General features: G+C 37.2%; 4 protein-coding genes across 7 annotated transcripts; 3 read left to right on the forward strand and 1 right to left on the reverse strand.

Moving 5' to 3' along the window:
• The first annotated feature begins 29,300 nt into the window (after nucleotides 1-29,300).
• Nucleotides 29,301-41,194, forward strand: ppp2r2aa (protein phosphatase 2, regulatory subunit B, alpha a). The gene is made up of 10 exons (XM_039674960.2): nucleotides 29,301-29,584; nucleotides 30,057-30,128; nucleotides 31,562-31,659; nucleotides 34,107-34,272; nucleotides 35,514-35,626; nucleotides 35,708-35,885; nucleotides 37,065-37,229; nucleotides 37,303-37,472; nucleotides 39,171-39,262; nucleotides 40,766-41,194. Exons 1-10 carry the CDS (start codon nucleotides 29,578-29,580, stop codon nucleotides 41,043-41,045), a joined length of 1,341 nt encoding a protein of 446 aa, XP_039530894.1. The 5' UTR covers nucleotides 29,301-29,577; the 3' UTR covers nucleotides 41,046-41,194.
• Nucleotides 41,195-42,734: 1,540 nt separating this feature from the next.
• bnip3la (BCL2 interacting protein 3 like a) lies at nucleotides 42,735-53,751 on the forward strand. 3 transcript variants are annotated; one of them, XM_039674929.2, is made up of 6 exons: nucleotides 42,735-42,866; nucleotides 46,794-47,052; nucleotides 48,496-48,577; nucleotides 48,666-48,772; nucleotides 49,033-49,188; nucleotides 50,661-53,751. In XM_039674929.2, exons 1-6 carry the CDS (start codon nucleotides 42,812-42,814, stop codon nucleotides 50,707-50,709), a joined length of 708 nt encoding a protein of 235 aa, XP_039530863.1. In that variant the 5' UTR covers nucleotides 42,735-42,811; the 3' UTR covers nucleotides 50,710-53,751. The 3 variants fall into 3 exon arrangements, with proteins under 3 accessions (XP_039530863.1, XP_039530872.1, XP_039530881.2); XM_039674938.2 differs by having other exon boundaries at nucleotides 42,801-42,933; XM_039674947.2 differs by lacking the exon at nucleotides 42,735-42,866 and adding an exon at nucleotides 46,560-46,690.
• A 4,246-nt stretch (nucleotides 53,752-57,997) lies between these two features.
• On the forward strand, nucleotides 57,998-84,902 carry dpysl2a (dihydropyrimidinase like 2a). Of its 2 annotated transcripts, none has more exons than XM_089119869.1 (14): nucleotides 57,998-58,676; nucleotides 67,578-67,666; nucleotides 67,776-67,960; nucleotides 71,376-71,540; nucleotides 72,423-72,484; nucleotides 72,744-72,824; nucleotides 74,878-74,946; nucleotides 75,380-75,500; nucleotides 77,263-77,419; nucleotides 78,364-78,505; nucleotides 79,631-79,801; nucleotides 81,063-81,242; nucleotides 81,536-81,701; nucleotides 82,808-84,902. In XM_089119869.1, exons 1-14 carry the CDS (start codon nucleotides 58,380-58,382, stop codon nucleotides 82,897-82,899), a joined length of 1,977 nt encoding a protein of 658 aa, XP_088975995.1. In that variant the 5' UTR covers nucleotides 57,998-58,379; the 3' UTR covers nucleotides 82,900-84,902. The 2 variants fall into 2 exon arrangements, with proteins under 2 accessions (XP_088975995.1, XP_088975996.1); XM_089119870.1 differs by lacking the exon at nucleotides 57,998-58,676 and adding an exon at nucleotides 64,366-64,384.
• A 7,575-nt stretch (nucleotides 84,903-92,477) lies between these two features.
• Nucleotides 92,478-116,701, reverse strand: adra1aa (adrenoceptor alpha 1Aa). Its single transcript, XM_039674916.2, has 3 exons — nucleotides 116,385-116,701; nucleotides 104,872-106,544; nucleotides 92,478-95,208 (listed from the first exon to the last, which is right to left on the reverse strand). Exons 2-3 carry the CDS (start codon nucleotides 105,794-105,796, stop codon nucleotides 94,700-94,702), a joined length of 1,434 nt encoding a protein of 477 aa, XP_039530850.2. The 5' UTR covers nucleotides 105,797-106,544; nucleotides 116,385-116,701; the 3' UTR covers nucleotides 92,478-94,699.
• Between the last annotated feature and the right edge of the window lie 13,147 nt (nucleotides 116,702-129,848).

Genomic DNA, 129,848 nt, shown 5'->3' on the forward strand with positions numbered 1-129,848 from the left:
TCGGTATGTGGTTGTTTTTAACTGCTAGATGGAAAAATGTGTTTAAAATGAGGCTGATGGCAGCAAAACAAAAATACTGCTAAAAAAAAGCCACAACTCGTGTCACATATCGCAAATCCAATGACACTAGTAGTGATGCTGGTAGTGACGATTCTGTCTGACCAATCAGTGATCTGCAGTGTTTCACGTCACATTTTAGTACCGGTACGGTACGCTTGGAACCTCAACAGACCAGGTACCATTTAAAGCGACCTGAAGCGAGCCGTACAGTACCGTACCATGCAGTGGAAAAGCACCACAAGTGAGCCGTACCGAACCGAACCGTACTATGCAGTGGAAAAGCGCCATATGGGGCCTAAAGTGTGCCAAGAAAACATCCCCCACACCATTACACCACCACCACCAGTCTGCACAGTGGGAACAAGGCATGATGGATCCATGTTCTCATTCTGTTTACACCAAATTCTGACTCTACCATCTGAATGTCTCAACAGAAGTAAGAGACTGATCAGACAAGGCAACATTTTTCCAGTTGTGACGATGTTGTCTTAAAATAAGCAATTAAATGTTTATTTATCCTAGATTTATCAGTCATTTTTCATCAGTAATATAATCCGAGTTCATTATCCACAAAATCAAAACAATGTATATAGTAGGCTATGTGAATCTGCGGTCGTCGTACGATAGCGACGAAAATGATGACGAGGCGGAAGCCCAGCCAGCTTTATCTGGATGACGTGCGTCGTTCAAACTTCAAGGAAAGGAAGTTGAGGTCGGCGATTGGAAGTCAGTCAGTGAGTACCTCGCGGAGCTCCGCTTGAAGACTCCCGTGATTTATTGTTTTATCCGGGCAAAAAGAGTGTTAAGGCTGCGATGTAATCAATCGCGCTCTGGATCATTAAAAGTGAAGCATTGTATCCTCGTCATGGTGGATTAGCGGATGGTCGTTGAGACGCTGCGAGGCTAACAGAACGAGTGAGCAGTTCTAAAATCTGGGCGGAATTGATGGATCGGGAGCCTCCAGCCTGCATACTCACGTCTGGGTAATTCCAGTAAAACGTGGACCGGACTCCTCAAGGAAGAAGGATTCGTGAGTACACTAGGCCAGTTCTGGATGACTGTTTTGACTTAACTTTTTTGACCGTTTTTGATTGGGGAAATGTATTTATATACTCGTTCCCTTGCTGACTATGTGGATTATTGAACGATATGAACTGAACTGTTGGAGGAATTACTGCTGATATTGGTCATTTTGTTTCTTTTTGTAACCTTTGTGGTGGAAGAAACTTGTGAGGTAGGTTTTGTTTTGTTTTTTCTTCTTTCTACTCAAACTAAAAAGTTATTTGAGACACTTGGAACTGTGGTGTTATTTGCTAATATACATATTTGAATGAATTCTAGTTGTCTGTCATATTGAATGTAGAAGGGGTCTAATTAAGAGTTTTTATTGTGAGTATTATTGTTGGCAGTTATTTTCTCAAATAAGTGAGGGGTTTTGTGAAAGACAAACCAGACTGTGCAAGACCTTTGAACGTTTTTGTAAACTGAACTAAATTATTTGTCTGGCACCCCAGCATTAAAGAACCAACAAACTAAAAAACAAAGAGTGTATGAAAACGTCACACAGTCTTCAACTGACCAATTTTGGTGAGCTCTTGCAAATTGTAGCCTCTTTTTCCTATTTGTAGTGGAGATGAGTGGTACCCGGTGGGGTCTTCTGCTGTTGTAGCCCATCCGCCTCAAGGTTGTGTGTGTTGTCTTCTTCACAAATGCTTTGCTGCATACCTCGGTTGTAACGAGTGGTTATTTCAGTCAAAGTTGCTCTTCTATCAGCTTGAATCAGTCGGCCCATTCTCCTCTGACCTCTAGCATCAACAAGGCATTTTCGCCCACAGGACTGCCGCATACTGGATGTTTTTCCCTTTTCACACCATTCTTTGTAAACCCTAGAAATGGTTGTGCGTGAAAATCCCAGTAACTGAGCAGATTGTGAAATACTCAGACCGGCCCGTCTGGCACCAGCAACCATGCCACGCTCAAAATTGCTTAAATCACCTTTTTTTGACATTCGGTTTGGAGTTCAGAAGATTGTCTTGACCAGGACCACACCCCTAAATTTTGAAGGAACTGCCATGTGATTGGTTGATTAGATTGCATTAATGAGAAATTGAACAGGTATTTAAACAAAGCAAACTGTGTTGTTATATACATATTTATTACTCAGTCAGCGGTTTTGTCTTGTTCTTCAGAATAAATATCTAAAAATGAAATGTCAAGATAAATTTATTTAAAAGAACGCAAAATTACTTGCATTATGAAAAAAAAGAAGCTAAAAACAGAAACAGAAAATTAGTCTTATCTTTCATAGCAAAGAGTTTGGTTAGTTTATCTTTTCGTCTATTATTCACAGCCGTGTGCGTTAAAGCCCTCTCCATCCACATCAACACGCAGCATTTTGCACTGGCCTCAAATAAAAGTGCAGCCAGCCTCAAGTGCTCCAGCGACTCCATCAATCTGCTCATGCCATGTTGATTTACATTTCTCTGACAGAAAGCAATTTATGGCATGCAGAAATCCAGAATATTTAACCCCCCTTCTTCTCTATCCTTCTCGATTCTGAACACATCACAGGTGATTGGATCAAAATAAAGACACGGGAAAACCATACCTGAAAGAGAACCATTGAACACGGCACATCTTGTCTTTTAATCTTAAACAGAACGATAATTTGCACTCGCTCGGAAATCTTTGACTTTTGTTTCATGGCAAATCTGCCATGAGTTGATTTTGACACATGAGATTACCGGAGCCTTTTTCAGAAGAAACATCTGAGAAATAGGAGACACACATAGGCCTAACACTCCATTTAATATAATTTCATCACATGTATTCATTGATGCATACAATGCTTTTCTTTTTCTTCAAAATATATATATATTACAAGTCATTTTGGACTCTAAATTACTAGAAAATCAAAGTCAAATGTCTAATCAAAGGTTCCCATGAAATTAAAATAGATTTTTTTGTTTGGCTTTTAGTACCAATATGTTAGTCTTTAGGTAGTTATAAGCTACCTAAAACAATGACAAAATTCACGTCTAGAAGATATAATGATTCAAAACTTACAGTCTCCCCTTTCAATAATATGGATTACTGATTTTGATGACATCACTCTGCACTTCAGCTTCTCATTAGATTTTCTGTCCAATCATATGCGCTCTAGAATCTGAAGCCCCGCCCTCCTACATTATAAATAGACACTGAAGCTACGGCAGAAATTACTCGCTTGTTCACACACTATTTTCTACATGTTGAATGGCACATAGTACACTATATAGGGGATAGGGAACGATTCAGACAGACAGTGTTAAATATGCTTTCCATTGAGGCGATTGTGTCACGCGAACCGTCGCAGCTCCGGTTCAGGGACACGATACACATCGATACCATAGACTGTAAAAAAAGATGGACGACGCCCCTCCGCTCTTTTCCATCGGAGAGAACTGTAGCCGCCAGTGTCTCGATATGACGCTGACATCTTGGGACCTGAGTCTGCGCACTTGCGTGTTTCGGGACCAGTCATGCGCGGTCGTGAGCAGGAAGTAAAGCCGCGAAATCAAGGCCGCGCCCTCCTTCGCGCTGAATCAAACGCAAGCACACGCCCCGCACTTTCATTAAGTGTCTTCCGTCTGCTTCGTTCTTCTCCAATGTTGTCTGCTGATTGCAGAACCTCGTTAAAATAAGGTAAATACAACTACTGACCACATAATCAACATTATGAAAAAAGTCCGCTGGTGCTTCAGTGACTACCTCGCACAGAGAACCTGTCAATCACAGCTGTAGATCATGATGTCAGAGCACCGTTTTTATCATCACATAACTAACTAAAAACAAACTTATTTTAAAAACGAACACTTGAAATTACATCAACGTGATAGAAACTACAGTAAATGACAGAAACTATCTTTGTAAAAAGGATATGTGAAGTGTAATTTAATTGTTTAGTTGGTCTCGCGTCCCATTGAATAACATGGGGAGGCGGGATTTATGAGCTATACTAGGACCGGTCACAGGGGGGCGATCGAGACGTTTTGGCTTCACTTTTGAGGGCTTGTGCGGCATGCTTGATCGATACACATGAGTCCCGCAGACCAGAAAACATATTAGACCCTTTGAGTGCTGTAATTTAAAGCAATATGGAGGAGATTGGGAGGAGAAAGGGTTAGAGATTCAATGGCTCTGGCTGAGCTGTGATATATAAACAAAATGCTATTGGCTGTTTTTAAAAAGGGGAGGAGCTGTTCGATATGCCCCGCCCTGTATTTCTGTTTCAGTGGAAATAACGTCAACACATTGAATAAAGCTGTGCATTTCAAGGCACTTCAGTGGACCTTAAAGCTACACTGTGTAACTCTTTTAGTTTATTCTTAGCTAAAAACATTTAGTTCTTTCAAAAATATGTATGTGCTCATTAATGTATATTTACTTCGTTCAAGTAATAAAGTATTCTTGTGAGTGTATAATATGCCATTGAAAACACATACGGGTAAGGGGTTCTAATGTCGCTCGCCATGTTGCCCCTCCATCTTGAAAGTACATTAGCCAAAGAGGGACATACCCGTTAATTCAAGCTCCGCCTTTCGCGTTTACGTTTGAGTTAACACTCATGGACGAGGTCGAACTGGAAGCCATGTTAATCTTGGACTACATTGGCCACCGAAATCGGAATTGAGAGGAACAGAAACTAATATTCACTAGATTGTCATATACCTTTTCACCTCTAGATGGGGGTAAAAATCACACAGTGTAGCTTTAAAATGTTTTTTTTATTTTTTTATTTTTGCAGAATGTGCATAAGACAGTGGACCTTTTAAAGTAAAAATTGAGCCTGCTAAAAGGTTTTAAAGTAGCATTTCCATGGTAAGGCAATGTCCAACTTTAAGTGTTTAAGCTTTCAAATGACCTAATTTATGATGATTACTAAAATATGGGCTGCTGGAAGTTAACAGGCTTTACTTGTATGGATGTAGTCCATGGAATTAAACCACCAATATTTTGCTCATATCTCACAAGAAAGTTAAAGGACAGCCTTCAGATGTCTCTAAGACCTATTGAAAGTATACTGTTTAACTGCAAACTGACTTCCAGGCAATGATCCAACAACCAGCACACAGAAATGAGAATCGAGAAATGACAGATGCACTCTCCAAATGCGTTTAGGCTTTTTATCCTACTGGGCATTTAGTCTCACTTTTTTTGCAAGTTTCAAAAGATCTACGAACCAATCATCTAGGAGAAATTGCCTCGCGCAGCCGGGTTTCCTATAATTGAACACTAGCCTTGATTGAACTGTCTGAGATTTGCGTGCGGCACATTTCACAGGGAAGATCTCGGGAGCGATCTTTGAATTATTTAGGCGATGCTTCACGGAGCCTGTTGATTTTAAGACGTCGTGTATTTGGCAAACAGAAAACTGTTACCATATTTTGCAGCCGTTCTCCGGAGAACAAACAGTGTATGCCAAGATATGAAGGCATTAATATTGATATCAAAATCAGGAGTCATATGCGATTCTCTCTGATTCACTCTTGCTGCGGTTCTGCTATCCGTCAAGTGTAATCCCACCATCTGTGCTAATTGAGACTCAAGGCAGACATTAATCGCATATTCACATAATTAACACATTACAATGAATTTGCTCCTACCTGGGTTATTTTAGTACGTGAAATCAGAATTCAGCTCTACTCTACAGTAATTGATTAAAGAGTGTGTTTGGAGAAGGAAACTGGCTTGTAGTTGCACCACAGAATGAAACACTAGAAGTTTACAGCTGAAGTCAAGGCTGGAGCAGAGCTTGAGTCCTATTTTAATGGCTTTCCTTATACTGAAAAGTTGTTTGGAGACAGCAGTGAATTGCCATCTCCACACAGCTCGCTATTCAAAGTCTCACAGAATGAAACGGACGACTTTTAAAGCTGCTGTGATTACGGGTTGGCTTGAGGGGGAAATCATAAACGCTGTGTTCAAGGTTACCAGGGTCTGCGCTTACAGTCTTTGATGGATATATTTGACATCACATTCTCTTCAAATCTCTTATAGCCTGAAGAGCGTACAGTTGTGTTCAGTGTGAAAGGAATGATCCGGGTTCTTTCAGAGGCTATGATTATTTCCACAGAAAAGAAATCTGTCTTTTAACTTGTAACTATATAACCCAAGTATATATATATTTGTAAAGTGTATATATATATATATATATATATAAAATATATAGGCCATAATCAGCGCTGGAACAACGCCTTGGGTTATATAGTTACAAGTTAAAAGACAGATTTTTTTTGTCTGTGCAAATAATCATAGCCTATATATATACAGTATATACACTCACCGGCCACTTTATTAGGTACCCCATGCTAGTAACGGGTTGGACCCCCTTTTGCCTTCAGAACTGCCTCAATTCTTTGTGGCATAGATTCAACAAGGTGCTGGAAGCATTCCTCAGGGAGTTTGGTCCATATTGACATGATGGCATCACACAGTTGCCGCAGATTTGTCGGCTGCACATCCATGATGCGAATCTCCCGTTCCACCACATCCCAAAGATGCTCTATTGGATTGAGATCTGGTGACTGTGGAGGCCATTTGAGTACAGCGAACTCATTGTCATGTTCAAGAAACCAGTCTGAGATGATTCCAGCTTTATGACATGGCGCATTATCCTGCTGAAAGTAGCCATCAGAAGTTGGGTACATTGTGGTCATAAAGGGATGGACATGGTCAGCAACAATACTCAGGTAGGCTGTGGCGTTGCAATGATGCTCAATTGGTACCAAGGGGCCCAAAGAGTGCCAAGAAAATATTCCCCACACCATTACACCACCACCACCAGCCTGAACCGTTGATACAAGGCAGGATGGATCCATGCTTTCATGTTGTAGACGCCAAATTCTGACCCTACCATCCGAATGTCGCAGCAGAAATCGAGACTCATCAGACCAGGCAACGTTTTTCCAATCTTCTATTGTCCAATTTCGATGAGCTTGTGCAAATTGTAGCCTCAGTTTCCTGTTCTTAGCTGAAAGGAGTGGCACCCGGTGTGGTCTTCTGCTGCTGTAGCCCATCTGCCTCAAAGTTCGACGTACTGTGCGTTCAGAGATGCTCTTCTGCCCACCTTGGTTGTAACGGGTGGTTATTTGAGTCACTGTTGCCCTTCTATCAGCTCGAACCAGTCTGGCCATTCTCCTCTGACCTCTGGCATCAACAAGGCATTTCCGCCCACAGAACTGCCGCTCACTGGATGTTTTTTCTTTTTCGGACCATTCTCTGTAAACCCTAGAGATGGTTGTGCGTGAAAATCCCAGTAGATTAGCAGTTTCTGAAATACTCAGACCAGCCCTTCTGGCACCAACAATCATGCCACGTTCAAAGTCACTCAAATCACCTTTCTTCCCCATACTGATGCTCGGTTTGTACTGCAGGAGATTGTCTTGACCATGTCTACAAGCCTAAATGCACTGAGTTGCCGCCATGTGATTGGCTGCTTAGAAATTAAGTGTTAACGAGCAGTTGGACAGGTGTACCTAATAAAGTGGCCGGTGAGTGTATATATATATATATATATATATATATATATTAGAGCCAGACCGATATTATCGGCCGATATTAGGCATTTTCCAAACTATCGGTATCGGCAGTTATAATAGCCGATAAATGAATATTTCAAAAATAAAATTAAAACGGACAAAACACGCTTGAACCATGTCATGAGTGTTGGAGTTGTATAGTTTGTCCACCAGAGGGCACTCTACACCGTTCCTGTTGGCAACACTCGTTGAGTTGGTCACGATACATACATTGCTTGAATAACAATTATCAGTTCTCTTAACTCAAATAAGCATGATGACAAAATTTGTGACTATCATGTCCAGTTAAAAAAAAAAAAAAGTAAATAAATAAAATATATCGGCCGATATATCGGAATATCGGATTTTAAAACCCCCAAAATATTTGTATCGGTATCGGCCTTCAAAATCCTTTTTCGGTCGGGCTCTAAAGGATTTTATATATATATTAGAGCCCGACCGATAAAGGATTTTGAAGACCGATACAAACATTTTTGGGTTTTAAAATCCGATATTTCCCGATATATTGGCCGATATTTATTTATTTGAAACTGGACATGATAGTCACAAATTTTGTCATGCTTATTTGAGTTAAGAGAACTGATGGGGATGTTCTTTTAATTGTTATTCAAGCAATGTATGTCTCGTGACCAACTCAACGAGTGTTGCCAACAGGAACGGTGTAGAGTGCCCTCTGGTGGACAAACTATACAACTCCAACACTCATGACATGGTTGAAGCGTGTTTCCGTCCGTTTTTATTTTATTTTTGAAATATTCATTTATCGGCCATTATAACTGCCGATACCGATAGTTTGGAAAATGCCTAATTTCGGCCGATAATATCGGTCTGCCGATATATCGGTCTTGCTCTAATATATATATATATATATATATAATTTTTTAAAGTATATTTGTCAGTTAATAAATGAATTGTTTGAAAGGGTACAGTACCATTTAACGGTTTGAGGTCAGAAATATTTTTTGTTGTTTGAAAGGAATTAAAACTTTTATTCACCATAATTTTGACCTATAGTGTGGCAGTAAAGACTTTCACATAAGATTTAAATTTTACATAAATGGTGTTTTTTTTTTCTTAACTTTCTATTCATCCACTTCTCAGCTAGTCAGCACAACTGATTTCAACATTATTGCTAATTATAATAAATGTTTCTCGAGCAGCAAATCATCATATTAGAATGATTTCTGAAGGTGGATCATGTGACACTGAAGACTGGAGTAATGATGCGGTAAATTCAGCTTTTGATCACAAGAATAAATTACATTTTAAAATATATTCAAATAGAAAGCAATTATTTTAAATTGGAATAATATTTCACAATATTTCTAATTTTACTGTATTTTTGATAACAAAGGCAGCCTTGTCCAAAGCAACTTACCATAGATTGCATCTCAGATCAATTTGATCATTTCATGTTCAGTATTTCCTAGTAATCAAACCAATGACCGTGATGTTGCTGGCGCCACAAACTACTGTTTGAGTCCAATATGATTGTGTAGTTATTTCCAAACATAATGCACGTAACTTGCAATGCAATACCTCTGGTCTCAGTCATCTCTAGTCCTGCTGAAACATCACATCACATGACATGACTCTGAAATTACAAAAGGTGCATGTGTGAGGATCAATGAGATCCCGTCCCAGTGAGTGAAACAGCACAAATTCACATGATTCTCATTTATTCCAAAGAGGAAGCATCAAGGAGAAAATGTGATTTATCACAAATCCACAAGTGTGCCAAGCACAGCTGGTTACTCGCGGTGGTTGCGGTCACGACAGCTGTTGACACACACGCTCCATCCTTTAATCTGGAACTTCACTCTGTGTTTATGCCATTAGATCAGATTTACACAGCTCTCCCTGCATCGCCTGCTGGGAAAAATATATATTTTTATCAAGCATACTGTAGATAAGAGACCATCAACACTGGAATATTTGTGTTAAATGATGTGATGGCATAAAAGTGACTGATCCAGTGGTGATATCCCATACAAATACCATAAGTGCTTTCAAATATAAACCGTTCAAAAGTTTGGGGTCGGTTAAGATTTTTTTTTATGTTTTATTTTATTTTTATGGAATCTTTTGCTCTTCAAGGCTGCATTTATTCATACAGTAAAAACAAACTTTGAAATATTCCAATTTAAAATAACTGTTTTCTATTTGAATTTATTATAAAATGTAATGTATTCCTGTGATCAAAGCTGAATTAATTAATTTTATTTTATTTTTTTTATTTATTTTTTTTTGGGGGGGGGTATTACTACTACAGTACAGTACGTATTATACACCAAAAAGTGCGTATCATATGCACATGAAAAACAGGTACCATATACATGCAAAAACTATTTTTGGTGTATAAATGCCTCGAGAAATGACATTTGTGCTTAAGATTGAGTTTCCAGCATGTTGTGTGATGCTTTCTCGCGTACCATGAGTGATTGAGCTAGGGATGGGCAACGATTGATCGCAATTAATCGCATCCAAAATAAAAGTTTGTGTTTACATAATATATGTGTGTGTAGTGTGTATAATTAATTTGTATATATAAATACACACACTTGAATGTATATATTTAAGAAATATTTGCAAGTATATACTTTATATATTTATACATAATATTATATATAAATATTTGATATATTAATTACATATTTTTCTTAAATATATACATGCATGTGTGGGTATTTATATATACAAATTAATTATGCACACCACACACACGTATATTATATAAACACAAACTTTTATTTTGGATGTGATTAATCGTTGCCCATCCCTAGTTTGCGCATGCGCAAGACCACGAGCGCTCTTGTAAAAATTGCTCGCAATCTGAAACATCACAGATAGAGGCCGCTAAAAAATACATATAGCCCCTTTAACTGTCACTTTTGGTCAATACATCTATGCTGAATAAAATAATAATAATAATCCCACCCCAAACTTTTAAATGGTAGTGTATTATTTTCACAGTCAAATACTTCAATATTTACATGGTACCAATGTCCAAAATAAAGAGTTTTGGTCACAATTTGAGATCTGTTGTGATACCCTCAGGAAAAAAAAATAACACTCAGTTTAATCTCTTTTCTATTCAATTAAGATTTTTTTTTTTTATGGGTGGTGGTCAGTAAAAATAAATGATCTTTGTACGACTGTTAGACAGAAATGCCTAAATTTAACATGCATGTCAATACTAATTTCCCAGTTTTAATTCTGTCACGAATGCACGTCTGACTGTTTTGTTTTTTGCTTGTGTTGGAATGACCTTGGAAAATCCAGCAATTGTTTGGTCACACTTTGATTCACACCGCTGTGTTCTTTGCTGTGTGTGTTGTGCTGCGTTTGCCCTCCGGAGGCCCCAAAATGATGAGAGTCGAAGCTGTGCTTTCTCCTCATCAGAATAACAATGTCGCCTTGGTCTCGACGCCTTACCTGCAGTTTGTCAGAGTCTGCGTCTGAAAAGTTGGCAAGGCGGCGGTACACAGAACCGGTTTAAGTGATTTAAAATGGCCTTCCTTGGGGATCCAAAGAACGCTTGGCATCAATAATGCAACAAACTCTGGAATGTGATAAAAGAGAGTTATGATACTGTCACATTGGCATAGAGCTAAAAAGCAAGATGAAATGGCCAGTTATTCCGCCTTGATTTGCAACTGGAAAAATATGATGACTCGTGACAAATCTGAACTTATTTTGTAGAGTTCTGCACTTCTAGTGGCACAAAAAGAGACTCTCCACACTTTATTTGCAGTTCCTCGTCATATTCTCTTTGTGTGCTTAAAATAGACCAGAGTAAAACTCTCTATGCAATGGGAATTTAGTGCTTACCTTGGCACAAATCTGTGTGAGTCCCTCCTGATTTTTGTCTTTCTGAAAAGGATGCTAATACTCTGAAGTATGTTTGATTTCATAATTCATCTAAGCTAGATGTATTTGTTCGCCTCCCACTGGCACACTAAGCAATTGTTCATGCCTATATTTAAAGTCTTATAAAATTGGGTTTGGCAGTGGTAGAAACACAAGATCTCCAAGTCTTCCCGCCTGTCGGCGATCAAATGGCAAGCTGTTAGTGCGATCAATCGAGCTCTTTGTTCTGGCCCTCTTCATTCGGGGCTGCGTCTATTCGTTTTTATGTAAATGCCCTCAGCATCAGGGTCGTGTCAGAAGTCAATGCCGTTTCAGTTCCTGAATTTGAATCGAACTGTGTTGATGTGGGAAACAACATGCAGAATCGACTGTAAAAATGAATACGGTTTATCTAATCAATAAAATTGTGGCAACAGATTACAAGCAATATTATTAATTCAATTGAACAAATTAGAATTGAGTAATAATGAGTCAAATTATTCCTTAAAAGTTATCAATTTAAAATGAGTAAAGTTTACACCAAAAAATTGAACAAAAATATCTGAATAACAGACAGACGTCAAAGATTAATTAAGAACTCGTTATTTTATATTGGAAACATTGAAGACACCTGATGTTAACAAGTCACTTAAGGAGTCACTAAACGCACTAGCACTTTGTCTGATTAGTTTTATTCTATTTATTCTATTTATTAGCAGCAATCTAAGTAGTTGCTCTCTGTTTAGATTTTATGCTTTTATTGTATGTTATGTTATGTTGTATTGTCTTGTGTGAGCAATTTCACCAAAATGAATTCCAGGTGATGTGGGTCATTCTGGCAAAAATAAAGACTTGAACTTGAACTTGAACTAAGGAGAAACCTAAATCAAACACCGATCAGCATAATGGCGACTTAAATTTACTAAACAAAAAAAATTACTCATTTTAAATGGTTAACTTTTAATGAATTAAGTTGATTAAATATAACTCAATTCTAATTTGTTCATTTGAATTAATAATATTGCTTGTAATCTCAAAAAAAAATTTTTATTATTATTAAATAAAGCACATTCATTTTTACAGTGGTAATTCATCGTATTAATCTAAGAAAGGCTTTACATTGAAATATTTTTGTTAAACCACAAGTATACACATATTTCCAGAAAAAAACACATACTCATATCACCATTTAAAAGTTTGGGGTCTATGACATTTGTATGTCTCTTATGCTCAACATAGGTTGCATTTATTTGATAAAAAAAAATACATTTGAATCTTTTTTCTTCTTCTTCGAAAATCATAAAAAATGCTGATTTTGTGTCAAAGAAACACATTTTTTAGTATTATGTTGAAAATAGCTTAATATTTTTGATGGTATTCTCGATTATTAATAAATAAAAAGAATTTTATTTGAAGAGAAATCTTTTGTAACATTACTTTTGATAAATTTAATGCATTCTTACTGAATAAAAGTATTCATTTCTTTAAAAAAAAAAAAACATAATAGTAAACTTACTGATCTCAGGATTTTGACATCATTTTGTGTGTGTGTCCATTAAAAAAAATGCACAAGTAAAAGTGAAAGAGTTGTTCGAGCACTGTCTGAAACGCTCCTCTCTCTCTCTATTTTAGTCTCTTCTTCTGTGTTTAAATGCGTATGAATGTAAATTGGCAAGACAAAACATCCAAATGATAAACTTTCACTCTTGTCATACACTCTTAGAAGAAAAGGTTCTATATAGAACCTTAAAAGGTTCTATCAGCGCTAAATATTTGGAATTGGAACCCCTAAAAGGTTATATACCCTAAAAGGGTTCCTCTGGGTTCTATATAGAACCCTGGGGTTCCATACTTGGCCAATAGAACCTTTTACCAAAAAAATGGTTCTATATAGAACCATTTTGGAGTTCCATATATGAAGCGGGGGATGGAAACATCTCTGGTTCTAAATAGAACCATTTCTTCTAAGAGTGTATCATCATGATTGCTATCTTACCAGCAGAGATGGAGAAAAATCCTATCCAGTACCTATACCCTGTCCCTGGCATATAGGTATGCAGACTTCCTGCATTAAAAAAGAAATAAATTCTTCAATTCTTCAGGATTTGCCTGAGCCTGCTCGCTGTACTATTTTTTATTGATAACAGGTCAAGAGGTCTTTATGCTAATAAGTGTGCTGATAACAAGCTTTGATGTTGCAAATCAACTGTCAGATCAAAGCCTGGTCTCGCAGACCCGTGAGGGTTTGGCAGCCACAGTCTCCAACCTCCCTGTTTTCAGAGACCAATTAACACCTGCCTCCGTCTAATTGCCGAATGCCCTCCACACAGCAAAACTGCTTAGCAGGTGATTAGCGATGCAAAATAGGTGCTTGCGAGACCAGCCATCCAAAGCCTGCGTGTTTCAAAACTCCTGTAAAGTTGAGCCAATCATTTGGACGGCTGTTCCCCGGGCTGAGCTCTCGGCATGCTAAAAAGAGGTCAAGATGAAACCTGCTGAGCGGATCCTGAGGCTCCACAAGTGAGTGTGTGGAAAAGTGTGTATATTTACTTCAACCTCATTCAAAGCTCTGATTTTGGTTAAAGGAATTAACTCACCCCAGAATCATTTACTTACCTTTTTTACCTTTTAACATTTTGCAAGTGAATGCATAGTTTCTCAGGGTAACGCAAATGGTTTGCAGGTGAACACAACATTTTTTGGGGGAAACGCAAACATTTTGCAAGAAAATGCATATTTTCTCAGGGGAACGCAAACATTTTGGAAGTGAACTCAAAGTTTATCTGGGAACGCAAACATTTTACGAACGAAACGCAAAGTTTCCACAAACCTTTTATTAGCGAACGCAAAGTTTCCGCAAACATTTTAAGAGCGAACGCAAAGTTTCTGCAAAATATTTTATGAGGGAGCGCAATGTTTCCGCAAAACATTTTATGAGCGAACGCAAAGTTTATGCAAAACATTTTATGAGCGAACGCAAAGTTTCTGCAAAATATTTTATGAGGGAGCGCAATGTTTCCGCAAAACATTTTATGAGCGAACGCAAAGTTTATGCAAAACATTTTAAGAGCGAACGCAAAGTTTCTGCAAAATATTTTATGAGGGAGCGCAATGTTTCCGCAAAACATTTTATGAGCGAACGCAAAGTTTATGCAAAACATTTTAAGAGCGAACGCAAAGTTTCTGCAAAATATTTTATGAGGGAGCGCAATGTTTCCGCAAAACATTTTATGAGCGAACGCAAAGTTTATGCAAAACATTTTATGAGCGAACGCAAAGTTTATGCAAAACATTTTATGAGCGAACGCAAAGTTTATGCAAAACATTTTACAAGGGAACGTAAAGTTTCCGTAAACATTTTATGAGCGAACGCAAAGTTTATGCAAAACATTTTACGAGCGAACGCAAAGTTTCCGTAAACATTTTACGAGCAAACGCAAAGTTTACGCAAAACATTTTATGAGTGAACGTAAAGTTTCTGTAAAGATTTTACAAGGGAACGTAAAGTTTCCGTAAACATTTTATGAGCGAACGCAAAGTTTATGCAAAACATTTTATGAGCGAACGCAAAGTTTATGCAAAACATTTTACAAGGGAACGTGAAGTTTCCGTAAACATTTTATGAGCGAACGCAAAGTTTATGCAAAACATTTTACGAGCGAACGCAAAGTTTCTGTAAACATTTTACGAGCAAACGCAAAGTTTCCGCAAAACATTTTATGAGTGAACGTAAAGTTTCTGTAAAGATTTTACAAGGGAACGTAAAGTTTCCGTAAACATTTTATGAGCGAACGCAAAGTTTATGCAAAACATTTTACGAGCGAACGTAAAGTTTCTGTAAACATTTTACAAGGGAACGTAAAGTTTCCAAAAATATTTTATGAGCGAACGCAAAGTTTATGCAAAACATTTTACGAGCGAACGCAAAGTTTCCGTAAACATTTTATGAGTAAACTCAAAGTTTCCGCAAAACGTTTTAGGAGCGAACGCAAAGTTTCTGTAAACGTTTACGAGCGAACGCAAAGTTTCTGTAAACATTTTACGAGTGAACGCAAAGTTTCCGTAAATATTTTACGAGCGAACGAAAAAAGATTCCGCAAAATGTTTTACGAGCGAACGCAAAGTTTATGCAAAACATTTTACGAGCGAACGCAAAGTTTCCGTAAACATTTTATGAGCAAACTCAAAGTTTCCGCAAAACGTTTTAGGAGCGAACGCAAAGTTTCTGTAAACTTTTTACGAGCGAACGCAAAGTTTCCGTAAATATTTTACGAGCGAACGAAAAAAGATTCCGCAAAACGTTTTACGAGCGAACGCAAAGTTTCCGCAAAACATTTTCGAGCAAATAAACTGCACAATATTTCAAGTGTTTAATATTGGCAATGTTTTGGATAAACACCAGTCACAAATTTTTATGTCCGATTGAGCAGTATATTTCAAATGTGCTTTTATTTCATGGACGGATCAAAGACGAGGAAATTAAGATCACACTGGCAGGCAAGCAACCTCAGCCTGGGTCTCTGTTCTCTTCAATGATTCGAGCCGTTGTAAACACTTAAGTCCGCTCCTTGAAATCGTTTCAATGGCTGAGAGTAAGTGCATGTGCCACGGTGTAAAAATAGTGGCGGGCGGCTGCAGTTTCTTCACGATTTGATCATATTTCAAGTGGCCCAATCCAGTGGCTGAATGTGATTTCTTTTCACAACAAGCTCTATCTTTCAATCAGAAATCTCCAGCTCTGCCATTTGCACCATTTGCATATGAACGTGATTGTTTAGTGCATGAGAATGAGTTCTATTTATGATCCTCTTTTCGTAAAGCTCTTTTCCAACCATGCACAGAAAATACTGTATGTCAGTCCACAAAATGACAGCTCAAAAATTATGGCCTGTCTGAATTGGAGAATTTAATATCTAAAACGAGGATATGCCAGGCATTTGTTTACCGTCAAATGAAACGTGATGTCATGTTGGGCATTCACTCCTAAAAAACATAAATGTGAGATTAAGTTATTTCTAATTCTCTTGCAGTGAATGAATTCAAGAAAATGAATATGAGTCCATCTTTCCTGTCTGCACAATAAATGTGGCATTTACTTTACCAACAGACTCTCATGACAACATATGAGATACAATTGCATGATATGAAAAAAATGGAATTAAAGAGAAACAAACAAAATTAAAGTTGTTTGCTATTTAACATTTTTATTGTTTCCCATTCTAGGGGACAGAAAATGTCCTCTAATTGAAGAATTACCCGTCACATCTGTTTCTACTTCTCATATCACATTTATTCCTATCAAGGTTGTGTATGAAATGCCATAAAAGGAATGAACCCCCTAAACACAAATAAAACAATGAGTTCACATTAGACAGACCGATTGTTCTTTGTCTCCTTGCGGAAAAAAAAACACATTTCATGTAAAATACACTCTTAGAAGAAAAGGTTCTATCAGCGCTACGTATTTGGAACCCCTAAAAGGTTCTATAAACTTTAAAAAAAGGGTTCCTCTGGGTTCTATATAGAACCCTGGGGTTCCATACTTGGCCAATAGAACCTTTTACCAAAAAAAAAAAGGTTCTATTTTGGAGTCCCATATATGAAGCGGGGGATGGAACCATTTCTGGTTCTAAATAGAACCATTTCTTCTAAGAGTTTAGAGTATTGGCTCATTTTCCTTTACCGTCCCCAGAGATTGGATTGAGTTGGTTCAGTTTTCATTAGTTCTGTTCACACCACAAATGAATAGTCTAGATCAGATTTTTAATCTGTGAAAAGCAAAAATGGCTGATTAAATTGAGATTCACAACACAACATTTCATAATGGCAAAATTATAACCCAATATATAATTTCGATATGACATTAACATTCCCCTGTCCAAAGCGTCTGTGTATGAAGCCAAAGGTTTCTCATTGAAATCATTAATGGAGTTCCCTATTCGTAGATACCGTGACGGCTAGGATAATGAACGAATCTTTTTTGCGAGTCATTTGGTTCATTCAACGAAATGACTCGAAAAAAGATTTGTTCATTTTGGTGAACAGGAGAGTCACGAACACACATCACAGAACAGAGCATTTGTGCTTATAAAACTTTATTTATTTTTGAAATGACCAATCATTTCGCTAGATAAGACCCTTATTCATCGTCTGGTGTCGTTTAAAGCCCTTTGAAGCTGCACTGAAACTCTCATTTGGACCTTAAACCGTTTGGTTCCCATTGAAGTCCATTATATGGAGAAAAATCCTGGAATGTTTTCATCAAAAACCTTAATTTCTTTTCAACTGAAGAAAGAAAGACATGGACATCTTGGATGACATGCATGAAGTGTGGAAGGCATTGACCATGTGTCAGTTTTACTGAGAGGGAAACACACTTCAATATCCATGAAACCACTTTGTCTTGATCTAGTTTAAAACTTCCTGTTGTAAGAATAGACAGTGATGATGTCAAACACGCTCTTGGTTCTCTAATTGAAGTTGATTGAAGTCTTGTGTCATGGTATTCTAAATGAGCAATAATAACTTAAGCTTTAATTAAATCTCCTGCAGAGAGACTGAGAATGGAGAAGTTGTACTGTGTTTTCAGGTGGTGTGAGTGAGCAGTCATTTAACTGCAGGATTACAGTTCATAATTAGACACTGATATTACAATTATGGGAGGAGTGTAAATCTCACACATCATGGATTCACTTCTGGATTTACGGCCTTATTCCCTCCCAGAAATTTGCTTCGGGATTAGTATTGATCGGGAAGAAAGAGCCTTGTTATGAAAATGAGTCTATTTATTTGTTTTTGAGGATGTTGTAAATCCATTCGGGCAGTTGCTCACTGACACTGTGCGCAAGTAAGCCTTTTAGGTGCGATTATGTAAATTGCGTCTCCGATTGTAGATTACGCACTGATATGTTATTGCTCTCCCCGTGGGGACTAAAGCATCTAACGAGAAAGAAATCCTATCTGGAATTTCTCTGAATCTCATTATTGCTTAAGCAAACTTTTATCGGGTCCTTCATCAAGACTCAGATACTGGCTAATGCGTTACATTAATTAGAGATACATTTCATTAGTTTCTATGGATTGCTTGCAAAAAGCAGATAATGCAGAAGGACACGGGCTGCGTACTGGATCAACAAGGAAAGCTTGCTCAAACTAAGGAGGTCTGTAATACCTGGAGAAAGCAATCCGTTTGCATTTCCATCAATCCCGACTTCTGCATGCCTGCCTTCTTCAAGTCCATTTCACTATATGTCAAAAAAAAAAAAAATTGTTGTCGGATGGTCAAACATCTACAGTTACATTATAAGATATTTGTAATTTACACTTGCAATAATAATAAGTATTATATTTTTAGTGCTTTCAAATCGATTAATCGTGTCTAGCATATTTTGTAACATGCACACACACTTTTGTTAGATGTGACTAATCGCTATTAATTGATTTGACAGCACTAATTGTCACTTATTATTATTAACGCCATCATCATCATTAACAACAACAACATGTTTGTCTGTCTGTATGCATGTGTTATTGATTATTATAGATGCATATTAATAGTATTAATCTATTCAGGAAGTTAGCTTTGGGGTTATCTCTATAAAGTTTAGGTTTTAAGTAAATAAATAATTTACAAATAACATTTGTTTCTGTATGCTTTATACAATACAGATAGTTTCAAAGCAGCTTTCCAGACATAAACAGATAAACTGGTGATGCAAAATTAATAAATTATGAAATGAAAGTATAATCATGCTCTAAAAATGGGATGGTCCTCACTGCAGAACATGAAATCCACGGGGAGGAGTCAGATATCCAGATCCAACTCCTCCCAGCTTACATATACCTAAACTTACCAAGCTCCAGCCCCTGATCCCTAAACCTACTCAACTCCACCCCATGATCCCTAAACCTACCCACTCCACCCCCGGATCCCTAAGCCCACCCCTAAACTTACCCAACTCCACCCCATGATCCCTAAACCTACGCAACTCCACCCCCTGATCCCTAATCCCACCCCTAAACCTACCCAGCTCCACCCCCGGATCCCTAAGCCTACCCCTAAACCTACGCAACTCCACCCCCGCATCCCTAATCCCACCCCTAAACCTACCCAACTCCACCCCATGATCCCTAAGCCCACCCCTAAACTTACCCAACTCCACCCCATGATCCCTAAACCTACGCAACTCCACCCCCTGATCCCTAATCCCACCCCTAAACCTACCCAGCTCCACCCCCGGATCCCTAAGCCTACCCCTAAACCTACGCAACTCCACCCCCGGATCCCTAATCCCACCCCTAAACCTACCCAGCTCCACCCCCGGATCCCTAAGCCTACCCCTAAACTTACCCAGCTCCACCCCTGATCCCTAACCCCACCCCTAAACCTACCCAACTCCACCCCATGATCCCTAAACCTACCCAACTCCACCCCCGGATCCCTAATCCCACCCCTAAACCTACCCAGCTCCACCCCCGGATCCCTAAGCCTACCCCTAAACTTACCCAGCTCCACCCCTGATCCCTAACCCCACCCCTAAACCTACCCAACTCCACCCCATGATCCCTAAACCTACCCAACTCCACCCCCGGATCCCTAATCCCACCACTAAACCTACCCAGCTCCACCCCCTGATCCCTAAACCCGCCCCTAAACTTACCCAGCTCCACCCCCTGATCCCTAACCCCACCCCTAAACCTATCCAGCTCCACCCCCTAATCCCTAAACCCACCCCTAAACTTACCCAGCTCCACCCCCGGATCCCTAATCCCACCCCTAAACCTACCCAGCTCCATCCCCGGATCCCTAAGCCCACCCCTAAACTTACCCAGCTCCACCCCCTGATCCCTAACCCCACCCCTAAACCTATCCAGCTCCACCCCCTAATCCCTAAACCCACCCCTAAACTTACCCAGCTCCACCCCTGATCCCTAAACCCACCCCTAAACTTACCCAGCTCCACCCCTGATCCCTAACCCCACCCCTAAACCTACCCAACTCCACCCCATGATCCCTAAACCTACCCAACTCCACCCCCGGATCCCTAATCCCACCACTAAACCTACCCAGCTCCACCCCCTGATCCCTAAACCCGCCCCTAAACTTACCCAGCTCCACCCCCTGATCCCTAACCCCACCCCTAAACCTATCCAGCTCCACCCCCTAATCCCTAAACCCACCCCTAAACTTACCCAGCTCCACCCCCGGATCCCTAATCCCACCCCTAAACCTACCCAGCTCCATCCCCGGATCCCTAAGCCCACCCCTAAACTTACCCAGCTCCACCCCCTGATCCCTAACCCCACCCCTAAACCTATCCAGCTCCACCCCCTAATCCCTAAACCCACCCCTAAACTTACCCAGCTCCACCCCTGATCCCTAAACCCACCCCTAAACTTACCCAGCTCCACCCCTGATCCCTAAACCCACCCCTAAACCTATCCAGCTCCACCCCTGATCCCTAAGCCCACCCCTAAACTTACCCAGCTCCACCCCCTGATCCCTAACCCCACCCCTAAACCTATCCAGCTCCACCCCCTAATCCCTAAACCCACCCCTAAACTTACCCAGCTCCACCCCTAATCCCTAAACCCACCCCTAAACTTACCCAGCTCCACCCCTGATCCCTAAACCCACCCCTAAACTTACCCAGCTCCACCCCTGATCCCTAAACCCACCCCTAAACTTACCCAGCTCCACCCCTGATCCCTAAACCCACCCCTAAACCTACCCAACTCCACCCCCTGATCCCTAACCCCACCCCAAAATCTACCCAACTCCACCCCTCAGATCTGTATCCGACTCCGCCCCCTGGATCTTGTGTACTGCAATGAGGTGCTACTGCTAAAAAGGGGAAAAGTAACTGATTGAGTAACTTATCATATTTCATGACTGCAAGCCTTTTGATTTGATCAATAGCAAAATGCATCTGGAAATACACAAAACTCCACTATTCAATCCATTTCAAGGGGACCTATGGTCACCAGCAGACTTCATTTACTCAGCAACATTTCGGTAACACTTTACAATAAGGTTCGTTAGTTAACATTAGTTAACTACATTAGTTAATATGAACTAACAATGAATAGCACATATACAGCATTTGTTAATCTTTGTTAATGTTATTTTCAACATTTACTAATACTTGATTAAAATCTTGTTAACATTAGTTAATGCACCGTGAACTCACATGAACAAACGATGAACAGCTGTATTTTCATGAACTAACATTAACAAAGATGAACAAATGCAGTAACAAATGTATTGCTCATGGTTAGTGCATGTTAGTAAATACATTAACTAATGTTAACTAATGAACCTTATTGTAAAGTGTTACCAACATTTCTTTGGTCAACCATCTTCCCCCAAAACACTGTGCTGGTTTGTCAGCATTCATTTGTTTGAACCAGCCTGGATCAGTAGAAATTCAAGGTGCTCTTTCCATCAGAGTACCAGATTTATATAAAGAGTGACTAACCACACAGGAGCCTTATCCCACCCTTCTCAACATATGCTCCTCAGTTTTCAATGCAAACGCAATGATCTCTTTCACAATTGACTTGCATTTGACAACAGGTTTGTAGTGGCAAGGTTATTTCAAAGCAAATTTCAAAGCACTGACACACGGCTTCCAAAAGACAGATGGCCGTACGGTTGCCCGTGTGCTCACGTTAACAGGGGGAAAGGCTTTGGCTCTTCACAGTTCTTCAAAGAGTCCCATGTCACATTTTGTCCATCAGACATTAGTTGGGCTTTGTAAACAGAGAGCACAAGGGCGTCTCGCTCCCTCCTGGAATAGAATAGAGCGGGCAGAGCCGGAAACGGGGCATGTGATCTTGTGCTGCGCCGTCACAGATATAACAGTGCAAAAGCTGTACCCGTGTAGTATATCTGACTCAATGTCCTCTTCCTGCTCTCATTTATCTTTCCTCATGTCAAGCTTTCCTCTCAAGATCCTCAAGAGGAACACATATACCCCCTGAGACCCGCTATTGTTGTCCTCTGTAGAGAAACACCAAATGTTTATTAAAATATAAGTTTATAGAAAGACGAACAGTACTAGGCATTAGGGATGAAGTACAAATATATTTCATATTCTAAAGTATTCTAACACCTCAAATCAATATTTGTAGTTTGTCGGTACAATTGTTCACATTAATATTTGGGCAAGAAAATAAAAATAAAGCCAAACATCGCAATATAAATTGAAAAAATCATAAAGATTTAAAAGCTTAAAACCAAATGTCTTTGTGAGGACATTTGGGCTCCACAAAGTAGGGTTTACCAGGAACACACACATACACATACTTGTGGGGACTCTCCATAGATGGAGAGTACTGAACAAACTGTATATTCTCTCCCTTTACACTATCCCGACCCCTAAACCTGCCCAACACAGAAAACGTTCTGCATTTTTACATTTTCAAAAAAAACACCACTATTTATTATGTTTATTAATCAATTTCCCTTGTTCCAAATCCCACAATGTTGGTAATCTACAAAGGTTATCTGTTTTTAAAACCTATTAAAAACACCGAAATCATATGTACACTCTTAAACGTATTTACGTATTTTTTTGCCATTGATTGTTCCACGAAGAACCTTTAACATTCTCTGAACCTTGCCAAAAAGGTTCTTTAGAATTTTTTTAAATGTTTTTTACAATAATAAAAAAAATTCTTTTGAGAACTGTTCACTTACAGGTTATTTGAGGAACCAAAAATGGTTATTCTATTGCATCACAGTTTTTTTCTGAATTGCCAAAATACTAAATCCCGTTCTCAATAGCCAATGTGTTGAATAAATCACTCTTTCCTTAAAATGTTACACAAGTCTAGTTTGTTGCACTCTAAAAAAATGCTGGGTTGTTTTAACCCAATTTTGGGTAAAATAGGGACAAACCCAAACATTGGGTTAAAAATGTAATTAAAAAATGTATCCCAATGGCTGGGTTTGTCCATATTTGACCCACAATTGGGTTAAAACAACCTAGCATTTTTTAGAGTGTAAGACTACATTTGCAAATCTCACTCTAAACACATTTTGCAGTGTGATGCCACTTATGTTTCAAAACCGCTAAACACAGGCTGTACATTCACGAGTTCATTCGCCCATATAATCGTTAAGCTAATAAGATTAAGCGTCTTTGGCTTGGAGGAAGCTTCGAGACACCCCCTGGTGGGATTACTAATGCTTGGAAGATGAGTAAGGTGCCTAAATGATGTCGGTGGAGTTGGGGAGGTGGAGGGATGCCAAAACAGCAAGGTGAGCGGCTGCTTTTGCTCCGGTGGTTAATTGAAAGGTTAGATGGGTTCACTCCTCCCGAAATTACGTTGTGAACTTCACTAACACAAGTCAGTTCAGAGTGCCAACAATGACTCAAAATGTTGCACTGAATGTTGATACCAACAATGGATGGAAACAATATGGTAAGAGGGAGACTCTTAGAAGAAATGGTTCTATTTAGAACCAGAAATGGTTCCATCCCCCGCTTCATATATGGAACTCCAAAATGGTTCTATATAGAACCATTTTTTTTGGGTAAAAGGTTCTATTGGCCATGTATGGAACCCCAAGGTTCTATATAGAACCCAGAGGAACCCTTTTTTAAGAGTGTATAGAACCTTTTAGGGGTTCATAGCGCTGATAGAACCTTTTAAGGTTCTATATAGAACCTTTTCTTCTAAGAGTGTATGTGGTGAACAAGGAGGATGAGGACGAGAGTGGATCCGGCACACCAGATCCGGATTTTCCCTTTTCCTGGGAAGAAACAACATTGCCTGTGATGTGGGCAAACAAAGAAGACGTGACACTGAGGCAGAGTGAATCTTTTGTTGAGATTTTGCAGTTGCACAACTCTTTTGAGAGACCTTTTTGGCATTTTGTGGTTGGGTTACTGTGTTTTTTTCACAGTATGTAGGTGCTGAATAAACAGACATACCTATACAATTTACACTGTAAGTTGTGTTTATGTGTTTTTTTTATGTACAGTAATTGCAAAATTTGTTTACTTTGTTATAATATACTTTTGTTCTGTAACCAACCACATGTTTTGGATTCTGTGTGTTCTCCATTTTTTGATGTAGTAATGGATGATCTGTAGTGTTTATATTATTGACTCATGTGTGTATGATCTGTAAGCGTCGGTTGATTTTGAGCACAGATAATATGGTTTTGAGGCATCTGTTGGATTTTTCCAGAACTCTGAATGTAGTGTGTCGTTTGAAGATTTGTTTTTGCGTTTAAGGTTTCGAGACAGTGGGTGACACTTTCAAGAAATGTGTTTAAGCAATTCGGAAAAACTGTAAAACCTTCTTGGAACCTTTATTTTTTGTGTAAAGCGCAAGTACAAAAAACACAGAGCATCATTTTACTTATAGTATGAATATTACACACACTGTAAAAAAAAATATTTTCAAGATTTGTTATCACAACATATTTTCTTTTGTCAAATCAACTTTATAATAATTTATTTAGTTGAGATAACTTATTATTTTGAGTTTCTGATGATTCAATTAATCTCCTTCATTGTATTAACTCACTTTTTCCAGTTCAATCAACTTAAAAATTTAAGGCAACCAGGTTACTTACTTTTTTAAGTTAAACCAACAATATTTTTTTACAGTGCAGGACATGTTTAATAAAACCTGAAAGCAAAAATAGATTTTTGAATGGACAAATACATTTACCTGCCGTGTTCATTTCCTGAATAAATTAAATGTGCATCAGGGAGAGCTGTGGACACGATTCACTGTTGAAGTGAATGAGAGCGAATAAATTATGACAGATTTTTTAAATTTATTTTGGGGTGAAAAAAGTTTAAAACGGGTGAAATTGCTGATCCTCGATATGGAGGCTCTGATGGCCTCCTCATCCCTCTTTTAGCCGGGAAAACATAAAAATTTCACAGCTTTATTTCATTTTCGTGACTCTTGGCATGCTTTAACAGAAGAGCCATGACACCGCTCTCTGCAGTCGATGGGGTTAGTGAGTGTTTTTCCTTTTATGCTATACTCTGCAATCTGATTTAGGACTCAGGGAAGGTCATTGAGCATCAGTGGATATCTCCTGATAAGAGCCACAATGGAGGAAAGTTAGCATAATAAAGTGAGTGACTGCTGCCCGCACTGCCAAGGACACCCCGTATCTGTCCCCGCGCGCCACGTAGACCTTCATTAAGATTAATGCAATGCAAAGTTCTCAAATGAATGCGACAGACGAGAGATAAAGACGTCACGTATCCAGAATACACTTCTTTAAAATAGATTTGACCCCTTTCTCTGATGTAATAAGATATAATCCTCAATATTATGAAGGCACTCAGCTGTTAAACTGGAGCATTATTTCATTGTGCATGACAGATCCTTGACCTGAAGGGCTGCTTGTCTTTGTCGAGGAATAAGAATGAACAGTTTTTTATTTGTTAATCTCTCTTGAGCTTAAGTTTAACAGCGCGGCAGTAAAATCACATGATCTCCATAACAAAACTGATACACAGTACACAAGGTATTCCATAAAGAAGATCGTGAAGATATCTTATAACAATAATGGTAATATATGATGTAAAAAAAAAAAAAAAAAACTTTTCATGATTAGTAATCACAACATTTTTTCTTTTGTCAAATCAACTTTATAATAATTTATTTAGTTAAGATAACATTTAATTTTGAGTTTCTGATGATTTAAATCATTATCCTTCATTGTATTAACTCACATTTTCCATTTCAATTAACTTAAAATTTTAAGGCAACCAGGTTACTTACTCTTTTAAGTTAAACCAACAATATTTTTTTACAGTGTGGTCTTGATAAGTAGAAATAATAAGTAGGAACACACTGCCACCTGCCGGCAGGATCTATGATGACATGTACCTATAGATGCATGTCATCATAGATATTTTGTGATAACAAATATTTTCAAGATTTGTTATCACAACATATTTTCTTTTGTCAAATCAACTTTATAATAATTTATTTAGTTGAGATAACTTATTATTTTGAGTTTCTGATGATTAAATTAATCTCCTTCATTGTATTAACTCACTTTTTCCAGTTCAATCAACTTAAAATTTTAAGGCAACCAGGTTACTTACTTTTTTAAGTTAAACCAACAATATTTTTTTACAGTGTAACAGGTGATTAAATGTTGACAAATTTCAAAATAAGGTTCTTCGATTTGAACCAGGCATTTACTATCATTATGATAGAGGTATTTGGACAAAGTTATAAATCTCATGTTGTATTTTTAGCCCTAGAAGCGAAACTTTGCCAGGAATCTATTGTTTGGAATGAATTTCTTTTTTTAGAATAGTGGTTTTCCCACATTTTCTGCACGAAATACATAGATTACCCACTACATTTGCCAAAAGGTTCAGTATACAACCAAAACACACTATGACGGCATTCGCAACCTGATAAATGCTCCCTTCACAGGCTGAAAAAACTATTCAAATTCACTGAATTAAACAACATGTGAGATGATCATGTGACAACAATGTACACCACCATATGAAATGAAGGCTTAGATTTCAGACTTTTCAAAAAGTAGTCACAAATATGCAGTAGAAACTGTGCATTATGCAGTACGCTAAAGTTACACAGTAGCTACACAGTGAAAGTGGCCTTTGTTTGAAATCGTTTAACTTGCATAGTTGTGCTAATTAGGATCAAGGGAACTGCAGTGAAAATCAAAAGGCTTATAAAGCTTTTGTTTTGGTCTAAATCAATTCACTTGCTAAAAAGACCAGGGGATCCACATCCAAGATATGCCATGTGTTCTGTTTAATAGGAGAAATTAATCTTTATGGGCCATGTCATACAAATAATGCCTCTGGGCTGCACTACCCCACACATTAAATTCTATATTCTGCGTTTACAGCTTGATACCAATTTGTTTTAGAGATACAATTTCAGTTAATGCACTATTGCAAAAAAAATAATGCATTGTTGGTTAATCAATAGCCAGACTGTAATTTTTCATTTTTCAACCGTATCATCTAAGATGTGGACCGGATTTATGGAAAACCACAAAAATCTGACATAATGTGTATATATAAATACAGTATCTCACGAAAGTGAGTACACCCCTCACATTTCAGCAAACATTTTAGTATATCTTCTCAAGGGACAATACTATAGAAATGAAAGTTGGATATATTTTAGAGTAGTCAAAGTAAATGATATAAAGTAGCCTAATATACACAAGCAGCACATTGACTATTCTAAAATATATCCACGTTTCATTTCTATAGTATTGTCCCTTGAGCAGATAAAATAAGTCTCTTCTGTTCTTAAGGCTGCATTTATTTAATTAAAATTACTGTAAAAACGGTAATATTGTGAAATATTATTACAATTTAAAATACATGTTTTCCATCTTAATATACATTAATGTATACATCCGGTGTGAACCCAGGCGTACTGGCTTGGCGGCCATGTTGGCAGCTTCGCGCATGTAACAGTAAAGCAAGTCGAACGAGGAGAAGCAGCACAGTTGGGATAAAGAAAAGAAAAAAGATGTTAAAATCCCTAAAAGGTTGTGGAATGTACCGGGATATGTTAAATGGGGAAGCCAGTGGCACTTTTAACGGTTTGGGTCCATATGAAATCTCCAACAAAGAGTCGGCAAACTGTGGGAACACAGTAATCTGGACAGATAGTTAGTAACATTAGCTGTCAACCCTCACGTTTTTTTCCGGGTTTCTCACGTACTTGAGCTCTTTTCCCGCTGTCTTCCCGTTTTAGTATTTTCCTGTAAAATATCCCGTATTTTAATATTCTCATAACATTAACCCTTTAATTGGACCTGTTGCTACCCTCTTGGTTTAACCATCGTTTTGCTTACTAACTTAAGTTTTGCTTAAAACAGCTAACGTTAACTACACTTTTGAAACACATAGAAATGTACGTTACATGTGTGAATGGTTGTTAGCAGTAGAACTGTTACTAAACTAGCAGCTAGGTGGAGCGCAGTTTACCTTTGTCCTGATTAAGTTAGCATAACCAGAGCCCATCTAACGGAGAGCCTTGGCACTTCCCATTAGCCCCGTTGTGTATCACCTTGGTTGCAGTTCCATTAGAATTCCACTAGAGGTGATCGCGGGCGAGTTCAGAATGAATGGGAGTCTATGAGGCTAAACGGCTAAATGTGTCTCTTTCACCTGCTTGTCATTAAATCAAAATAGATTTTATTGTTGATTCCGCAAGTTCAATATAGATTATAGGCCAAAAGTTGAATGAACGAGTACTTATGTCCTTTTGATTTCATACAGATTAGGCCGTTGTTGGCCGGAACACGCTAGCATTCTGCTATTGTGTGATGTCATCACATTTTTGAACGGATTTTTAGAGCAGATAAGTGAACTTAAAAATGCAATTTTCAGCTGAGTGTATTATCTTAGCCCTCCCTTTTGAATGCAACTTTCAAATTACTTGACAAAAAATTACATCCTGAGAAACGTGGATTTTTGGGGGTGAAACCCCATTGACTCCCATTCATTCTGCACTCGACCGCGACCGCCCCCGCATGGACAGAGACGCGTTACTGCAGCCAGTCCAGAACCCGGAAGTAACCAGCCAGTGCCAATTCTCTTCAATTAGACATTCAAAACATCCAAACAGTTGTGGGATGATTTCAACATGTTGATTACCCGTATTCTTTTAAATATCTTCTTCTGTATTCAGCAGAAGAAATAAATAAAGTTTGGAACAACTCAATATGATCTATATCTATGATGACAGACTTTTCATTATTAGGGTGAACTATCCCTTTAAGTATTTATCTAAAAAAAAACAATGTGTTTCGGGATGGTGACCGCGCGTGGTCGCTGTCGGGCTTCGCCTTCTTGCGTGAGTCGTGACGTCACCGGATCACGCACAACCAGCGCGTGTATGCGGAATGATAGAAGAGCTAAACACGCTTCTGTACGGAGGGAATTATGAAATCAAACCGTATTCCAGCTCCTTGTTAAGAAAACAAACATTCTCTTGTTAAGATATCTTCATGAAGTAACCGAGTCAGAGGAAAAGACGCTTGAAATCAACATCGACAAATAAACAGGCCCAGGGACTGATTCAGATCCAGCCCAGCATGGACGGTATATATAAGCAACTTTAATTTCGCTATATTAAATATGATTCATGCAGTCACGAAATGCTACGCGATGTATTTGCGTCGCTTAGAAAGTAAAGCTGATATTCCGACACATTTTGTAGTCGGCAATGTTTGGAGATTGTTAAATGTGTGTGTGTTGATTGTGATTTAAATGTGCTCTGAATTGCGAGTCATGGTGAAGCAGAAATAAGGTCCACCTCTGTGTCTGATGCATGTGTAGATCGTCAGATGTTTGATGCTGCTGTGCTCAGATGTTTGGCACACACTGTGCTGGTGTGGACACAGTCCTGATCAACAGCTCGTCCTCAATCTCAAATCCATGTGAACTCACTGGATATGTCTGTGTTTCATGAAGATTTCTCGATCAGAACTGTTTGTTGAAGTGGACACAGATAGGGGGGTTTTAATGTGGTCCTCGTGTTGGACATACAGTGTGAATTTGTCTTCGGTTCCAGGAGATGGAGACGGCCAGAGCCGCTGGTGTCTGTCCCAGGTCAAAGGAGCCGTAGATGATGATGTAGCTGAAGGTAAGACACATCCCTGACTCCACAAGAAACCCACAACCCCAAAATAACACAGTTACTGCTGTAAAACAATATCAGTTAACAAAGGATCTTCAAAGCTTCTTCTCGGTATCATTTTTTGTGACCGTGCTGAATATTATCCCAGTTAACAAAAGTTATTATTTTCTTTATCTTTAATGTCATTCTTTCCTAAAGTTTATGATATGATTTATCATGATATGTAAAAATGTGTGTTTATATATATATATATACATACACATTTATAAACGAGTGTGTGTGTGTGTATTAGGGCTGGGCAACGAATTATAGCATCCAAAATAAAAGTTTTTGTTCACGTAATATATGTGTGTATAGTGTGTATACTTATTTTGTATATATAAATACACACATGCATGTATATATTTAAGAAATATTTGCATGTACTTTATATATATATATTTTTACATAATTAATATTATGTATAAATATTTGATATTTTAAGAACACATTTTTCTTAAATATATAAATACATGTGTGTGTATTTTATATATACAAAATAATTATACACACACTACACACATATATTATATAAACACAAACTTTTATTTTGGATGCGATTAATTGCGATTAATCATTGCCCAGCCCTAATATATATACACACACACACACACACACACACACATAAAATATACACAAACCCAATTATTATGTAAACAAAAACGTTTGTTAGATTCATCTCGATTAATCGATTTGATAGCACTAGAATTAATTTTTCAAGAGTTTGCATTATGCAAACATTTTTAAGCTCATGGAAACACGAGAGAATTGTCAAATTGTGATTTATATCCATGGAATATTTATGGAAATCTCTAAAAAACTTGACATTTCAAATTAAATGTAACATGACAAGTGGAAATAATATTATATAAATACTGAAAGAGAGATTTGTATATCATTTTTTCATTTACTATAACATATTCCATTAGCTACAAAGTGCCCTTTTGAGTGCTATAATTTAGAAAGTAATTCTGAATAAAACTTCTTTGATTGTTCTGGAAATTATTTAGTGGCGTTTCAGTGACCGGTCTCGGTATGTTTACATATATTTATATATGAGGTTAAATTGTTGTAAACATAAAGGATTTGTTCTCTGGGTTGAGTCAGAACATGGCACGGCCCAGCACCACACTGTTGCCCGTCACAATAATACGACAGAGAGAGAGAGAGAGAGAGAGAGAGAGATTGTTATTCTTAGGGAATGCTGGGATGGGGGGTTGCACGATGGCACTGCGTGTACAGATGCCTGAGATGCTTTTAATGCCAGGCTCCGCATGTGCCCGCCCACACACGCACAAATACAAGAGTCACTTATATTCTCAGAAACATTCAGTGAAACAATATGGTCTCATAGTTGATCTATTCAATTATTCATTATTGTGTGTGTGTGTGTGTTGCAGCTGACATCATTTCTGCGGTGGAGTTCAATCATTCCGGGGAGCTTTTGGCCACAGGAGACCGGGGCGGAAGAATAGTGATCTTCCAGCAAGAACAAGAGGTGAGATGGGTTACTGGTCATTACGTAGAGCAATTATAAAGGGTGGAGCATAAATGGGCTTGACATTGTTATTCCAAATGCAAAAGGAGGCCATATTCAAACCTGGGAACATACAGAATGTTATTGGTTCTCACGTGCCGACACGCCGGGTTTGAATATGCAATATTAAAAGCTTCATTTATGGATGGAGTATTCCTTTAACCTGTTAACTGTCACCCCCCTTTTTTGAATAGACATGAAAATGCACATTTCGAACTTAAATGGCTGTAATTCAAGAATGCTTTGGAATATAGACATATGATTGGTCTTGTTTTAAAGAAGACATTTGGCAGATTTTTGTAGAAGTGAAATAAATTAAGAAAGTGAAACAGAAAAAAAGTTATAGAAGTTTGAGTTTATGGAAATGTACAATGTAAAAATATTAATTATTCATATTTTACATAAAATATATATTTTCAAAACCTGGGCTACTCTAAAATGGCAGAAAGATCAAAGCCAAAAATCTGAACAAGTTGTGTTTCAAATTTTAGGTTGATATCTCAAAAAATGAGCTTTCAGTAAGATTTAGTTTGAGCGCAGTACCAAACTTTTTCACTAGGGCACAATCAGACTCCATTACTGCCCATATAAGGGCGCCTGCATTTCCATTCGTGTTTTGAGTGATATGAACCATTATTTTCACAATTTTCATACAATTTCTGAAGTAGAGATCCTATTCAGAAGTAGCATGGGAAGTTTGGCAGATTTTGATATGAATTGAACCTCTAAGAAACACATACAACGAACACGCATGTAAGTCATAGCTAGCTGCCACGTCACAAATGGTGAATTTATTATTTTTTTCTTGATATTTCAAACTTTTCAGACCTTTTTTTTTTCCAAAATAATTGAATGGATTCTATCTTTTGAACTTTTGGCATGAAAACAAACTGAGGTATCTACCATTTTTTCACGATTTTCCATGTTTACTGCTATTTTAAAATAAAGGTCTGAACATGCCTTATGAGTATGAAAATATTCTTGTTTTATATTGATAAATTATGGCTCCTCTGTAATATATTTTGAAAATCAGTCACCAAATATGGAAACTAGAGATTGTAAGCTTTCAAATGATATATAGGTTGTCAATATTATTTAAGGTATTTACTAAGATATTATTGTTTTAAAAATATAGTGGCAAACGTCCCACCTGTGGGACGGTGACAGTAGTAATATGCAACTCAGTGGTATTTCAGCATTACTTGTGCACCATTATTACACGGCTCTGTGGAATACTTGATTCTGATTGGTTAATCGCACAATTCAGCAATATTTTATCCCCCTCTAATAACCCATATCACTAATAACACAGGCTCAACTTGGTAACTGAAGTTGGCGCTTTACGCTTGCCATTTTGTGACTGTAATGGATTTTACGATTTTAAAACAGTTTCATCACAAATCAATATCTCTTACCCTCATAATTATTTTTGTGGTGAAGTACCGTGTATTAAGTTGTATAAATGTACCATATATCCGTCTAGTTTGATCTTGCCGCTTGCTAGCAACTGCTTTCTACATGGAAGCTGTGTTTAAAGAGCTAATAATATATTTCAACTCAGATCAATATTTCTAATTTGTAGCCAACGGTTTTATTTAGAGGCTGTTTAACTCATTCATTTTAAAAAGTATCACCTGAATTACTGTCTAGTATTAACCCTAAAGGCATAGTTCATCCAAAAATTAAATTTCTGTCATTAATTACTCACCCTCATGTTGTTCCAAACCCATACATTTTTCGTTCATCTTCGAAACACAAATGAAGTTTTTTTTTTAAACGTAACATGAGAACAAACCTCATTGGTTCTTGCTGAAGTTCAAACGTGCTGCGTAACACGAGAGTGAACCTCATTGGTTCTTGCAGAAGCTCAATCGTGTTTGTGTTGCAGAAAAAGAAATGGATCCGGCCCTTAAAGCAACACTAAGTACGATTTATTTATTTTTTTTACCTTAAAATAATGTTTCCAAAATGGTTTCAGTGGTTCATTAAGTCGTAACAGGGTGAAAGGCACTTCTGGATTCGCTTTGAGGTCCTGTATCTGCTATAATGTAAGGGTCGCGTTTCTGTAGTTCTAATGAGACATAAGAAAACTACAAATTTGTCTTGCTTTACGTCAAGCGGTTCAATGGTCATTATTTAGTTTTTTCTTCGTTTCTGATGTCGCAATACTTCATACTTTCATGAAACCTTGTCTATGGATATTGTTCACCTCGTCTATGTTTATTGTTCGAGTGTGCGTGCGACAGTCGGCTAAATTATTTACGACAGCGGTGATGGACAATTCCGCTTCCGACCTGTAGGGCGACCTTGGTATAAGCAGGAAAATCCACGGCTGTGCATTAAAACCATGTAACGCACACCTAGCTGTGTTTTATCCCCTTACATGTGGTATTTGTGTGTCCTGTCAGAGTAAGAACCTGCCACAGTGCCACGCGGAGTATAACGTCTACAGCACGTTCCAGAGTCACGAGCCAGAGTTCGACTATCTGAAGAGTCTGGAAATCGAGGAAAAGATCAACAAGATCCGCTGGCTTCCTCAGAAAAATGCTGCACACTTCCTGTTGTCGACAAACGGTGAGCGAACCGATGAATGAAGTGTTATTTTAGTATTACTTGGATACTATTATTTAGTAATATCTTTTATTTATAAATATTATTTATTAATATTTTATTACTTAGATGCTATTATTTATTAATATTTTTAGTATTTATTTATTTTAATTTCTAAAGTTTTAATAATTTTGTTTTAATAAATTTGTCATTTTTATTCAATTTTTATAATTCTATTTAGTTTTAAATAATTTAAGTTTTAGTCATTTTAGTACCTCATCTTGAACTTAAAGGGTTAGTTCACCCAAAAATGAAAATTCTGTCAGTATTTACTCACCCTCATGTTGTTCCAACCCCGTAAGACCTTCGTTCATCTTCGGAACACAAATTAAGATATTTAAGATATTAAGATCGCTCCTGCATACTAGTCCATAGGCTTCTTGAGGGACTGGCTCTTGCTGTCCTCGAAATGTCATTAAAGACATCGTTAAAATAGTCCAAGTGACTACAGTGGCTCAATCTTAAGTTTATCAAACGACGAGAACACTTTTGTGCGCAAAAAAACAACAAAAATAACGACTTTATTTCACTATTAGTTTATTTCTCCCTCTGCGCGAGTCAGGTTACTAGTTTAATAGCGTAAGCTTCTGTTATTGTACGTCACACGCATCACACACACATGACCAGCGTCGGCCAATAGTGAGCCTACGTGTGACGTAGCTCTACGCAATCACACTACGTTAACTGACTTACAGGCTCATGGAGAAGGAAGTGATAGTTGAAATAAAGTCGTTATTTTTGTTGTTTTTTTGCGCACAAAACGTGTTCTCGTCGTTTGATAAACTTAAGATTGAGCCCCTGTAGTCACTCGGACTATTTTAACGATGTCTTTAATGACTTTTCGGGGACAGCAAGAGCCAGTCCCTCAAGAAGCCTATGGACTGTATGCAGGAGCGATCTTAATATCTTAAATATCTTAATTTGTGTTCCGAAGATGAACGAAGGTCTTACGGGGTTGGAACAACATGAGGGTGAGTAAATACTGACAGAATTTTCATTTTTGGGTGAACTAACCCGAACTAACTAACTAAGTTCGTTTTCCAAGATAACATTACATTTCTCATTGTCTTTTAGGTTTTTCATTTAATATTTATATTTGATTTGAGCTTTAGTTCAATTACTGAAAATTGTTTTAGTTTAACACTGGCGCAAATACAGACTCATTTATACATGTGGCCAATGCTTTATTATTTTGTTGCATGCAGATAAAACCATCAAGCTCTGGAAAATCAGTGAACGAGACAAGAGACCAGAGGGGTATAACCTCAAAGAAGAGGACGGCCGCTACAGGCATCCGTCATCGCTCACAACACTACGGGTGTGTTCAGACTCACACACTCTCAGGATTGTGCTAATGCGTTAACAAACCCATCCGAGTAACACGCTTTGCTCCGCACAGGTTCCCGTGTTCCAGCCGATGGATCTGATGGTGGAGGCGAGTCCACGGCGGGTGTACGCCAACGCTCACACCTACCACATCAACTCCATCTCGGTCAACAGCGACAACGAGACGTATCTGTCCGCCGATGACCTCAGGGTCAACCTGTGGCACCTGGACTTCACCGACCGAAGCTTCAGTATCCAGTTTATACATTTTTTTTGTTTATTCATACAATACTGTCTTGAAACATGAACAAATGTCATTGAGTTTCCCTTTGAATTAAATTAATTTTTCGGCAGATATTTGTTCTCGTTTTAAGCAAAACTCACAGAAAACGAGACGTCATTTTGCATCTCCAGTAAATGTATCTTGATGAATGTTTCATAGTAGTTATCAAAGCAGCTGATTGGGTGATTTATAGGGCTGGGAAATAAATATCGATTTCTCGATATTAATCGATTCTCATTTTTACAAACCGATATCGATTCTTAAATCTCAAGAATCGATTAGTCATCCTGTTTCATTTGAATGAATGGGACATTGTATCGCGGCTGCGCGCATCCTAAAAATCGCAATAATCTTTGTCCTTTGTTACTATTGATATGAAACAAAGTCTCAATTTTCAAATTACGTCCATTTTCTTTAGAAATTCACTCTTTCGCTCTGGAGAAGCAGCAGCGCTGATCTCTCTTCCGGCTTAATAATATCAGTCACAGCGCCAAATAAACATGAATGAGCATCTGAAAGTGTGTTAAAAGATCGAGTACAACTTATCGAAATCCGGATCATGTCACATTGATTCGGTCAATCAGCGTTTCAACCGTGGAAAGACGTCAGTTAGACAGCTTGTAATCAATGTCATGTATCGTCATATTTACCTCAGAAAACGCACATAAACTCGTTAGTCCACACTCGTTAGTGTTCTTCAATATTTAATGCATATTTGAATAAATCTGGCAAGTTTTTATGACTACCACCATTTAAATGTTTATATTTCATATAATCTTCTTATTATAAAAATAAATAAAAGTGTAATTTAAGTGTTTGTATAGCTACAAAACAGTTAATTATTACCTTCATATTAGGCTAATGAAGCCTATAGGCTACAACTAGACTATATATATAGACCATAGTTTACAGCATTTAAGAGATTTGATTCCCTTGAGAAAAATTGCCATTTATTGTAACTGATCTCCAAAATAATCGAATCGAATCGTAATCGAATCAAATTGCAAGCTTGTGAATCGAAATCGAATCGAATTGTGAAATTTGTCTCAATACCCAGCCCTAGTGATTTACCTCTTCCTTTCAATTGTTTTTCATGTTTTTTCCTCATATTGTCTTACTGAAGTTCAGCCCTTAACCACCGACTCAGACATTGTTGATATCAAGCCGGCCAACATGGAGGAGCTGACGGAGGTGATCACGGCTTCAGAGTTTCACCCGCTCCAGTGCAACACGTTTGTGTACGGCAGCAGCAAGGGCTCAGTGCGCCTGTGTGACATGCGGGCGTCCGCTCTGTGTGACCAACACTCAAAACGTTAGTTTCTGAAGTTTCACTTGCCTTTCACTGATGGAGCAGAACTCATTCATCGCCGTGTGTTTCTGTGTAGTGTTTGAGGAGCCCGAGGACCCCAGCACACGGTCCTTCTTCTCTGAAATCATCTCATCCATCTCAGACGTCAAGTTCAGTCACAGCGGCCGATACATGATGACCAGAGATTATCTGACCCTCAAGATCTGGGACCTTCACATGGAGAGTCGGCCGGTGGAAATATACCAGGTAGGCCGGTAGAGATCATGGATTTTGTGCTGGCGATTCATCGTCATACAAAAAAATCTGTTTTGTTCACGTCACAGTTTAGGCCTAATACATTAAATTACTTTTTCACTTGGAAATAATGAAAATAATGTGATTTATTTTAATGCTCTGAAAATTAATATTATATAAGGCAGTCTGATTAAACCAACAAAGCCCGATTTTGTATGAATATATATATTTATTTTTTTTGGCTAAATGTGATTTTGAAATTTAAACTGCACAATTATCTCAAATAATTGGGATTAGATCGTATAACCATGATCAGATGATTAATCATTAATTGTGACTGGCATATTACCAGGTGATGTTTCTGTCAATGTGGGACATTTTGTGCTGCAAAACAAAAATATAATCCAAATATCCAATAATCCAAATCGCTTTGGTGTACCAAGGCAGTCAAACACTTGGAAAAAATTATAGGAATAATTCATCTAAAAATGATCATGTTCCAAATATTCTGGGCAACACTAAATGAGAAATTAATGTCCTGCTTTTATTCATGCAATTAATTTGGACTGGGGATTTTATATTTAGAAAAGCATCATAAAAGTTGCTTATGGTAAAAATGATCTGTTGTTTGAGTAGCGTGAACCAATTGTTCTGTTAAATTGGATCATTGTAAAAGAGGAAATGGGTTGATCCAGTTCACTAGACTTTAGTCGACATTGATTCGTTCTCGTATCTCGACTCCATGATCCACTTGCAGCTGTTAAAGACTCCCTGGATTATTAACGAGAATTTAAATTAAAGATATTTTATGAATTCAGAAGAACCGCTTTTCTAATATGTTTTTTTTTTTTTTAACCTTGACTCTACATTAATTGTAATTACATGGGAAATAACAACTAATACATTCATTAAAGTTTCATCTTTTCCATGAAAGAGGCTTGAAACTAGTAAATGGTTTTCTTTTTGTGTTAATTTCCCCTCTAAAAAAAATACTGATTTAACAACATTGACCACTAGGTGGCATCAGGGATGCCACCTAGTGGTCAATGTTTTCTTTTATTTCTTGTTTGTTGTTATTTCTTTTTTCTTTTATTTCTTATTTATTCTATTTCTTGTTTAAATTTAATGTGGTGATTTTTGCATTCCTTGGAAATACAATTTTTCCATAATGCAAGTCTTTTGGCTCAGAATATCCAGCAGGTAATAAAAGAGAAGCCATCAGGATGTAATTAGATTTTGAAAAGTTAGCTTATGATGCACTACATTAATGATACATTTAAATGACTGTTAATATAAATTCCGAGCTTTATTAGTAATCACTAATAATTAGTCTGCATGTCAGTAGTCATGATTCCAAAATTAATGCATTACCGACTTTGCTGTTGATATGTCACTTTTAGTCGTTGGTAGATGTTTAATTGAATTCAATTGAATTTGAAACATCCTGTATTAAGACATTTATCAAACACGCATACCGTAAAACTTCAAATAGTAGTCCGGGCTTTTATTTTCCCAAATCGTCGAACTGCACCGGCTTGTATTTGAGACAGGCGTCTATATGTGACCGGCCTTTATAATTTAGTGTTGAGATGTTGTTCATTGAGTCTCTAATCTCTAAAAATATCCAAATGCTCCACATGAAACTGCGGCCTTCCGACCTTTTACTATTGTGTAAATTGATTTTGACCTCTTGATTTCCACCCCTCTCAGGTTCATGGTTATCTCAGGAGTAAGCTGTGCTCTCTGTACGAGAACGACTGCATCTTTGATAAGTTCGAGTGCTGCTGGGGGGGCGACGACAGGTGAGGAGACGTGACTCGTGTACAGCATCATGACGCACGTTCTTTTAATGACTAAAGCATCTTCAGTTTATGATTAAAGCAAATGCAAAACAAACCTTGAATAGGCATGAGCTGTGTTCTCACTGTGGGGTCCGTATCACTGAACACAGGGAATATCAGACTCGAGCTTTTATCTTTGACTAACAGAGCGCTCAAAAATACACACACAATGCTGTTTCAGAAACTTCCTGATTTGGAGCTTAGGTACATGAAACTACATTATATAGAATATTTATGATCATTTTGGGGAATTTTTTTGCAGATATTAAAGATTACAATTTTATATTTTTAAACTACTATTATTACTACCATTCAAACGTTTGGGGTCCGTAAGGTGTTGTTGGTTGGAAAAAAAAATATTACTTTTATTCAGTAATGAATGCTTTAAATTGAGCTTTATAATGTTACAAAAGATTAAGAAATGTTTCTTGAGCAGCAAATCATCATATTAGAGTGATTTCTGAAGGATCATGTGACACTGAAGACTGGAGTAATGATGCTGAAAATTCAGCTTTGATCACAGGACTAAGTTATTTTAAATTGAAATATTTCACAATTTAACTTTTTTTTCTCTCTATTTTTGATCAAATAAATGCAGCTTTGAAGAGATTTTTTTCAAAAACATTGAAAGATTTGATTGACCCAATCTTTTGAACAGTAGTGTAATAATAACACTCAATGGCAGTAATAACTGTTGAAAAGGAGTGAATGAAATTAAACTCTTTATTTTCAACATATATTCCATTCACATTTGAAAACAAAAATGTTTTTACCGTAGCTTATTTATTGAAAAAATGGCTACTTTTTTTTTAAAAACAAATTTTACTTTGCAGCAATGGCTTTTGGGCTGAGATATATTATATCTCTGTCAGCCCTACATTTTATAGTTACATTTTGCTTGTAACAGTTGTTTTATTTTTCATTGCCATAAAGACATTAGGGCTGTCAAACGATTAATCGTGATTAATCCAAAATAAAAGTTTGTTTTTACATAATATATGTGGGTGCTCTGTATAATTATTTTTATATATATATATAAATACAAACACACAAATGCATGTATATTTAAGAAAAAAATATTATTTATATATAAAATATTTATTTATAATTTAAATTATACTGTGTGTATGTATATATATATATATATATATATATATATATATTTGAAAATATAGAAAATAAATTATTTTGTATATATATAAATACAAACATACACATGCATGTATATTTAAGAAAAAAATATTATTTATATAAAAAAAATATATAATTATACTGATTTATAGATATATATATATATATATATATATATATATATATATACACACACAAACACACACATATATTATGTAAACACAAACTTTTATTTTGGTTGTTAATCGTGATTAATCGTTTGGCAGGCTTGTTTTTTTTTTTTCTTATTAATCTGCCTAATTTTCTCCTTATTTTTCATCCCTCCATTTTCAGCGAGGTCATGACGGGGTCCTACAACAACTTCTTCCGGATGTTCGACCGGGACGCCCAGCGCGACGCGACCCTCGAGGCCTCGTGGGAGAGCGGCTCGCCCGGCCTCCCGCTCAAGACCTGGCGCGTGTGCGCGGGGAGCAGACGCAAGAGGAACGAGATCGGCGTGGACTGCCTGGACTTCAGCAGAAAGATCCTCTACACCTCCTGGCATCCTCAGGATAACATTGTCGCGTTGGCGACAGTCAATAACCTTTACATATTCCAGGAGAAACTGAATTAGGAATTTCCAACTGCTTCGTCCCCATTCCTAGCTCCAGGAGTAAGGCGGGATACATGCTAATCGGGTATCCATGCACAACCTCTCTCCTGAAACTCATAGTCTTAATATTAACAACTGTAGTACATGAAAAACCTTTGGATTATTCTATTACGTTAATTGATACACTGTAGGCCGGAGAAGGGATTTTTAGTTGTATTACTGTACTTTGGTTTTGTTTTTATTTTGCACATTTTGATCTGTCCGTCTTAGCTTTAATCTGAAACCCCATGCACTGCTGGGTCTCGAAACACCCAACCAAAATGACCCAGAAAATCCTGTTTAATAAGTTTGCATAATGATGATTAACACTGAATCGGTTGTACGAAACCTCATGCTCTGATCGCTCCCTTCTGGCCTGGCGCAACAGGACGTTTCCTTCACCTAACGCTCAGTCTAATGCCTGACATTTATCCACAAGTGCAATTGACTTGAAGTTGCAGGGTTCCTGAATAGCTACATTATTCCCTACATTAAGTACAACTAATTGTGGCATTAATTTTATGCAATATATTAGTCTTTGTGGGAAGGGAGACTTTTTATCTCTTTTAATAGGGACACACAAATATTTGAAGTCTTAAGTAATTGTTTGTGCAGATGTGCATGTTTTATAATCTCTTCTGATTTTCGCCATCTTATGGTGTGTGTCGTTTTATTTGCGGCTTTTTAATACAGAATGGTTCCTATGAGGTAAAGAATGCTCTAGATATTTTTATATAAATTTTGGAAAATCGAAATCATGTCGTTGACAGTATTCAGTGTATTAATGCAGTCGCGTGACTGTCTTGAGCTGTTGATTGATTGGTGCAGAATGATTCTGTATAATGGAGTGCGTTTACATGGAAATCAGGCCTGCTGTATATGAACAAACCCAGAATTATGTTCCCTTTATCTTAATAGTTGTAAAATCCCAAATGTAAAAATAAAACTTAATTTTAAGACTGAAAAACTAAACTTCTTGGGGTCATTTTTCCAGGAAAGGAGCATTCATTAAAAGGGTGATTTTATTATAAAAGCAGGTAAGAGAACATTACACAGAGTAGAATCACTTCTCTTTAAACATCTGCCCCATATTTAGGTTAGCAGGAACAAATGGGACATCCAGAAATGAATCTGTGCCAGAGCTATTTTAGGTTTTGGTGATCTGTGAACCGTACTAGCGGGTTTTTAGGTTGTCATTATTGCAGACGCTCTATGTTGTCTTTCAATTTCGGGGCGACATCCGTAATATGCAAATACAAGTATAGACTGTCATTGAAGGCAAATAACGTTATTTTCAGGATTTCAGCATGTTTATATCAGACAGCATTGTGCATCTATCTCTATCTGTCTGTCTATGTGTCTTTCTATCTTTGTCAGTCTGTCTGTCTGTGTGTGTGTATAATCTGTCATGTCTGTTTCTATCTATATCTAACTATATATGTATCCATCAATCTATTTGTATCTATGTCTATTTAACTGTATTAATATGTGTGTATCTTTTATTTTTTATCGTTCTGTATGTCTACATCTACTAAATAAATTAAAAATGCACAAAACATAAGTTAAATTTTAAAGTGTTGGCTACTTTAAAATTTGACTTATGTTTTGTGCATTTTTAATTTATTTGAAATTAATATTCCGAATGTGATGACGTCGCACCTGCGTTCACGTGGAGCCATTCAGGGGCCGCAGATGAATGAGCACGCGCGCGTTCACGAGCAGGGGACGTGAGTGACTGGAGAGGCAACATGTCCACCACAGCCGCCGCGCAGCTCAACAACAATGAAGAACAGGGACTCAACGGTAAAACCCCGTCCATGTTTCTGCAGGGAAACGTCGGGAGGGATCCCAAGGTCGCTTTAAATCTGTTGTATGTGCACGTTTTATTTTTCTATGGAGCTTTAAAACGCTGTTATGCAACATCTATTGTCTCACTTCGCTCAATGGCTGGAATTTCCTCCTTTCTCTTAGGGGAGGGGTTAAAGGGCGGGAGATTGAACGGCGTCAACGCGAATGAGAGCGAATGACGTGGCGTTGCCTGGCAACTATTAATGATTGACGGAATGTTAGCCAACCGTTAGTTTGATTTTAAGTTCGAGCGGCGTGGAGGCGGGGCTACGTTGGTATCAAAACAATGCGAAGAGGGGTTCTGACAAAAATGGAGGCGGGGGCGTGTAAATAACTAATGAAACTAGGAGAGCTTAACAATATTTCGGCTTAATTTAACTGGTTATGGCCTTAATATTTTACTGTTCATTGTCTGCTCCATTCTGTTTTAGTTTTAGTAGAAACTGGCTGGGTTATTTCAGTTAAGCATACCCCATAATATGGGTTTTATTACATTTTTAATAAATTATATTCAGTAGTTGGTCAGAATTTTATCAGAATTGCACAATTAAGTGAACACAAAGGTTAATTTAAAATAATTTAGTTAATGTTGTCTATGCCCGCCCTGTCCTGAAATGGCAGTCTATATTGAGACATTTCCCTGTGTTATTCCCCCCCCCCCCCCCCCCCCCTCTTTTTTCATCTTGGTGTATTCAAAGTGGTCTGTGACCTCAGCACATTTTCTTCATTTTTCACATTCATTCTGTACCTCTGAACAATTCCTTTGGTTGCACTTGCACATACGAAGTGAAGTGCAAGCCATATTTCCTTATTTTGTTTATTTTGTTTATTTGTGCATAACAATACATGGTTTGGAGTGCATATAGTTACTCTTAATTCTTGCAAAAGCGTTGTAGATTTGAATATAACGCAGATGCTTTTTTTTTCTTAATACACCTTCATTCTCTTGTCGTGCAAAATTCACTAATGCACGTTATTCTAAAGACGAAACAAATCTGTTATCTTTTCAGATTTTCCTTTTTAGCTGATCTCATCAAGCCCTCTTATTTTCAGCCCCTCATATCAAATCTCACTTTTCATCATCCAATCAATTCCTGGTGGATAAAATCAAGTCCCATCTTACAATCATTCTTCTTGAATATTCTGTTGCACTCGGGTAAAATTATTCTGTCTTTTGCCTACCTACCTAGACAGCATGTATGATGCCTAAAAATGCTGTCTAGATGGGAAACTCAATAGCTTTTGAGATGCATAGCTTCTTAGAGAGCTTTCAGATGGTGCAAACTCATTAAAATGAGTCATTCTGTTTACAAGTTATCATTTAGTGGTGGTGAATAGTAGGTTTCTCGGCGTCTGTGGCACACAGACAGATCTGGGTTACAGACACAGCGGGGGGATGGGAGAGGAAAAGCAGCGAGTGGTTTGATGTGCCAGAGATTACATAATCCCTCCCGCTCCTGTCCTGCAGTGAATTCCATCAGAGCTGCTCCAGGATCAGTGCAACTTGAGCTGGTGTGTTATAATATTTGTGCATTCATTTGAATATTTTACCACATCGATAGTCAGTCATTCATCACTTTTTGGCCTAGGATGTGGGGTTTTGATGTTTTCTTAGAATGTGAGTGGAGCTCGCCCATGCAGAACTCGTCAGCATGTTGTCAAGGTGTTGCTATGCAGTTGTTCTGGTGGTTACTAAGATGTGCTTTGGGTCCCTTGTTCAATGCAAGAGGTTTGTTGTGATGCAGTGTGACAACAAGAGCTGGTGGAAAATAGTCTGCCATGGCAACGTGCCCATAACTGTGGCAAATAGGAGAGTTCATTGTTGTGGGCTGGCCTCTAGTGAAGGATTTTGCCATATTAAGATGATGCTCATTTAAACAGGATGCTGGCTTATTAGTGCTGCAATGTTGTTTATTATTTCCCTTGGTGTTTTAAAAGGTTAGTTGTGATCATGATTAAATTAAAGGGTTGGTTCACCTAAAATGAACATTCTGTCATTAATTACCAGTACTCACCTAGGGTTGGGTATCGTTTGAATTTGAACGATTCTGATTCCGATTCCGATTCCTTGTTTCAATTCCGGTTCCTAACGATTCTCGATTCCGATTCTTTTAAGAGGCAGGGTCAAAAATTTTTAGCTAACCTTGCTAACCAACGGCCTTTATGAAGGAAATACTCCTTCTGTAAAAATACTCCTTTTGTCACAAATTTTGCATTTTGCCGAGATTTCGTTATTTTTAGAAAAGTGAAGCCACACTTTGGATCGCCGACGTAAGGTACTCATGTTCGACTCGCGCGGTTATGCCAACACTTCCGGTAGATGCTTCTTCGTTGGTGTTGTTCAGCGGTTTCTTCTTCCACTCGGTGGACTGTGAATATCGAAACTAGGAATCGAAATTTTAACTTTTGAACGATTCCGGGAAAAACTAAAAGTTAGTCTCGGTTCCAATCGATACTCGATTCTCGATACCCAACCCTATACTCACCCTCATGTTGTTTCAAACCCGTAAAACTTTTTCGATCAATTTAAAAACACAAATTAAGACCTTTTTAAAGGTAGGGGTAGGCATCAGGCAATTTTCAGAGAGTCTGGCAGCAGCTTTGAAAGCATAAGCCACGCCTCCTTCAAAAACATGAACGCGCACAGCAGAGTTTGCAAAGCGTCACCGTGTCTCAAAGCACATAACATTACAATAATAATAAACAAACAACTTAAAGAGCACTGACCTGTACCACCTGACTACTGCAGATTTATTTCGACGTTGATATTGATCAGTGCGTGTAAACAATCGCTCTGGAGCGCGAGACACTTTGATAGCACTTAGCCTAGCCCAATTCTTTAAATAGGATCCAAGCAGAGAAGCGACCAAACACCGAGTTACACTACTCGTGTAACTGTATTTAAATAGGGATAACGTGGAGGCGTTTGGTCCCTTCTTTGGATCCTAATGAATGAATTGGGTTAAGCTAAGTGCTATCAAAGTGTCCCACGCGCCAGAGCGATTGAGACGAGAGAGGTTTGTATCAACAGAATAACATAGTTTAATATGAAAAAACGGTGGAGTATCCCTTTAACTTAGTGATTGCTATCAGTATGTAAAGAGACTTTCAACTAGCATTATAAAAAATGGAGTCCCTCCATTGACAGTCTACGCAGCTACCCGTTTCAAGGCCCAGAAACATAGTAAAAACATCATAATGTAAATACATTTTGTAATTAAAGTGGTAAATTATGTTTTTTACGCAAACAAAGCACTCGCGTCCTTTCAAAATCTCTCAGATTTCATTAAAAAGATCTTAATTTGTGTTCCGTAGATGAACGAAAGTTTGGAGCAACATGAGGCCGAGTAATTAATGACAGAATTTTTATTTGATTTTTTTTGGGCGAACTATCCCTTTAATCGAATTTACTTAAACACCTATTTTGTTTGGAGCAACAGCAGAAACTTGAAAACAATAGCAGCCACAAAACAATGCCTAGCAACATTATCATGTTATTAAAGCATCATGGGACCCGTCTGTGGATCTTTGTGTTGCCTAGCAACAGTGAGGTTAGCATACGTGTCTCATGTTTGCACCAGGTCAACAGAGAAGGCAGTCTCGTGTTCACTTTTGAGCAAAATGTCTGTGTTTTTGGCTCCCATTTGCTTAAAATGCAGGCATTCTCTCATAGCGTACTCTGTCCTGATGTCAATCCCACAATCCCCTGAATGAGTCTGCCTAGAGAATGAATTGAAAACGCCCGCTCAGCTCTACACCAGCGGACATGTACACTAAGGGTTAGAAACTCTCATGAAAGACTAAATTATTTCACTGGATTTAATAAAAAGAAATCCCATTTAAATGCAGGAGCTGATGCTAATGACTGTTTTGTCTTTTTAGGGTCCTGGGTGGAGCTGGAGATGAACGGAAACACTCAGCAGCAGAACGCCAGCTTGCCCTCGTTGCTTCTGCTGGGGAATGGCAACCAAGGCGAGTCCCAGGCTTCACAGGCCCTGGAGGCCGTGCAGGAGGAAGAGGAGGTCCTAACAGGAGGACTGGAGCATGTGCCTTCCTCCTCCTCCATCCACAACGGAGACATGGAGAAAATCCTGCTGGATGCCCAACACGAGTCCAGCCCCAGCAGTTCATCCTGCAATAGGTATGACCGGTTTGCTCTACTCAAGCACTCAAAATGATTGACAGGAAGAGAATGTTTCTGATTGGCCAAAAATGAGTGGTCTACACCCAAACCAGGGTTATTATAGAGAGCCTAAAGCCCCGTTCACACCGCCAGCGATTTTGTCGCTGTGTGTCGCTAGGCTCTGTACTGTGATGTCGCTTGTGGGCGTTCGTAGTGCTGTCGCTCTTGTGTTATTGGTAGACTGCACGTCTGGCCATATCTATACAAAAGACCATCACAAGTGATATATAATTTTAATTTGACTGGGAATAAATGACTTTTAAGGCTAAAAAGAAACCATATGCTGTTGGGAGAGTGTTTTTATATCTCCACAGCTGTGTTCAGTGGATTAAATCATTTAGATCAACGATCGATCAATGAACAAATTAAACTTAAATTATAAAAATTAAACACAAATTATAAAAACGTCGTTCAAATTTGACAAATAATCAATTTTCTTGTCCCTAATAGTCAATGTAATGCAGGGAAATTTGTAAAATGAACTGCAGAAGTGCTAACGTGCATCATATAATTACAACACTCGAACTATAACGTTAAATGTATGAATCAAACTCACTGTCGACAGTTTCTTTTCCATGCATCATTTTATTATCCATGTATGTGGTTACAGTCAAATCATATAAAACAGTGAAATCGTCCTCAAACTCTTTCTTTCTGTCTTGCCTGCACTGCACTCGAGACGGTGACGTGAGCTGCAGCTCCACTGAAAGTCTTCTTTCCTATTGGTTGTCGCTCGCGGAAATCGCTTCTCATTTGCATAAAGTTGAAAATTCTCAACTTTTGTCGCTTGTCTCTTGTCGCTTGACACGCCCACATTCTGTCGCCAACGGTCACTGTCGCCGGATGTCGCCAGCGCTCCATTGAAATGAATGGGATCTTGTCGCTTTGTCGCTGCGTGTCGCTGGCGGTGTGAACGGGGCTTAAGTCCCTCCCTTTCCGGTCGACCGCCATTGGACCTTATTTTGGAAAAATATTGTATGGTAGTCAATGGCGAGAGACAACAAATATTTTGATCTCGTTTGAATTGTGCCCTGAATTGCACATATAATGTTTGTCAATTTAAAAGATACATTTTAAAGTAAAGAAAGTCGCAGTTTGATTGTGAAAATACGTAATTACAAAGACTACAAACCCCAAAGGCGCACATTTTCTCTCAATGAATGAAGCTAGCTTTATTGAGGCTAATGTCTGTCATTGTTTCTATAGTCTTGCGTTATAATCGTAATGTTACGTGTTTTGTACCAGACTGCACACACACGAGCAGCGGATCTTGCTCGTTGTTTCGCTTCACTTTTTTTTTTTCTTAGATCTGCAGCTTTCAAATACAGTGTAATTCACCCCACACATGATTCAGGCGTCTGATTTGGTTTTTCTCTGATCTGTATTTATCTGTGTTTACAGCCCACCTCGACCACACAGTCCTGACCAGGATGAGGGGCAGATCATGTTTGATGTGGAGATGCCCAGCGAAAGAGACTGTCAGGTACTCTGTAATGTACAGTGATCTAGCGTGATAGTACTGTTATTTAATGAGCACACCTTAATGAGTGCTGTTTTCTCATCTCTTTTAGTCAGATGATGATAGTCTGGAGAGGGATAAAGAGGATGATATCCTCATGGATAAAGGGGAGAGTTGGGTGGCAGACTGGTCCAGCCGACCAGAGAACATTCCCCCGAAGTATGAACCCATATTAAACCATTATGTGTGTATGGTCACATGTGACAAACTGGCACATGGAAAATGTATTAATTTCTAAACAAACCCAATATACTTAGAATATTTTATGAATATGTTTGTTTTTTGTTTTTTTATTTTTAAAAAATATATATTTTATTTTTTATTTTTTTTATTTCATTAGCCCTCAGTAAGGTACCAACAAAAGTGTTCTGCAGTTTAAGTGAGATATTAGTATAATGGTTCTCTCTGACCGCTCACAGGGAATTTCACTTCCGCCACCCGAAGCGCTCTGGTTCGGTGTCTCTGAGCATGAGAAAGACGGGTGCTATGAAGAAAGGAGGCGTGTTCTCCGCTGAGTTCCTCAAAATGTTCATGCCCTCGCTGCTGCTCACCCACATCCTGGCTCTGGGACTGGGGTGAGTGCCAACACACACACCATATACTGTACCAGCTCGACCTGTGTGGATCACAGTCGCTTCAAAGCAACATATAAATATTGTCAGCAGATTGTCAGAGAAAATGGTTTTGTGCAAATAATGCACAACAAGGTCTATCTGCTTGCATTTAAAAATATAAATCAATTAAAATACTATTTGGCCAGTGGAAAAGATCGAGAAAAACGGTCCCACTTTATATTAAGTGGCTTTAAGTACCATGTACTTACATTGAAATTAATAATTTGATACAATGGACTTATTGTGTACATAGATGTTTTTACATTGTACTTATATTTAAAAAAATACCAGCATGTAGTTACAGCCGTAATTAATTTATGTAATTACATCTGTAATTACACAGCTGACCCATCCCTTACAATTAAACCTACCCTTAAAAACCTACCCATACCAGCACACCTGTCCCTAACCTTACCCGTATCCCACCTCAATAGCACCAAAAGTGATTTACAATACAACATGAGCACAATAAGTACATTGTACTTATTTTGAAATGTAAGTACATAGTACTTAAAGCCACTTAATATAAAGTGGGACCAGAAAAACTTTCCCTAAAATGTATTTTACACTATAGAGTGCCAAAGTGATGACGTCACTTTGTAGGACAACTCGGAAGCAAGCAGCGCATGGGTTCCCTCGGTCGAAAAGCAATGCATTTTCCCCATAGGCTTTTGCTAAATCGCAAAAAATAAGATCTGTGTTTAACATAGAGTTGTGACCCTTACACGTTTTGTCTATCAAGATAATATTTACAAGTTAATCCAAAATGTATACATTTTGAAGCCTATATAGAGTTTTTAAAAAACACAAAAAGACACAATAAAGTTTTAAAAAAAACACTGTTCTATGTCATAGATCAAAATGTGAAAATATTTAGAGGCTTTGTTCACCACAGACCTTATTTCAGGCGATTTAGTAAAAACCCATTCAAAAATTGTGCTAAAATGCTAACTCACTTCCGCGTTTTGGCCTACAGAGTGACGTCGTAACTTCGGCACTCTATTTGGTTTATTCGTTCAAAAACAAGGCAAGGATAGGCTACTAAATTATTTTTATTCATGAAATGAATAAATCATATTCCTAATGTCTGGTACAGTGAATGGATAATCATATGCAAAGGATGCATATGCATATTTAAACTAGGCGCTGTAAGCTCCATATATGGTTATTTCGGGGAGGAGACGCATGTGCGCACAATCTTACACTGACTGGGATTTATAAAGTGAATTCTGCGCAGGTTCTTGCGTATGAGTCTAAATATTTTTTTTAACGTACGACATTTTTGGTTTTTGGGCGCACGTACACTTTTAGTAACGCACAGTTTTATAAATGAGACCCCTGTTGAGCAGGAATCTCACCGAACATTAGTTTGTGCGTGTTAAATATTTACTTTATTAATATTATATTATACAAATATTATGTCCTTTTTTTAGGGTCTACATTGGGAAGAGGTTAACAACCCCCTCCACCAGCTCATTTTAAACCGAATCAGACCCCAGTGCCTGGACGGCCCATCATGAGCAGACGTGGCACAGCGGTGGCCAATCGTGTGATGATTCCTCTCTCTCTCTCTCTCTCTCATTATCTCCCCCGTCTGTCTTTCTCTTTATCGTTTCTTTATCGTTTCTAATCCACGGTCCTGGTTTCCCATCACCCTCTCTGCTGGGAGACGTTTCGCTTGTTAAACTTTATCTGTGTCGCCGTTCCTCGCTCTCTAACGCCGTGGCTTACTGACGTGTTTTATATGCTTTTATTTGGACATATTCTGAAATGAATTACTCACTGACACAAGCTAGAGCCCCAGTTGCCACTCCATCACTACAACCACGGCATATTATCTTTTATTGCTGCATGACGCGTTTCACATGCAACTAATATGGAGTCTGTGTGCTCCTAGATGTGGCCAGGGATCTTGGGAAATTGTGGACTGACGCACAGTTTGAGTGCCATCTCTATATCAAGTTTATTGACTCCTAATTGGAAATTTAGTGAGGTTTCACACTAGAGAAATCATTCTAGAGAGGTAATGTTGTGCATTTGAATTACTTCCCTTCATGCGACGGAATCATGCGACTTTTACAGAGACTGTTTGAAGTTATTCTTAACATAATGTGCGCTTGCTGCATTATCTTGGACTGTTACAGTTATTTTCAAGACTTATTTTATGTAGAATGTAGTCTCTCGGTTCTGTTTTGGGATGGAGTTTTTCTGAATAGTCACTTCCAGAAAGATCCAGTGTGACGGATACGAAACTCAAGCTTTGCTTTTAGCAGCTGAGGGTAACACTTGATGTCATTGTTACTCGTTACTGTTGTAATAACTATAAATTATGCACAATTACATGCAACCAAGCCCTATTCCTAATCCTAACCCTATAGTAAGTACATGTGGTTAATTATTAATACTCAGTACTTCACGGACACAAAGTGTAACCCAGCAGTAGTTACTAGGAAAGCTACATGCAAACTTATACTCTCTTCTTTGCCTTGATGCATATCCTGCTCGCTGCAGTTTCTGACTGTGTATCTCAGTGCCAAAGGGTTTCCACCGCCAAACCCAACACGAGTCCCTCGCACTTCTCGTAGACTCTGCCTGGTTTGAGTGGATTATTTGTCCTGTCGGTCACTTCATCTTAACAACACCTTACAAGGCCTTTGATTTTACTGTGAACACCCTGTTGATATTAGTCATAGTGTTTCTGGGATTGTGTATAATACGCTGTTAATACTCATAACACTTACCGATATACAGATTAAATCTGTTGTGAACACGTCTGGGTCATATTTCATCCCATGATTATATTCTAATTTATAAAGACCTAAGATATCGAGGTATTATTTGCATGACAATTAAGCAAATGTTCTCATTACCATATTGTGAAAAAATATTTAAATTGTAAAATATTTATAGTATACATTATGTTTATGTTCGTTTCACTCCCCTTAAAGGGATAGTTCACTTTGAAATTAATTTTTGATATGTTTTAGCTTATGTAGGTGTTAAGTCAAACTGTTCTTGTCTGTCAGTCATATAATGCAGGTCTATGGTCACCACCTCAAAGAGCATGCATAGAGAAGTCCAAATTAAACATGATTTAATGACTCGTAAATATAAGTACACACTGATGGCCTAAGACACGAAACGAGCGGTTTGTATGTGAAAACAAACAGTATAACGTTTTATCTCTTGTAATCACAGTCACGTCCAAGTACTCTGTCTGTGCTCGTTGCATTGATACACATTAATAACCGCTCGTTTCGTGTCTTAGCCCATCAATGTGCACTTACATTTACGAGTCATTAAATCATGTTTAATTTGGACTTCTCTGTGCACGCTCTTTGAGGTGGTGACCATAGACCTCCATTATATGACTGACCGACAAGAACGGTTTGACCTAAAAATATCAAAATTGAAAATACTGTGGAAACAAAGACGCCTACATCTTGTATGCCCTTGAGGAAAGCTAAAACATACCAAAAATTAATTTCAAAGTGAACTTTTTTACTAAAAAAATACTATGTATTACACAAATTTTTATTGTAATACAGTAAAAATGCCATCGTTTAAAAACTAAAAATCACACACGTCTACTCCAAAAAAAGATAAACTGGACGTTTTCTAGAACGGTGTCTCACCCTCACATGATCTAGTAGCACTTCTACTAAGCAAAGTGTGTTTAAAAGACCTTGAAACCTCATAGTTGAATAGTCCAGTGAGAGTTTTTAACTGTGTTGTTGTGCCACACTTCTTTACTTTGTTTTCATGCTTTCTCGGAGGGGGAGGGGAAATTCAAGAGGCCAATTTAGTGTCACTTCAGCCGTGCCTCGAGTTTTGTTGTTTGCACCTTTTCTGAGCCCCATTGCATGCGTGTGTTCAGAGAATCCACATCAGGACCAGCGACGGCGGTGAAGTTAGTTTTCCCCTGCGTGGGGCGGAAATGACAACTGTGAATGGAATATCTGTAGCTTAAACTATAGCCCTGCCTGGTCTACGTTGGGTGGGATCACCATACGAGATGTTTTACGCACATTATTATGTTTTCTTCTTCGGTTATATCTCTTGTTTTGAATTTTTGAGTGTGATACTGGAGGGCGGGGCCCTCGTGATTGACAGCTCTACAAAGTGTTTCGTTTGAATTCAAATCGTGACTGGAGTGATGAAGCTAAGAACATGTAGTTTCTTGTATTTCGCTGGTGTTTGGAGGAAAACTTAACTTGATATTAAAATATAACCCTGATTTTCATCTTTTCTTTTGTTGTCTTTCCATTGTTGGTTTTTGTCCATGTTGAACATTTCTCATTTGTTTTGTTTTTGCCATGTGACAAGTTAGGAAGTGATATGAAACCCATTAACTTCAATAAGTCATTCAATAAATATTCTTGCACTAATCTACATGTAGAACTAAAACTTTTTTTTTTTTTTGGTTAATATAATTTCACTAATGTAACAACACATTTGCATGACCGCAATTCTCTGACATCAGTAAATGTTCATGTAAAATGCAAATAAACTAAATATTTATTATTTTTTTAGTAATTGTTTCTTTTTATTTCTACATTTTTAATGTATTTAAATGGATTTATTTCATTTTTAGCTTTATATCAATTCACAAAGCCTCTTAGTTTCTTCACAAACCCCATTTTGGGTGGCATAAAATTACTATAAGAGTGCTTTAATAAACCAGGAATTATTGACTGTCTCAAAAGCTTCATATACTGTAGTCCACATTTTAACCAAATACCATTAAAATTAAAAGGGGATGGTTGCCCCCTAACTGAAATGCACTCTTTTTTTCTTAAATTGTGACTGGTTTATTAGAATGCCATTTCTACAGTTCAAAGAGTAGACCATGGCACTAATGCCAAGATCATGGGTTTGATTCCTGGGAACTTAAGGTATAAAATATACCTTTAATGCAATGTAAAGCATCTGCCAAATGGATAAATGTGAAAGACCAACATCATTCATCATTTAATCTGAATGGCCTTGAAACTAAATTTTATGAACTTATCCAAGTGGTTTAATTTCCGCCAAACTAGATTTTCCATCTCGACAACATTGCGTGTTGGTCAAAACATGTAACGGATCAATAAATTAACTAACCAGGAAAGACTGGCTGTATTAGCATGAACACCAAATAGCATTAAACTTATTTATGATTGCCAGAATGACTTGATACATCAAGTCATCTTTGATATGGTGAACAATTTCTCAGGTTTCACCTAAATATAGGCTATTTAATGGATTTTTAGCTCCCCTTTGTTCACAACCCTTCTAAATCTGTCCAGTCTATGTCAAAATTGGCTCAAATCCTATTTAGATCGATCAAGCCTCACAAAAGACCAAATGAATGTTAGTTGGGTACGATTCTCCAAAAACACCTTAATGAATTTGTCGGTGAAGGCACAAAACGGCAAATGAGGAAGTATCAGAAATGTTCTCCTAGTAATTAATTTGATTAAGTTCTTATTAGAAATTGAAAATCTTGACCAATCCACTCAACATGTGGCATTGATGCGTTTGTTTCTGCATATAATTCTTAAGAAATCGATGGCAAACACATTCAAGCATTTCCCATTCATCTGACGTTTTTTATTGATCCATATTTCTTCCCATTTGTGAAGGTAAGATAGCACCACCATCAGGAAAGTTCTCGATGGACTGAAAGCTAATTTAAAAGTGCACGAGTGTGTGTTTGATGGAATGACTCGCGCGTGAACTGTGAATGCATGTGATTGTTGACTTGAGCACTATGAATGTGGGGTTTTGTGTTTGTTTTATTTGGTGAATAGTCTCCACAGACAGGCAAGCATGCGACCTGCGCTCTGAATGATGGTCTCTCCTGTCCTGATGCATGTTTTAGGTACAGAAAACCGCATGGTACAGGATACATTTTTATGTGCGAACTTTAAAAAGCTAACAAATGCTTCAGTGACAGAGATAAGAGCAAAATGGCGTTCTTTTTAAAGAGATAGTGCACCCAAAGATGTGAAATCTGTTTGCGCTCATGACCTTCAGATTTGTATGACTTTATTTCTTCTGTGAAACATTAAAGTCTTCACAAAGCTCTTTTCTATTAGACAGCTCAGTAACCACATGCAAAAAAGATGGCTTAAATTTAGGTCTGTTCCTCGCAAAAAGTACGACTTCAGAAAACATCTGCGCATTTGTCTTATTTTTATGGTTCTCTTTTATGCCACTGCCAAAAGAAAAACCTCTCCCCCATGTTTCCTTCACTTGTCTTAGGGTTAGTTCACCCAAAAATTAAAATTATGTCATTAATGACTCACCCTCATGTCGTTCCAAGCCCGTAAGAGTAAGACCTCCGTTCATCTTCAGAACACGTAAGACAGCCGCGTCTTACGTCAGCAGCGTCACTGAACGAGGATCCATAACAGATCCGGAAAACAATACAATGCTGAATAAATAGTCCATATGCTGAATAAATAGTATCATAGTTTTTGTTATTTTGGACCAAAATGTATTTTCGATGCTTCAAAACATTGTAACTAACCCACTGATGTCACATGGACAACTTTGAGGATGTCTTTATTCCCTTTCTGGACAAGGACAGTATACCGTACACACATTTTCAATGGAGGGACAGAAAGCTCTCGGACTAAATCTAAAATAACTTAAACTGTGTTCTGAAGATGAACGGAGGTCTTACTGGCTTGGGATGACATTAGGGCGAGTCATTAATGACATAATTTTCATTTTTGGGTGAACTAACCCTTTAATTATTCCATGCTGAACTTTTATTTTGTTTATTTGGATGGTTGGTCGAAACACAACCAGCGTAGTTCTCATAAGTCACCCACTGTGAATAATTATTTTCATATCAGATTGAATAAAATGTAGATCTGTATTTGTTGATTAGCTTTACTTAAGTCTGTTTAGTGATTACTGTGATATTTCCATGTGTTTTTTTTTTCTCCTAAAATCTTGTTCATAGATGGACACGGAGCTGTAAGCTTTCTTTTGCCAAAGCATTTTTAGCCTTCCTTTGTAAGATATGATTTCACGACACTTGTGTGTATCATGTCTCGTGTTTTGTTTGCATTAAAAGTTGATAAAATTATAAACAGAGGTTTATGTGATTTCCCAGCATGTTTATATTTCTTAAAATGCAACTGAATCTGCTAAAAGAGCATTTCGAGTTAATTTATTCAAATGTATTTATTAGTAACTACGTCACCTTAAAATAAAGTAAAGCAAAAAAATATTTTCTTTTTTTGTAAAGGCCATTTCACACCAAAAGTGAAATGAATAATGAGTAACTTGCGTTACTTATCGAAAAAAAATTATCCGTAATGCGTTACTTTACTAGTTCAAAATGTAATCTGGTCATGTAACTCGTTACTAATACGTTACCCCAAAACTGGTCACATGACATGCATAGGCTATTTAATTAAATTAAATTTAATTGAATTTTTAATTTTTAATTTGAATTGAATTTTGAATTGAATTTAATTCTAATTAAATTTATTTAATTGAATTACGCCCATAAAATAAAAAAGTTATTTTGTATTTTTAATTTGAATTATCGCCTAATCATATAATAAATCAGTAAAGAAGAGTAAATATTGCACATTATTTAAACTGATTCTACGAATCAAATATTTAATTTGCATAAAAGATCCTATACCATAAAATGAAATGTATACTGTATTTATTTATTTATACTTCAGATAAATTGTGCCTAGTATACATATTGAATGAACAGTATGCTATTCTAAATATAGTCAGTGATAATTTGCACATTACTGCCTCCTAATGGCTGAAAAGCCAATTGATGGTAAAAATGAAACACTTGGCAGTAAACAAACATCCTTCCAGATCCACAGACACTACAAGATGCACACTGTGATTTTAGACACTCAGAAGAGCAAGTGGAGGTTGTAGTTTGCATGCTGGAGCTGGTTTCAGCTTGTAAAGCAGCTGACTGTTGTTCCTTATACACAATCACATTGTCTTATTCTATTCAACAATACGAGATGCTTCTAAATAGTGTGTACACTCATTTTGCTCATAATAAAGAATGATTAGCCATGCAGTGAGAACCAGGCCATGAAATACCAAATTATCTCACACAAGAGCAGGATCCATTGTGCTGCCTGTGGTCTTCATTTATGCGAGACAGGCATAGAGGACCAGCCTATGCCCAGTTACCCACGGCAACCATAGAAACTCAGTGGGAGGAGCCTGTGGGCTTCCATTCACGTGATTGGCTGCTGGCAGGTGTTCTGAGGTTGCATATGCTGAAGTGGAGGGGCTGAGTGTGTGTGTGTGAAGGAGAAATGCTTTATTCATTATTTGTCAAAATATTCCCTTGTTATCATTTTCCCCATTATAGGCTAAATATGAGATGCCTGAATATGTTTATTTTCATTGACATATAAAGTCACACGTATTGTTTAATACAAGGCACAAAGAATCAAATCTTTACAATAATATTATTAGTCTTAATCAAATATATTATATTGTTCATAAACATCAGACCCATAACTCACTATCCTTTATCCAGTGTTTCCCAACCCTGTTCCTGGAGGCACATCACCTCTTCCTAATCAATCACACCTGAATCAACTCATCAGTTCGTTAGTAGAGACTCCAAGACCAGAGAAATTGTTCAGAAAAGGGAGATATCCAAAATGTGCACTGTTGGTGTGTCAAGGAGCACGGTTGGGAAACCCACTATATTCATAAATTAATTGATAAATGAAGCTGCTAAACATAAAAAAACAGCTATTTTAAAACTTGTCGACACAATATAATATATACTTTTATTTGATTTTATTTCATAAATGTCATTAGGGATAGACCAGGAGACTGGTTTGTATTTTTATTTTACTTTTGAATTGGGTTGAATCTGAACCGCAAACAAAACTAAACAAAATCTGTATAGTTATACAAAGTGTATATTATCCCAACAAAACAGCCAGGGATATATTATACATTTTTATCAGTTCATTTTATACAGAAAATCTAACTCTTCTGAATGCTTTTATGTTTCAAGTTTATCATTAAATTACACATGTGATTGTATAGGTATACATAGAAAATCTATTGAAATAGAATATTCCTTACAGTGCGTGCGTGCGCGCGCGTGTGTGTGCGTGCGTGGATCAGGGTGGGGTGTTGCGCTGCGCATGCACGGTGGCTTTGGCCGCGTAAATCTCCATCAGTGTCTGTCTGGAACGTCCTGCCGCTGCGCCGGAACAAGAGAGAAGAGCCCGTCTCCTGAAACTTCATCATCCACTTTCAGAATCTCTGCAGGATTGTCTGGAAACATCCCACCATCGCATCCGGGTTGTTCAGTGCCGACAGCGGCGGGTGTCATTGAGCTTCTCCAAACGCGCATCGGGAACCATTACGCGTGCGGATCTCCAGCCATCAGCGCAGAGATGTCCGGATACCAGGGCAAAAAGAACATCCCTCGCATCACTGTGAGTACAGATCAATGAATGGTGCTCTGAAAACACTCATAGCGATTATGAACATGATGTGATGAAATGATTCCTGAATGGTTTTTCAGTGCTTAAGCCTATATGCAGTATGCGGTTTTGTGCTTTCACAGTGGTCCAGTAAGGCTATGCCAATACCTTTACATCAGATGTTGGATTACTGTCACCTCTCATTTCAGTGTCACACACACACGCACGGGTTTCTTTGTGGGTCAGATCCATTAAAGCTCCGCAATTGGTCCCACTGGATGAATACCTCCATATGCAAAAGCTGTCAGACTCGTTTAAATAGAATATAATGCATTATCCCTATCCATAAACATAACCTGTCCACATTTGATTGCAATAGGGTACTACAATTTATTACATTAAAATGTGTCCCATCATGTCACTCATTGGTGTCTGTATGCATTGACATTTTTTTCAACATGCATGCTACATGTATTATTTTAAGATCCTGGGAAAATGTCTCATCTACCTAGGAATGTCTTATCTTCCGTGAAGCATTGCATCGTTGCAGTTCTTTGGAAATCTGTGTGAATTATGGTTTTGCATGCACTGAAAACTTGAAAAACTGGCTTGTGAAAAGCATGCATCCTTCATAGCCTCAAATCAGAGAATCGAATCAAGCGTTATTCACCATGAGCCTTCAAATATCTATTGCATATCTTCAGTGAATGATGGCTTGGTCAAAAGTGCAATTCATTAGCCTAATGTAAAAAAGCGGCTTGGGTTTAAATGCCGGAGCAATGGCCTCCTCGTACACCCCCGCTGGTTTGATAGCCGTGGCAAATGCAGAAAACCGTCTCCAGAGGAAATGGATCTGAAAAGTAGGTCAGTGAATGTAAAGTGTATGTCATGGTATGTGGCCTGTAATACATGTTCCGTCCACCACTGGCCTGTAGTGCAAGGAGAGTGTGTGTGCACTGCATCGGTGTTCTCTGGGATTGTTTTAGAGGCGGTGATCTGGTTGCAGAAGGCATGCAGGAACGGACAGATCTGGGACAGGAGGGAGAAAGAGGAAAACTCGAAAGATCTCGCCTTTAGCTCTTAAACGTCAGCTAAGCCTCAGCCATCTTAAGGGATGGTGATAAGACTGCCGGTGGGGGGCAAACGCTGATACTATACACTATACACACACTCAAAGACTTAAAGGACTAGTTCACGTTATGGCATTGTTCCAAATCTGCGGTGTGTTTGAATATGAATACAGTTCTTTTGCGTACAAGTTTACAGTTTATACTGAGCTCTAAAAGTAACAAAAAAGCACAATAAAATGACCTGTAAAAAATATTTTAATGATTTGTAATCACATTTTTTCTTTTGTCAAATCAACTTACATAATTTATGTAGTTCAGATAACATAATATTTTGAGTTTCTGATGATTAAATAATTATCCTTCGTTGTATCAACTCACAACAGTTCAATGAACTTAAAATTTTAAGGCAACCAGGTTACTTCATTTAAGTTAAACCAATAATATTTTTTTTTACAGTGGTACAACTAGTCCATATGACTGATTGACTATATATTTGAAGTCTTATCATATTGTTTGTCAGCTTTGATGAGGTTTTAAATCTCATTTGCGTGTTTAGAATCAAAAGCTGCCATGTGTAATTGTAAATTTAAAGGCGAGTTTGGCTGGCACCCCACTGTAAAAAAAAAAAAATATATATATATATATATATATATATATTCATGATTTGTAATCATTACAACAATATTTCTTTTGTCAAATCAACCTAAATAATTTATGTAGTTCAGATAACATAATATTTTAAGTTTCCGGTGATTAAATCAATCACCTTCATTGTATTAACTCAATTTTTCAACTTAAATTTTTAAAGAGTAACTAAACCAACTTTTTTTTAGTTAATGATCTTTAAGAATGGATCTTTATTGATACCAGTCATTGATTTTAGTAACTTTTTTGACATTTGTGTATAAAGTGTTTAATTTTTACAATGAATGGTGTAAAAACGTCTTAGTGCTGCCCTCTTCAGGTTGAACGGTGGAACTGCAGTTGAATTTCACTATTAGATGTTAGCGGTTCTTCGTGACGTACGCACGTTTCAGCTCATCACGCTCTTGGCATTATAAAAACCAGCTTGTTTCGTCAAAACCACTGTAGCGAGCCAGGAGTTGGAATTGCGAGTATTGAAAACGATCAGGATAGAGTGTTTTAGCATCTATTTCGTCCCCTCGATCTCCGCTGGGGTCTGCCCACTTTTTCAGCATTTTTCAAATATTGCCAGTGGGTGGAGTCAGACAGGTTACTTCATTTTTTTTTTTTTAAGTTAAACCAACAATATTTTTTTTTACAGTGCAGTTATTATATGTGGAAATGTGAATGAGATTGTATGGGAAAGATCTGCATGAAGATTCTAAACCGTGTAAAGCCTGACTTGAAATAATAGGCAGAGAAAAATCAAATGTTTTGAAACGGAAGAGTTTAGTGAACCTTTAGACAATTTCAAGTTTGCATGTGTTTTAAGTGTTGCATCAGGCTTTGATGGCTCATATTTGATAGTGAGAATATGAAGCTCATACTCAAGGAGTAAAAAACACAGAAATTGTGTTGGTCCAAACTGAGCAAAAATATGCAATTTGATGCAAATGCTATAAGGGCAAATGTATCTCACTGATTGTAATGTAAACCAGTGAGATATTTATAACATTACAGCAGACACTTACATATAATGCATATAAATATCAGTCATCCCTCTATATCTGCCCATAATATGTCTTAGTAAGATGCTGTATGATCAACGCTCTGTAGTTTTAAAACATAATGCAATGCAATATAATGATTGAGAGATGAACAAATAAACCTTCATTAAAAGCCCGATGGATCATGTTTGATACTCGCATGATTTTTCTAAATATTGATGTGTGTATAATAAAGCAAACCTCAGTTGCTTCAGTAAGTGTTTATCCTGAATTATGACTTACAATTTCAAAGTTATTATGTTTCCTCTTATGAAACTATTTCAAAGCAAAAAGACAAGGGCTGAAGAGGGACGTTTTTACAATTATACTAAAAATTATACTTCTTTCTCATTTTATCATTGTCTGACATCACAAACATGGCCTATAGCACTCGATCCTTTCCCTCTGAAACACACACACACACACAGCCCACTTTCTAGGCATGTTTCTGCAGCAATCACATTCCCACAGCCCAATGTTCTGCTTCGCCTGACTTCATCATCCGCGCCGTATCGAATGTCTGAGCGATCCGCTGCTTTTATCTTGTTCTCTCTCATGCTCTCATTGATTTGATAAAAGTGCAGCCGGTCATTCCCTTTGACTTCAGTTTGAATTAGTGACAGCACAGCAGTGAAGCTCACCTTAAAAAACTCTGATGTGTGTCAACCCATCATGATGGATACTCTGAAACTTAAAGTGCATTCACAGTCACACCATGTCGTAATTTCCAGATTTAAATCACGTTAAAACATTCACGCCCTAGTATTTACAACTTGTAAGCTGGGAAATGTTGTATTTTTTACCTGATCAGATACCTGATCAGCCACATAAACACTTCCACCACTGCTAAATGTGACTGTACTTTCACCAATCTGTGTGTTTGACCACACTTCTCTAAGTTCTCAGTGCACATTACTTTCAGAAAGGCGTTTTGTCTGGGAGCCCCCCTGGTTGTCAAGTTGAGTAGTCTGTCTTTAGGATAAAAGTATGCTCTGGATTTGCTGTAAGTGGGTCGCAGGGATTTGGTCTGGTATGGATGGGCTCTCTGGAAGCCATCATTACATGCAATACACACTAAGGAGAAAATGACTAAGTGCTGCATTTGTCTCAAGGCTCTCTTAGCTGTCGGAAATACATGCAACCATAAAAATGTTTAGTTACAAACACTATTTGGACTGCTTGATCTACTAGAGGGATTTTTGTGCTGTTATGTAATGACCAATTAAGCCCATTCACAGGGTTTACAATGGATTAAAATCATTTTCTGGGTTCAGGACGAGTTCAGTGCGATCAACGGTATTTGTAACCACATAAAAATATTTTAACTTATTTTTTTCAGTTTGAGTAATACACTACAGTAAGTAGTGTCAGAATCCTCAGGAATTATGAATTGAAACATTAATGTGTTTTATTTGAGCTTGTAAAGTTATTTTTTGGTGGGTCTGCTATTAGATTGGTGTCAGCTTTTGCTTTTTTGTGGCTGTTTTTTGTTGTCAAACGTCATAAACATGTAAATGCATGTAGAGACAAGTTTCGTTCTTCAAGACAACATTCTTACAACAGAGTTTTATCAGGATTAGTAATTTTACACAGACAAGATCACAGTCTCGTATTAACTAGCGGCCATGTACTGTGTGTATTTTAATGGTTACTTTGTTTGTATCATGTTTATATTTTTCACTACATTGTACACTGTCCAATGCTTTACCATGACATTTTTTTTATTTTTTATTAGAGATAGTTGGAACTATAATGTGTATATATCTATTTATTGGTACAATATTTATATCTGCCCCCCATTTGATTACAGAAAAATATTTGATTGAGATGATGATTGTCTCAGATATGCCTCATGATAATTGCATGATCTGATTCTTCCCATTGGGTTAAAATGTGAATTGTAATATTTTAATAGTTTTTTTTTCCCAGTTACTACAAAAAAAACTTATTTGGGCAATAATGAAACCTATCTAGTGATGAACATCTGATGCTGCATCTTTGCATTTAGTTTATTTTTTTAACTGTGTTGCCACAGAGAATGCTGGTAAATGTAGTTTTCGCCATGCCGTTCAGTCATAACGCTGGTAAATAAGGGGTGTTTTCTATCAAACTTCATTTCTAGTCATCAACAGTACTCAAAATGTGTTCATACTAAATTGTAAAGTCAACATTGACAAAAACAATTTGTTTCTAACTCTGTTCTTTTACTAATATCTCTTAAATACACCGTATCCAATGGTAAATGCGCCATTATTGTGCCATTCATGTGTGCTTGCCTCTTAAAATACAAGACTCTGATATGATTTAAAAGCATTTTAAGCTTAATCTGAAGTCTTGAATCTTAAGTCATTGTATTTCAGATATTACTATATTTATATCTGTCCTCCATTACACCTTGAAAAACTGGGTGAATACTTAAAAAAACAATTTGCGTATTACAATTAAGCATTTTTTCTTCATTTTTATATATTTATACTATTAATTTGTTTACTTGATTGTGTTTTTAAACTTGTGCCACACATATGGTCAGAATCAATGGACGGGTCTTCTAGCGCATGGTCTGGTTTATACACTATATGTCTGTTTGTTACTACTGATCTGCTTTACTATTAAAAGCAAATAGCTTCTTATTTCACTCATGTAAAGCTCTTATTCTTTTTAGGAAAGGTTTTTTTATTAGGAACTTATCTGTGTGGTGGAGATCCAAATGCAGCTTTTAAAGGGGTGGTACAATGCCCTTTTTTTTCACAAGATGTCAAATAAGTATTTGATGTCCCCAGAAAGTGTGTGAAAGTGTTTTAGCTCAAAATACCCCACAGAAATTTTTATATAGCTTGTTAAAATTGTCACTTTTTGAAGGTGATCAAAAACACACCGTCCCTTTAAATGCAAATGAGCTGCTGCTCCCGCACAGTGGGCGGAGCTTCAACAAAGATGGATTCGAGAGAAGGTGACAACATGTAGACAACATTTCTGAATGGTTAGATGATGAATTTATGTGTAGTTATATTATCGTCTAGTCATTCATTAGCATATTCTGTAATGATAATCTATAATATACATTATCTGGGTCCTTCACTGGACTTCAAGTTTTCCTTTGGTGATGTTGTTGATGCTTCAGCTTAGGGCTGGGCGATATATCGAATATGTACGATGTATCGTTATATTTTTTTGAAACGATATGGAATGAGGCAATACCGTTTATATCGATACAGTAGTTTGATATGAGCACATCTGAAAAATAGCGGAGGTTGCAGTGTGAGCTGCTGCAGTGAAAGTAGCTAGGCTACGTAGTACAATTTGTCCTAAACACAAGCTTATATTAATTGCGTCAAAATCACTTTGATATAGTTAACAAGTTTAAGGCAGCTTGCCGCCCTGTCAAATGCTCTGACAGACACTGTTGCTGACTGACAGATATACTTGCGCTGTTTAATGCGTTTGAGATGTGGTGCTTTCCTCAGTGCTCAACTTACATTTCACATATTCTCCATCTGTAAATGTTAGAAAGTAAAGCAAATATGTCCATTTCACAACAAATATGTCCATGTAAGAAGAGGACGAGCTTCTGCAAGTGAATCTCCGCTAAAATTCATGCTTCCTTGAACGAGCGCCGGCGCGCGCATGCGCGTGAATAGTACTACGTAGTACGCAATAATTCTGACTAAAATAAACATATTGCTAAAATATTTGTTGTTGGAGAAAATAAATGTGCCATATGTGGAATTTTAAACCTACAAGTATATATTTTTAATGAAAGTGAAAGTGATTATAATGGGGTAATCAAATGCAGGCTAATATAATTAGTTTGTGCTTTTGTTTTTGTTTTTATTTTCATTTTTAGTTTAGCTTTTAGTCAATATAAAAACAAAAGCTTTTTGCACATAATATATTGCATAGCCTATATTATATTTGTTTCCATATCCTTCAATATCAACATTGTTTGTAGGATATCATTGGGCCGAATGTGAATATACTGTATATATATATATATATATATATATATTTTAATATAAAGATTTTCTTTATCTAAATAGAAAACGTAGAAAGTACCGAGATATATATCGTATATCGCCATTTGACCAAAAAATATCGAGATATGATTTTTTGGCCATATCGCCCAGCCCTACTTCAGCTGTGCCACTTATATTTTTGGATTGAGCATAAAGGAAGATAACCATCCATTTAGTTAAATTTGCCTTTAAATTGAGTCTTTAATCATATAACTGGTCAGGATTTCTGAATGCATTAGAACTAAACCAGTGCTGAATAAGCCGAAAGCTCAGCAGTTCAGCAAATGCAGAGATCGGTTTTAATGAGCCTTGAGGCTGCAGAATGAGCCGACGTTTGTCTAGACACAGCGCTAGTAATGGATTTGTGTTGAAGAGTGACCAACGTTGAATAAAACGAGTTCATCTTGATCTCAAGCTCTGTGTGAACATCACAAATAGCCCACGTGATCGCTGGAGTCCTTCCACTGTGACTAACATAGTTAAGATGGTTTTGATGTCTGCGAGATGTTTTCAGCTAACAGCCTGAGCGAGCGCTGTGATAAATGTGGTCTGAGCTACTGTGTGTGTTTTAGTAGAGAGGCTTTGCCTCAGAGACATATAAGGGCTCATTTTCGTTTGCATGTTTAAAGGGATATTTCACTTTGAAATTAATTTTTGGTATGTTTTCGCTTACCTCAAGAGCATCCAAGATGTAGGTGTCTTTGTTTCCGCAGTAGTTTCAATTTTGATATTTTTAGGTCAAACCGTTCTTGTATGTCAGTAATATAATGCAGGTCTATGGTCACCACCTCAAAGAGCATGCACAGAGAAGTCCAAATTAAATCACTTGGACGTGGCTGTGGTTACAAGAGGTAAAAACGATATAAATACTGTTCGTTTTCTCACACAAACCGCTCGTTTCGTGTCTTAGGCCATCGATGTGTGCTTACATTTACGAGTCATTAAATCATGTTTAATTTGGACTTCTCTGTGCATGCTCTTTGAGGTGGTGACCATAGACCTCCATTATATGACTGACAGACACGAACGGTTTGACCTAAAAATATAAAAATTGAAACTACTGCGTAAACAAAGACACCTACATCTTGGATGCCCTTGAGGTAAGATAAATCATATCAAAAAGTGTGGTCATCTATAAATATTTATCTTTTTAGCAGTGTTTCCAGCAATGTCTTGTTCTCTACAGGCTCTTTTACTGTTGAATCATGAACCACGGCTCAACGATAGCTACTCATTAGCAGTCAACATGCAGCTACAGAACAGGTCTTCCATGACAATTATCTCTTCAGGTCATTAATTGCAGAGCACAATGCAGCTAAGATCTTCTTAAACCCCCAACAATTCCCATCATGCCTTTGGAAGTCACTATCACGATGGGTTAAAGTGGCAATACTGTGGCATTCAATCATTTAATATTGATTGAAAACTAATTGAACTCTGTGTCTGAACAAAAGACGAGTATGTGGGCTTCAGTCAATGGCGGTGTCCTTAAATAACATTTGTGCCCATGATCGCGTGTCACAATCCATTTAGCACGATCTTTATGCTTCATCTGGGATTGAACCCCATGTCCAGTGCTTGTCTGTAAAAAAAAAATGCATAACAGGATTCAGTCTCCAGTTGAAGAGATCTGCATCTCATTTGGATTTTTCCTACAGTGACCTTGTCATGGAAAGACATGTATCAAATCAAATCACTTTTATGGCCAAATACAAAAAGGCTTGCAAAATCCTGCGCATGCAGATATGGAGACGGAGATGTTTTGTTTATCCTTGATGTGTCGAGTATTATAACTGAAAAGACTTGTACAAGTGTGTTAGCCATGAATTGTAGATCTGTCACCTTGTCAAAAACCCTTCCCAGAGTAGTTAGATCTTGTTTTCTTTGTAATGTCTTTCAGATCAAAATAAAAGCATTCAAATGTGTGTGTGTGAAACCTGTATTTAGTAGCAGTGGGTATGTGGCCTTTAAGAACCACCAGTGAAGGGGATGTTACTATGAAATATGTGCATGCATTTTTGTTTTATAGTCAATATGCAAAAACAAAGTGTTTCTGTGCTTAACTGAGAGCATGTGAGACCTATTATGTTACAGACATATAAATAGTTGGCATACAGCTGCTGGGAATAAATGCCATTTTTGTCTGACCCTTTCTCACAGAGTGACCGTCTACTAATCAAAGGTGCGAAGATAGTGAACGATGATCAGTCTTTCCATGCCGACATCTATATGGAGGATGGAGTCATCAAGCAAGTGTTTTAATTATTATTCAATGTCATTATTTTTCTAGTCTGAAGTATTGACTGACTGTAGAGATGACCTCTGTTGACCTTTGTGACGCTTGTTTTCTCTCTCCAGGCAAATCGGTGAAAACCTCATAGTACCTGGTGGTGTGAAGATCATCGACGCCCACGGCAGGATGCTGATCCCCGGTGGCATTGACGTTCATACCCGCTTCCAGATGCCCGACCGGGGCATGACCGCGGCTGATGACTTCTACCAGGGCACACGAGCGGCTCTCGCTGGCGGCACCACTATGATCAGTACGTCTAAAAAAATTAATAACAAGGCCATAAAAGAATTTATATGGGTTTATAAAAATGTATATGAACTTGTTTGCATTTATATATATATATATTAATATATATTTATACACACACACAAATATATGTACATTATTTATATATATATATATATATATATACACTCACCGGCCACTTTATTAGGTACCCCATGCTAGTAACGGGTTGGACCCCCTTTTGCCTTCAGAACTGCCTCAATTCTTCGTGGCATAGATTCAGCAAGGTGCTGGAAGCATTCCTCAGGGAGTTTGGTCCATATTGACATGATGGCATCACACAGTTGCCGCAGATTTGTCGGCTGCACATCCATGATGCGAATCTCCCGTTCCACCACATCCCAAAGATGCTCTATTGGATTGAGATCTGGTGACTGTGGAGGCCATTTGAGTACAGCGAACTCATTGTCATGTTCAAGAAACCAGTCTGAGATGATTCCAGCTTTATGACATGGCGCATTATCCTGCTGAAAGTAGCCATCAGAAGTTGGGTACATTGTGGTCATAAAGGGATGGACATGGTCAGCAACAATACTCAGGTAGGCTGTGGCGTTGCAACAATGCTCAATTGGTACCAAGGGGCCCAAAGAGTACCAAGAAAATATTCCCCACACCATGACACCACCACCACCAGCCTGAACCGTTGATACAAGGCAGGATGGATCCATGCTTTCATGTTGTAGACGCCAAATTCTGACCCTACCATCCGAATGTCGCAGCAGAAATCGAGACTCATCAGACCAGGCAACGTTTTTCCAATCTTCTATTGTCCAATTTCGATGAGCTTGTGCAAATTGTAGCCTCAGTTTCCTGTTCTTAGCTGAAAGGAGTGGCACCCGGTGTGGTCTTCTGCTGCTGTAGCCCATCTGCCTCAAAGTTCGACGTACTGTGCGTTCAGAGATGCTCTTCTGCCCACCTTGGTTGTAACGGGTCGTTATTTGAGTCACTGTTGCCCTTCTATCAGCTCGAACCAGTCTGGCCATTCTCCTCTGACCTCTGGCATCAACAAGGCATTTCCGCCCACAGAACTGCCGCTCACTGGATGTTTTTTCTTTTTCGGACCATTCTCTGTAAACCCTAGAGATGGTTGTGCGTGAAAATCCCAGTAGATTAGCAGTTTCTGAAATACTCAGACCAGCCCTTCTGGCACCAACAATCATGCCACGTTCAAAGTCACTCAAATCACCTTTCTTCCCCATACTGATGCTCGGTTTGAACTGCAGGAGATTGTCTTGACCATGTCTACATGCCTAAATGCACTGAGTTGCCGCCATGTGATTGGCTGCTTAGAAATTAAGTGTTAACGAGCAGTTGGACAGGTGTACCTAATAAAGTGGCCAGTGAGTGTATATATATGAAGAGTTCAGATGCAAAAGCCTCTAAATGCCATTTGAAATTTTCATCTTTAATGATGATTTTTATCAAACTTGTATATTTAAGTTCAGTAATTTCACTTAAATAACAATTAATAGGTAATTATCATTGCCATTTAAGTGAAATTACTGAACTTAAATATACAAGTTTGATAAAAATCATCATTTAAGAAGAAAATTTAAATTTCAAATGGCATTTAGAGGCTTTTGCATCTGAACTCTTCATATATACAATATTATTTTTATACTTTACTACAATACTACATATATACACAATATTATATATATATGAAGAGTTCAGATGCAAAAGCCTCTAAATGCCATTTGAAATTTTCTTCTTTAATGATGATTTTTATCAAACTTGTATATTTAAGTTCAGTAATTTCACTTAAATAACAATTAATAGGTAATTATCATTGCCATTTAAGTGAAATTACTGAACTTAAATATACAAGCTTGATAAAAATCATCATTAAAGAAGAAAATTTCAAATGGCATTTAGAGGCTTTTGCATCTGAACTCTTCATATATATATATATATATATATATAATTGTGTTTAAATGTATATAATAAGAAAAATAATTATATACATAAAACTTGTTTGTATTTATATATATATATATATATATATTTATACACACACACAAATATATGTACATTATTTATATATATATATACAATATTATTTTTATACTTTACTACAATACTACGTATATACACAATATTATATATATATATATATATATATATATATATATATATAATTGTGTTTAAATATATATAATAAGAAAAATAATTATAAAATAATAATTTATATGCAACTATGTATCATAATCTCATGATTTGTTTGTATTTAACAGGATTAATTTCATTGTTTTTTCTGCAGTAATTTGCCCCTAATTATAAAGTTTTATTTTCAAAATGATTGGGATGATAGTCAAATTTCTACATAAAGAATGTACATTTGATCTGAATTTGATTTATGAACAAATTAGACAGCAGCTTTTTAAACTGATCATATTGCTTTATAAACCGATTCAATAACAGTGCAAAGTTAATTAAATTATGAAAAGTAATATGGAAAAAAAAAATCAAATAATGAAAAATGGTGCTGTATGTAACTTTTTTACTCTACTAAAGCTTAAAAAATATATTTTTTTTTTTATTTAACCTTTAACCAGGTAAGCACGTAGAAAATACTTTCTCAGTTGAAACGGCGACCAGGCCAAGAATACCATAATATGAATTACCATAAAAATACCATAATATGTTTGCAGGTATTTAGGAAACTGCTAAGTTCACGTACTCGTTTGTCTGAAAAACACTTCTACAGCCAGTTATTTTACTTATTATTTTACTCGTTTGGTGTCGTCAGTCGTTTTTTGTTTTGGTCTGTGTGACTCCGCCCACTGCCAGTTCACCCAATAGTATTTCGACACCCCTGGTTGCCAAACCGGGTCAGAGATTGCAGATTCCACACATCCTAAAAAGCTTCGATATCCATCTAAAAATCTCTGTGAACGAGAGCATATTAAAAAGTGGATAAATGATTCATTGTCATATGCGCCCGTTCCTGACCAGTGTCCTCAAACTGGTGACCCGCGTGAGCGTGCAGTCTTCTCTGATATTTAGAATTTGGACTGCAGTACATATTTTGTTATTCTTACAGACGGCACCTTTAAGCAGCTTTACACAAGCCAATAGTGTCAGTTCAGTGTTGATTCAGTTCATTTCAATAACGGTCAATTATGAAACAAATTCGATTCAGCTATGAAGCGGCTCTATTGAAGATTGTTCTCATTATCCAGCTCGTTTTGTTCTCACCCAATAGTGTCAGCACAGTCAAATTAATAATATCACTGAACATTAAGTGTCTTTTAAACCCAAAAATGTTTGGGACGTGTTTAATATCCTTCCGTTTAATTCTATAGTATATACACATGATCCCTCGCTTTAAGTATAAATGGGATCAATATTTTTATATTTTTGATGATGTGTATTTTCAGTCGATCATGTGGTTCCGGAGCCGGGCGTTAGTCTGATCGCTGCCTTTAACCAGTGGAGGGAGTGGGCCGACCACAAGTCCTGCTGTGATTACTCTCTCCATGTGGACATCACGGAGTGGCACAAGGGCATGCAGGAGGAGGTCGAGGCGCTGGTCAAAGACCACGGTATGTTCCTCACACATGCACCTGCTGCAGAAACATTGGATGGGTTTATTATCAATGAAGAGTTCAGATGCAAAAGCCTCTAAGTGCCATTTGAAATTTTCTTCTAGAATGATCATTTTTATCAAGCTTATATATTCAAGTTCAGTAATTTCACTTTAATGACAATTAATAGGTTATCTTCATTGCAATTTAAGTGAAATTACTGAACTTAAACACACAAGCTTGATAAAAAGGATCATTCTAGAAGAAAATTTCAAATGGCACTTAGAGGCTTTTGCATCTGAACTCTTCAAATAGACAATCGCGTTTGCTCAACAATTGCTTTAATTGCTTTCTTTCATGACACAGCAACACAGCTAAAAGTATTCCTAATATGTTGGACCATTTAACTTTTGAGATGCCTTCACAAGCACCCATAAGAGCTGGGAATGGGAAGTTTGAGTTGGGGGAGGCGCAAACGCATTTAAAGAGGTGTTTGTAATTCAGCAATTCAATATGTGCAATGAAAATGTAAGCAAGATTTTAGTATGTTATTTCTACAGTTAAAACTCTATTCAAAATTCACCCAGGACATATGTAAGTTATTATAATATTATAATTTGATTTAAATGGTTAAATCTAAATATATATATATATATATATATATATATATATATATATAATCCATTTGCAATGTTTTGCAAAGCAGTTACATCATTGATAGGTTTATCCTCCTAGTACAGTATTCCCACATGAAAGTGAAGATTCACTTTATGGCTGAAATTACACACATTTTCCTGTCTGTGACACAATTACTTCAACCTTGCTTGTTCTAGCAGCTCTTCTCTTCATGTGTGTCCAAGTCTGATGATGTCTAACATCCTGGTCTTTTTTTTCTCCCAGGTGTCAACTCTTTCCTGGTCTACTTGGCTTACAAGGATATTTTTCAGCTAAATGACTCCCAGGTATGACTGTAAAGCATGATCTCTCATGCATATGCCTTCAATTATGCTTATAAAGTTGGATTAGACACTGTTTATTTACTTCATAAAGTTTAAATCTCTGTGTTTTGGGGGCAGTAATGATGAGTTCACCATGCACTGATGTATTTGAGAGGGATTTCACCACGTTTCCTGAAGCCGTAGATCCAGAGCAGATGAAAAACACACTGCACTGCGTGATCTCAGAAAACACACTGAACGTTGTTTCTCCTGTCTGTTATAGATGTATGAAGTGTTCAGTGGGATCAGGGATATGGGAGCCATCGCCCAGGTGCATGCAGAGAACGGTGACATCATTGCTGAGGTGAGCTCACCATATATAAATGTATCCACACATAAATAGAAAAAAAAAAGTGTAGGTCACTTCTGCTCACCAAAGCCGCATTCACTTGATGATCAGAAATACAGTAAAAAACAGTGATATTGTGAAATATTATTGCTATTTTAAATGTCTGTTTTCTATGGAAGCTTGTTTCCACCACAGAATGAACAATAAAAAGGTAATTGCAACTTTTTAATCTCACAATTCTGACTTTTTCTCACAATTGCGAGATGTGAAGTCAGAATTCTGTGATATAAAGTCGCAATTGTGTGATATAAAGTCAGAATTGTGAGATATAAAGTCAGAATTGCGAGATATAAAGTCAGTATTGCAGGATATAAAGTCAGTATTGCGTGATATAAAGTCAGAATTACGTGATATAAAGTCAGAATTGCGTGATATAAAGTCATAATTGCGAGATATAAAGTCAGAATTGCGAGATCTAGTCAGAATTTCGAGATGTAAAGTCAGAATTGCGAGATATAAAGTCAGAATTGCGTGATATAAAGTCAGAATTGCGAGATATAAAGTCATAATTGCGAGATACAAAGTCAGAATTGCGAGAAATAAAGTCAGAATTGCGAGATATAAAGTCAGAATTGCGTGATATAAAGTCAGAATTGCGAGATATAAAGTCAGAATTGCGAGATGTAAAGTCAGAATTGCGTGATATAAAGTCAGAATTGCGTGATATAAAGTCATAATTGCGAGATATAGTCATAATTGCGAGATATAAAGTCAGAATTGTGAGATATTAAGTCAGAATTGCGAGATGTAAAGTCAGAATTGCGAGATATAAAGTCAGAATTGCGAGATGTAAAGTCAGAATTGCGTGATATAAAGTCAGAATTGCGTGATATAAAGTCATAATTGCGAGATATAGTCATAATTGCGAGATATAAAGTCAGAATTGTGAGATATTAAGTCAGAATTGCGCGATATAAAGTCGCAATTGCGTGTTATAAAGTCGCAATTGCGAGATATAAAGTCAGAATTGTGTGATATAAAGTCATAATTGCGTGATATAAAGTCAGAATTGCGAGATGTAAAGTCAGAATTGCGTGATATAAAGTCAGAATTGCGTGATATAAAGTCAGAATTGCGTGATATAGTCATAATTGCGAGATATAGTCATAATTGCGAGATATAGTCATAATTGCGAGATATAAAGTCAGAATTGCGAGATGTAAAGTCAGAATTGCGAGATATAGTCATAATTGCGAGATATAGTCAGAATTGCGAGATATAAAGTCAGAATTGCGAGATACAAAGTCAGAATTGCGAGATACAAAGTCAGAATTGCGAGATATAAAGTCAGAATTGCGAGATATAAAGTCAGAATTGCGTGATATAAAGTCGCAATTGCGTGTTATAAAGTCGCAATTGCGAGATATAAAGTCAGAATTGCGAGATATAAAGTCAGAATTGCGAGATATAAAGTCAGAATTGCGTGATATAAAGTCAGAATTGCGTGATATAAAGTCAGAATTGCGTGATATAAAGTCGCAATTGCGTGTTATAAAGTCAGAATTGCGAGATGTAAACGCGCAAAAAATAAATTCTGTCTTTTTTTTCTCGCATTTGCGACTTTATTTCTCAGAATTGCGACTTTATATCTCGCAATTGCGACTATTTCGCACAATTCTGACTTTATATCTCGCAATTGTGAGATAAAAAGTCGTCATTTTTTTTTTTATTCTTTGGCGCAAACAAGCTTCCATAGTTTTCTGTACGAATAGATTTAAAATGTAATTTATTCCTGTGATGGCAAAGCTGATTTTTATATTGAATTGAGTCTACAGTATATCACCTCAAAAGAAGGAAAAAATATGGGATCATTAAGACTTTTTGAATTGTGACATATTTAATGACATTTATCATCCTTCCACAGTCCATGCAGATGAAAAGAAAAGATATAATATTAAATGTAGTATTTGTAAAAAGTAAAATATCTGCATTGCTGTAATGATAAATCGGCTTTTACGTTTTGACGCGAAATCCATATAAATCTCTTTTACTCTCTTTTTGCTTTTAGGAGCAGAAGAGGATTCTGGGATTGGGTATCACTGGTCCAGAGGGACACGTTCTGAGCCGCCCAGAGGAGGTAAAACGCTTCAAACGCACCTTGACTATAGTTTAGCTACAATCTAGACCACACCAAATACACCATCAGAACATTCATACTGGAAAATTACAGCTGTGCACCACATGGAAGGAGGCTTTTAGCACGTCATTGGCCTTACACGTACATCGAGACCCGAGAAACGCTTCCAAAATAACGTTCAAACATGCTGCACTAAAACACATTTATGGTTTGTTTCCCTTTAGGGATCAGGGGAGTTCAGACTTTCCACTTTCCCACTGTTTTTGCTGCCAAAGTCATTGATCATTGGTATCAGCCTTCCAGAAACCTTTAGCCGAGTCCGTTGGCGCACATAAAGTGCAGTCAGCGTTCAGGAGGTGCTGAGCAGCACTTTACCTCGGCTGCGTCTGTAATTTCAGCTGAAGGTCAGTGAGTGTCGGCCGATGTTTTATAGGTGGAGGCCGAGGCCATCAACCGGGCTGTGACCATCGCCAACCAGACCAACTGCCCGCTCTACATCACCAAAGTGATGAGCAAGAGTGCCGCTGATGTCATCGCCCAGGCTAGGAAAAAAGGTACATCAGATGTTTGATGCAAAAGTCCTATGAATTGATCGACACTCCACTCAACACTTGGATGAGCTTGGAAAAAGCTGTCACGTGGGTTTAATTCTCACTCCTAGAGGCCATTTGACACTGACCATGTCCCAAACACTATTGAGCTGCCTACCTAGACAACATTTTTAGGCAACTTCCAACACTGATGCTGTTCCTAATAGTAATACTAGTAAGCCTCTGCTGAAAAATAGCTAAAACCAGCCTAAGCTTAGCCGTAGCTGGTTTAAGCTATATCTAGGCAAGGCAAGTTTATTTATATAGCACATTTCATACACAATGGCAATTCAAAGTGCTTTACATAGAAGAAATTAAAATAATCAAAAGAAATCAGAATAATTAAAACGGTTTAGAATAAAAAATAAGAAATAATGAAAATTCTAGATATCTAGATGGTTCTTTATGCTAAGTATACTACAAATACATTTAGATATTTATGTACTTAATGTAACTACCCTGCAATTATACTTTCGGTATACTAAATTGATATACTTTAAAGTCTGCTAAATTAAAACTAATTTTGTACTTAATGCATTTAAGTTATTCAGAAAAAGTTCCAACTAAATATATACTTAAGTATATTTGATTGTGCTAAAGTGGAACTATTGCGAGTATACTTTAGGTACACTTTACATATCTTGCATTTAAAGACTGATATTATACAGAGATCATACTATCCTTACTAATAGTGATGTTTAAAAAAACTCACACATATTTTAGGCTTAATATAAAGAAATGCGCACTGCCCAATTAAGAGGTACTCCACGTAAAGTTGAATTACATCAATAAGTCTCAAGCGATATGTCAGTAAATATGTTAATGGATTTGTAGCTTAGGCCTACTTAGTATGAAATCAATGGTTGTTGTTTTTTTTTCACTAGGGATAAGAAGGACAAATTGGTCTCCCAGTGTGAAATAATTGGCCAAAACCCCTCGAAAATAACCCTGTTAAACCATTTAGCTTCAGTTTTTGTATTTTTAATTTCATTTTATTTTTCAGCAGAGCAAGTACATTGCCTCATGATGTATCGTTTCACATATTTGTAATGAAAATTTAAAAAAAAAAATTAATCACTATCTATAATAAGTGCAATGATCAATAACTGTTAAACTACCAGTTAGCTTAGCATTATGCTAATGTCTATTAGAAGGTAGTTTGTATTAGTCTTTTTTTGACTTGATTTCCAGTAAGGGATCATAAAATAAACAACAACAGCTAAAACCAGACTACGATGGTTTTCCAGTCTGGTCATTGCTGGTATTAAAGGGGTTTTCGCACTTCTTTAGCAGGTAAGGCTGGGTGACTAGCTAAACCAGCTTTAACAGCTTAAACCGTCCAGCCATCCTGCATTGACTGGTTTTAGCTGTTTAGCAGACATAATCAGGCAAAACAACGCTTTAGAATTTGAAACAGATGCATGAGGCATTTAAAGGGATAGTTCACTTTGAAATTAATTTTTGATATGTTTTATCTTACCTCAACGGGGTCTTTGTTTCCACAATAGTTTCATTTTTTATATTTTTAGGTCAAACCGTTCTTGTCTGTCAGTCATATAATGCAGGTCTATGGTCACCACCTCAAAGAGCATGCACAGAGAAGTCCAAATTAAACATGATTTAATGACTTTAATGAGCTTAGCTCTTAAATCTAGTGTGTTTACTGAGCAGCAAACAGCTCTTCAAAGCATTGTAGCGACCCTGACCCTGTGCTTTCTCCGCTCAGGGACCGTGGTGTACGGAGAGCCCATCTCAGCCAGCCTGGGCACAGACGGCACTCACTACTGGAGCAAGAACTGGGCCAAAGCTGCAGCCTACATCACATCTCCACCTCTGAGCCCTGACCCCACCACCCCGGACTATCTCAACTCCCTGCTGGCCTGGTGCGTGTCCTAGTGCATTATGGGACTTAGATTACAGGGGGTATTTGGACCACAGTGAGTGTGTGTGTGTGCAGAGCAGGGGTTCTTCATTATGCTCACCCATTCATCATCCTGTTTGCTAAGGGACGAACATTAATGGACTGATCACTAGAGGGCACCATTATACAAAGAACGGCCTATACTGTGAGCTTTTCAACGCACAAACTAAGATTAAATGCAAATGATTATGAAAGAAATTGCTTTGCTTACAAAAAAACTGTGGGAGAAGTTTCAGAGTAGTTAACTAAAACTAAAATTTGTCTTTAATAAAAATAAACGTTAAATAAACTCAAAAAAAATATATACATATAAAAAACTTAAACTTGTTTTATTTCAGCTAGTTACTTTCATTTTAACTTGATGTACTAAAATAACTATAACATTTGTATAGGCATAAAAAAACTAAAATGGAAAATATAAACATCAAATTCAAAATATGAATAAAAAGCTATAATATCTTAATTATATTAAAACAACACAGTACAGTGAAGGTATCGGATGGTTATATCATTTATATATATATATATATATATATATATATATATATATATATATATATAATTCCACTTATGTGTTTTTCTAACAATTATAATCAAATGTATATGATTTATAAGGGAAAGTGTATTTCATATCCTGTAACTGATCATATTTCCACCATTTTAAACAACTTTTTGCCTTTACTGGTTCATTTTAAATGCTTGTGTTGTGACAGGACATTGTATTTCTCTGTTAATCTCGATTCATATGCAGTCATAAAATTGCATGTATTATTATAAAATAAGTTGATGCATGTTTTTTTATTATCAGAAGTTCAGCAACACACAACAGAACATATTTTAAAAAAACATAGTATTTGCATGGTATTCAACATTATATTGCCTGTTTTGCGTGTGTTTTCTGTGTAGTGGTGATCTGCAGGTGACTGGCAGTGCCCACTGCACCTTCAACACCTCTCAAAGGGCCGTCGGCAAGGATAACTTCACCCTCATCCCGGAGGGAACCAACGGCACTGAGGAGAGAATGTCCATCATCTGGGACAAGTGTGTGGTGAGAGACGCTTTATCTGCTTTATATGTGCATATGGTGTGTTACAGATCCAGATTAAACGAGAATTTGCTGTTCAAAATCATTTGTTACTTTTTATGGGCTTATCTTTTTTGGTTTATTGCAGCCAAAGTGTGTATTTAATAATTAATAGTTTCATCTGATTAGATAAGCCATGTTGCATTGTTTTAAGTATTATAATTATAATAATAATTATTGTTATTATTATAAGGTAGCAGGGTATTTACAAAAGTGTCATCTGTAAAATCAGATTAGAAAAGCCATGTTGCAGTTTTTTGTTATTATTATTATTAATATAAGGTACATTCTTATATATTTTTTTGTATTCATGTTATTTATCAATCTATAGTTTATTCTCTAAAATCTGATTGGATAAGCCATGTGACATTATTTTAAATTATTATAATCAATATTTTTTTATAAATAATAAATTCAAATCTTTATGTAGTACATTTAGAAAAACTGTTATTTATCAATTATTAGTTTATTCTCTAAAATCTGATTGAATGAGCCATGTTGCATTGTTTTGATTATTATAATTATAATAATAATTATTGTTATTATTATAAGGTAGCTGGGTATTTACAAAAGTGTCATCTGTAAAATCAGATTAAATAAGCCATGTTGCATTTTTTTTTTAATTATTATAATGAATATTTTTATGGTACATTCATATTTTTGGGGTATTCATGTTATCTATCAATCAATAGTTTATTCTCTAAAATCTGAATGTGAAATTATTTTAAATGATTATAATCAATATTTTTTTATAAATAATACATTTTTATGTTACATTTAGAAAAACAGTTATTTATCAATTATTAGTCTATTTTCTAAAATCTGATTGAATGAGCCATGTTGCGTTATTTTAATTATTAAAATTATTATTATTTCTATAAATAAATATTATCATTATAAACAATAATACATGTTAGCATTATTTATAATAATAAAAGGTACTTTTATTGCTTTTATGGAAGTGATATTCTGTTTAAAGGCTATACCTATACTTTGGTGGAAAAAAAAAATCAATGTAACTTTCATTACTGTATTATTCCCAGAACACGTTTGTGACCTTGTCCTGAAGATGAATGTTCTGCTTCACAGGTGACAGGGAAGATGGATGAAAACCAGTTTGTGTCTGTGACGAGCACCAACGCTGCCAAGATCTTTAACCTGTACCCACGCAAGGGCCGTATCGCCGTGGGATCTGATGCCGATCTGGTGCTCTGGGACCCCGACACCACCAAAATCATCTCCGCTAAGAGTCACCACCTGGTGAGAAGAGTTTGGGGTCTGAATGTGACATTAGTTACATCACAGGCTGTTTGTCTGTCTTTAAATGAACCGTAATGTGGGTGACACCATTAGTTATGACTCCCATGATCCTCTGCTCGGAGCTGTTTTAATATTCTGCTGACTCGCTCGCTCTGTCCGCTCATGTTTGTCAGCGAGGCCGATCCTGCGGTCTACACTGATTTAATTTGACTGGAATGAGATGCTGATGCGGTCAAACATGGGGAGAGTGAACTATCACGAGGTCACACTTGCCGTCGCTGAGCGCTGGTGACCTCTGAACAGTTTACGGTCGTGGGATTATTTTTGCATTATGATGCATTAAATTGATCAAAAACGACATTAAGAAATGTTGCAAAGGATTTCAAATAAATTATTTTTCGATCACAAAAAATCCTGAACAAAATGGTTCACTGTTTCCGCAAACATATTAACTGTTTTCAACATTGATAATAATCAAAAATGCCACAAATCATCATATTAGAGGGATTTCTGAAGCATCATGTGACACTGAAGACTGGAGTAATGATGCTGAACATTGCAGGAATAAATTACACTTTACAATATATTCACATATAACAGTTATTTTAAATTGTAATAATATTTCACAATATTACTGTATTTTTGATCAAATAAATGCTTTCAAAAACAAAACGATTCATATGGGAGTCGGTGAGCAAATCAGGTAAAAATAAATGCATATTATAAGACAACAAAAGTGTTTTTTGTCATTGCATGCTTGTAAAACTGTTGTTGGGGACTCCCAGAACAATATTAGGAACATTTTAAATGCCATAATAGGTGCCCTTTAAAAATCTTACCAACCCCAATTTTGTTATCAAATGACTGCATGTGACTGAAAATATTGTTAGTATTGGTCAATATAATATGAATGAATATTACAGATTTACAGGGAAAAAAGTAGTTTTTACATTTTATAATTGTTTTTATACAACATTGAAATAGTTTTGACTCGATTTACAGTATATGATCCATTGTTGATAGATAATAGATACATAATTTTGATCATGTTGAGTGTGACTTATTCATATATGAAGATGTCAGACAGAATAAAATGCAGCCTATGCGAGTATAAGATACTTCTTTCAAAAACTTGAAGTTTAAGAATTCATTGAATATCCATAATGTTTCAATATGTAATTATTTGTTGAAAGTGCACAGACTACACAGACATTTGTAGAACGCAGATGTGAGCGCTTTCCCCTTGTTGTGTCGTCCTCAGGCGGTGGAATACAACATCTTTGAGGGGATTGAGGTGCGTGGAGCTCCTCTGGTGGTGATCAGCCAGGGCAAGATCGTCCTAGAGGACGGAAACCTGCACACCACTGAGGGTTCTGGACGCTACATCGCCCGTAAACCCTTCCCAGACTACGTCTACAAGAGGATAAAGGCCCGCAGCAGGGTACATACACATTATATATGAAGAGTTCAGATGCAAAAGCCTCTAAATGCCATTTGAAATTTTCTTCTTTAATGATGATTTTTTATCAAACTTGTACATTTAAGTGAAATTACTGAACTTAAATATACAAGTTTGCTAAAAATCATCATTAAAGAAGAAAATTTCAAATGGCATTTTGAGGCTTTTGCATCTGAACTCTTCATATATAAAGAGAGATGCATATCACACATAAAACTCATCACAAGTGATTAGAGATTCATGATTTGGAGGAATTACGGCGTCTCTCTTCACAGCTTGCTGAGCTGCGCGGAGTCCCGCGAGGTCTATACGACGGCCCCGTGTGTGAGGTCACTGTGACACCTAAGGTCATGACCCCTGTCACTTCTGGTAAGACTTCTCCAGTCAAAACTGCTCCTCAACCAGTTCGCAACCTGCACCAGTCTGGATTCAGCCTGTCCGGTGAGAACACAACTGAATGTCCTTCTCTTGTTAATTGTTAATACAAACATATAATTTACAACCTTTTCATAATGGCATACTACCATACTACTCTTTTTGTAACGTGCAGTATATATAGCATTTCATGTCATGTGCAATATACAGTACACTGTATCCCACAATGCATTGCGCTTCACATGATCTTCCATTCAGATAACGCATTTGCAGCCACGATTTTTAGCATTTCAAATAATTAGATTAAAAATGCATCTTATTTTTATTTATACGATACAAACTTAATAATTAGTATGCTCACTTAAAGCAGTAAATACTATATTGCAAATCTCTGATTGTTTATATAGGCTACTTGCAAAATGTAAATTGTATTAGCCTATCACAAAGCTCTCTCTATATAAAGTTTTATACATGTATTATCTAACACACAGTGCAGTCAGATAAAGAATTTTGTACTCTAGCAAATCTCAACTGCTTGATTTTTAAAGTTTCACTACAAAATGTATTATCGCCCGGCTCGTTATATAAAGTTGGATATAAAAGTACTGTTCGTCCAACTTCATCCGCAGGCATACAGAAAACTCACGTAGGGTGATGTATACTGCCCTACAAAGGCAAAGTGCAGTAACACATTTTTTTGTTCAAAATTGAGTTAAGAGTTGTAATAGGCTTTATGACGTGTGTTCTGTCTTGTGAAAAAATATCTGGGTTAAATTATGTCCCGTTTCAGAGATGCATTACCACATAATCTACCCATAACATGTTTGACTGCCTGATATAAAAACTTTAAAGGCCCTTTTCTGTTTCTTTATTTGCGTAGTTACTGCACTTTGCCTTTGTAGGGCAGTATACAGTATACTATACTGTATATTTTAAATGCTTGATTGCCAGTACAGTCACAAAATGTAAATTATATTAATGCAACAGTAAGGTATGAGGACATTATATAATTTAATTAACATCATGATTTTCTGTAAAGCTGCTTTGAAACAAGTTTTTGCGAAAAGCACTATACAGCTATAAAGATACTGTTCAACACTTAATTTTTATTGTGGCCATACTCTTTTTTTTTTTTTTTTCTCACACGTGTGTTTTCTTGCTCTGTTTCACAGGAGCTCAAATTGACGACAACGTCCCTCGTCGTCCCACTCAACGTATAGTGGCGCCCCCAGGTGGCAGGGCCAACATTACCAACCTGGGATAAAATCATTTTACCACAGAGGAAAAAAATAAAAATAAGGGGTGGGATGGGGGGGTTAAAGAAACGGGCCTTTTCTCCGGACATGCGTCCCAACAAGCACACCTCCACTTCCGTTCATCCACCCCTAAACCTCTAAACCTTCTAGCGTCCTGTTCTTTGAGCGTGTGCTGCTTTGATGAATACGTTTCAGGATGACTTGGCCTTATGTTCTGGAATAGTTGCAATGGTCGGAATACTATACTAGCATACTAATTTTTCAGTATGTATACTGTTCGTAGTATGAGAGTTTTCTGTGCGCTGAAAGACCTTCTACATTTTGCAAAATGTGCAGTATGCAACAGAGCATATTGCACTGTGTACTGTAACCCATAATGCAATGCAAAACTGGATTTGTTTTGTAATTTTCTTTGATCAGTGACTAAATTAGGATTTTTTTTATGTTTTAAGTTCAAGATTCAAATGCAAAATTAATGATTTATTTCCGCCTTGATAAATACATGCTTCGAAGAAAGAACATTTTTTTTTGGGGGGGGGGGGGGGGGGGGTTTGCCAAGTGTTTCTGAAACTAACCAAGTAAGCTGCGTTCAAAGAACAGGAACTAGTACTGTATCCGTCATTTGCCTCCATTCTTAAATGTTTTTATTCGTTTGCATTCTGCAAAAAGAACGGCACAAAACTCCCGCCTGTATCGTTTAGTATTAAACGTGCTGTTGCAATTTTGATGATTTGTTGTTTTTCCTTGTAGGAAGAGTCGATGAGTTATTTATTAGAATGCAAACCACATTTGTATTTAACATTTTTGCAAAAGTGTCAACTTTTCCACAAAAGCCTGATTTGTTAAACGTTTTTAGAAAAGTTGTTTTATAATGAACTTAGTTTGATTCTTTTTTTTATTGTATTTTCTGTTCCGATTTGAGTCACACTGCTCCCTGAAAACGTTTGTCTTCCTCACGTTCTTTGCACTTCTTTATTTTCTCGTTATGTAACATTGAGATGTTTTAAAGCAAAAAAAAAAAGAAAAGAAAAGAGAAAAGACTAACAGTGGTGTTCTTGGTCGTGGTGTGTGGGGTTTTGGTGTGATTTGAATTCACTCATTTTTCGCTGTAATTGTCAAACTGTCCGTTCCTACTTTGTCCCACAGTTTACACAAAGGGGGTCTCATCAGAAATAATAGGCCCTACAACAATACAAATGGAAAATAATAGAAAACTCCCTGGGCGAACAGTAGATCGAGAGAGAGCTGCTGCTTTTCACCCTTTCATTTGAGTTTAGGATGAAGGCGGTCACCATAGCAACGGTCCCGATCGCTCGGCATGGTTGCTGATTAGATAGGACAGTCGTGTCGTGTTGGAGCATTGCCCCGGTAACCTCTTCCCACCATCTCGGCACAGGGCGTCCCAGCCTCTCCGTGAGGCAGCTACACACCCCCTCTCTCCCGTCCCGCAAACACAACCCACCTTTACCGTGAGGACATTTTGAAGGTTGCAGTGACTCTTGTCTCTCAAACGGATCGTCCGGCATGCGTAAGGTTGATCAGTGTTAGTCTGAATTAAACGTTTGGTCACAATGATTTTCTTACATTGCAGTTCTTCTTTGTTTTTATAAATCGTCTTGCCTGCCTATTCACCAAGTGATACAGTTCTTGATTGATGTCTGTGAGTGTTATGACAAGCTGGACATTTCTCATGGAAGATATGTACAGAATTCATCATTCTTCATGTCTTTGATTGTTACAATAAAATGCAGTTGTTGAACAAAACCTGTACAGCTTGTCCATTGTCTGACACATTATTAATATAGGCTACATGTAGTATTTGTACTTCACCTTCCTCATGAGTGATGTAGTGCTTATATTAATTCCTGCATACAAAAAGCAGAAGTAAAGTTTTTTTTAAAACTTTTGTTTTGAGACTATTTGTTTTGAGCTTTCATATCATAATCATACTGATTTTTTTTTTTAAATGATCCTGTGTTTGGGGTTTTAATTAATAAAAGTCATGTTCTGATCTCTCGTGTGCATTTGTGAGGGGTTTTGATACTATTTTCACTCCATATGTTACCATTATGCTGACAGATCGACCATAGATAGAAAAAGATGACGTCTGAAAGTTGTGGCTGGTGGTCAGTTTGTGTGTAAATGTACATTTTTGATCAACTTATGATGTAATTTGCGAGAAATTGTAGGCCTAGTCATTAAATATGCACTTAGTTTTCACCAGCTTGCTCTATTTCGCTGTAGATTGTTAAACCATTTCACTGCCTCAAATCTTTCCGAAATCATTTTCGTGAAACGTTTTCATGGAAAACGTAAGACATGTTCCTGGATCAACATATTTTGCTGATCCTGGATCAACATTCCTGTCCCAAAATGTAGCCATTACCCAATCCCTACCCATAACTTTTCCCTAAAATCAGAGGGTAATGATAGATGAATAACACAGATGTGTTACGAGCGGTTTGTGTGAGAAAACGAACAGTATTTATATAGTTTTTAACTCTTGTTAACAGCCGTCGAACTGATCTGAATCACATGATAGAAAGAGTAGACTGAACCGTCCAAAGTTAACTTACACCGGAAGTGATCTCTAGCGCGTACGTCACGTATTGTTAGGGTTGTTTACGCGGAGATTTCGGAAGTTTTACCTTCCACTAAACATATTTAGAAATCGTCTTCCTTTGCGATTTCCCGTATATGTAAATATGTTTAGTGAAAGGTAAAACTTCCGAAATCTCCGTGTAAACAATGCGTGACTTAAACGCGCGAGAGATCACTTCCGGGCGTAACGTTGGAGACGGTTCAGTTGAACATCTGATTCAGATCAGTTAGACGGCTGTTAACAAGAGGTAAACTAAATAAATACTGTTCGTTTTCTCACATAAGCCGCTAGTTTCGTGTCTTAGGACATTCACGAGTCATTAAATCATGTTTAATTTTGACTTCTCTGTGCATGCTCTTTGAGGTGGACCCCTTAAATTACTGCAGTGCATTATATGACTGACAGACAACTCCGGTTTGACCGACAAATGTCAAAATTGAAAATACTGTGGACACAAAGGCACCTACATCTTGGATGCCCTTGGGTAAGCTAAAACATATCAAAAATTAATTTCAAAGTGAACTATCCCTTTAACACCAGGTGTCTTTGATAGTGTTCAATTATCACTCAGTTAATCATCTCATTAACTTTAACACTGCTTCAGTGTTCATTTAACAGTCTCTGAGTGTGGACTCATAAACATATTGAGCAATGCTTTTACAAAAGTAGCAAATACCTCAGTGAATCAAGTTCTTTCATAATGATTATAAAACCATCAACAGGTAAACATTATAACCTAATCTCATTTAGCTTTAACTAATGTGTTTGACTAAACACACTGTCACAACGTTCAATGAAAGCCAAAGAAATATTAAGAGTTAAGAGTCCAACTACTGGAAACACTAACTGTTATAGTAACTTTAAATGAAATCTTTAAATGTTAATTCTCAATAAAAACGTATGTAGTAATGCTGTTTGTGGAGTTGTTTAATCCTCCTCTGCTGAGATCTTCAGATTTAATGTCTTCTCTTCAGTTGATTTCATCTAAGACTGTGTCGTCTCTTTTTCTGTTCTCTTCAGAGGAGTAAAGTCCAGGTCCAGAAAGTAAAAGTCCTCCTCAGTATTTTGTTCCTATCACCTGGATTTGTATAGCAGTTTTTCAGCCAGGAGACCGAAATCATTTGAAATCAACTGTCAATCAGTTCATGGCTGGAATAAACACATGGTAGGATTTCTACTTTTTCTCTATACTTCTACTTTATACACCTCCTCTGCATATAGTGCACATTTTAGATGTATCTATTTGGTCTTGGACTCTTTACTAACGATTTAATGAGTTGAATCAGGTGTGTTTGGTTGGGTAGACCTGGAAAATCTGTAGTGTTGGTGTGCCTCCAGTAACAGGGTTGGGAAACATTGATCTACAGCACACTGACAATGCTGTCAAGTCAACTTTGCAATGTCTTCTATAGTCTGGATATTCAGAGCATGTATATACTACAAAAATGTAGTATGCTATTTTGAACAGCCAAAGTGTTGAAACTCTGGGTGTTATACTCGCATTACAACAGTAGGAGGTGTTGTATGTCCGAAAAAGAGCCCTACTGGACCTGTGGATCGTCATAAAAAATACACGCCCAATTATGAGTGAATAAACAATAAGAGAATAAAATTCAACCTAAATACATTTACACCTACAAAACGAATTTGTATGGGTTAAATCAGATAGAAATAGCTCTTTCGGCCAATGTTGACAGTGCAGTATCATGTGATTACCATATTCATAAATCATGATATTCACATTCACACTTTTTCTAAAAACCATTGTGTTGTCACAGCACATGTCCAAAAAACATATTACCATAATTCAAAAAGCTATGATTTTATCATAACAGCCTATGTCCAAATTGACCACTTGTAAGACAGAGTTGTCCTTAAAAATGTGGTAATGAGTAGGCCTCCTTTTGGTGCATTTTGCTTGTGTGTGCTCAATTGAAGGCACTTTGCAAAGGGAGTGTGAAGGGGTGCGAGGGGATTTCAGCCTCCCACATAAGAGGGCATCAGAAAAGTGATGCAAATGTACACGAGCTCCCATTTAAAGTTCCTGTGGGGTGATGTTGAGCAGGCGCTGTCTTCCCCCGCAGCTCCAGGACTACAACACTAATGACCCTGACAGGTCTTTAAATTCTCCTCCGCTGTCCTGCGGCAAGAGCCGCTATAGATCATTACATGGGCTATTGTCTGATCTTCTGCATATATTAATTTTTTTAGCAGTGGAGGTGGGTGTAAGCCAGGAACTTTTCTTCAAAATGAGGGTCGCGTTTGCCCCCAGAACTGATGTTTAAGAGCTTTTTTACCTTTAATGAGGATTGTTTTGTCCTTGAGCCATTTTCCTAACATTCAAAAAACACAGCATGTTATTCATTTTATACTGAATTGCAATTCAGTGAACCATGATCGACTGTTAATTAGTCTTTCAAACTTTTATGTTTAATTCAGTGTGTTCGTCTACTAGCTGTTTCTTTGTAATTCTTTGTGATTTTTCTGAATTATATAAATAAATCAAAGATTATTGTAGTACGTCTTTAAATATTGTACTTTAACTCAAAGTTTTCTACATTTCGTAATTATTTGTGAAATTTACTTGCGCTATCTGAATGAAAGTTGTTTTAAAGTAAATCCTAAACTTTTTTCCCATATATTTTCAATAGTAATGCAGAATAACAACCATTAGTATGCAATTAGCATTATAATGATAAATAGTGATAATAATTGTTCAGCGTTTTCTATAGACCACACATCTGAGAAGAAAGAGTGTTGCTGCTGATTTAGATTTGCATTGTCCATAATAAATCAGGTGTGCGTTAACCACCACATGTGTGGCCGAACAATCATTTGCAGTTGGATAAATCTTTGATTTAATGTGCATGTTGAGACTGATATATACAAACATACATTTGTACACATAAATCACCATTCGCAGAGCCCATGACCATCATCATGGAGGAAATGATGCTCTGGGGTGTAAACACACAATCCCTCGAGCGAGGGCTGGAATTTTAAGGATTGATTGTCATGTTGCCATGATTCTGTGGGCAATGGCTTTCTCATGTGCTCTATGTTTGGAGCGGCTCTCACGAAGGCCTGAATGAAGCCATCTCAGTCCCGTGAGAACGCTGTGTTACCCAGACCCAGGAAATGTGCAACCTTGGTGTGTCAGACCAATGACAAATTCAAGACAGACTTGCATGAAGAAGAAAAAAAAGAAAAAACTTCATGTGCTTTCCCGTCAGATTTGCAGACAGATTTATATTTGGCTGTTTTCTTGGTCCCCTTCTTGAGCGACTTTTTATTACCCTTACAAAAGTTAACCAGTTTTACTACAAATAAAACAAAAACATAGCTAAATAGGCAGAGTTTAACCATGGTAACCACTAATTTACAATAGTTTAACCGTGGTATTAAAACTGTGGTTATACGGTTATCAATCTGCCACAAATAATGGTTACTACACTTTTACCATAATAAAGCCATGGATAATTTTTTTTAAAAACAACTTTTTTTTTAAAGGCAGGGTAGATGGACTGCACTCGATTTTTAAACTCTCCATTTCAGAGTACTAACATTTTACATATGTATTGGTATATAAAGACAGTTTAAACAAATTTGGGAAAAAAGTGTTTTAGAAAGAAACTGCGTACCCTGCCTTTAATGCAAAACATGTAGATTTCAATTTATAAATATATCAATTGAAAATATCCACATATATAAAGTTGTTTTTTGTGAACCAGTGCATGTGGTGATTTTCAAAAAATATATATACATAAATAAATAAAATAAAAACAGCAGTTAAGAAAACATCTGATCATAGCGATGTGGATGTTTGCACCAGCTCTGCACCGCCATCATGTCGACAGATGCAAATTTACACTGTTATGATAGTTTGATTATAAATTAGCCCATAGGCTATTTATAGAATATAGATCTGGCTGTGTGGAACTAGTCGAATAAACCATGTTCCTTTGTACAAAACATTGACATGACAGTAGCCTACAACAGAACAGCTCTTTTGTTATAATCCTGAACATTAATTTCATGCGTCATTGAACGAATTGATTCTCGAGTGCTTCTAACCGTCACAATATTTTGATTTTCCTGCCAAAAACGTCCCGAGTTCTCTCCAATAGGGCCTGATAGCACAACTTCTTGATCTACAGGCTTTCATGGACAATCTCGTTGATAAAGGTCTCGTTTTTGAGGTTCGTAACAAGCTGTTGCACATTGGCAATAAAAAAGATTGAAACAACTTTTACTTATAGCCTCTTTTACGTCTATAGAACCTCTTTGTAATGACAAAAAAGTTATTCATAGCCTAGTCTTCAGAGTTATAAAAAAAAATGGTAATTTTTAAGAACTGTTAACTGAAATGTTCTTTGTGGAAGCAACAATGATTGATCTATTGCCTCTCTATGAAAAATGTTCCAAAATCAGTTTTAATTTTAAGATTGTAGACATACTTTCATAATGCCTTTTTGTTTAACTTGAAGTCAAATTTACACTCTTAATAATAAACATCTCTAGTCTCATTGTGGATAAATCTTTCATACACATTATTTTAAAATAATTACAATTTAATTATAGGCCGATATATTCTTTCATTGAATGTTGTGTTTTACTCATATGTTGTTATGGAATTAAAATGGGTCTCGAATGACATTTATTTTATTTATTGTTGACTTTGCTGCCTTTGGAATCAAGAAGAAACAATTGAAGAGTTCAGATGCAAAAGCCTCTAAATGCCATTTGAAATTTTCATCTTTAATGATGATTTTTATCAAACTTGTATATTTAAGTTCAGTAATTTCACTTAAATAACAATTAATAGGTAATTATCATTGCCATTTAAGTGAATTAACTGAACTTAAATATACAAGTTTGATAAAAATCATCATTAAAGAAGAAAATTTCAAATGGCATTTAGAGGCTTTTGCATCTGAACTCTTCAATTACAAATTCTATAAAATATGTTTCGTTTCACAGAAGAAATAGTCATGTGACCTTTAATATCATGAAGTTGACATTGATTCGTTTTTGTCTAAACTGTTTCTTTAAGACATTGAGATCTCCTATGATAGTGGCTCAAGGTCTGCTAAACCTGCTCTCGCATTGCCGAGTTCCACAGTGATTGTATTAATGGTTGCGTCCCGATTGTATTTTATGCCTTTGTGATATATTAGATTGCACTGAACTAAATTTACATTTAGAAGTAAAATGTTGGCCTGATGCCACATAGCAACACAGGGAATAAAGAGCTTGGGAGACGGTGAATAGGACGCTTGTACAATAAATGTCTGCTTCAAAGAAAGAGGCGCCATTAACGGTACGAGACACCACTCGAAGTGAACTGAGATGCTCCATCCTCAGAAATGCTGTGAATGAAGCTGATATGATGTTGAAGATATACTGTAGTAGTCACAACTAGTAGGCTACTTCTACAAAAACAACTTTCCCCAGATGACTCGGTTTATGCTTCTGTAGACGGGCTTTTTTTAAGCACTGCCATAAATCAAAAACAGCCATTTTGAGATGCCACAAGTCCACAGTGTGTTTACCATATTAGTGCTGAGACAAGCCTCATGATTGCTATTGCTGAAAATCAGAGTTTGTCCTGAACTCATGAAGGCATGAATGACACCTCAAATTGTGGAGCTTGTTGAGAAGTATATTACATCTCTAGGCTTACTTGTGATTTTCAGACAATAAAGCAGGCTAACAATGAAATAAAACAGCAGGGACCCGAGCCATATCTTATCGACCAGAATATCAAACTGACTTGCGGATGGACTTTTGACTAAATAACCAACTAGCAACCACCCAGAAGTCCTTAACAACCACAGCATTCTACGGAATTGTTGTGTTTGTAAAGAATATATATTAAGCGGCTTTAGAATTAGGCTCAAAAATGGTCAGACAGAATACAGGAAACACTAAATTAGAGGTTTTTGGTGCAACAATCATTGACTGATCAGGCATGTTTTCAGCTTCCTGTTGTTGATGTAATAATAATCATCAAAATATGTTTTATTTATGTCTTACACTCTAAAAAAATGCTGGGTTGTTTTAACCCAATTTTGGGTCAAATATGGACAAACCCAGCCATTGGGTTACATTTTTAAATGACATTTTTAACCCATTGTTTGAGTTTGTCCATATTTGACCCAAAATTGGGTTAAAACAACCCAGCATTTTTAAAGCATAGTTCTGCTTCGTATTTAACAGTAATTATTATTATTATTACTAAACTAAAATGAAACAAATTGCGTACAAATTCGATTAAAAATAATTGTAACATTGTTAAATAATTTATTTTAATTTTATTTTTTACAGATCAACAGTAAAATTACAATACTTAACTGTATAACTGTCTTAATTTCTTTGCCTTCAAACATTAAATCGACAGACGACTTTTATTTTGGTGAAAAATTGCAGCGACAAAAGATTTATAATCTGGTTTTAGCACAAATTTGGGAAGATAATTGGTGTGTGTTGCGTTTCCAAATATACTCATAAATTAAAAAAAATTGTATAAACATGGAAAAGTCACATGCTTGCTAAAATTATATGTGGACTTACAGGAAAAATTACATTTTGTGAAAAATAAACGAACAAACCAAAAACACAGTCATAACTGTAAAACACATGGTCTTGATATAATGCTGTAGCGTCCCATGAGAGCCAGGTTTGAACCCAGACTGCATCATTTCTCGACAAATCCCCATCATCTCATTTCTCGTCTACTTTCACAGGCACAAAACCCCCCAAAATATTAAAAGTAGACAGAGTTCTTATTTATTTCTCATCCTTGATGGATACAGCATGACACATTTCCATGTAATTGTGAATAGCCGTCCGTCACTAGGGGAATGTGTGTGTCCGCTGCTGGAATGTCATAGAACCCATGAAGACATTCTCATGGCGAGTCGTTCCGGATGGTATGCTAAAAGTGGGACGCTTCATCAGAAGTTATTCCCAAAACACTTATGATGCAGTACAGTATGTTTTATTGGATATTATCCATATTTGGAATCACATGATTTTCTTTAATTTGAGAAACAAACACTAACAGAAGAGCCACTTGTTATAAGGCATTTAAGCAACATAAGTTGGTCCTTTTGAGGTCATTACATATTCATTGTTTTGGTCAAGGATCAATATCACATGGAAATATGTGCATTTTCCAGATCACAGTAATAGAAACACAAATTATGGGAAGGGTGGCTGTTGGTCCCACGGTGAAACACATGGAAAGCCATTTCTGACACTCAGATAATAAGTTTACCATGCAGGAATACCAAAAAGACACACTGAGGATCAATTTTCTGTTCACAAAGGTTTCTGTGCATCACGATTAATCGTGGTGACATGGGATTTCTGTAAGACTCAATGCAAACAACCCATGGCCATTAACTGTATAGTGCGATTTCAGAAACTGAACTGAGCGAACAGTCAAAAATATAATATTCCTTTCTTTTTCATATATATATATATATATAGAAACACTCAATAATAAAAATAATAAAGATTGCTGGTATTTATCATCACAGACCCATGCAGAATGATTTCCACCATAATTTCCGAGCAAACAAACACTGGCACTGCCTCCTTTTAAAGGAATAGTTCACTCAAACATAAAACAATGTGTTTGTCAAACTCAAAAAAAGACAATAAAAGCAGCATAAAATAGTCCATAAGACTTGTGCGTTATATATTCAACATCTTCTGAAAAACATGATAGCTTATACTGATTTTAACCCTATAAAGCCTATTGTATCATAAATGTCTAAGGCCTCTTGATCAGTAAAACCTGTTGCACACAATCTGCTACATGGCTTCTGTCGTCTGATTGAACGTTTGTACTTTTTGGCAAGAATAAGGCCTGTGAAACCATTCCCCTTTAGCTCAGTTCATGTGTCTTTTTATCAAATAAAAATAAGAATAACTTTAATATTGTTGGTAATATTGTAAGATGAACACTTGCTGGACTGAAGCAACTCCGGTTTACTTGACTTGAGCATCCATACATTTTCCTTTTAGAAAAATCATGTTCAAATGTGTCTCAAATATGATCCATCAGGCTTTTGAGCAAGGTTTATTTGTTGTTTTGCATTGCATTATATGTTTTAAAACTTAACAGAGATTGATCATAAAACTAAGCAATTAAGACATTACATGGCATATACAGAGTGATGACTGATATTTATATGCATTTTATCTAGGGTTGGGTATCGTTTGAATTTGAATGATTCTGGTTTCGATTCCGGTTCCTAACGATTCTCGATTCCGATTCTTTTAAGAGGCAGGGTCAAAAAAAGTTTAGCTAACCTTGCTAACCAACGGCCTTTCTGAAAGAAATAATCCTTTCTGAAGGAAATACTCCTTCTGTAAAAATACTCCTTTTGTCACAAATTTTGCATTTTGCCGAGATTTCGTTATTTTTAGAAAAGTGAAGCCACACTTTGGGTCGCCAACGTAAGGTACTCATGTTCGACTCGCGTGGTTATGCCAACACTTCCGGTAGACGCTTCTTCGTTGGTGTTGTTCAGCTGTTTCTTCTTCCGCTCGGCGGACTGTGAATATCGAAACTAGGAATCGAAATTTTAACTTTTGAACGATTCCGGGAAAAACGAAGTTAGTCTCGGTTCCAATCGATACTCGATTCTCGATAGCCAACCCTAATTTTATCTCACTGATTTACATTACAAGCATTTCATGTTTTTGGTCATATAAATATCAGCATCTGCACCGACCAAATTGCATATTTTTTGCTCAGTTTGAGCCACTGAATAATTTTTTTCCCCCTCCTCAATTATGAGCTCAATATTCTCAGTATTAGCCATAAAAGCCTGATGTATGAAATATGATATAAAAAAAACATATGCAAACTTTTTTTTTCTGATTTTGTTCAGTAAACTGTTCCATTGCAGCAATTAGATTGTTTTGATTTTATAATTCAGGCTTTACAGGGTTAAGTCATTATGCATTTCCCTCTGATGAAGCTTCAAACCCTCATGCGTTTTAATCCACTGACTGTCAATTGACAGGTTTCGAACAACATCAGAGTGAGTTTACATTTAATGGTAAACTGTCCCTTTAATAAGCATCAACAGCGTTGCATCAGCTTTCAATATTCCCAGCACAGATCGTTTCAACCCAAAGCGTCTGGCTTTTGTTCATCCGTTTGTGTTCGCAGACAGCGTGAGTCTCTTTCACACCGCATCCCCGTCCTCACACAGCGAGAGCTGATGGATTTTGATGACGGGAAGCGAGTTGTGCGCAGGCGGTTCGGGCTGCGGCGAATCCGCGATCACGCTGCAACACGTCCTCAGCAGGTTCTTACCACACATCCCCGCCACTTTGGCTCCCACGCTGACCCCCGTCGTCCCCACCGACGAGGTCCGGGAAGGGGCCTGCCACTCCCTGGAGGAAGGGCTGCGGGACAGCACTATAGAAGAAGACGGGCTCAGATGGGGCGGATTGTCTCGGCTCGACAGGCCGAGGATCTGAGACTGGCCGTGCCGAGGGCTGTGGCTCTGGTACAGCGGGTGGGACGGCCTCTTGCGGAGGCAGCGCGCTCCCAAAACACTCAGGAACGCTTTCTTAAACTCCTGACTGGAACAGGGGTAGATTATGGGGTTGATGCAGCTGTTGAAATAGCCCAGCCAAAACGTTATCTTGAAGACTGTGTCCGAGGGTCTGTACGTCGGGAAGATGGAACCTAGACAGACGAAGAAGGAATTTAGTCTGGTATCATAAAATCGCTAACACTTTACTTGAAGGGGTGTGCATATGACTGACATGACACCTTCGTAACCATGACATGACAAGTGTCTTTCAAATATGACATTGTTTAACCCTCTGGGGTTTTTCGGGTCAATAATGACCCGAAGCGTTTAAATAAAAAAATGTTAAAAATCGTAGCTTCATCGGAATGGTCCGAAACGTGGTGACTTTAATGGTACTTGGTATATAAACACCCCAAAAAAATTGGGGACAGTATTTGAAAAGTCTAAGTGGTCATAAAAAAAAAATAGTCACACTCAGGACCTTCGGGTCAAAAATGACCCGCATAGGAAATGAATGGAAAATTGGCAAAAAATGTGAAAATTTCCTAGTTTTTTTAAAAAGTAGTATTTTCACAAATCGATCTTGGAAAAAAGCCCACAACAATGAAGGGGTGAATCTATAAAACATCAAGAGTGCAAAACGGACACATCCACACACACACACACACACACACAAACACACCTTTATACACAAACACACAAAAAATTCTGATTATACATGTGTTTTGCATTTTTAAAAAGCTCAGTTTGTCCACGAGATGGCATCCATCTAATTTCAAAAATTGCTTTTATGAGGCCTAGGCTTGACTCCAAAATGAAATACAGCTTAAATATATATATATATATATATATATATATATATTTAAAAAAAAAATTATATTATATTCAATGGAGGAAAATTTGGTCATAATTATTGCATTAATACTAATTATAAATTTTTGTATTTTTGAAATTTTCTCAAAACACCAAAAAAGAAAAGGAAAAAAAGAAAAAAATAATATAAAAAACAAGTATAAAAAAAAATTATGCTTTTCTTTTTTAAATATGAATCCCGCTCTTTGGGTCAATTTTGACCCGAAGTTCCCGAGTGTGACTGTTAAACGAAGAACCCCAGAGGGTTAAGATGTCTTTGTCATGACAACATGACATCGGCTGTCATGAGGCCATTATAACTGTGTCATGACTCATGAATATTTTTCGTGACCTCAACTACAGTGATACTAATTGAATTTGTTGTCATTAAAGAGTTGGATTCATGACAGCCAATGTCAAAACCAACCACCTGACAGTTTAATGTAATGTTAATCAATAAAGCTAGGTGCTTTCTTAAGTTTGATCATTAATCTGCTATGTCATGTTTATGACAGGTTGTGTTGTCTTAGTAATGTCAAGTTGTCATGACAAAGACACTGACAGGTTATGATATATTGGTTTATGTCAAGGTGTCATAACAAAGGCATCTCAAATGTCATATTTGCATTAAAAATGTTGTAACTGAGCGAATGACACTTAATGACAGTTGTCACAAACATGCATAAAACATCATAATCATATGATATCATAATCAATGCCCCACATCATATTCATAACGTATGTCATGTCATGATTATGAAGGTGTCATGTTAGTCTTATGCACACCTCTTCAAGTAAAGTATTACCATTAATGTCTTTACTATCACTTTTAAACAATTTAATGCATCCTTACTGAATAGTGTTAATTTATTTTAAAAAAAAAATCATACTCTACCCAAACTTTTGAACAGTAGTGTACAGTCATTGTGTTTACAATACATTAACAATAAAACAATCTGATAAATATCAACCATCATTGTAAGTCAATTCATACTTCCAGTATCTAAGTGATGATACATATTCATCGATATTTATCGATCATGGATTGATTATGTCTTAATATGGTAGATGGAGAGAAGGCTTCATCTGAAATGTAAATATTGTGCCGTGAAGAAACAAGCATGCAAAGTAAAACCAGTTCCCTGATTAAAGAGTAGACTCAGGTACGTCTTTGTCTGCGTAATATGCGCATGTGACCACATCCAGTAAAATTCATCTGCATTCAGGTCATAATGCATTACCAATCGATAAATTAAAAGGTTTCAGCAGTTTCACTCTCAGTGAAAAAGAAAGATTAATGGGACCTGAAATTAAAAGATAAGGAGCAGAAAATGAGAAAACTTAGGTCTGGAAAAGAGAAAAACGTGTGAATATTTCTGAAAGCATCTTTCTCACCGCTGCTGTCTCTGTGTGACCGGACAGATAACTACGTCATGCATCACAATGCCGGCCAGGTCTTTTTATAGAATCTGATCTGATCTCACGCTGGAACGTTCCTCCGTTAATCAAGGTTAATAGTTTTATTCAAATTGCCGTCATAAATCCGGCTCAATATGATCAGAGAAGGACCCTTCAGAGGAAAGGAATTGTTCAGCGTTATGAAGGGCACGGACACAGAAAAGAGAGCGACATGGGCATATATTTAACCGTTCACACACCCAATGGATTTTTCTAATGCAATGTCGACCCTACCATTAAAAGAATTAAAGCATCTAGCAAAACCTGGCTTGAGATGCAGCATCTGTCTTCAGAGCGTCTCGTAACACACTTTAAGAGCGAGTCTAGAGGGGCTTTTACACACGCGGGGAAGATAAAGGAGAGACTGCCAGTCGAGGCTGTGGGGAGAGTCTCTGGACGCCGCAGTTCAATCATTACTATCTGCAGGTTAAACGAGAGGAAGAGGTTAGGCTGAGGCTCAGTCATCTACACTGTAAAAATGAATGCGCTTTATCTAATCAAAAAAATTGGAGCAACAGATTACAAGCAATATTATTAATTCAATATTAATAACAAATTAGAATTGAGTAATAATTATTCAAATTAATTCCTTAAAAGTAAACCATTTAAAATGAGTACAACTTACAAAAAAAACGTACATTTAAGTCACCATTATGGTGATCAGTGTTTGTTTTAGGTTTCTCCTTCAGTGATTCTGCTTGTTAACATCAGGTGTCTTCAATGTTGCCAATACAAAATAGATCTCAATTAATCTTTAACGACTGTCTGTCATTCAGATATTTTTGTTTAATTTTTTGGTGTAAACTTTACTCATTTTAAATGTTTAACTTTTAAGGAATAATTTGATTAATTATTACTCAATCCTAATTTTTTCAATATAATTAATAATATTGATGTAATCTGATGCCATAATTTTATTGATTAGATAAACCGTACTCATTTTTACAGTGACCAGTAACGTTACATATTTCACCTCGAAATTAAACGTTTATTTATTTTGCATGAAGAAAATTAAGCCTACTTTTAGGACCATTAACACTTTTGGGTTCGTGAAATTATTTTCATGACAATTAAACCATTTAAAATATAAATGCTCATCATAAAATTTTGAAGAATCATATTAATTACATAATAAATACATCTATTTATAATTTTTACTTTAATATATATATATATATATATATATATATATATATATATATATATATTATGTGTGTGTGTGTGTCTTTTTTTATTAAAAAATATTTATTTGTATTACTATTAAAAATGTTGTATTACTATTAAAATGAGTAAAATGATGGTCATGCTTAAATATATTTTTGTATCATGTTCAATAGTCGGAAGACAATTTGTATATAAAATTATGAAAATGAATGATCCTAAAAATGCCAGATAGATAGATAGATATTACCATAATTATAATTTACTTGAATTTCTCTTTCAAAAAAAAAAAAAAGATATATATAACCTGGTCATGTTCTAGTCTTCTGAGATTCGGAACTGCTGATCAGGAGTCACAATGTGTTTTAATGTATAAAGAGAGAAGAAAATGGAAAAATTAAATGACTGATGCTCTATCCCGAGTGATACTTGTGGAAATATAAATAGTGGATCTGACTAAATGATGCATCAAATTGAAGGAAGTTAAAATGAGAAAACAAAAGCGATTTTGTCCGAGCCCATGATGATTATGACTGAAACGCAAACGCTTTCTCCTGGGAAAGTGTGTTTCCTCGAGTCAAATCTTGAGACCTTCTGTGCGACTAAAGGCTCTCGTAAAAAGCCTGAGCGATGAAATTGGCTGTTTATCAGGTCAGATTCCATTAAAAGTGATGTCCTCAGCGCACTGAGGTGTGGTTTAAAGCCCTTTCCGAGGCAGAGAGGATGGAAAGAAACAACCATTCATCTGAAGCTAAATCAAGCACCAGGTCCTGCTGAAGCATCACATTGCATATGCATAGCAGCGCTGTCCTTGACTTCTGGAACGGCGGTTCGTCATCATTAGAAAGGGCGGCTGGGCTTATCTGGTGTTGTCAAAAATGTCTGTAAACACATAATGACCTCTGACACGGCCGTATGTTGCAGTCAGTGCAGGAATTGACTGGGATATTCTGGGGAAACTGCCATTTGTGTCTGGGCATTTCTGCAGTTTTTCCCAATAATTATGATTTGAAATGATGACTCATGGACTGAAATCATCAGGCACAAGTATTTTTTGAGAAAAATGTGAGTATCAAATATGATCCGCCAGGCTTTTGAGAAACACTGATTGTATTGCATTAGATTATATGTTTTAAAACTACACTCTAAAAAATGCTGGGTTGTTTTAACCCAATTTTGGGTCAAATATGGACAAACCCGAAATGTTGGGTTAAAAATGTAATGTAAAAATTTAACCCAACGGCTGGGTTAGTCCATATTTGACCCAAAGTTGGGTTAAAACAACCCAGCATTTTTTAGAGTGTACAGAGCTTTTGATTTTGTTTAATAAAATGATCCAAATGTTTCATAAGTCAGGCTTTACAGGGTTAAACTACACAAATTGCTGGGTTGTTTTTTGGGTCAAATATGGACAAACACAGTCATTGGGTTACATATTAAATTATATTTTTAACCCATTTTTTGGGTTTGTCCATATTTGACCCAAAGTTGGGTTAAAACAACCCAGCATTTTTAGAATTACCCTCCTAATGTGTGGTTACAGCCTTGCAAAGTACCAGTTGCTATCATTACTAACCCAAAAGCTTGATTTACACTCCGATAGTAAGTTTGTTACACATTAATCATTTCAATATATAACCAAGTCAATTGTGGTAGTTTTATTCACATTTAAAATGTTAACGGGTTGGAAGTCAGTGCAATAATGAAAGCCCTTATATGAACGTGTTTATTACTGCCACCACACAACAATAGTCAATCCATATTTTGTACTCTGGGCCAAAATAAAATTTTCATTACTATTTTTTTTTCATACATATAAACAAACTGGTGAGCTTGATAAGGGCAATTTACACATACTCATAATGAAACACTGATCAATTTTATAAAATAAAATAACTTCCTCAAATATTATGAATATGAAGTTTGAAAGATCTGAATAGAAAAATGTCACAGAGAAAGTGGAATTGTCATAATTGTATTATCTAAAAAAATCACATTTTTTCTATTCCTTGAAGTTAAAGCTATCAAAAATTGTGACTTATTTTAGCACCCTGGTTATTATATTAGTATAAGTCATGGAGACACAAATGTCACTGTTTGAGAATAATCCGAAAACTTGTAGACATAAAAATGTTTGCCTGGGCTATTCTTAATGTCAAGCCACCGCTGCTCTTTAATATTAGCTCTAATGTAATATTAACCACAGTAGATACTGATGCCCATTATTTATTGAAACCTTACGCATCCGCTGTGCAAATGCTTCCAAAAATACAGGATGACTGAGCTCGTTTTCAATATCATTTTTTTCAGCCTGAGTAGTTTATACCTCCTGCCTCATTCCCCATGGTTCCTTGTCAGGGCAAATGATGAGAGAAAAGAGAGAGTTTAAGCCATGTGAGAATTTCAGACATGAATTCAATGTTAAAGATTGACTCATGCCATTTGGTAATATTATAAATACAGTATATTCCCTATATAAATGCACTATATATCAACTTAAATGTAATAACTGGATTTTTTTAGGGATGCATAGTAAAGTTTTACACTATTTACGCTATGTCACAATTTAAAATGTATGCGTCTATTTATATATATATATATATATAAAATGTAAAATATAAAATGTAAAAAAAAAATTGTATATGTATGTATATATGTGTGTGTGTGTGTGTGTGTGTGTGTGTGTGTGTGTGTGTGTGTGTGTGTGTGTGTTGTATTATTATTATTGGTGTTTTTAATTACCATTAAGCACAGTTATAGTTAATTAAACATTTTAATTTTTTTTTTTTACATTTCACATTTCATTTTGTTTAATCTGATGGACAAAATAACTGAAACTAAAACTGAAATAAAAATAAATAAAAACTATATAGAAATTTATAAATATAACAAAATTACTAAAACTTTAACTTAAATTAAAATGGTGACAGAAAATATAAAAATAAAAAATATATAAAAATTTTTAAAAAAATTATATATATATATAATATTTTATATAAAATAATTTTATAAATAAAATTAATTTTTATATAAAATAATATATATATATATATATCAATGATAATTTTTATATATGTAATTAAAAACATATATTGGTGTTTTTAATTACCATTAAGCAGAGTTATAGTTAACTAAAACTACAACTAAAAACATTTTAATTTTTTTTTAACATTACACATTTTCATTTAGTTTAATCTGATGGACAAACATAACTGAAACTAAAACTGAAATAAGAATAGACCTATCTAAAAAAAAAAATTTAAACTTTAACTTCAATTAAAATGGTGACAGAAAATATAAAAAATAAAACCTATTTAAAAATATCCCTGTTATATGACACCCAAGGCAATCTAAATGTAAAAATAGAGGAAGCCATTAAATAAAATGTAAATATCTAAATGATATAGCACTGGCATATCGTGAAGAAGATTTAACGATTTAATAATATATAATAAGAAATAAACAGAGCAATTCCAATATGGTCCTCCTCACGTCACATCACCAGTGCTCAGGCCCTAAAAATGAGTGTTCACCCGTGCAAAACACAGTGTTTTGATGCTTTGTGGTTGCTTGGTTTTTCTCCTAACCCTTCAGAACAATCCATAACTATTGTGCATGCGCAATAATAATATAAGTCACTGTGTTCATGCAGTATTATCACACTGACTTTAATGTAGTGGATGCTCTTGAGACGCAGCCAGGCATAAAAATAATTTTCTCTTCCCTGCTGCTACTGTATAGGAAGCATCGAGAGAAGATTTAAAAGGAAGAATGTCTGCCCGAAGGGCGAATCCGTCATCCTAATACCCACGTTTGTCAGCAAAATCCCCCTGATAATATACTATGTTTTCACCTCAGAGCATATGAAATCTTTCTCCCCGGGGCGTCCAGTGGGTTCTGTGATGAAAATAGCATAAAATTACTTTACTGGGAAAACAATTAACTCGTTGTTTTTAATTATCACGGATTAAACTGCGACTTCATCACGAATGCAGAATGTCTCTCTGCTTCACCGTGAGATGCTACATGAGTCGCATCGATCACCGTAACATTAAACGAACAACTTTCCTATTGAACACAGTGTGTTAGATTTCACTGCTACTACAAATGTGGTTGAGCGCAGACTGAGTCATGCTGATGATAAGGTCATTGAATCCCCTGAGCTTTATTAAACACTCTATTATATGCAATTTAGTGCCAGTTAATTAGCAAGCATTTCAGAATCGTGTTTCTTACAAATCGATATCCATTTTTGTTTCTTTAACAGACTCCCATGTTTACCACAGATTCATAAAACTATGCTTATTTGTTTGCATTGGCTTTCCAATAATACCATTTACTGGATTCGTTGTTGTTTTGTTTTTTTTCCTAACCGACATTATTTTGTGGTTTAACTCGGACTGACCTTGAACCGAAAGGTCTCACAAGAGCCCTATTGCAGGGGTGGGAAATATAATAACTGCTAAAATTCATATCTGGGGAACCCGAGAAGCTCAATTACTGATCCTTCTGACTCTCTGTGAAACTCATTTCTGTTGGCAAATATATTGTGTAAACACTCATGACCCTATTGTCTGAGAGAACGATCTAAATGAAGGTTTAAAATAACATCTTTTAAACCACTGGCACAATAAACACCAGCGAGTTGATTCTTTCAACCTGTATACAGGCTCAAATATTTTCCTGATCTTCTCCATTCTCCACATGGCAGCAGTTTACCCACTTGAGGCAATTATTTTCCCATCTTCTGACACTTGGAAAAATCTCAGTGCATCTGAATTTCAGACAGGAAACCTAAAAAATGTCCCTGTGCATATCTGGAAAAAGCGTAAAAATCACACATACAGACCAGATATTTCACACAATGCAAAGAGAATCTCAGCTCAGAGTTATCTGAAACTTCTTCTTTTAATGATCTTCAATCTTAAAGTAATTTAAACTGCACTGTCCACTGACAAAGTCCTTTTTGGGGTTAGTTGGTTCACTTGGTGCCATCTTATTTCATTATAACTCCTATCAATCCGGGGTGCGTTTCCCGAAAGCATCGTTAGCCAACTATGGTTGCAAGTTATGAAAATGTTGCCTGGTCTGATGAGTCTCTGTGAGTGATTTTCTGTTGAGACATTCAATCAGATGGTAGAGTCCGAATGTGGCGTAAACAGAATGAGAACATGGATCCGTCATGCCTTGTTACCACTGTGCAGGCTGGTGGTGGTGGTGTGATGGTGTGGGGGATGTTTTCTTGGCACACTTTAGTACCAATTGGGCATGGTTTAAATGCCCAATAACGAAAATAACGAAAGGGTAGTTTGATTTATAACATTATTCTCTCAACGGACATTTACATTGATAGTCTGGCGTTATAATTTATTTGCTTTTGGTGAACTGTGGAGCGGGTAAAACTGTTTTTAATGGTTACCGTTGACTCGCGCTAGCCTAGCACCAGCGAACTATGTAACTGGAACGACTGGATGAAAATTAGTGAAAAGTGTCTCCACTGATAAATAACACTAAGGCTAATTTGGAAATGTGGCCCAATGTCTAAAATTCTGACCCACCCCTTTAAACTTTGCCATTCTTATATTTCAATAACTCAATTTAAAATTGGCAATACAATCAGGCAAAACTTATTTCATAATTCTTCCGGACAATACACATTTTGCTTTTGCCAAACAGTCTAATGGCTCTTTTAACGGTCATTCTAAAAATATGGTGAGAAACGTTCACAAATAGTGAAGAACAAATTGCATATAAAATGGCTCATTCAATAATTTCACTCTATATTGTTTCGCACTGTGTGTTAAAAGCAAAAGAATTATAATATCAATTATTTTTAAAGAAAATGGTCACTTTTTTAAATGATTTTATCAACGTGTTTTGAAAAATACAAAAGCTGTGGAAAAATACTTACAATGTCAAAGTTCAGAAGAAGGAATGGGCTGTTTAATCGGTGCTAATTTACATTGAATTTATTATATGGTTTATTTGTTTTCATTTGTTTTTTATTTGTTTTTATATATGTTGAAGTTTGTCTTTTATGTATTTTATGCAGGTCTCTCTTGTAAAAGAGATTTTTAATCTCAATAAGATTTTCACCCGGTTAAATAAATAAAAAAATAAAAAAAATATTTAAACGTCATTGGTGTGACATTGTTTAATCTTAGTAAGAAAAAGGGAAAAAGAAGATTTGTTTATTTTGTAGAAAGATCCTTAACTAAAAGATAGGACTCTCTTTTTTTATAAGCAAAAATCTTTTATTTTTGTGTCAAACCTTTTTCGCTTAGATTTTCATCAGTCAGAGCTAGTATTTCTCTATAATCAAATGTGAAAAATGAGCCACTTACTGATCGGAAGAACCAGGAAAAACGGCAGCCAACAAAGTATAAAGCATCCAACAACGATGCCCAGGGTCTTAGCGGCCTTTTTTTCCCGCGAGAACTTGAGCAGACGCAGCGTGAAGTTTGTCCGGTTGCGCAAAGCCTCGTCCTCGGACACCGTCGCGTTCCCTCTGTGTATCCGCAAGGTGACGGCCTCGGCGGCGTGATCAGACTTTTCCGTTTTCTGTCCACTAATCAGTCCTCGAGTCTCCCTCTTTGCGACCACGTACACGCGGCAATACATTGACAGAATCACCACCATTGGAAGGTAGAAGGACCCCAATGCGGAGAAGATGGCGTAGCCGGGTTCCTCGGTTATCTTGCATATGGATTCGTCCTCTGGCGCCGGTTCCTTCCAGCCGAAGAGAGGTCCAATGGAGATGGTGATTGATAGAGCCCACAGAACAATGAGTGCAAGCAACGCCCGTCGCTCCGTCATGATGGACGGATACTGCAAAGGATAGCTAACGCCAATATAGCGGTCCACCGAGATCACGCACAAGCTCATGATGGACGCCGTACAGCACAGGACGTCCATGGCCGCCCAGACATCACAAAAAGTCCGTCCGAAGACCCAACGACCCAGCATCTCAAAGACTGTGGAGAAGGGAAGAACCGTGGAGCTTAGCAGAAGGTCCGCGACCGCCAAGTTCACGATGAAGTAATGCGTAACCGTGCGTAGATTACGGTGGCAAGCCACAGAGAGGATAACCAGGATGTTGCCCAAAACGCCAAAAACGATGAAGACCCCCAACACCGTTCCCAGAACCACGGCTTTCATGACGTTCAGCTCCGGGCCGATGACTTGGCTGCAGTTGGTACAGTTCTCGGAGAATGACTCAGGGGTCATGTTGTCTTTGAGGGGAACCATCTGTTCAAGACTTCCAGGCATTTAATAGTGGTCTGATTGTGAGCCACGTGGCACCCAGCTCAGTTTGCACCTTGATATCGGATTCTCTCCAAAAAAAAACAACAAAAAAAACCGTACTACTGCATTGGCTGCGGTACAAGAAAATCAAAGCATTTCCAGTAGAGCTGTGAGGGAACTTGATGAAATTTATGCTGTCTCATTTCTCAATGCCCTAGATGAGCTTTTAATGATTCGTGGAAAATCGCAGTGGGTAAAAAAACAAACAAAGGGGGAACTAAACATATTATGCTGAGGAGAACATCAGATTCTTTTGTCATAAAGTCATAAACTGGAAGGATGTTTTGACATGTTCATAACCATGTGCAGCTGCAACATCTTACAGAACAATGAAAATGACACGAATGGCATTGTGTTTTCCAGGCCTCAGGTTTGATGCATCGATGTTTGAAGGTGTCAAAACGCTCTGCAAGTCGTTCATAAAGCACTGTAAATGTGAGGAAAGGCTTGTTTGTGCACATCTGCGATGGTTGGGAACCGTCCGCATGGTTCTGACGGCCACTCGTAGATTCACACTGAAAGTCTGGCTGGTGTCGCCAAGCGGAAAGCAAGGACAAAGCTAAAAGCACTTTGGCATGTGCCGAGGAGTATTTTTAGCTGGAGAGCAGTTCTTGGTGAGTCATCCAAATTTTAGGTGAACAGCTTCAATCAGAATAGATTTGGTCGTAACTCGTAAGTATCCATGCTGATTTGGTTTGAACACCGTTGAACCCTGAAAAGCAGAGAGAGAAAGTTTTATCAATTAAGTGGATTCATTTATCAGACAGAGAACTTTTAAGCCATTACTCATGCATTATAATGAAGTGTGCAATCGTTTGGCATAAAATTATGAACCAGTTCCGGTGGATGATATATAGATTCATTAATTCATATTTCTCTGATAAAGGACCTGCAAATGGATTTCTCTCCGTGAGAGATCCTCACCAAAACAAATGCTTTTATTTGTATGTTTCTCCTGAAATGATTCATGATGTCAAACACAAAATCAAATAACATTTTTCTGGGCAGTACAAGACAAATAGCGTATATTGACAAAGCAGTGTAAATGGGACATATTTCATTTTTTTGAGTGGAATAAAAGGGTATGCAGTCATAACATTCACAATGCAAACCACTCGTTTCAGCCCATCCAGATGTTTTATTGAAACTAAACTGCAAAGACAGTTCAACATGATGTGTTAAACAATGAGCTCATTAACATATGAACACCCACATTTACATACTGTTTTAACACCTGTTTAAAGCAACACTAAGTAAGATTTTTTACCTTAAAATAGTGGCGCGTTGCGCGTACTTTCAGATAGAGGTCGACCGAATGGGGTTTTTTTCACGCCGATGCCGATACCGATCTTTTGAAATCCGGGTCGGCCTATGGCCGATTAATGCTGCCGATTTATTTTGGCCGATTTTTAACCTCTATTTGAAAGATAAAATGTAAAAGAAATGATAATTACTTAACATAGACAAACTTTCTCAACAAAAACATTTGATCCTTTCAAAAAATGTCCTGAAACATGTATTTTTGGTTTGTTTTGTTTGTTGACGGACCAAGACAAATGGACATAACCGTAACCGAACATAACGCATTCATATTTAGGTCTGCTGCTCACTCGGCTGGAAAATGACTCTAGCGGCAGCGTGCGTCAAACACATGTTCCAGGACAACACTAGGCTGGCCACAGATGCGCCTGCCTAATAATCGGCTTGATATACTTGGATATAGGCCGATTAGGTTAAAAAATGCCAAAAATCAGCCGATTAATCGGTCTACCTCTACTTTCAGATGCTATTTTAAGTATGCATGCTTGGCCAGTGTGAACAACGCACACCTCTGTAGATGATTCTCTCATCCACACAGATGCATTTTACTTTTTGCAAATGATGCATTATTATAAGGAAAACTATTAAAACACGAGGGAAATCATTGTTGTGTTCATGACAATGGGAAAAATAGAAGCTTACACGTTTACCCTATATATGTTTAACCGAAGCTAATTTGGGTGTGTTTGTCCCATCCCCAATGTTACTTCTCTTTCTTTTACGGCCCTGACGAGAACATCGATCTCCTCGGCTGTGAACCGATGCTGAAGCACGCCTGGTAAATGCGCCGTTATAATAGTATTGCGCCGTGGAACAAGCACACCTCGTTCATCACGCTCTTAAAGGGAATGTGATATGACGCTCTTATTGGTTTATATCATGTTACGCCCAAACCACACCTATGAATAATGAAGCTACACTCTTAAGGCCAATTTATACTTCTGCGTCGAGGGTACGCCGTAATGTGCGGCGTTGGCTACGCACGTAGGCGACGCCGTTATGAGCATTTATACTTCTGCGTTCAGGTCTTGTTGCTCTGCAGTACTGCTCCGAAACGCTAGTTGGCGGCGGAGAGTTTTAATGTGTTTAGATTCCTCGCGGCTAGGTTACTACAAGCAATAGCGATTGAAAGAGAGCTGATCATGTTGGAGTTGGAGCTTATTGAGGTGGAAAAACAGTTCACTTTAGTGAAATTACTAAAACTGAAAGGCAGAAATGAGAGAAGACGTCGGAGGAGATGGTACGTGTGGAAATCATAGACAGTGGTGGAAATGCGTGAGAAGGTACGTGCGGAAATGCGTAGGAGGAAATGCGATGATACCAAGCCGACCAATCACCGATCTTGCGGTCCGCGTCGTCGCGACGTGTAGTTACATTTTTGAGGAGGTGCGCGTCAGGCGACGGCGAAGGGTACGCGCAATGGGACTACGCCGCACCTACTGCGCGCACCCTACGCAGAAGTATAAATTGGCCTTTAGAAGAAATGGTTCTATTTAGAACCAGAAATGGTTCCATCCCCCGATTCATATATGGAACTCCAAAATGGTTCTATATAGAACCATTTTTTTTTGGTAAAAGGTTCTATTGGCCAAGTATGGAACCCCAGGGTTCTATATAGAACCCAGAGGAACCTTTTTTTAAGAGTGTATTGAACCTTTTAGGGGTTCCAAATACGTAGCGCTAATAGAACCTTTTAAGGTTCTACGTATATAGAACCTTTTCTTTTAAGAGTGTACTTCAGACCAACCCCTTTTAGATTTGTGCCAGGCGCCAGAGGCATTTATCCTGGCGGGGAAAAAAGCAACAGGGAAAATTAGGGAAAATGACTTGCTCTTTGACACTTGTGTTCCAGATCGTTAAAATAGGGTCCAAAATGTGTTTAGAATTTTTTTTGTAGGATTGCCTTTACAGGGACTTTAAGTCATAACAGGGTGAAAGGCTTTGCGGTCCTATATCTGCTATAACTATGATGTGTAAGATTGCCAATTGTAAGATTTCTGTAGTTCTAATGAGACATAAGAAAACTACAAATTTGACTTACTTTACGCCAAGCGTTACAATAGTCATTATTTTGTTTTTCTTCGTTTCTTTCACGAAACAACGAGCATGCATGCGACAGTCGGCTAAATTATTTACGACAGCGGTAATGCAAAATTCCACTTCCAACCTGTAGGGTGACCGTTGAGGAAAAGTTACTTGGTGTTGCTTTAATATTCAGTGACTTGGCCCATCGTGAACAAGTGTGCATTAGTGCAATCATAATAAAGATCATTTTCTTACAGAAGTCTTAAAGTACCAAACAGCCTGAGAAAAACTGGAAAATATGCCAAGATGCATGTGACACATTTTTGTAGGCAAACCCAGAAGTTAGCAATAGCATCAACCTGGTTCCCTTATAAAAAGCCATTAGTATTTTTCCATTGACCTTTTGATAATAAGCTTTTAAACCAGGAAAGTTTATGATTCATCAAGATAATCTTCTTTTTTTGAAGCCTAAATACAATCACCGGAGGTAATTTTTTTTTTTTAATGAAAAATGACATCATGGTTGCATGACTTGGACAACATCACCATAAGCTTCCAACAACTTGTTCGATCAATATTTAAAATCCACACAAGTTTTCAGTTAAATTAGTTTGCAAGAGCGCACGCATAAACACAAGGCTGTGAAAATGAAAAGCGAGTTTCAGATTGTCTCTGAGCGAAGGAAGCCACAGATGGAGGAAACAACCTTTCATGGGGGTTTAACAAGATTGTGTCCTGTGAGACTCTGGCCAGTTCAGAGCGAACCGAAACAGCAACAATTTTATTTTGTACCTAACAGATGAGGGGAAAAAAACCTACACCCACTGGGCAAAAACAAAGACTACCTCAAAATCAGAGAATGTTTTTATGTTTGGCGTTTTCATGCTCTCTAATTCCCACTTTAATCAAGCCAATTCTTGCTGCTTGCCATAAGACTCAGAAAAGGCTTAGTAAGTTAAGAAAACATATGTAATAACATTCAAATATCTCTTGAATTCAGGAAAATCCCTCCACTGCACAACCAAATCCGTTTTCTTTCATTTTTTCGGTCTGTCGACAAAGATGTATTGCTTTGTTTCCTGTAAAAGATTTCTGGCTTCCTGACCTTTAGAAATTAAAATCCTCTGTTCTGTTCTGCCATTCTTCTACCATAACCAGTGTTCTGCCGAACGCATGAGCAGAATCGGACAGACAGGAAAATTAATATTTTTTGCCATCTCTATTTATAATGATGTCAGAATAAATTCAGCTATGCAAAGCTGTGACAGTGCACACATGCGGCAAACCACTGATCATAAACCGTGCTTCATTTTAAACTGATCTTTTTCATTACGATGCTATTTTTTTCCAAACTGACTCTAATTACTTCTAATGAGATCGCCTACCATCCGTTTGTGACTCTATCAATTAACTTTGAGGAGAAATCCACACAAGCTTAACACTCCTACTCAGATGCTCGCGTTTCCGACATTAGTCAGAATATTGATCTGGTTTCCAGCCTAATGAGGCACAGAGGTGACTCTCGCTGCGGGCTGGACACTGCTGAGGTGTTAGGACACGAAAATACTCCCGCTGTTCTCGACTGTGACCTGCGTTTTAGAAAACACACAAACACTGCAACACTTGACCGGTTTGTGGATTAACACTTTTGTATTCTGTTTAACTATTGCACTTTAGCGCAAACCCATTAAAGGGATTGTTCACTTTAAAATTAGTTTTTGGTATGTTTTAGCTTCAAGGGCATTTTTCAATTTTGATATTTTTAGGTCAAACCGTTCTTGTCTATCAGTCATATAATGGAGGTCTATGGTCACCACCTCAAAGAGCATGCACAGAGAAGTCCAAATTAAACATGATTTAATGACTCGTAAATTTAAGCACACACTGATGGCCTAAGACACGAAACGAGCGGTTTGTGTGAGAAAACAGTATTTATATCGTTTTTACCTCTTGTTAGCACAGCCACAAAGCGCCCGCGCCCTCAGATCACTTGGACGTGGCTGTAGAGGTAAAACGATATAAATACTGTTTGTTTTCTCACACAAACCGCTCGTTTCGTGTCTTAGGCCATCGATGTGTACTTACATTTACGAGTCATTAAATCATGTTTAATTTGGACTTCTCTGTGCATGCTCTTTGAGGTGGTGACCATAGACCTGCATTATATGACTGACAGACACGAACGGTTTGAGCTAAAAATATCAAAATTGAAACTACTGCGGAAACAAACATCTTGGATGCCCTTGAGGTAAGATAAAACATACCAAAAATTAATTTCAAAGTCTTAGCATTCAGATCAAATAGTGAGTTGTTTAAAATCATGGATTCTACTTCTGGTCTGTTCCTCAGACCCCATTTACACCTGGTATTAAAATGCGATCTGTATCCAGATAAGTTATCCGGATAATAAGTACCGATTCCATTTACACCTGGCCACATAAATGCGTTTTTGCAAAACGGATATAAATCCGATCTTCACCTCCTGCGTTATATGCAGATTTAATGGATTGCACGCCACCAAAAGCAACAGATATGAGCTGCATTTTGTTGATCATCAGCTAATTTCCAAATCAAAGACATCAGTAAGAGAGAGTGGCAACAGGCCTGGTAAGATCATTTCGTTTCTTTACTTGAAGATGTGTTAACTTGACTTACTTTCACTTTTATTTGCGATGTTTGCACGTTGAATAGACGCTCATCTGCGGTGATGCGTGTCGCATCTGACTAGGCTATAACATGACATATAGCCTATATAACACGCTCTCACTCGTTTATTTTTTAGCATTTTTGGGAGGAGTAAAATATACATATGTGGTTTCAACAACCAGATTGCGTTTACACCTAGTAAAGATCCGGACACAATGCGAGCCAGACTACCTCCAGATGTGGTCAGGCAGATCCGATCACAACGCATTTACGCCTTGCATTAACATGCGTTTTTTTATTATCCGGATAACTTATCTGGATACAGATCGCATTTTAATACCAGGTGTAAATGGGGTCTCACTCTCTAGTCAAGCGCATTGCGTTGTGGGATACAACATCCCACAATGCAACTTTTTGGCACATCAAGGTATTCTATGCCTACAGAAAAATCATATGCTGATGTAGGCATTAAGAAGATCAGGATTTCACTTCTCAGTGCATGTTGTGCTCTGAAAAGATTGATTATATTTTTCCCACCCTCCTGGACTTACATCAACAGAACACTGTCAGAGAGCGTTAGTGCATTTTGATGAAAGACTATAGAAAAAATGCATGGATAAATCACGCGCAACAATGAATTCATGTTGCCCTAAAAAATACTGTATATTTTTAACACAAATCCCCTTATTATCTCCCTTCCTCGTCTTTGTGCATTGCCGGCATTCATTTCCTCTGTTCCTCTGGCTAAATGCAACTGCCTTATTATCCACACAGGCGAGAGAAACAGAATCCCTTCCTTTTAGCCAGACTCAGCGTGATAATAATAGTCTGAGGAATGAGATTGTGGAATGCAGCGTTCATTCAACGGCCTCTGATCTCCCCATCACGACATCACCCGGTGTCTGACATTTGGGCCTCACCGGAGTGTCGAGTGGAGCTCCATGCTGACAGGCCAGCTGTTCTGAGCCTCATCTGGATGGCTTTGAGCTGCCATGCTGCACTGCACACCAGCCCTCCTGCCTGCGCTACACACTCCTCTCCTGAGCTGCTATCAGTTCACTTATACATATTAATGAGCATCGACAAGACTTCGAGATTTAACCTATAGCGAGGGACGCAACTGAAGCACTTGTTGTTTTGGTCCGCCATGCAAACCGTAAATAAAACTGACAGGCAGATGATCCTAGCTAACGTCAGGATGAAACCTTCAGCTTCGCCAGACTGGCACCCATATGGTCGAATCGATTCGACAAAACAGCTCATCGCCTCAGCAAGCAAAAGAAATCTGAGAGATATAAGAGAGACCAGCGAGTATTCTTTAATGTAATCTCTCTCCATCGCAATTTATTTATAAAGCACAGTAAAAACAACAGTAGTGGACCAACATAGCTGAACAACATCAAAAAATCTCAAATAAGCACAAGTCACACAACACAAACACACAAATTACGCCCCATTATTGACAGGTTATTGATTTAACCCATAAATAATAGGTTTGTTGGTATAAATTAATGTATTTAGGTTGATTCAGCAATGTTAGATCATATTCATTTAGTGTATTAAGCATTTCTTTTAATCTGCAGAACACAAATAATATTTTGATATTCATTTTTTATTATTTTGTATTATATTTTAAAGGTTTAAGTGCTGGAAGTAAAAAAAAAAAAATCCAAAAAGGAAATTAATCAATATCACTCCAATCAAAACACTGATCAATGCGTGCATAGACTACACAGTAAAAAAAATAAATACATAAAATAAAATTGAATTTTTCATTCATTGTGTTACTGTTTTTTTTTTTTGTTTTTTTTTTTTTTCAGTAGTCAAACCTCACTGATTCCATGATCAATATCTTTGTTTATCCTGGAACAACAATCCAATCAACCAATCAGATCTGAGGGACAAGTTTACAGTTTATATCAAGTTTTGACTGGTTTAGGTGCTTCTACATCTGTGTTATTCACCTATCATTTCCCCAGGGATAACTTATGTTAAAGGAGTGGTTCACTTTTAAAAAAAACTTTTGCTGATAATTTATTCTCCCCCATGTCATCCAAGATGTCCACGTCTTTCTTTCTTCAGTCGAAAAGAAATTAAAGTTTTTGATGAAAACATTCCAGGATTTTCTCCATAATGGACTTCAATGGGGTCCAAACGGTTCAAGGTCCAAATGAGAGTTTCAGTGCAGCTTTCAAATCTTGTCTAGGACCCGTCGAGTCATGACTCGAAAAAAGATTTGTTCATTTTGATGAACGAGTTTGAACAGGAGAGTCAAGAATGCGCATCACAGAACAGAGCAAGGCGAACATTTGTGCTTATAAAACTTAAACTTTATTATTCAGTTATTAAATGACCGATCGGTTCGCTAGATAAGACCCTTATTCATCGTCTGGTGTCGTTTAAAGCCCTTTGAATCTGCACTGAAACTCTCATTTGGACCTTGAACCGTTTGGACCCCATTGAAATCCATTATATGGAGAAAATCCTGAAATATTTTCATCAAAAACCTTAATTTCTTTTCGACTGAAGAAAGAAAGACATGGACATCTTGGATGACATGGTGGTGAGTAAATTATCAGCAAAAGTTTTTTTTAAAAGTGAACTACTCCTTTAAGTTTAAAAGGTACAAAATCTGTCACTGGGGCGGTACCTTTTAAAAAAGGTACACTTTTGTACCTAAAGGGTGCATATTGGTACATGAAGTTACCAATATGCACCCTTTAGGTACAAAAGTATACCATGAAGGTACCAATATGCACCCTTTAAGTACAAAAGTGTACCTTTTGAAAAGGTACCGCCCCAGTGACGCCTTTCGTACCTTTTTTTCTGAGAGTAGGGTTAAGATACATTTTTGGAACAGGAATGTTCTTCCAGGTTTAACAAAATTTGATCCTGGAACATGCAAAATCACGGTGACCACTCTGACACATGACCGAATGGCATACATTTCAAGATATTTCATACACAAATCAAGCATATGAATGCTTCAGAAGTACCCCAATTTCAAAAAAAGTGCACATTTCAGATGTCTCCCTAAACAAACGCCTGCTTATTAGTAGAGACCCAAAGACCTGAAATGGGTGTCACTGCAGATAATGCAGATACTCCAAATGTTGACAGGATAACCTCAGAAGAGTCTCTATCATTCATTAACAGATTGTGAAGAAATCAGGGCGGCCTGCGGGCGGTCCGAGAGTCTCCATCATCATGGAAACAGTCGATCCGTTGAGTTTGAGCTCTGTGGTCCCTCCACACTCACTCCAACTGAGATTAAAATCACAATTATTGGTCTTTTTTTGCCTAGTACTTATCACAGGCCTGCAGGGGAGAGCAATAACCGGAGCCGCAGCGCTCTTCCTGTAATCGCCAATGCCACTGGTGAACTGAATAGATACGGTTGCCTGCTTTTACATAAGAGAGGCAAATATTTAGGCTTCGCCGCTGAAAGGTAATGCCAGTCGAAGCGTACTAATGTACAGGCTTCAAAAAGACAGGCTCTGTGTTTATGTAGCTTCAAAGCGCGAGGGTGAAGAGGGCACGCGGGCAGTGCCATATCTCTGCTGACTGACTGAGAGAAATGGAAATTTGGCGAATTACTTTTTTTTTTTTTTTTTTAAACAAGGAACTCACACACACTATCAAATGAGTATCAAAATGCCTGATGAAGGTGTGCATGAGTTCCTTGTTTTTAATTTATTTTTGACCTACCCATTTGGCCTTTTTTCCGCACGTATCTATCACAGGTGTGCGGTGGTAATTGCCAATTGATTTTTTTTTTTTTAATGTCTTATAATGAAATATAAGTTTCTTCCCATGTGTAATCATCTTTTAATTGCTTCACTGGCTTATTTAAATTGTGTGCGTGCGTGTGTGTGTGTGTAGATGGAAAGTCCCCATAAAACATGAAAACACAATGTGTGAGACAACCTTAATGTTGAAACAAAAGCATATCTTATTATAAAACAAGAATTGTTAATAATTAATAAAATCCGAAACGCATTAGAACACAATCTAATTAAGCGTTAACCATCTGCTCTGATTTGAGCTATAATTGTCCTGCTTATTGTCCCTAAATGAAAAGCAACAGCTCCTTTATGTGTGTGTGTCCTTCTTTTCAGAATATGCATGCATACCACCATAGTTCACATTTTCATATTCAACAGTTTGTTTTTGAGAAGAATTCCGCTTTACGATCACAACGTTTTTGCAAAACAACAAGAGTATCCTTTTCATTTTGCCCATCATGCATAAATTATTCTGACAGCTGGAGAGGATGCAGAAATCTCTGGAACACGGCTGATCGATGCATTACATCAGTATGCACCAATACATCCGTTAAACAAGCAAACGCGCTCAATCTCTCATCTCAAGAGCGCGAACTGAAAGCGGCAGCATATTTGTGAAGTTATCAGAAGCAACCTGTAGACTCACCCCAGCGCACATCTGCCTCCGTTACATCACACGAAGTTTGTGAACGGGAAAATAGCCTTCCTACTGTGTGATGCAGAACGATTGCCTGTTTAATACAGTCCATCAGTTGTGCGATTGAATGGGCACTCACCTCAGCAGAGTGTCAGCGAACGCGAGGACTCGATCCGGAGGTGTTTGAGTAGAAGGACGCGCACCGCGTCTCCGGCTCGTCGCTGTCATCGCTGTGTGGAAACAGCTGCAGAGCTCAAGTTCAGCGAGTCAAGTGCAGTTCTGTGTTTCCACACGCACGGTTGAGCGCAAGGGTCTTCGGGACATTAGTATTTCTCAGAGGAGGTGACAGTGAGTGAGTCATGGCGCCGCGCCGCCTCCTTTACGCACAAACTTTCCTGCGTTCGGAGCTCGTGGATGTGGACGTGGCTATTGGCCAGCACTGGAACATCACCTCAAATGAAGAGTGAATCAGCTGCTGACGCGATTTATGGTTAAAAATAGCCTCCGTGAAAATAGACATGAGAAGGGTTACCCAAACATTGTTGGTTCAAACTCCCTCCACAAGGTTCATGAACTGTTCTTACTGTGATCCTAAGCGCAGAACTTAATAATGCACGAGTCATATTTCACTCTAACATAAAATGACATTTCGATAAAGTTAATGAGGACTTGGTGAGTAATGTGCTTTAATGTCATAGAAGTGCAACAAAATCATCATGGTTTTTTTCTTTATTTGGAGAGTCGCCCATATACAGTATGTGAAAATCATGTGTGTGTGTGAGAGAGAGAGAGAGAGAAAGAGAATTTCAATGTTTATATTCACTGTTCGTTACTAAGTGTTTGTACGAGTTCTGAATTTCAAACCATCTGTTTTAGTGGTGATGCTCATCTGTAAACCTGTAAACGTTTTCAATTCATAGTGTTGCTTTTCAATGCCTAAATCACTCCAAATCAACTTTACAAAGACAAGTTTTGTGCAAACATTTATGTTCAAACTAATTTTCATCTAGAAAAGACGAAAATTAGGAATAAACCCACACAAACTGACTGTGTGACTGGCATTTAAAAAGAAAATGTACATACTAAGATTTCTACATTTAGAAATCGATCTCACTACTGGAAGCGTCACTGTATTAATGTGACCATTTCTAAATCCGCCTACAAAGATTTATTGTATTGAATGTTGACTTTCGGATCAATATTTCAAGGAAGGCATTCTAAACCCATAAATAATTGATGTCTGTTAAAACATTTATATCCAAACCTTTGACTTTTAGGAGCATTCCTGGAACAAAGTGCTTGTGGTGTGATATGAATGTGTATTTTGCATACCCATTTGTAGCTCACGCTAGTTTTCTATTTTGTTAAAAGAAACTGAAAAAAATTGCTGTCACAATGCTATAATGGTATGTTGTGCGTTTGTGGGTACATGTTTACTGACCCAATTATAAAAAAAGTACATTTTTGGATTCTAGATTTAGATTTATAAAGTTCCTCCATTTTACTATTGCTAAAATAAGTAGCACTAGTAACAATAAATAGAAGTCAGCAGACGTATCAGTGTACAAGAATCACTCAGTGAAACGATAAGTATGTTTATGCACAACCAGACAATCATTCTGAAATATTCATCACTGTGAGAGAAAAGCAGTGGTTACCTGAGCCACACAGATGCTGGTAACTGTCCACCCACTCCATCAGTCACTATAAAGCTCTGTTCTAAGAACAAGAGAGCTGTCTCAATCACAGGTGCGCTCCGGGCATGAAGGCTGTTCCCATTGCCTTCTAAGTCTCATCCTGGACAAATTGTAAGGAAACAATACACATCCTTCAACAAAAGGGCAAAAATGCATTGCGATAAATGAAATCCATCCAAGATGGCAGCTAGAATCAAGAGAAATTATTCTAAATACTGTATATTTCAGTAAATACTGAAAAATGATTCATGTATAATAAAATATTTTTATAAATTGATAGAACTTGTGTTACTTGGTGTTGCCGTCGTGGGCCGTTGCTATAACAAACAGTGCATTTTGTTTTCCATTGGCCACATGAGAATTCCAAAAAAATATTGATACTTTTTGTGAAAATTGGAATGTTCGTAATACGAGAATGAACCTCATTGGTTCTCGCAGAAGCTCAAACGTGCCGTGTAACATGAAAATGAACCTCATTGATTCTCGCTGAAGCTCAAAAGTGATGCTTACCACGAGATTGAACCTCATTGGTTCTCGCTGAAGCTCAAAAGTGATGCTTACCACGAGATTGAACCTCATTGGTTCTCGCTGAAGCTCAAATGTGCCGCGTAACACGAGAATGAACCTCATTGGTTCTCGCTGAAGCTCAAAAGTGATGCTTACCACGAGATTGAACCTCATTGGTTCTTGCTTAAGCTCAAACGTGCCGCGTAACACGAGATTGAACCTCATTGGTTCTCGCTGAAGCTCAAAAGTGATGCTTACCACGAGATTGAACCTCATTGGTTCTTGCTTAAGCTCAAACGTGCCGCGTAACACGAGAATGAACCTCATTGGTTCTCGCAGAAGCTCAAACGTACCGTGTAACATGAGAATGAACCTCATTGGTTCTCGCAGAAGCTCAAACGTGCCGTGTAACATGAGAATGAACCTCATTGGTTCTCGCTGAAGCTCAAACGTGCCGCGTAACACGAGAATGAACCTCATTGGTTCTCGCGCATCAAGTGAACATGCTTGAGTTTCCATTTACCACAACTTACGTGTGAGTGGATGAATGTTCATATGTGAATAAAAGCCTAAATTCAATCTCATATAAAGTGATTGTGTCTCTTCAGAAAATTTGGACTAAACCGCTCGATCTATATTAGTTTTACGATCTCTTTATGAACATTTTGAAGCGTCAAAGTTGCGTATGTCAATGGAGGGACCGAAAGCACTCAGATTTTATTAAAAAGATCTTATTTGACTTGCGGAGATGAATGAAAATCTTATGGATTTTGAAGGACATGAGGGCGAGTAATTAATGACAGAATTTTCATTTTGGTTTGAACCATCCCTTCAAGCTATACTTTCCATAAAGTCTGCATAATGAGTTGCATAACAAGCAATAAGTGACATTCCCTTTGACTCCAAGGCAGTCGGTTTTGGAACCGACCCTCTATATGTGTTTTCTTTTTCTTCATATTATTTCGCCTGCCTTTATCACAGTCAATCCCGGGGGACCCGAGTCAGTCTTCCTAAAGCTCAGGTCAGGCTATGATTGGATTGACAGGCTTGTGTTCATTAGTCTATTGGGTTTGGCTTTTGCAGGGTTTGGTTCAAGGCTATATTTGTCTTTCTCTTAGTGATTCATCGACTGCCCTTGAGACGGTTTACATTATGATTGTCAATCTTTGAAGATGTATAATCTATCTGAATGAGCGCATACGCTCTTGATCTCAGGTGTCTTTCGCTCTATTGTTGATGAATCTTATCAGGGATCCACACATTTATTCGTTGTAGTTGAGCGCTTCACTCTCGGGTAAAGGAAGGGCATTTTTAAATGCGTCTTTCTAATAAATACGCCACTAAAGTCGACGGGACTTATTCAAAAGCACATTCTTAGACGGCTTCTGTTTATCCAACCCTTTTCTTCATGTCAAGTCGTTCCCACACTCCGCACACACAAACCCATTCTCACTCTAGACCTATAATGTGCTATCACCATTTGTCTCGCAGTTTCGTTTTACAAACTAATCAAGTGGGTTTCTACACATTATCATGCCCTCCAGCAGCGGTATCCCGTGTTCTTACACTCGGTGTCTCTCACCCTCCTCTTTGTCTTTGTCTGCGCCCTCCTCTGCCTCAGAAGCGCCGTCTTATCGCCACCTCCCAAATCTAAATCACCATGACAACTCTTAGGTTGTATTTATCTCCTAAATCACTCCTCAGGAATAGGTTTAGATATGAGAGGAAAGGGAGGGCGACATGCATCTTAAGAAAACGATTGCAGTCGGGGGCCCGCGGTACAATCGATGCCCCCACCCACACGTCCCAATCCGCATGGATATCCATCAAGGGTGGCGCGACTCATCCTGCAGTCGAGGAAAATATGGCAAGAATGAATGAGGGATTTGAATAAACAAACGTCAAGGGGTCTGGATTTCCAACATGAGGACCGGTGTCACCAGCAAGCGTGGAAATAAGATTTGAAGAGATTATTAAAGGAATAGTTCAGGCAAAAGATAAAAATCGTATCATTTGACGGGTCGTTCTCAGGTCGTTTCAGACAATAAACAGATTTAAAAAAGTCCTTGCACTATATAGCTTTGTGTGAACAAATTATTTTTGATTAATTTTTATTTAAAGGGTTAGTTCACCCAAAAATGAAAATTAAGTCATTAATTACTCACCCCCATGCTGTACCAACCCCGTAAGACCTTCGTTCGTCTTCGGAACACAAATGAAGATATTTTTGATTAAATTTGAGAGCTGTATAACTACCACATTGGCTCCTAAGGGACTGCCTCTTGACGGCCCAAAAAGTCAATGAAGAAAATGTTTAAATATCCCAAGTGACTTCCGTGGCTCAACTATATGTTTATCAAGCGACGCGAATACTTTTTGTGCGAAAAAACAAACAAAAATAACGAGTTTATTCGACTATTCCTTTTCTTCCTTGTAGGCCAGAAACGAGACTTCCTAGATTTCCACGACGCATGCGCGAGAATTGCGATCTGCTCACACCAGCTTACACTACTTCAGATCGCAATTCTCGCGCATGCGTCGTGGAAATCTAGGAAGTCTCGTTCTGGCCTACAAGGAAGAAAAGAAATAGTCGAATAAACTCGTTATTTTTGTTTGTTTTTTCGCACAAAAAGTATTCGCGTCGCTTGATAAACATATAGTTGAGCCACGGTAGTCACTTGGGATATTTAAACATTTTCTTCATTGACTTTCTGGGCCGTCAAGAGGCAGTCCCTTAGGAGCCAATGTGGTAGTTATACAGCTCTCAAATTTAATCAAAAATATCTTCATTTGTGTTCCGAAGACGAACGAAGGTCTTACGGGGTTGGTACAGCATGGGGGTGAGTAATTAATGACTTAATTTTCATTTTTGGGTGAACTAACCCTTTAATTATTCCTCCTCTGCATTGAGATACTGAAGAAGTAGTGACATTTTCTCCAAAACGTAGTGAAATAGCATGGATCACTGGGATGAACCGACAATGGACCTTTACTTTGCCTTCAGTGTTGTAATAATGAAACTGTGACCTCTGCAGATTGAGGCCTGGTCTTTCGGGCGCGTCTCCGCTTCGGGATTGCTTACTTTACGAAGCCCTACAGAATACATGCATCTTGCCAAGTGAAAAAAATCAGCGAGATTCTCACTGACATTTTCATTTTCATTGACAGTACTTGGTGTAGAATGCAAGCAGAAAGGCAACATGAGCATGCGCCAGAATATCCACTCCTGAGATGCTTGTCAGATGAGCAATTATATGAGGTTGAAGTGTCTTCACGCAAGAATCGGCTGAGGCAAAAACTTCAAAGGGTTCCCAGAGAAATGGAAATCAATTTCAGGGTTATTTGACTGTTAAAAGTTAATGAATGGAAAAGCATGCAAAGTCAAAATGCTGCTGAGCAAATTTATGAATTCTCCTCTGTCGTGGAGATGTTTCCTGTGGTGGTCCTTCACATGCAGACAAAACATTCTGACTCAGAGTTACAGTACACTCACAAATGAGCCCCTTTCAACAGTCAATTGTCTGGATAAACATACATTTAACATTGTCTTGCAGCAAAACTGCTATCTCAAACCAGAATACGTCATAATATTTGAGGCCGGAGTTAGCTGTCAGAATAATAATTAGGTATTGCCACACAATGACCTGGTTTCACAGACAGGGCTTACATAAAGACAGGATTAGGAATCAGTTTAATTGGGACATTTAATAGCTTTTATAAACGTGTCTTAAAAAAAAAAACATTACTGGTGTGCATCTTGAAACAAAACAATCACATATTTAAAGATATGAAAGTGCAAGTTTTTTTAGTTAAAACATGCATTTTAGTTATAGGCTTAAGCCTTTTCTATGAATATAGTAGAGTAGAATAGAATAGAATAGAATAGAATAGAATAGAATAGAATAGAATAGAATAGAATAGAATAGAATAGAATAGAACACCCAAAGTTCTTTACAATCATCTCAGGATCTCTCCTCAACCATCCAGAGTAGAATACAATACAATACAATAGAACACCCAAAGTTCTTTACAATCATGTCAGGATCTGTCCTCAACCATCTAGAATAGAATAGAATAGAATAGAATAGAATAGAATAGAATAGAATAGAATAGAACACCCAAAGTTCTTTACAATCATGTCGGGATCTCTCCTCAACCGAATAGAATAGAATAGAACACCCAAAGTTCTTTACAATCATGTCAGGATCTGTCCTCAACCATCTAGAATAGAATAGAATAGAATAGAATAGAACACCCAAAGTTCTTTACAATCATGTCAGGATCTGTCCTCAACCATCTAGAATAGAATAGAATAGAACACCCAAAGTTCTTTACAATCATGTCAGGATCTGTCCTCAACCATCTAGAATAGAATAGAATAGAATAGAACACCCAAAGTTCTTTACAATCATGTCGGGATCTCTCCTCAACCATCTAGAATAGAATAGAATAGAATAGAACACCCAAAGTTCTTTACAATCATGTCAGGATCTGTCCTCAACCATCTAGAATAGAATAGAATAGAATAGAATAGAATAGAACACCCAAAGTTCTTTACAATCATGTCGGGATCTCTCCTCAACCGAATAGAATAGAATAGAACACCCAAAGTTCTTTACAATCATGTCAGGATCTGTCCTCAACCATCTAGAATAGAATAGAATAGAATAGAACACCCAAAGTTCTTTACAATCATGTCAGGATCTGTCCTCAACCATCTAGAATAGAATAGAATAGAATAGAACACCCAAAATTCTTTACAATCATGTCAGGATCTGTCCTCAACCATCTAGAATAGAATAGAATAGAATAGAACACCCAAAGTTCTTTACAATCATGTCGGGATCTCTCCTCAACCATCTAGAATAGAATAGAATAGAATAGAACACCCAAAGTTCTTTAGAATAGAATAGAACACCCAAAGTTCTTTACAATCATGTTGGGATCTCTCCTCAACCATATAGAATAGAATAGAATACCAAAAGTTCTTTACAATCATGTTGGGATCTCTCCTCAACCATCTAGAATAGAATAGAATAGAATGGAATAGAATAGAATACAATAGAACACCCAAAGTTCTTTACAATCATGTCAGGATCTGTCCTCCACCATCTAGTATAGAATAGAATAGAACACCCAAAGTTCTTTACAGTCATGTTGGGATCTCTCCTCAACCATATAGAATAGAATAGAATAGATCAACCAAAGTTCTTTACAATCATGTCGGGATCTCTCCTCAACCATCTAGAAAAGAATAGAATAGAATAGAACACCCAAAGTTCTTTACAGTCATGTTGGGATCTCTCCTCAACCATATAGAATAGAATAGAATAGATCAACCAAAGTTCTTTACAATCATGTCGGGATCTCTCAACCACCACTGGTGGAACAAGAACAAGAACCTGCTTTCATATTTGTAATATGAAATTGTGACGGACGTTGGGCCGCTTACAAATTACTAGCTAAATTAAAAACAAGACACAATATATTTATATTTTAATACATTTTTCACCCAAAATAAAATAAGGATATTAATTTAAATTGCATTAAAGGCTATTTAATCGCTAATCACCCTTTAAATTGTGTATGCAAAACAATTATGAAGTCCATAACATTTTATGAAACTGCACAATTATAATCTACAAAAGATATCCAAGTGTTATTTTAAATAAATGCGTTAAAATAAAACAAAATATCGAATATTTTCCAGAAATATTGCCCTTGCCCTGACTTCTCTATGCGACAACTAGCCCCGGGCTTCCCTAATTTCCATGAATTTAGTTGAATCACTAGTTTATGGCTCAGAGGGGAACAGATCAGATTAGATTAAGTGTTGCGGTGTTTGAGAGAGAGCCCTAGTTGAGTGAATTAGAGTGTGTAATGTCCAGAAACATTCTTTGTACCTCAGAGAGCCAATTATAGCTTTCATCAGCAGAACAACACACAAACACACACCTCTGACCGATATCACTGTGTACATCCTCAAAATACAGCTGTATTCCTCAAATGATCAATAAACCCATCTGGCAGATAAAAACAGAAACTTTGGACTCGGAAGGGTTGGAGACTTTTCCAACTGCAAACTGCTTCCTTTTGGTCCGGTAAATTAGTCTTAGCTGTGGTTCACGAGTGAACACTGCATGAGATGTTGCATAATACCATCCAATGCACATTGTAATGATCATCGCCAAAATCTTTTCACTTTTACCCTGTCCCAATCCACCAATGGGCAGGAAAACAGACAGTCCCGCCCCAAACTTCACCTTTAGTTGTGGCAGAAGTCACCATGTCGGCCCACTCAAACAAACAGATCAATGGTTAAAGCATCACAGTCACTGGCTTTCACTCTGCAAGGTCAGACTACCAGTGTATTTGTTTGTTAAACTGGAAAGAAAGAAAGTATTTTAACATTAAAAATACACCTAGAAACTTTGAATATAATTCAAAATGATGCAGTGAACCCAGTAAATGAGAAGAGCAGGAACATGAGCTCTGAGAAATACTGTGTGTGACCTGCAGGGCAGCAGCTTAAAGACAGAGATGAAAATTGGAGTTCAAAGTCACAGCTGTGTAAACTTATATACCACACACACATAGAGAAAGAGAGAGAGAGATTGCAGCTATCAAAATGATGACAATAGGTTACTATTTTTTAACCCTAAAATACGTTTTGCATTGAAACATACACTGCCTAGCCAAAAGAAAAAAGTGACTTTTTGGATTTAAAGGGATAGTTCACTCAAAAATGAAAATGAAGTTATTAATTACTCACCCCCATGCTGTACCAACCCCGTAAGACCTTCATTCGTCTTCAGAGCACAAATGAAGATATTTTTGATTCAATTTGAGAGGTGGATCTCTGCAACATAGGCTGCCTACGGGAATGAACGTTGACGGCCCGGAAATTCATTGAAGAAAATGTTTAAATGTTCCGTGTGACAACAGTGGCTCAAGTATAAGTTTATCAAGCGACGAGAATACTTTTTGTGCGAAAAAAAAAACTAACAAAAATAACGACTTTATTGGACTATTCCTTTTCTTCCTTGTTGGATTAATTTTTATTTTATTGACTAGTCAGTGGAGGTAGCAGGTCATATCAAACGCACTGTGAGATGATCATGCTGAATTTCTGACACTTAAATATTGTGTGGCACACCGAGATCATTTCAGTTATCCAGACACAGGAGCCACACTGTAAAAAAATATTGATGGTTTAACTTAAAAAAGTAAGTAACCTGGTTGCCTTAATTTTGAACTGGAAAACGTTAATACAATGAAGGAGAATGATTTAATCATCAGAAACTCAAAATTATATGTTATCTGAACTAAATAAATTATTTAAGTTGATTTGACAAAAGAAAAAATGTTGTGGGTACTACACTGTAAAAAATATATTGTTGGTTTAACTTAAAGTAAGTAACCTGGGTTGCCTTAATTTTAAGTTCATTGAACTGGAAAAAGTGAGTTAATACAATGAAGGAGATTAATTTAATCATCAGAAACTCAAAATAATAAGTTATCTCAACTAAATAAATTATTATAAAGTTGATTTGACAAAAGAAAATATGTTGTGATAACAAATCTTGAAAATATTTTTTTACAGTGCACTTGTTGACAGGTGTCCTTATTGGCTATGTCTTTAAATACTGTCTTTACAATAGACATGTGTAAAATAACAAGGTATTGTTCTTGGGAGAAACATCTTAGAAGCAGGAGACTTTAGCAGAAAACAACAGTGTTTTTTTTTTTTGTTTTTTTTTTGTTTTATTATATTTTTTTATGGGAATCTTTAATGAGGCATTTTTTACTATGTGTCTCATATCAGGAAGTTTACATGAATTGAAAAATTTAATTTTCTTATTTTTTTTTCTGTCTCATATACAGTTAAGCCCCCTGTGGGAATGTGTGTGTGCGTCTGTTTATGTTCGTTTACTTCTTTTTGCGTGAAATATCAAAGTACTCAGGCGGTCGACGTCTGCTGCTTTTAAACTGTGCTCTCCCTAATTACTTCAGATAAATCCATCAGGCTAAATCAAATCAAAGCAGCCCATCAATTATGAAATACTTTACAAAAACAACAGTCTGCCCTCCTGTACCTCTGAATCGCTTTTATCAGCGAGACAAGATAGCACGCAACAACGCTGCCTCATTATAATGCAGTATAGCATCTCGTGTGATGACAATCTGTCTTGCACCACAAAGCTAAAGATGAAAATCATGTTTTAAAACTATCCTTAACTGCGTCTTTTCCAACCTCTGGAGGAATTGCACTCAGGTTACATGCTTTTGCTCTAACAACCAATTAAATTCATGAAATTGGTGTGGGTTCCCTGCTGATGTGGGCCGTACATGCTCTTCGATTACAGACTAAAAATATCACCAACACCACTCGAAACTATGACATCAATTACAGCAGAATACTTCGTTTCTACATTTAAAAAAAAAAAAATGAGTGAATGGCGTTTGTCTACATGATAATGATCGCATGATATTGCCGTGATATTATAATTTTGTGGGTGGTTTCTAGGGTGTTGCTATGTGTTTGCTAACTAGCCCAAGTCTAATGAGCATATGCACCCTCAACTCCTGGTGATCTTTGGGTCTCGTGTTTGTCTGGGGGATGAAAATCAAAAGGCCTGGTTCATACAACACGTTTTTGCATTGAAAAATGTGGAATAGAAGCAAATCAGCATATTAGAATGATTTCAGAAGGATCATGTGACACTGATAATGCTGAAAATTCAGTTTTGATCACAGGAATAAATTATATTTTACAAAATATTACAATGGAAAACCGTTAACAATATTACAGATTTTACTGTATTGTTGATCAAGTAAATGCATCCTTGGTGACTTCTTTCAAACAAATTGGATTTTTATTAATGTTTAATCCGAATGAATGAGCTTAAGTTGTATTTAAGGCAGAGCATTTCTATATCTTTCCTGTCAATGATTTCTAATTGAGTTTAGCACTGTTGTCCTACTGGTGAGTGTCGATATTGACAGGCTAATATTCTCAGGCTGTCTCAGTGATCCAGTAGGTGGGTGTGGGACTCCGACAGTTTCCCTTCATCAGTTCAGAGTTCATCAATTATTCAACAACAGGAAGTTGTGGACCTGGAGATTAACTTTTTGCTGTTGATTTTATTGCTTTTTACCCCACCTACCAAGAGCACAGGACACATGCAGGTTATTATTGGGCAAATACACACATGCACACGCATTCATGGATGGATGGATTGATTTATTGATTGATGGATGGATGGATGGATTGAATGATGGATGGATAGGTGGATGGATGATGGGTGGGTGGGTGGATGATGGATGGATGGATGGATGGATGGATGATGGGCGGGTGGATGATGGATGGAAGGATTGATTTATTGATTGATGGATGGATTGAATGATGGATGGATCGATAGATGGATGGATGGATGGATGGATGGGTGGATGATGGGCGGATGGATGGATAGATGGGTGAATGATGAATGGATGACTGGTGGGTGGACTGATTGATGGGTGGGTGGGTGGGTGGATGATAGATGGTTGACTGATGGGTGGGTGGGTGGATTGTAGATGGTGGGTGGATGGATGGATGGGTGGATTGTTGATTGATGGGTGGGTGGATTGTAGATGGTGGGTGGATGGATGGATGGGTGGATTGTGGATTGATGGGTGGGTGGGTGGGTGGGTGGGTGGGTGGGTGGGTGGATGAGTGGATTATGGATGGATGGGTGGATTATGGATGGATGGGTGGATAGATGGATGGATGGATCGGTTGATTTAATGGATGGGTGGGTGGGTGCTTTGCTTTCTATTTACTATTCTACATTTACACTGTTTTTGAAGTCTCAATGTCTTTAAATTAACTTTTGGTGATTTTAAGTGGATGTAATCCATTCACAAAGTTCACACATTAGCTACCGTCATGTTCCTCAAACCAAAAGCAAACAGTCACAAAATATATTCTTCTTTACTATCTTTCTTTGCAATAAACAAAATTTGCTTTATCACATTCACAAATGACATTCTGACATTTCTTTGTGTGGTCCGCCTGCCCAAATATGCCTCTGCATAATGTTTTTTAAACAATATTTACAGGCAGCTAGTCATCTTTCACTGCACGTATTTATGCAGATATTCTCTAAATTATGACACAAACTCTTTAAAATTAAATCACTGTCACTATATATATTGAGTCATGCCCTCACTTCTGCAGCCAATAACCTGAGAAAATATGACCTTACAGAGCACTGCCAAATATTCATTACTTACTCTGAATGCTGTTTTCATTCCCATTCAGCGTGCAAATGAAATGGAGCAGACAGACTGTGTGTAATTAGTTATGATAAGACTTTATATATATAAAGCAATAAAAGAAAACAACAATGAATATCATTATTTTGGCAGCCTGGAACATATAGGTGGACAACCAGAATGACACTTACGCCGCGGCAAAAATAAACCAGCCGAAAATAAAATTAAAATAAAAAATAAAATTCGCGAAATGACCACCAGGTGGCGCAAAGGGACATTTAGCAAAATTAAAACATAATTTTGTAAAAGTAGCATCCAACAGACTGACTGAATTTACAAAAAAAAAAAAAAAAAATAGAAAATAAAACTTTATGGGGTTCCATATAGAGTTTTTTTAAAAACATAATGTTAACCAAGCAAAGCAAGGTGCGATTTGCCGGTGGGGGCGATATATGTATGTGTATGTATATATAGGTGCGTTTAAACAACAAATAACAAAATCTGAACCAGCGCTTCTACTCCTATATTGAGAGACCATGCAGCGCGTTTCAGTTTCAATGCCTTAATACATTGATTCACGACTTTTTAAAATGTCAGAAAGTGTTTTGAGGTGGTTTTGAACGAGCATCCAGATCCAAAAATAGCTGTTTTATAATTAGGTTTAATTACTGTAGTGCTTTGGATTTCCTTCCTAGCTTTGCCTGATCAATGTGAATTCAACACTCTGACTCGAAACGTTAAGCAGACACTCGCTGATCCGTTAAACACGGTCAAGACAATAGACTGGAAAGAAAAGCCCAGACCACAGACAGCGCCCACAGTCAAAGATGTGATGGATCAGTGGTCCAGCGTCCGAATCGATACAACTCCACCACCCCTCCCAGACTTTAAATAAGACCACCATCCACAGCACAATCCATATATTGACTGTTGTGAAACCTTTTTTTTACCCTGGTGCAGTGGAGCGTTTCAGGGTGATGCTGGGGTGAAGCCCGCCGCTACATGGCGTAATTAATGCTGAGTGGGCCATTACCAAACTCATTGCTGATGTTATGTGTTATGAAATGGTCTAAGAGGAGCTGTACATCTCTGTCCTGGAACCAATCCTCTTAATCCATCTAAAAGAGGACAAAACAAGAGGA

The sequence above is a fragment of the Pimephales promelas genome, chromosome 14 (assembly GCF_988280905.1).
Source record: "Pimephales promelas chromosome 14, fPimPro1.hap1.1, whole genome shotgun sequence".
Lineage (NCBI taxonomy): Eukaryota > Metazoa > Chordata > Actinopteri > Cypriniformes > Leuciscidae > Pimephales > Pimephales promelas.

Bases quoted from the DNA above. Each gene is read 5' to 3' on its own strand.
- dpysl2a (XM_089119869.1), top strand. From the start codon at position 58,380: ATGCACGGTGGCTTTGGCCGCGTAAATCTCCATCAGTGTCTGTCTGGA. The intron at 72,485-72,743 runs GTATGACTGTAA...TGTCTGTTATAG, and splicing joins TTCAGCTAAATGACTCCCAG to ATGTATGAAGTGTTCAGTGG. The intron at 75,501-77,262 runs GTACATCAGATG...TTCTCCGCTCAG, and splicing joins CGCCCAGGCTAGGAAAAAAG to GGACCGTGGTGTACGGAGAG.
- bnip3la (XM_039674929.2), top strand. From the start codon at position 42,812: ATGTCCACCACAGCCGCCGCGCAGCTCAACAACAATGAAGAACAGGGA. The intron at 48,578-48,665 runs GTACTCTGTAAT...CATCTCTTTTAG, and splicing joins CCAGCGAAAGAGACTGTCAG to TCAGATGATGATAGTCTGGA. The intron at 49,189-50,660 runs GTGAGTGCCAAC...TCCTTTTTTTAG, and splicing joins ATCCTGGCTCTGGGACTGGG to GGTCTACATTGGGAAGAGGT.
- ppp2r2aa (XM_039674960.2), top strand. The intron at 34,273-35,513 runs GTGAGCGAACCG...TGTTGCATGCAG, and splicing joins CTTCCTGTTGTCGACAAACG to ATAAAACCATCAAGCTCTGG. The intron at 37,230-37,302 runs GTTAGTTTCTGA...GTTTCTGTGTAG, and splicing joins GTGTGACCAACACTCAAAAC to TGTTTGAGGAGCCCGAGGAC.
- adra1aa (XM_039674916.2), bottom strand. From the start codon at position 105,796: ATGCCTGGAAGTCTTGAACAGATGGTTCCCCTCAAAGACAACATGACC. The intron at 95,209-104,871 runs GTAAGTGGCTCA...TCGTCTGTCTAG, and splicing joins TTTCCTGGTTCTTCCGATCA to GTTCCATCTTCCCGACGTAC.